This window comes from Triplophysa dalaica, chromosome 24 (assembly GCF_015846415.1).
Source record: "Triplophysa dalaica isolate WHDGS20190420 chromosome 24, ASM1584641v1, whole genome shotgun sequence".
NCBI classification, from domain to species: domain Eukaryota; kingdom Metazoa; phylum Chordata; class Actinopteri; order Cypriniformes; family Nemacheilidae; genus Triplophysa; species Triplophysa dalaica.
Genome location: NC_079565.1, coordinates 3,539,904 through 3,652,912, shown reverse-complemented (window position 1 = coordinate 3,652,912; position 113,009 = coordinate 3,539,904). Strand labels below are relative to the sequence as shown.

Here is a 113,009-nt window from a genome sequence, read left to right as displayed (position 1 = left end):
AAAAGAGGACTTTGGTCCACTGTGTTTTCTGAAGTCCACAGTCAACGCAGCCCTCTACCAGGACATTTTTGAGCACTTCATCCTTCCTTCTGCTGACAAACTTTATGGATATGCCGATTTCATTTTCCAGGAGCACTTGGCACCTGCCCACAGTGCCAAAGGTCATGAAAGCTGGTTCAATGACCATGGTGGTACTGTGCTTGGTTGGCCAGCAAACCTACCTGACCTGAACCCCAAAGAGAATCGATAGGGTATTGTCAAGAGGAAGATTAGAGACACTAGACCCAACAATGCAGATGACCTGAAGGTCGCTATCAAAGCAACCTGGTCTTCCATTACACCTGAGCAGTGCCACAGACTGATTGCCTCCATGCCACACAACATTGATGCAGTAATTCATGCAAAAGAGGGCCCAACCAAGTATTGAGTGCATAGAAATGAACATACTTTTCAGAAGCCTGACATTTCGTTTTAAAATATCCTTTTTTTAATTGATCTTATGTAATATTCTAATTTTTTGAAACACAGAATATTGGGTTTTTATTATCTGTGACCCATAATCATCAAAATTTCAAGAAATAAAGGCTTAAAATATTTAACTCCGTGTGTAATGAATCTATACAATATATGGGTTTCACTTTCTGAAATGAGTGACATAAAATATTGGCCCTTTTCACGATATTCATTTTTTTAAATGTACCTGTACATTTATTTACAATATGCTTTGTATCGACCACAGTCTGTCAAACTGATTTGTTTCCTAGATTGATGGGTTGGGATTGGAAATATTACGTGAATTGTCTTCGTTACTATAAAGTAATCATGTGAATTTGTAAACAATTGTAAGGGCAGAAAGAAAGGACTATAAGGATGCTGAAGTAAACATTATTACGTTTACACACAGCATAATAGTGTAGCGCCCCTAGTGGTTGTGTTTTCACTGATGTGATGAAGTGTGAAATGATAAACAGTGGATGTTTTTTGTTGCAGGTTGATTACTTTATTGTGTTAAGCATTGAAATCAACTATTCTATATGTCATTTTATTATTTTTATAGAAGAACCAAGATTATTGAAGAGAAACATTAAAGTGATTACAATGAACTTTGCCATAAGTATAAAAGCGGGAAGATTTTTAATTCATTCACCATTATCTTTCAATCTTGCAAATATTTTTTAAATTGCAATAGTCACATTCAATCAAAGCAAGGTTAAGTAGAGGTTGAATTTAGCTGCTGTCCAGTCTTCAGTCCTGACATTTGGTCAGCTCGCATTGACAGCTGTCAATGTAGACGTAGTCATGCGTGATCTCGCTGTTATCAGAACACTTCAGCTTCACTTGTTTCGTGCTGGTTTTCAACTCCCGACAACAAGAACAGCTGTGCATCATTTTGTTTGCCTCCATTGAATACCTGTGTATGTGTACAAAAACTTATGACTTAGGAGTTAACTTATGACTGTACAGTTTATTAAAGGATGATCTGCACAAGCTCTTACATTGATAGGGTGTCACAGTGGCCACTGCAGGACGTCACTTCTATAGGATCGATGGATGTGCAGTCATTTACGTTCACATGAGTGGTATTCTTTAGGAGGTTGCAGTCGTTGTGATCACCTAAATGAACAGACACAGGCTTGTAATAGGCTCTATTGAGAAACAATACGTCAGATGCATAGACATGTTCTAATACTTAGGGCTGTTTAGCGATTAATTGCATCCAGAATATAAGTTTTGAGTTTACATGATAAATGTAATGTGTGCAATGTATGATATAGGCCTATGTAATATTTGCACTGTGCATATTTATTTTGTGTTTTTACAAACAAATACACATACAATGTATATATTTTCATAAATATATTCATATTAATATACCATTTCATAAAAAGTGATATATTTGATCCTGTGCTTTCTTGATAAATACATTTTTACTGTTTAAACTTTACTATTAGTGGCAAAAGATATCTTACAGATTTGACAACATCCATCTGCATCCAATCTCTCAGTCCCCTGTTTAAGACATCACAACCAAACACATTTTCTTAATCATCAGTCAAATTTAAGTCATACCTCATACAAAATACAGAGTAAGAATGTCATGTTACAAGCTACATATAATCTACTTACGGGCAAACAGTCATCTGAATTGAATTCAGGGCATTGTTTTGTTGTCTTTTCTATTAAAAATGACCCATCGACTACATGGCAGGTCAACGTCTCGCATGCGGATCTGTGCACTTCTCCGACCTAACAAAACAAAATTCAGGGTGGATGAAGACTAAAGAACAGAGAAGATTCTTTGGCTGAAGTAGAATGTTAAGAAATTTAAAAAAAATTGTACCTTGAGAATTTGTAAGGTGCTGTTGGATTGGTAGATGCATCCCGATGGCTTACATGTTGGGCAACACTCTCCTTCCACCCTCACCTCTTCAAAACCCTTTGGGGTGCAAAGTTGACAGCTGCATTGTCACATTGACTAAATCCATTAAAATCGGCAATATCATGATGAATGAACAGCTTTGATCGTTTCAATTTTTTACATTGGACCCTCATATTATATTAATTTTACCTTCCTCAACTATTGTTCTTCATAAAGTGAAGTAACCCGTTCGAAAGCATAAATAATCATTATTACCTGACCACAAGGTTCACACATCATTGAGAAACATTGCACAACATGTAGGTTAGTCTCTGGGTCTCTTTCCATTTCACATCTGCATTGGGTGCATGGATCTGAGGGGATTTTAACGCCAGGCTAGAGAAAAGGAGGAAAAGGGAAACGTGAACCCAGCGCTACAAAGCCTAAAGTGTTTGATTAGTTGGTTATACACATTAGGTTCTTCTGAAAGATTCTTATACTCACTTTGTACTCATTGCCATTGTACACGCAGACATCTTTGGGAACTGCTCAGAATTGATTTTTGTTAGAAATTGTGTAATTATTGAAACAATTGAGTAATTAAAGATTTGCCAATTTTAAAGTGTTGTGTAGAGCAATATATTCAGCTTTATACCAACACCGTAACATAATCCTAAACTTACCACAGGCTGGACAGCAACCCTCCCCAGATGCATTTGTTGCGAACTCGTATCCCACATCACATTTCTTGCTAAGACACAGCTCGACATTGCATTCTGATTTTAGAAAAATAAATTTCAAAGGTTTTATTGCATTTTTAGGCATTTATGTCTGTTTAATTTAAAGGTTGCACTATGTGTTATGTCAAAATGGTCATTTATATCTCGCGTATTTTTGTCTGTTTTGTCTTATTCTTTAGTTTTAAGTCAATCACATTGAAGAAAGAGGAATATTAGGAATATTAGGCATGTACTGATAACTCACCACAAGTTGGACAGCAGTTGCTCAAAGTTGTTTTGTATTCTTCACCACATGGCTCTATACTTGGACATATAACAGGCTCTTTCACAACACCAAAGCTCTCATCAGAACATTTATACGTTGTACAGCCAATGGTCCATGTATCTCCGGGCTACAGAAGGGAAAATATGTAGACAATTGTTAGGTATTGCAACGAAAGTCTGTTCAAATCCTCTTTATTTGTTTTAAAATTAGTAAAATCACTTAAGCCTATGATTTCATTCTTATTTGGAGAGAACCTTAGCGCTAAATGCCATGTAAATCATACCTGTCTAGGTAATCCATCAGGGCCAACGCAATCTGCAAATATGGGATTAAAACACATTAACAAATATATTCCATTAAAGTGCATTAATCTAACATACAAAAAAAGTCAATTAAGTAGCATTTCTTACCGCAGTTAGCTGTACATGTATCTGACATTGAACTAAATAGATAGGTGTTATCCGGGCAGAAACAGCCTTCTGTAAACCTTGTTTCATTCTTTAGACACTCTGTGTCCACAAACATTTCATTGTATCTGGTTGTAGGTAGAAAAATACAACAGAAGCACATATCAGATGTGTTAAATAAAGTGAATTTAGGAGCATTACATTTTCACAACAACACATAGAGGTCTGTTTTTTGCATGGATGCGCAGTTATTTACCTTGAACTGCAAGTTTTTTCCACTTTAGGCCCACATGCTTTGTACACTTTGTTATTGGAGCACTTGTTGTCTAAAATGAAAACCCAAAATATTTAGACTTTTAATGATCTGTAATTTGAATATGAACAATAATATGTTCAATCTATTTAACTGGCTAATTCAAGAATTCTCAAAAGTTTGGCTCAGTTTAAGTTCATTGGGTTTAATTTAAATAATTTAAATTTAATTGACTGTTTAAGTGCTTGCTTGGTTCTGTGTTCACTTCTTACCACAGAGCCCGTTGAGTTCAGTTGCGTTTCTCCAGTCGACACAGACGGATGCCTCACCACACTGCCGTGAGTAGGCCTCCAGACTGGCGCAGACTAACGATGGAGTTTTCTTGTTGCACACGTCATATTTACATGCCTCATAAAAGCTTTGATATGGAACGACTTCATGGCACTTATTGAACAAACTGAAAAGTAGCATTAAAGATTTTTGCTAAACTTTTAAACTCGAACACTTCTAAATTTGTTTATGCTTGTTTTTCAACAGTTTCTACATAGTGAAATGAATAAATCTTGGTCATTTCTTCCTTACTCGCTTTTGATGAGCTCACAGGCTTCTGCTGTACAGGTTGGTGGGGCTACAGGTGGCTTTTGTGGGGAGTTTTGACATTCTGGGGTGGCTGCCCAAAGTTGTGCCATATGCTCGCATGATTCGTCAGTTTTTCCATCAGGACGTCTGCAGTCATTTGTTTGGTCGTTGTCACAGACCCCTTAAATTACCAACAGAATTGTATTATTTGAAGCGAACAATCGTGATAGTTATATAAATTGTGACATGGCCAGCCTATGGTGTGTCAGGAAATTGAGAAGCCAAAGTAACGTAATTCCTAAATTTCGTTGTAGAAGCAAACATGAAATAAAGTACTGTAGACAGATGTAAAATAATTGCACATCTTTATCGTTTTTGCTAGGAGAGCTTTAATGTGTACTCACCACATTGTCCCTCTGTATTAGCGTTAAAGTTGGAAAATGGAAGTTTGATCTCAAAGCCATGATGATTAACTAATATCTCAGCTTTGATTTCAGGGATGGTTAAAGTCGCTGCCATGCCAGAGGAGGTGATGATGAAGGCTTCATTCATGAAGGTTGGGAGCTTCATAACATCATTGACAAAGACCTGTAAGTATTTAAATGACACTATGTTACAGTGTGCCAAAACCGACATGACATGCCGATTAGTGTTCTACGGAAGACAGTCAAACGTGTTCGGAGCAACATTTTCTGTTCCAGGTGAACTATGCCTTTCACTCACCTGAATCTGTTCGCTGTCGCTAGTCATCTTGACTTTATAGGATTTGTAATTCACCACCACATACTCAGGGCAAGCAAAATTATTTGTATTGTTACAGTAATAGTTCTTAACATGGACACTGATGTCATGTTTAGGAACGATTTCTCGGACCAATACGTAGGAACAGTTCCCTTGGAAAGTGTAATATTTTCCGTCAAAAGTTTTGTAATGAGGATCACCCCAGCCACTGCATTTACCTGTTGTTTTAGAAAACAAATTGAATATTTTTCCAAGCACAATGGTTGTTATTTGTTTGGTCAGAACCATTATCATTCATATTCAAAATAAATGAAAAAAAAACTTGTTAACTTACATGGACACTCATATTTGTAGCAGCAGTTATTGTTATAATAAACCTTCTCAGGTGTAAGTCCATTGGCACATGTAGGTATTTGGGCGTCATTTGGATCACACTGTACAAGGGTTGACGTTACATGGCCATCTATGCATGTTTTCGTGCTACATTCATCAGTCCATGATTCTCCATTCTGTTGGAAATGAATCAATTATTAAAAATATCTAAAGATCCCAAATGACATTACAACAGTTTTAAACATTTTCTTCTTTGCAATGTTTAGTATGCTATGGAAAATTGTACATAACTATAGCTATTTGTTTTTTCCAGGTTACCTTTCGATTGACATCAGTACAATCTCTGGCAACTGTAGAAAGTGGAACTGTAGTGGTTTGATGACACGGTTTCTTAGTTACTTGAGTAGTACAGCTAGAGCTGCAGTAAGCAAAGTAACACCAGTCTGCTTTGTCAGTTTGGTTGTAAATGACAGACCCTGTTAATATATGAAAGAGGCAAAAGTACTGAGTAACATTGTTAAGGTTTATAAATACTCAAAAACCAAAAGCAAGTGTAAAGGAGAAAATATTGTGAAAGGGATATTTACCTGGTGCAAACGTTTGATTTAAATATGTGCAAGAACATGTTGTAACATTCACTTGTGGTAAAGTGGCATGAGTTTCTGTTCTAATTGATTCTGTTTGCACTGTAAACTCCGTTGAAGGTTGTGTTATGGGTTGCGTTGGATGTGTACCAGTAGTTACAGCGGTCGTTGATGGTTGTGTGGTTGCTTCTGTTGAAGGCTTTTTAGTGGGTTGGGTTGGAAGTGTACCAGTAGTTTCAGTGGTTGTTGATGGTTGTGTTGTTGCTTCTGTTGAAGGCTGTGTAGTGGGTTGTGTTGGAAATGTACCAGAAGTTACAGTGGTCGTTGATGGTTGTGGTGTTGCTTCTGTTGAAGGTTGTGCAGTGGGTTGTGTTGGAGGTGTACCAGTAGTTACAGCAGTCGGTGATGGTTGTTGTGTTGCTTCTGTTGAAGCTTGTGTTGGAGTTGTACCAGTAGTTTCAGTGGTCGTTGATGGTTGTGGTGTTGCTTCTGTTGAAGGTTGTGCAGTGGGTTGTGTTGGAGGTGTACCAGTAGTTACAGCAGTCGTTGATGGTTGTTGTGTTGCTTCTGTTGAAGCTTGTGTTGGAGGTGTACCAGTAGTTTCAGTGGTCGTTGATGGTTGTGGTGTTGCTTCTGTTGAAGGTTGTGCTGTGGGTTGTGTTGGAGGTGTAGCAGTAGTTACAGCGGTCGTTGATGGTTGTGGTGTTGCTTCTGTTGAAGGTTGTGCAGTGGGTTGTGTTGGAGGTGTAGCAGTAGTTACAACGGTCGTTGAAGGTTGTGGTGTTGCTTCTGTTGAAGGTTGTGCAGTGGGTTGTGTTGGAGGTGTACCAGTAGTTTCAGTGGTCGTTGATGGTTGTGGTGTTGCTTCTATTGAAGTTTGTGCAGTTGATTGTTTTGGAGGTGTACCAGTAGTTACTGCAGTCGTTGATGGTTGTTGTGTTGCTTCTGTTGAAGCTTGTGTTGGAGGTGTACCAGTAGTTTCAGTGGTCGTTGAAGGTTGTGGTGTTGCTTCTGTTGAAGGTTGTGCAGTGGGTTGTGTTGGAGGTGTACCAGTAGTTACAGCAGTCGTTGATGGTTGTGGTGTTGCTTCTGTTGAAGGTTGTGCAGTGGGTTGTGTTGGAGGTGTAGCAGTAGTTACAGCGGTCGTTGAAGGTTGTGGTGTTGCTTCTGTTGAAGGTTGTGAAGTGGCCTGTGTTGGAGGTGTAGCAGTAGTTACAGCGGTCGTTGATGGTTGTGGTGTTGCTTCTGTTGAAGGTTGTGCAGTGGGTTGTGTTGGAGGTGTACCAGTAGTTTCAGTGGTCGTTGATGGTTGTGGTGTTGCTTCTGTTGAAGGTTGTGCAGTGGTTCGTGTTGGAGGTGTACCAGTAGTTACAGCAGTCGTTGATGGTTTTTGTGTTGCTTCTGTTGAAGCTTGTGTTTGAGTTGTACCAGTAGTTTCAGTGGTCGTTGATGGTTGTGGTGTTGCTTCTGTTGAAGGTTGTGCAGTGGGTTGTGTTGGAGGTGTACCAGTAGTTACAGCAGTCGTTGATGATTGTTGTGTTGCTTCTGTTGAAGTTTGTGAAGTGGGTTGTGTTGGAGGTGTACCAGTAGTCCCAGTGGTTGTTGATGGTTGTGGTGCTGCTTCTGTTGAAGGTTGTGCAGTGGGTTGTGTGGGAGGTGTACCAGTAGTTACAGCAGTCGTTGATGGTTGTTGTGTTGCTTCTGTTGAAGCTTGTGTTGGAGGTGTACCAGTAGTTTCAGTGGTCGTTGATGGTTGTGTTGTTGCTTCTGTTGAATGTTGTGCAGTGGGTTGTGTTGGTGGTGTACCAGTAGTTACAGCAGTCGTTGATGGTTGTTGTGTTGCTTCTGTTGAAGCTTGTGTTGGAGGTGTACCAGTAGTTTCAGTGGTCGTTGATGGTTGTGTTGTTGCTTCTGTTGAAGGTTGTGCAGTGGGTTGTGTTGGAGGTGTACCAGTAGTTACAGCAGTCGTTGATGGATGTTGTGTTGCTTCTGTTGAAGCTTGTGTTGGAGGTGTACCAGTAGTTTCAGTGGTCGTTGATGGTTGTGTTGTTGCTTCTGTTGAATGTTGTGCAGTGGGTTGTGTTGGTGGTGTACCAGTAGTTACAGCAGTCATTGATGGTTGTTGTGTTGCTTCTGTTGAAGCTTGTGTTGGAGGTGTACCAGTAGTTTCAGTGGTTGTTGATGGTTGTGTTGTTGCTTCTGTTGAAGATTGTGCAGTGGGTTGTGTTTGAGGTGTACCAGTAGTTACAGCAGTCGTTGATGGTTGTTGTGTTGCTTCTGTTGAAGCTTGTGTTTGAGTTGTACCAGTAGTTTCAGTGGTCGTTGATGGTTGTGGTGTTGCTTCTGTTGAAGGTTGTGCAGTGGGTTGTGTTGGACGCGTACCAGTAGTTACAGCAGTCGTTGATGGTTGTTGTGTTGCTTCTGTTGAAGCTTGTGTTGGAGGTGTACCAGTAGTTTCAGTGGTTGTTGATGGTTGTAGTGTTGCTTCTGTTGAAGTTTGTGCAGTGGCTTGTGTTGGAGGTGTACCAGTAGTTACAGCAGTCGTTGATGGTTGTTGTGTTGCTTCTGTTGAAGCTTGTGTTGGAGGTGTACCAGTAGTTACAGCGGTCGTTGATGGTTGTGGTGTTGCTTCTGTTGAAGGTTGTGCAGTGGTTTGTGTTGGAGGTGTACCAGTAGTTCCAGTGGTCGTTGATGGTTGTGGTGTTGCTTCTGTTGAAGGTTGTGCAGTGGGTTGTGTTGGAGGTGTAGCAGTAGTTACAGCGGTTGTTGATGGTTGTTGTGTTGCTTCTGTTGAAGCTTGTGTTTGAGTTGTACCAGTAGTTTCAGTGGTCGTTGATGGTTGTGGTGTTGCTGCTGTTGAAGATTGTGCAGTGGGTTGTGTTGGAGGTGTACCAGTAGTTACAGCAGTTGTTGATGGTTGTTGTGTTGCTTCTGTTGAAGCTTGTGTTTGAGTTGTACCAGTAGTTTCAGTGGTCGTTGATGGTTGTGGTGTTGCTTCTGTTGAAGGTTGTGCAGTGGGTTGTGTTGGAGGTGTACCAGTAGTTACAGCAGTCGTTGATGGTTGTTGTGTTGCTTCTGTTGAAGCTTGTGTTGGAGGTGTACCAGTAGTTTCAGTGGTTGTTGATGGTTGTGGTGTTGCTTCTGTTGAAGTTTGTGCAGTGGCTTGTGTTGGAGGTGTACCTGTAGTTACAGCGGTCGTTGATGGTTGTGGTGTTGCTTCTGTTGAAGGTTGTGCAGTGGGTTGAGTTGGAGGCGTACCAGTAGTCGCAGTGGTCGTTGATGGTTGTGGTGTTGCTTCTGTTGAAGGTTGTGCAGTGGGTTGTGTTCGAGGTGTAGCAGTAGTTACAGCGGATGTTGATGGTTGTTGTGTTGCTTCTGTTGAAGCTTGTGTTTGAGTTGTACCAGTAGTTTCAGTGGTCGTTGATGGTTGTGGTGTTGCTGCTGTTGAAGATTGTGCAGTGGGTTGTGTTGGAGGTGTACCAGTAGTTACAGCAGTTGTTGATGGTTGTTGTGTTGCTTCTGTTGAAGCTTGTGTTTGAGTTGTACCAGTAGTTTCAGTGGTCGTTGATGGTTGTGGTGTTGCTTCTGTTGAAGGTTGTGCAGTGGGTTGTGTTGGAGGTGTACCAGTAGTTACAGCAGTCGTTGATGGTTGTTGTGTTGCTTCTGTTGAAGCTTGTGTTGGAGGTGTACCAGTAGTTTCAGTGGTTGTTGATGGTTGTGGTGTTGCTTCTGTTGAAGTTTGTGCAGTGGCTTGTGTTGGAGGTGTACCTGTAGTTACAGCGGTCGTTGATGGTTGTGGTGTTGCTTCTGTTGAAGGTTGTGCAGTGGGTTGAGTTGGAGGCGTACCAGTAGTCGCAGTGGTCGTTGATGGTTGTGGTGTTGCTTCTGTTGAAGGTTGTGCAGTGGGTTGTGTTCGAGGTGTAGCAGTAGTTACAGCGGATGTTGATGGTTGTTGTGTTGCTTCTGTTGAAGTTTGTGAAGTGGGTTGTGTTGGAGGTGTACCAGTAGTCCCAGTGGTTGTTGATGGTTGTGGTGCTGCTTCTGTTGAAGGTTGTGCAGTGGGTTGTGTGGGAGGTGTACCAGTAGTTACAGCAGTCGTTGATGGTTGTTGTGTTGCTTCTGTTGAAGCTTGTGTTTGAGTTGTACCAGTAGTTTCAGTGGTCGTTGATGGTTGTGGTGTTGCTTCTGTTGAAGGTTGTGCAGTGGCTTGTGTTGGAGGTGTACCAGTAGTTACAGCGGTCGTTGATGGTTGTGGTGTTGCTTCTGTTGAAGGTTGTGCAGTGGGTTGAGTTGGAGGCGTACCAGTAGTCGCAGTGGTCGTCGATGGTTGTGGTGTTGCTTCTGTTGAAGGTTGTGCAGTGGGTTGTGTTCGAGGTGTAGCCGTAGTTACAGCGGATGTTGATCGTTGTTGTGTTGCTTCTGTTGAAGTTTGTGAAGTGGGTTGTGTTGGAGGTGTACCAGTAGTCCCAGTGGTTGTTGATGGTTGTGGTGCTGCTTCTGTTGAAGGTTGTGCAGTGCGTTGTTTGGGAGGTGTACCAGTAGTTACAGCAGTCGTTGATGGTTGTTGTGTTGCTTCTGTTGAAGCTTGTGTTGGAGGTGTACCAGTAGTTTCAGTGGTCGTTGATGGTTGTGTTGCTGCTTCTGTTGAATGTTGTGCAGTGGGTTGTGTTGGTGGTGTACCAGTAGTTACAGCAGTCGTTGATGGTTGTTGTGTTGCTTCTGTTGAAGCTTGTGTTTGAGTTGTACCAGTAGTTTCAGTGGTCGTTGATGGTTGTGGTGTTGCTTCTGTTGAAGGTTGTGCAGTGGGTTGTGTTGGAGGTGTACCAGTAGTTACAGCAGTCGTTGATGGTTGTTGTGTTGCTTCTGTTGAAGCTTGTGTTGGAGGTGTACCAGTAGTTTCAGTGGTTGTTGATGGTTGTGGTGTTGCTTCTGTTGAAGGTTGTGCAGTGGGTTGTGTTGGAGGTGTACCAGTAGTTACAGCAGTCGTTGATGGTTGTTGTGTTGCTTCTGTTGAAGCTTGTGTTGGAGGTGTACCAGTAGTTTCAGTGGTCGTTGATGGTTGTGTTGTTGCTTCTGTTGAAGATTGTGCAGTGGGTTGTGTTGGAGGTGTACCAGTAGTTACAGCAGTCGTTGATGGTTGTTGTGTTGCTTCTGTTGAAGCTTGTGTTTGAGTTGTACCAGTAGTTTCAGTGGTCGTTGATGGTTGTGGTGCTGCTTCTGTTGAAGGTTGTGCAGTGGGTTGTGTTGGAGGTGTACCAGTAGTTACAGCAGTCGTTGATGGTTGTTGTGTTGCTTCTGTTGAAGCTTGTGTTTGAGTTGTACCAGTAGTTTCAGTGGTCATTGATGGTTGTGGTGTTGCTTCTGTTGAAGGTTGTGCAGTGGGTTGTGTTGGAGGTGTACCAGTAGTTACAGCAGTCGTTGATGGTTGTTGTGTTGCTTCTGTTGAAGCTTGTGTTGGAGGTGTACCAGTAGTTTCAGTGGTCGTTGATGGTTGTGTTGTTGCTTCTGTTGAATGTTGTGCAGTGGGTTGTGTTGGTGGTGTACCAGTAGTTACAGCAGTCGTTGATGGTTGTTGTGTTGCTTCTGTTGAAGCTTGTGTTGGAGGTGTACCAGTAGTTTCAGTGTTTGTTGATGGTTGTGTTGTTGCTTCTGTTGAAGCTTGTGTTTGAGTTGTCCCAGTAGTTTCAGTGGTCGTTGATGGTTGTGTTGTTGCTTCTGTTGAAGGTTGTGCAGTGGGTTGTGTTGGAGGTGTACCAGTAGTTACAGCAGTCGTTGATGGTTGTTGTGTTGCTTCTGTTGAAGCTTGTGTTTGAGTTGTACCAGTAGTTTCAGTGGTCGTTGATGGTTGTGGTGTTGCTTCTGTTGAAGGTTGTGCAGTGGGTTGTGTTGGAGGTGTACCAGTAGTTACAGCAGTCGTTGATGGTTGTTGTGTTGCTTCTGTTGAAGCTTGTGTTTGAGTTTTACCAGTAGTTTCTGTGGTCGTTGATGGTTGTGGTGTTGCTTCTGTTGAAGGTTGTGACGTGGGTTGTGTTGGAGGTGTACCAGTAGTTACAGCAGTCGTTGATGGTTGTTGTGTTGCTTCTGTTGAAGCTTGTGTTGGAGGTGTACCAGTAGTTTCAGTGGTCGTTGATGGTTGTGTTGTTGCTTCTGTTGAAGGTTGTGCAGTGGGTTGTGTTGGAGGTGTACCAGTAGTTACAGCAGTCGTTGATGGCTGTTGTGTTGCTTCTGTTGAAGCTTGTGTTGGATGTGTACCAGTAGTTACAGCAGTCGTTGATGGTTGTGGTGTTGCTTTTGTTGAAGGTTGTGCAGTGGTTTGTGTTGGAGGTGTACCAGTAGTTTCAGTGGTCGTTGATGGTTGTGGTGTTGCTTCTGTTGAAGGTTGTGCAGTGGGTTGTGTTGGAGGTGTAGCAGTAGTTACAGCGGTTGTTGATGGTTGTTGTGTTGCTTCTGTTGAAGTCTGTGTTTGAGTTGTACCAGTAGTTTCAGTGGTCGTTGATGGTTGTGGTGTTGCTGCTGTTGAAAGTTGTGCCGTGGGTTGTGTTGGAGGTGTACCAGTAGTTACAGCAGTCGTTGATGGTTGTTTTGTTGCTTCTGTTGAAGCTTGTGTTTGAGTTGTACCAGTAGTTTCAGTGGTCGTTGATGGTTGTGGTGGTGCTTCTGTTGAAGGTTGTGCAGTGGGTTGTGTTGGAGGTGTACCAGTAGTTACAGCAGTCGTTGATGGTTGTTGTGTTGCTTCTGTTGAAGCTTGTGTTTGAATGGTACCAGTAGTTTCAGTGGTCGTTGATGGTTGTGTTGTTGCTTCTGTTGAAGGTTGTGCAGTGGGTTGTGTTGGAGGTGTACCAGTAGTTACAGCAGTCGTTGATGGTTGTTGTGTTGCTTCTGTTGAAGCTTGTGTTTGAGTTTTACCAGTAGTTTCTGTGGTCGTTGATGGTTGTGGTGTTGCTTCTGTTGAAGGTTGTGACGTGGGTTGTGTTGGAGGTGTACCAGTAGTTACAGCAGTCGTTGATGGTTGTTGTGTTGCTTCTGTTGAAGCTTGTGTTGGAGGTGTACCAGTAGTTTCAGTGGTCGTTGATGGTTGTGTTGTTGCTTCTGTTGAAGGTTGTGCAGTGGGTTGTGTTGGAGGTGTGCCAGTAGTTTCAGTGGTCGTTGATGGTTGTGGTGTTGCTTCTGTTGAAGGTTGTGTTTGAGTTGTACCAGTAGTTTCAGTGGTCGTTGATGGTTGTGGTGTTGCTTCTGTTGAAGGTTGTGCAGTGGGTTGTGTTGGAGGTGTACCAGTAGTTACAGCAGTCGTTGATGGTTGTTGTGTTGCTTCTGTTGAAGCTTGTGTTGGAGGTGTACCAGTAGTTTCAGTGGTCGTTGATGGTTGTTTTGTTGCTTCTGTTGAAGATTGTTCAATGGGTTGTGTTCGAGGTGTACCAGTAGTTTTAGCAGTCGTTGATGGTTGTTGTGTTGCTTCTGTTGAAGCTTGTGTTGAAGGTGTACCAGTAGTTACAGCGGTCGTTGATCGTTGTGGTGTTGCTTCTGTTGAAGGTTGTGCAGTGGGTTGTGTTGGAGGTGTACCAGTAGTTTCAGTGGTCGTTGATGGTTGTGGTGTTGCTTCTGTTGAAGGTTGTGCAGTGGGTTGTGTTCGAGGTGTAGCAGTAGTTACAGCAGTCGTTGATGGTTGTTGTGTTGCTTCTGTTGAAGCTTGTGTTGGAGGTGTACCAGTAGTTTCAGTGGTCGTTGATGGCTGTGGTGTTGCTTCTGTTGAAGGTTGTGCAGTGGGTTGTGTTCGAGGTGTAGCAGTAGTTACAGCGGTCGTTGAAGGTTGTGGTTTTGCTTCTGTTGATGGCTGTGTAGTGGGTTGTGTTGGAGGTGTACCAGTAGTTACAGCGGTCGTTGATGGTTGTGGTGTTGCTTCTGTTGAAGGTTGTGCAGTGGGTTGTGTTGGAGGTGTACCAGTAGTTTCAGTGGTCGTTGATGGTTGTGGTGTTGCTTCTGTTGAAGGTTGTGCAGTGGGTTGTGTTGGAGGTGTACCAGTAGTTACAGCAGTCGTTGATGGCTGTTGTGTTGCTTCTGTTGAAGCTTGTGTTGGAGGTGTACCAGTAGTTACAGCAGTCGTTGATGGTTGTGGTGTTGCTTTTGTTGAAGGTTGTGCAGTGGGTTGTGTTGGAGGTGTACCAGTAGTTTCAGTGGTCGTTGATGGTTGTGGTGTTGCTTCTGTTGAAGGTTGAGCAGTAGGTTGTGTTGGAGGTGTACCAGTAGTTACAGCAGTCGTTGATGGTTGTTGTGTTGCTTCTGTTGAAGGTTGTGTTGGAAGTGTACCAGTAGTTTCAGTGGTCGTTGATAGTTGTGTTCTTGCTTCTGTTGATGGCTGTGTAGTGGGTTGTGTTGGACGTGTACCAGTAGTTACAGCAGTCGTTGAAGGTTGTTGTGTTGCTTCTGTAGAAGCTTGTGTTGGAAGTGTACCAGTAGTTTCAGTTGTCGTTGATGGTTGTGGTGTTGCTTCTGTTGAAGGTTGTGCAGTGGGTTGTGTTGGAGGTGTGCCAGTAGTTTCAGTGGTCGTTGATGGTTGTGGTGTTGCTTCTGTTGAAGGTTGTGTAGTGGGTTGTGTTGGAAGTATACCAGAAGTTACAGCAGTCGTTGATGGTTGTGGTGTTGCTTCTGTTGAAGCGTGTGTTGGAAGTGTATCAATAGTTTCAGTTGTCGTTGATGGTCGTGTTTTTCCTTCTGTTGAAGGCTGTGTTGTGGGTTGTGTTGGACCAGGTGTACCAGGAGTTACAGCAGTCGTTGGTGGTTGTGTTCTTGCTTCTGTTGAAGGTTGTGTTGTTGCTTGTGTTAAGGGCATTGTAGTTTGTTGGGGTGGAGTAGTAAAAGTGAATGGTGGAGCTGTTGTGGTGCATGTTTCAATAGTTCTATTTATTGTTCCATCTTGTCCACACACAGCAATGAAACACATGCCATACCCATCTGTGGTGTGGTAAACAGTTTCTCCAATCTTGAACTCTTTTCCATCATAATCACATTTAGGAGCACACTCTGGCTCTGTAACACATTTTCTGGTTTCCTCTTTTAAAAATGGCCTCTCTGAAGGGCACTGAGGGAAACACCCTGAAAATAAAATGGGCAGAATTAGTATAGTTTGCACAGGTATTAGTAGAATCCTATAAAAAGCCCTCTTTGATTAATTCTTTCAGAAGTTTTGTACATTAACATCCTTTTAGAGATTTAAATATAATCATACCTTCAAGGAGAGGAATTTGATTGGAGCAGGTCCCCGATGGGTTTCCGCATGTTTTCATGCAGGTCGAACCACAGGTTTTATAATGCCACTCACATTCACCCTGTGGGTTGTTGTAGTACTCACAGAATAATGCTGCAAAAGCATCATTTCAGTCAGAATTTTCATTTTTATTAGTCAAAACATCACAAATGGCATATTTAGAAAAATTGTATAAATAAGGTTTAAGGATAAGCTTCTAGATAGGCACTTTGAAGGTTTAGCAACAGTATTGTGTAATTTTGTTGTTTTTCAAATATTATGCTGATTTCGTCACTACAATTATTAAAATTTCAGTGGTTTTGAAACGTTCAAGACATGGCCCTGAAACAACTTTCCTGTTAAACGAGAAGCCACAGCCCCCCGCCCCCCAGAAGAATTTTGGGACTTACGACAAATGTTTGGACTACGCCATGCGATACAAGCTCCTTTTTTTCTGCATTCAGCAGCATACGCAGTCACTGCGGTACAGAAACATTCGCAGTCCCCACCAGTGTCACACGCACAGGTGTCTCTTACACAGGCATCATAGTATGGGGCAGAATCCACCTAGAGACAAGAGACCCCAAGAACTTTATAACAGTAGACTATTGGTATTTATTACATGCATGAATCAGCAATGGCTAATGAATGTGAAGAATCCATGTAAATCGGAGAAGTTCACTTATAAAAGCTAGATGACTTTTAGTTTGCAATCTAGGCAAAGAAAAATCATATCTTTACATACATGTGAATGGCAATCGGTGAATACGTTGCTTGTAATGATGCTGCACTGTTTCATGGCCCAGGCACTCCGGTGTGGGTTTTTCTCACAAGGATTCATCAAGCTGTTCACTTCCGGGCAGCTGGACGTCACTTTCCAGCTATTTCCAAACACCACCGCATCTGTGACCTCTTCTCCATCGTGCTTCACAAAGTCGTTATTCGCGTTACCGTCAAAGTTTCCACACAGTCCACAAACCTTGCCCTGTCATAGAGATCATGGACATTTGAGTGGGTGAAGAAAGGGTTGAGGGTGGCTATGTGTAGTGTATGTAGTGGTTAGGCATACCTTTAAGTTTGGATGGAGCTGAAGCATCAGACTTGTTTTTCTGTCCCAGATTAAGTTTAAAAGCTTTCTGACCTCTACGATTATGTGTTCTCCCACAGTATGGATTTGATATTGGTAATCAGTTCCATTGCTTACGACAACTTTGACTGCATCAGCTTCGGATAAAATCACCTTGTATCTCTACAGGATTTGAATAGAAAGTTGCAGTGAGACTGCTAATTGCATTTAGTTGGATTTCTATTACATCGTATAGTTTTTAAACGGCTACGTTTTTGCTTAATCATTTGTGCTCTCCAAACAAAAGTTGTTGAACGAACTTAATTAAATTAATGAAGAAATTGAATTGCATTTCTCCAAGAAAATATAATTTGTTTGAATCAATTCATTATAATCTTATTGTATGAACTTATTTTTTTAGTAGTCTTGATTAAATTAATTTGTGTCTTAAAAATAAAATAAAATGATGTACATTTATACATTTTTAACATTAATTAGATATCATTCCATTTAACTTCAATAAGAAGGTATTGATTCAATAGAAGTCATCAGAATTGCAAATTAAGAATTGTAACCGCCCACGACCTAACCAAAGGCAACGCTTTTCTGAACAATGGTAACCATAACGCTCAAAAATATAACAAACTCTTCAAAAGCTTAAAGATAAACACAACACAACTCCTTTATGTTGTCCCAACATGAAAGGATTCGGTTATATGACGAAACATAAAAAAATCATGTTGCAACCACATTTTTAAGTAAATCGAACAAGCAGCTAAAAATGAACCACATTTATTAATATAACTGAATAGTTATTATATTGTGCACATTTTTACATACAGTTATTCTTTATTTAAGGTGACTATGAACAATGAACTAGCCTTACCCCGAAGAAAAGATTGATGGATTTGGAGCAAATAGAACTGGTGCTGCCACAGGGAATATTCTCTGTTACAAGGTGAAACCCATATGGGCTCTGTTCGTTATTGCAGTGATCCTAGGGTGTTTCAGAATGTTTCATGTCAGATGTTATAGTTACTTTCCATAAAACATATTGAAAGTTTTCCAGTTTAATGATTAAAAAGCATCATACAAAACACCATTTGTTTGTTTAACATATGCTCAGAGACAGAAATTAAAACTATGTCTTAACAATTTTAATATTTGTAAAGTCGAATTAAAGTAGGAAAAGTCCAAACTGATGTAAACGTACATGTGCTAGGATGTATTCACAGTCCCCATGGTAAGAATATCTCTTGCCGTCGAAAGTCTGGAAATGACCTTCCCCATAGATGGTGCAGGTGCCATAACATTCCTTATCCGTACAAGCCCACATCCCGCTCTTGCATGTGCTGAAAAATATAGAGATAAAAAAGTGAATCTTTAATTAAAATGTGTTTGTTCTGTCGTACTACATTGATGCAATGAACGGCTCACCAGTTGTTGCATTCATCTTGAATCTGGTCCCCAGGTGAATAAGTTAATCCATCGTGGGTACAAGTGCAATTATCTATCTCCACACAGTCACCCTTTCCATCAGCAAGAAGGTGATCTGGGCACACACAACCTGATACACACCCAGTGCTCACCTGTCACCGAAAGAAAGCCACAAGGTATATGTTTTTCCTCAGCGGCTTTCAAATAGCCTGATTCAGTAGCATCCAATACATTATGGATAATATCCATGCATCAAACAGACCAATTCATTAGTCTTTATATAACCTAAACTATCAACCCGTCCATCCACCTAATGCATCTCAACTCACACAGTTGTTTAGATCTTGACTTTGACATGTCCTTTGACACTCTGTCCCTTTCTTTCCATGTTCGCTTCCCGAGCAGTTGACGAAGACCATTGGAGCCACACATTCTAAAAACAAAACACGCATGTGTGAAGAGCCTAAAATCGTTGTACCGTACTAGTGTTTTCATTAGTTGTATTTAGTGGTCGAAGCTCACCTTTTTGACCGGAGCAGTGCAGTTTCCCATAACTGCAGAAGCTACAACATGACAAAATGGTGCATATCATTAACTTTTACATAGCGATGTTATCAAGAGCAAATGGGTCTGGTCAACAGTGCATCAGGAGTGTGAAATGTGAAATTCATACCATTTAGCACCATCTACGTAGACGGACCCTTCAGGAACAATGATCTGGCTGTCATGGAAACAAGGGCACTGCTCCCCTTGCACACAGGTGCCTGCATCATTGAGATAGGTGCCCTCAAGACAAACACAGCCATCTACAGGTGTGAATGATGCTTTGCAAGCGTAACCAATCCCGCTGAGAGAGCGACAGGTGTTGGGACAGCTGGTGATGTTGTAGGCATACTTCATGTTGTCTGAACACTTGGATTCTGTGAGCAGCAGACATTTGTGTTTATTATTGCAAAGTACTGCAAAATGATGTGAATGACACCAATAATTCAAGAACAAAACATTGTTTTGTTAATGAAATATCTCACCACAGGGATATGAATCCATCCATCCCTGGATAACGACCCCTCTGGCGGCACAGGCGTGGGCGTAGGAGGAGAGGGCGGCGCACATACACTTCCCGATATCAGCACACTTACAGGTGTCATAAACGCAGCTCTGCAGAAGATGAAGCCCAATCATGAAGGAGAGCAAATGTGTCATGTATGCATGTATGTTTAAGAAAACAAGTGTGAATCTTACTTGATAGTAAGTCACGGGACTTATTTCTGAATGACACGAGGAGAAGGTTCCATTTGGGTTTGTGAGACGGGAGCACCAGTCCTTTGCAAGTTTTTCTGATGAACAAAAAAGAATATTCCGCGAAATTTAATCACTGCTTGTCGTTTTCAATCGTCTGTATGCTCTCATGATGATTTGATGTTATAGTCCAAGTACCTCTTTCCACACTCAGACTGCAGGGGTTGTCGAACGTGTTTTCAATATCTGTGCAACTGTATGGGTTTTTTTTCCAAAAGTTGACAAAAGTTGTTGGTGTTCCCTCTGTGAGGCCTGATTGTGTTTTGAAATCATCTGATTGGATGTCATTATAGTTCCCACACAGACCTGAATGGAACGACAATAGTCATCATTAAACTATACAGATAAAATTATGTTTGTCTTTATACGTTTGTCTTTTATTGAGAGCATGAGGTCATTACTTAAATAGTTAAGAAAATATGCATTCTTAAGCACAACCGAATGACAAAACTCACCACTTAATTTGCCTTTCTCTGTAGCGCTGGCTGCAATATACAACTGCATGATTGGAGTCAGTTGGATCTCTAGGCGAAGACCCTTCGTATCAGCGATAATGTAGGAAGAGGAGGGCTTGAAGATGTCAACATTCTCTGCGATAGAAACGTTTGGATAAGAAATTAAACTTAAGAATGAAGATTCACTTCATCACGTGCATTTCAAAAACAACGTGTATTTTTTGTCTCACAATGAGGTTAGAGAATGTTCCTCATATTTGACGAACCCACCTGTGAAGATTGGAAACCCACTTGAAGCGATTCCATTTAGTGTGACTGTCCCACTGGGCGAAAATTGTATCTGTATTATAAGAAAAAAATGGTTTGACCAAAGTTGAGAAGCAGAGCTCAGAAAGATTGATCTCAAATAAAGATATTTCGACTAGATTATGTAGTATGTACAATATGCACAATATGCAGGTTCTCTTTGCATGACATTCCCTGCTCAATCTGATTTAACGTCCAGTTTACAGAGACCATATTGTACAAAATTCACTATCCCACAATGCACTTCCATGTAATTTTTGAATTTCAAATAGTAAATAATAATCTAATTTATGCTCAAATAAATATAATAAAATACAATTATAAACACTCACAGTTGTCAATCTGTTCCCCAATATGATCAGCGAAACTGAATTTAGACATGTGTCTGCTCGGGTTGGCTCACACTTTGCCAGATTTCCAATTACAGCAATATTACTATCGTTGGAGTGCTGAAAAAAAAAAGTGATTTCAGTCAGTATTTATATTAATAGTTGAGGTGCAGTTTTTGTATTGACAGTGGCACACCTTAGTAAGGATGTAGTCACAGTTGCCATTAAAGCTGAAGGTTTTTCCATCATATGTGGTGATGTGAGAGCCTCCCACAACAGAGCAGATTCCAGGACATTCTAGATCCGTACAAGTCCAGTATCCAGCAGCACAAACGCTGTCACATTACGCCAACAATGTTATCATTGTATAATCTAACATTTGACGTAGACATAAACGTGTAACTGACTTACCATGATTTACATGCATGTTCGTATGACTCTCCTGTCTGGTATAATGTGCCCTCGTGCACACATGGACAATTACTTATAAGAACACACCCTCCGTTGCCAGTGATATCTTCAACAGTGCCTGAAACAACAGAAATCTGAGTTAATTGTGAGCTAAATCTCATTGTAAAATATATTTTCATAAAGGTATCATTTAAACAGAAAACATCTTTGTTTCAAAACCAGATTCTTACCGTCCGGGCAGAAACAGCCATCTACACAGTTATCCGTACACAACAGGCTTCCATCTGGATCTGAGCAGGTGTTTTTGCATGGACCTCCACACTCCATGTATTCCATGTTCAGCGGACATTTCTTTGCTGCTCAACAAAACAGTTTGTCAGATACACTCGTCATTGCTGCTGTGAATATTCTATATAATTAAAGCAAGTAAAGTATACTGTGACAACATTTACACAATCTTCCAGAAATCACACTCACGGCAGAGTTGGTCTGTTCTCCATGTCCCCGGCTTGCCACCAGCGTGTGCGCACTGTCGTGAAATTTCTGTGAGCGTGTTGCAGACGCACTCCTGGTTGCCTTTACATTGACACAGATCGTCTGCGCAGGCTTTCTCAAACGAACTCATGTCCAGCACACGGCGACAGTCGTCGAAACCTGCACTCTGGATATACTCCTTGCAAATGTTTGCCTGATAAAAACAAAACTCTTTCAGAAGACTCTTACAAAGGTAACTCATTGATTTCCATTATTTTGTTAATGCAGAAATTTGTATGCTGTCTCACAATCTTTTCACATAGTTTCAAAAGTCTTGAGTTTTACCTGGCTGTCACACTGTTCGTTGGGCTGTAGTGTCACTTTTTCACATGATTCAGCTGATAAAGAGACCTTCCATTTGTCTGGACCTGATGTTAAATGGGCCCCATGTTAAATGTATCAGGTGTTAAAACTATTAAACATAGGTATATTAAAATTTGTTATTTTTGTCTAGCCGTTTTAGATAGATTGTAAATATTGGAATAAGGCGTAGCAACACCAGAATAACAGGTTTGTTACCCATGGGATGAATAAATAGATAAAATGTAAAAACCTGAATGCAAGTCACTTTATTAGGCCCTAAATGTAAAAAAACTAGGTGATTTACCAATGAGATCGATATCATTTCTCTTGTTCCCATTGAAGTCTCCACAGAGACCACATGTTTGGCCTCGGTACTTCTCAGCAAGTTGAATCTGGGGGAAGAAAATAAAAAATGTTATAATAAAAAAAACTATTGTTGTTATTATGAATAATTTAAGCTATTAATGATCTAAATTGGTTCTCTCTCTTCCGTATTTGATTTTAAGTCCTACTTGATGTTTAGCATATCTACTCTTTACTAAAATAAATGACCAAAACCCCTTAAAGGGACAGTTCATCCAAAACTGAAAATTCTGTCATCATTTACTCTTTTTATTTCAATTTTTTTATGGCTTTCTTTCAACCGCAGAACACAAAATAACATATTTTGAAGAACGTTGGTAGCCAAACAGCACTGGCCCCCATTCACTTCTATTGTATGGACACAAAACCAATGCAAGTGAATGGGGGCTAGTGAAGATTCTTCAAAATATCTTCTTATTTGTTCTGAAGAAGAAAGAAAGTCATACATGTTTCAAATGACAAGAGTCTTATTGAATGATGACAGAATTTGTATTTTTGGATGAAATATCACTTAAAGCTTTATGTGTTTGCATAAAACTAAAACAGTCATCATGCGTTTGTGAAGAACCTTCTGCACTTTAGTCATAGAAACGGGATAAGCCCTCTTTGTTTCCTCGCAGCGATAAACAGTTTAGACAGTTTCACAGATTTCATTTGGCGTGTTGATCACAAATATTGCTGAGATGTTCTCAAAGATTCCGTAATAATACACCGTACCACTACAGACTGGTCTGCTTCCTCCCAAAAGACAGTCACACCGTATCTGGAGATCTTGGCACTTGATAAGCTTCCCTCGATTTTAATTCCATTCTGATTGATCGGAATAGACACCCTGCAACAACAACAAAAAGTTTCTGTCAGACTTTGTGGAGAAGAATAAATTGGCACCCTTTTTTAATATAGATATTACTACGGTTATATACTGGAAATTGTAACTAATTACATTTACATTTATGCATTTGGCAGACTTGCATTGCATTATCCTATACATTTTTGTTTCCAAGTAAGTGTTAACGCCATGATCTTACCACTGAGCTACAGGAAATTGTTGTGCAATGTAACAAATATTTAGAAATACTATTGATAAAAAACTGTTGTTTTAATTATTTTAATGTACATTTTTAACTAAACATCCTATACATATTTTTTTTTGTTGATCTTGGTTCTGACTTAAATTTATACATTTTCCAAATGTTTTTATCCTAAGCTATTAACCTTGCATTGAATACCTTGGGAATCAAACCCATTATCTTTGTGTTGTTGGCTTTATTTAATTGACCAAAAAATAATCCCATTATTTTAACATTTGCAAATAATAAAAAAACATTCTTAATCATTTCAACAGCTTTATTGCTTGATAATAGATTTTTTTATTGCTTAATAATAGAAAAACTCACTCTTGGTCGTCCATGAAAATGTTGCCATCCCTGAGTTTGATGACTATTCCCTCCAGCTGTATTGTGATTAAGTTGAATGCGACGGAGCCATTCACAATCTTTCTTTGCATTTGGATGTTAAAATCGGAAATAGCGGTGTCGCACATTACGGCCAGAACGTAGTTACACGTGTCAGCCGTTTGAAAGAAATGACCATCAAATGTCTTGAAGTGGAAATTTCCCCATGTGCTACAGATGGTGGATTGATGACCAAAATCTGGTTCAGCTGAATCAAGAGAATTTATTAATATGTGATTGTTTGCAAAATTACACTATTAAGTCTAAAAAGATTTTAAATACCTAATGTTGTTGTCAATAGATTTGGTGTGGTGGGGAGCGCTAAAAGCAGAAGAAAAATGTATACAGGTACGTAAAACTCAACATATTGATTTTGACTGATATAAAAAGTTCACGTCTATTTATTTGTACATGTCTTGCTTTCTGATTTAATTTAGACAAACACTGGGATAAATATATAATGACCTTTAACATCTTATTTAACTCTATTTTCTATATTCTCTTCTATATGCACAGACTTTGGAGTATACCAGATTAACATTAAACAGCAAGTTTCACATGTTAACAAAGTTTATGTGACAAATAAAATCTTGAATCTAACGCTTGAAATACACTGAAATATTTAGGATTTTAAAAACAAATTAAGACCGATCTAAAACTAATCTAGAGCTTTTTACATTACAAATCAACATGATTGGTTTGTAATACTCAACACACTATGAATCAATTACCTGTTGTTGACCATAAACTGTATGTTGACTCGGTCGAGTCCGCAACATCAAGGGAAAATTCTTTAAACAGAAAGATAGACAGAAATATAAAGTGAAATATCGTTTTTTTTTTGTCTAAACCAGTGATGTGTATTTTGTTTTAGTTTGCTAACCTGCTTGTGTTGACCGGAGCCCCGTCAGTAGTATAACCCATCTGAGCATCCTCATGTGGGACATCCTTAAGGTCCCCATAGAGAAAACGTGTCTGTTCTTCTCAAGCTAAGATGTCGTCTCCATCAATGCTCACCTATTTATAATGCCATTCAGTTTGCTTTCATTTGTGATCAAAAGGTGGGAACCCAAGCTTGAATTTCGCCTCGGGTCTTGTAGATGGTGGGAAACAAACAAATATTGAATGTTTTAGGTGGCGTTTGAGGTTAAACAGTGTATTTGAATAGTGAGTAGCATGTCCTGTCACACAACAATGATACGTTTGTCGTGCAGTGTGTTTGAATTAGACAAGGATGTGACTCTTGCACAATATAAAAGTAGTTTTTCACCATTTTTATAACAACCTCAGTCAGACTTTGCTTGTCTTTGTTTGTTTATTGCTCTAGGGGGGACGTAAAGCAAGATTTAAAATTTTTTTACACAGGTTTTCCACTTCAGTTGACAGGACTGTATGCGCTTTGTTTTTTTAGAGATGCTGTTGCGGTTGACTGTAGTGATCTCTCTACGTGAAAAAGCTTTTAAATACAGTGGCTAGCACCCTAAACATGCTTTCGATTTTTTTTTTAAACAGAATACCAAGTCAACTTTGATTGATGCTGTTTATTGGATGATACTTGTGTCAAAGTATGTAGAGATCTTTGTTAAATTCTTAGCTTGCTCATTTGTATCAATCCATACATAATCCAGCACTATACATAATAGTATGAAAGATTAATTAATTGTAAGACGTTGTATCGGCGTCACATTGTAGTTGTATATCTTTCCAGATACAACAGCAAACATGTGTAGCAAACATTTGAATGTTTGCACATCGATATTCTGTTTATTTAAAATCAGCATCCTTAAATGTGTATTTGATGAATGTCATTTTATCTAGTCTTAGTAAAGTAAATTGATACCATAATCAAATACTGTTATTTGCTTATAAAACTTTCTTTCAACAACAGCCTACGTATTTGACATGCACACCTTAATGCAATGGGTGTGGTTAAAAAAGTTGGAAACACTTCAGTATAGGGCGCAATTCTCACTATCAACTAGTTGCCTTAAAATTTTGAGTTTATTTAGCTTATTAAACTAGTTAACTAAATGTTGACTTAACTAATATTTTTAAGTTGAATAAACTCAAGAAATGTAAGGCAACCAACTCTAAGTTAAACTAATAATAAGCAAAAAAAAAATTTACACTGTGTACATAAAACGTTACAATTTATCCTATTTGAACTTGGCATTGAAATTGGTCCTGACTTGGTGTAGTCTTTGGGACACCCATCTTGGCATAGCGCATACCAGGTCAGCTATAGGAAATGTTAAAATATGATTTTTTTATATATATGGTGAACAATTTATAAAGTATATGTCCTTGATTGGTGAAATCGATTCTTTATTCACCAGTATTTTTTTACGAGTTACATGTAAAGCATGGAGAGAACAGTTTGAGTGGCAACAACATAAACAAACGTTATGTGGCCCAAACTTGACTGTTGAGTAGTTTTACTTCAATTCAATACAGTTGATATACAATAAAATATTAATATTAATTAAATATAAAATAACTTGTGATCCTATAAGCAAACAAAGACCGGAAGTTAACTTTGGACCATATGCGTGTGTTCGTAAAAACCGTCTATATTGGGACATAGTGGATTTTAATCACTTCTAAGGATGTGCTTACAGCCATTACTTTGTTTTACTGTTTGGTAGTTGTGTTTCAGCAACCCCAAATATACCATTTGTTATATACTTGTTGTAATGGGCATATGCTAATGATAAAGTCTCAACTAAATAAATCATTGGTGGGGTAATAGCAGTGACAGGAATAAAAAAAATAGTTATTGTGGAAAAGTTCAAACGTATTATATTAAAAATAAAGCTGAAAATACTGAAATGAGGGTCAATTTGACCTTTTATCATTTTTAATCATTGGAAAAATGTAAAGAAACTAGACAAATATTTTCTGTTTTATTTAAAATTTCATTATAGGTAAAGAAAACTGAATTAAAGAATCCCTCAAGAAGACTCAAGCTGTTATTGCTGCTTAATTTGGTTTATTGATTACATCATTCATTTAGGAAAACATACAGTATACCATTATATTACCATTATATATTGTAATAGTGTACAGGATAAAGCAGAAAAGGAAATGCCATTCTCAAAATACCCTTTAGCTCCCTGGAGTTTCATTGGGGAGAGGGCAGCACGATAATGTGATAAAAGCAGGATAAACAGTACAGACAGCGCAAACTTTCACCAAAGTAATTTATGTCATTTATGCTATTGATATTTTATATATTATCCGGAGGTCGTCTTGTCTTCACACTCTGTTGGTTTGCAGATGCAGCTCTCTATGTAGACGTAGTCGTGAGAGATCTCACTGTTGTCGGGACATCTAAACATCAGTTTCTTGATGCTGGTTTTCAACTCTCGGCAACAAGAACAGCTGTGCATCATTTTGTTTGCCTCCATTGAATACCTGTGCAGGTTTCAAAGAATAAACACCAGTCAGGTAATTGTAAACATATGTGATCTTTTTTAGTGGATCCTGGCATAGCAGGAATAGCCCCAATGTTTTACAATTCCCTGGTGCTACAACCTCTAACAGTTATTTCATTAAAGTTGTATAGTTTTTAAAGCCATAAGTTCTAATAAATATGTACTGTGTGCTAATAACACCAAGATGGTCTTATGAGAACTTTGTTTATCATTATACGGGTGTAAATATGTTCTTACGTTGACTGGGTGCCACAGTGGCCATCGCAAGATGTCACTTCTATAGGCTCGATGGAGATGCAGTCTTTGACATGGATGTGGGTGGTGTTCTTCACACGAACGCAGTTCTTAGGCTGACCTGAGATGTTAGAGGCATGTAAGTTCATGATTGGCTTATGATAAAATGCAATGTAATTTTCAAATGACATTTTTTTCTTATTAAAATAACTGTTTAAAGACAACAAGGTATTTCTGGCAAAGGAAACATATCTCATCTTACATGTCTTGCAACATCCCTCCGCGTCAAGCGTCTCCGTTCCCTGCAAGGATGTAAATAGAAGCGTGCTCATACATTATTCCGACATTTTTATACTCTAAGGCCAAGACATAGTGACACCAAATGCAACTACAAGAATTTTAAATGGTTTCGAATAGACTACCGCCCACTGTAAATAACATCACAGATAGTCCCACCTCATATATATACAGTACAACAGCAATGTTTTGAAAGCCCTAAAGGCTTAGAAGAAGAGCTCCAGTGTTTACACTATTTGACCTATAAATGGCTTGCTTATATAATTTTGTTTGAACATTAAATACAATTATACACTTTTCTTTTAAGAAATTTATACAAACAGGAGATGAACTGTATGTCTTGTATGTTATATTTACTCACAGGGACACATTCATCCGGATCAAAGGCAGGGCAGCTTGTTATGGTCTTCTCTATCACAAAGCTACCATTCATTTGACGGCAGGAAACGCTCTCACATTTGTCCTTGTACACGTCTCCTTCCTTAATAGTTTAAAACAGATTACATGAGGATTGAATTACATGACAGAACGTGAAGAAATATCTGAAAGTGTACCTTGAGAATTGTTCTGGTGTTGTCTGGTGCATCATAAATGCAGCCTGTTGGCTTACATATTCCACAACACTCTCCTTCCACCGTCATCTTTTCAAAGCCCTTGGAAGGCATAAGCAAGATCATAGTTTTAGAACTAATGGCATGTTTAAAGCTGTACATTTTCAAATAGACGACATGATAAAGTTTCATCCATCCATCTATGTATTTTTTTATCACAACAAACATAAATTGGAATTGTTACCTTATCGCAAGGTGAACAGGACACACTAGCACAAAGTACAGTATGTAGCTTAGTCTTTGGATCTACATCCATTTCACATGAACATTGAGTGCAAGGATCTGTGGGAATTTTGACCCCGGGCTAGAGGAAATAACAGTGAAAGTCAGTAAAATACTTGTCATTTGCTCTATTTAAATACTGGAATGGAAAAAAATCAATTTAGTTCAAAGGCCGCCTTAAATTTGTATTCATGTTGGCTTAACAAGTTGTTGTGAATTTAAAGTCCCAGTGAAATAAAAAAATACAATTCCTGTTTTTTCATGAAATATTACAGCGATTATTCAAACGCTGCAAAAATTATTATACAAACCAATTCTGTTTTACTAGGAAATGCATCTGAATATGAAGTAAAAATGATTTCTACGTATGGTTCACAGGGACTTTAAACTGGAATAAAAAATCAATTTTTCAAGTCGGTTTAAAATAATTTAACAGCATTTAATTGGACTTTTTCATGCTGTATAGGGCTTTTCCTCTTAATTTATTTACGTAAATAAATAAAATAGAGCGTGAGGTTTACTTACCTGGTACTCAGTGTTGTTGTACACACAAACATCTTTGGGCACTGAAAGACAAATAAATGGAGAATATGTGTATTAGTCCATCTAATAATAATAATAATAGTAATAATTTACATTTATTCTAATTTACCAAATTATAGTTCAACACAAAATGCTTCTTTAAAGGATTTTTAGGAGTTCAATTCCAGTTAAACTGATCATAGTACATTTGTGTCATAACTGAAAATTATTTCATGCCATCTCTTGGTGGTTGTGTTTTTGTTTTTCTTTGTTAATGGTGTTGTCCTGATGACGTGATATAAAGTTTTACTTGAACATTTTGATGGTGGTTTTAAGTGGTTGAAAAGTAACAAAACTGTTAAATCTCAGACTTACCACAGGTTGGGCAGCAGGTGTCCTCGGTTTTATTTGCTGCCAGCTCATATCCCACCTCACATTTCTTCATAAGGCACACCTCCATATCGCAAACTGTTTATTGGGAGTGGATGTCGTATTACATCCTCATGGAGTCGTAATACATTATTATTGGATATTTGTTTTCACATACAAATGTGTAGCTCAGATGGAGTTACATTAAGTGTTTATTTATTACAGTATAACATTTATTTTACTCACCGCAGGTTTGGCAGCAGTTTTTAGTAACTATTTTGTACTCATTAGCGCAGGATTCAACAGCAGGACACTCAACAGGTTTTTTCACAAGACCAAACGTCTCATTGGAGCAGGTGTATACGGTACAGTCTGAAATCCACGTAGCCCCGGGCTACGGAAAAATGAATTAATTTTGATGTGTTCTTTACATAATGATGGAAACAAAATGTTAAATTTAGAAGTTATTAAGACATACCTGTTTAGGTAATCCATCTGAGCCAATGCAGTCTATAAGGAGAGAATAAAACCCAACAAAAATATAAACAAAGGACTTCAGGGTGCACTGATCTAACAGATCAGAAGAGAAGTCAAAGTTCTTACCGCAATAAGATGTGCATTTATCTGTCGTTGAACTAACCAGATACGTGTTATCAGGACAGAAACAACCTTCCATTAATGTTGGAAGACAATCTGCATTTTGGCATGGTTGATCCAGAATTTTATTATTGTACCTAGTTGTGAGTTCAAAATGGATGGTAAGATTTTCTAAAAATTGTTATATGGTAGACATGGAGTGTTTTTGATGCACTTACCATGCACTGCAGGTTTTGTCTGTCTTAGTCCCACAAGCCTTGTATACTTTGTGACTGGGGCATTTGTAGCCTGTGGTAAAAAGCAATAACAATGAAAACATTCATGGTTCTCTATACGAAACATATACGAAATACTTTTAATTTTTGATTCATGTGCCATCTAACCACAAAGTCCTGTAAGATTAGCTGAATTTCTCCAGTCGACACAGACTGACACCTGACCACACATCTGAGCGTACGCCTCCAGACTGGAGCAGGCGATTGATTCGTTTCTCATGTGGCACACATCATATTTGCACGCTTCATAATAACTTTCATAAGGAACACTCTTATGACAGCTTTTGAATAAACTGTGAACAGAGAACAAAATAGTGATGCCTTGTTTGGCCTGCATTGATCTTAAAAGTAAAGAAAAAGCATTCAGCTTTTATAGAGGATTTTGTAACATTTTGTCCCGGATTAAGCGCTAAAACAAACTGCAACAAACATAACATTTAGAACTGTATCAAACACATTTTCTTACTCGCTTTTGATGACATCACATATTTTGCCGCAGTTGGGAGCTGGAGTTGGACCTGGTGGTGGAGGTGGTGGGGTAATGCAACCTGGTGGTACCATCCAAAGTCTTGCCATGTCTTCACATGATTTGTGAATCGTTCCATTAGGAAGTCTGCAGTCATTTGCAATATTGTTGTCACAAACGCCTAAAAGTGTCAACAAAAGGGATGTTAAATGAAATGCTGGACATGTCTGGAACATTTTCTTGCTTTTGCTGTACACCCAAACATGTCTGGGTTTATGGAGTAATGAAATATCATGGAAAGGATTAATATTTGCTTTGAATAATTGTGGCATTTTTTGTTTCTTTATGTATGCTTGTAACAACAACATTGACAGAGGCTAACTTTGCTTTCCAAACACGGTCTGTTAGTAGAATAAAAATCTGTTTATCAATTGTATCATGTATCTCTTATCTGTACTCACCACAGTGTCCCTCTGTGTTACCATGGAAGTAGGAAAATGGAAGTTTCACCTCAAAGCCTTGATGATTTACTAAAACTTGTGCTTGGATTTCAGAGATGTTCAAAACCACTGCCATGCCGGATGTGGTGATGGTGAAGGCTTCATTTATGAATGTAAGTATTTTCTTCTCATTATTAACAAAGACCTGTTGAAAAGATGTGTTTGAGAATCATGTTTCTCAACTGATGTTGCTAAAAGATTGGATATCAGTTTGAAGTAACTCTTAGACGCAAAACACCTCACAAAACACTTATAATAGTTCATTTAGCTCACTTGGTAAAGCATTGTGCTAGCAACGCAAAGGTCATGGATTTGATCCCGGCAAACACACAAACTGATAAAATACATGTATACACTGGATGTAATGTAAGTCACTTTGGATGAAAGCATCTGCAAAATGCATAATTGTAAAAGTTGAACAAAGTGTACAAAGATATTACAGACATTTGTCTTTTGAAATTTGAGTGTCTATTTTGAATTTGAGTTTTTAGGTCCTACAGCCACTTGAGACTGAATACTATATTTCTTAAAGTGTTTTTCTAATATTTTAAATGCTTAGCGTGTGAATGTTTGTGAATAATCCCTTGCAGGAGTCTTTATACATACCTGGACTTCTTTAGTGTTGCTTGTCATCTTGACTTCATAAGATTTGTAATATACTGTCACATACTCGGGGCAGGCCAGATTATTTTTTACATCACAGTAGTAGTTTTTAACGTGGACACTGATATTGTATTTTGGGATGATTTCTTTGACCAATACATAGGTACAGTTTCCTTGGAAAGCGTAGTATTTTCCATCAAAGGTTTTATAATGAGGGTCGCCCCAGCCACTGCATTTACCTGTAAAACAAAATTACAATAGATTACACAGGTTAGGAGGGGGGAATAAAGAGGATTAAGATTAATAATAGTATAATGTTGGTATGCTTAAAACTCACATGGACATTCGTATTTGGCACAGCAGCCGTTGTTATAATACACCAGCTCTGGTTTTAGTCCATTGTCACATTTTGAATGATTGGCCTGGTCACACTTTATGGGTTTTGAGATAACGTTACTATTAATGCAGATATTGTTACTACATTTTTCTGTCCAGGATTCTCCATTCTAGATAAAATAAGAGATAAACATATTTATCGCAAATTCTCATGTTAGGTGTACTACAAGCAATATAATGCAGTAATCCAGTAATTCTTTGGTAATTTAGTACTTATTGTATTGCAAAGAATGAATTTAAGATTTTATAGCCAATATATGTTCCCTTAGTTCAGGGGTGTCCAATCCTGCTTCTGAAGTGCCAATATCCTACAGATTTTCCAACTCAAACCAAACTTCATCCAGCTAATCAAGGTTTGGGGGATTTTTGTACAATTTACAAACTATAGAGTTTGACTACGTTTGGAGTTAAACTTCAGGACAGTGGTTCTCCAGGAGCGGGATTGGACCGGCTTTACTGGGGCATGCCCCGAGTTTAAATGCAATGTTAATTACTTTGGATTAAAGATTCAGCGAAACTCATGAATGTACGTGTAAAATACCTTCCGGTTGACTTTTTTACAGTCTGGTGAAGGGGGTGTGATGGGGTGTGGAGGGGTGATGTGTGGAGGGGGTGAGGATGTTTGGCATGGTTGAGTCCATTGCTGAATTTCACATGAGGAGTTGCAGTAAGTAATGAAGCACCAACCCGCTTCGTCTGTTTTATTGTAGATGATAGACTCTGTAATTAGAAACAAATATTGTACAAGATTAATTAAAGATATCAGAAAATGTTAACATCATGTCAGTGAGTGAAGTATAACTGAGTGCCAAGTTAACATGTAAACGTATACAGATTTAACATTCTGTTTCATCACAAAACATCAGTAATGACAAGGCAAACTTAAAGGCATTCTAAAGGAGTATAAAAAAGTGACTCTTACCAGCTGGGTGTGTTTCATTTGAGTACATGCAACAATGAACTTGAGGTGTTGGGGTATTTTTTATGGTCGTTGTTGACTCAGTATATACAATAAACGGGGTCGTGGGTGTCTCTGTTGTTTTGCGTGCGGTTACAGTTATTGTTGTAGCAGTGGTTGTTGTGGGGGGTGTTACAGTAGATGCTGTGATTGTGGGTGTCTCAGTTGTTGTGGGTGGAGATGTGACTATAGTAGTTGTGGTTGTAGGCATCTCTGTTGTTGTGGGTGTTGTAACAGTAGTTACAGTAATAGTTGTTGGTTTCTCTGTTGTTGTTGGTGGTGTCACAGTAGTTGCTGTGATAGTAGGCGTCTCAGTTTTTGTGGGTGGTGGTGTTACAGTAGTTGTTGTAATAGTTGGTGTCTCTGTTGTTGGTGGTGGAGTTACAGTAGTAGTTGTTGGTTTCTCTGTTGTTGTTGGTGGTGTCACAGTAGTTGCTGTGATAGTTGGGTTCTCTGGTGGTGTTACAGTAGTAGTTGTGGTTGTAGGTGTCTCTATTGTTGTGGGTGGTTGTGTTACAGTAGTGGCTGTGATAGTTGGTGTCTTTGTTGTTGTGGGTTGTGGTGTTACAGTAGTTGCTGTGATTGTTCCTGTTGTTGTGGGTGGTATTACAGTAGTAGTTGTGGTTGTAGGCGTCTCAGTTGTTGTGGGTGGTGTTACAGTAGTTGCTGTGATAGTTGGTGTCTCTGTTTTTGTTGGTGGTGGTAGTGTTGCAGTAGTAGTCGTTGGTTTCTCTGTTGTTGTTGGTGGTGTCACAGTAGTTGCTGTGATTGTCTTTGTTGTTGTGGGTGGTATTACAGTCGTTGTTGTGGTTGTTGGTGTCTCTGTTGTTGTGGGTGGTGGTGTTACAGTAGTTACAGTGATAGTTGTTTTTTCTGTTGTTGTTGGCGGTGGTGTTATAGTAGTTGTGGTAGAAGTGGTTGTTGGTGTCTCTGTTGTTGTGGGTGGTATTACAGTAGTAATTGTGGTTATAGGTGTCTCTGTTGTTGTGGGTGGTGGTGTTACAGTAGTTGCTGTGATAGTTGGTGTCTCTGTTGTTGTGGGTGGTGGTGTTACATTAGTAGTTATTGGTTTCTCTGTTGTTGTTGGTGGTGGTGTCAAGGTAGTTGCTGTGATTGTTTCTGTTGTTGTGGGTGGTATTACAGTAGTAGTTTTGGTTGTAGGCGTCTCTGTTGTTGTGGGTGGTGTTACAGTAGCTGCTGAGATAGTTGGTGTCTCTGTTTTTGTTGGTGGTGGTAGTGTTGCAGTAGTAGTCGTTGGTTTCTCTGTTGTTGTTGGTAGTGTCACAGTAGTTCCTGTGATTGTCTCTGTTGTTGTGGGTGGTATTACAGTCGTTGTTGTGGTTGTTGGTGTCTCTGTTGTTGTAGGTGGTGGTGTTACAGTAGTTACAGTGATAGTTGTTTTTTCTGTTGTTGTTGGCGGTGGTGTTATAGTAGTTGTGGTAGAAGTGGTTGTTGGTGTCTCTGTTGTTGTGGGTGGTATTACAGTAGTAATCGTGGTTATAGGTGTCTCTTTTGTTGTGGGTGTAGGCGTTTGAGTAGTTATTGTGGTTTTAGGTGTCTCAGTTGTTGTGGGTGGCATTACAGTCGTTGTTGTGGTTGTTGGTGTCTCTGTTGTTGTGGGTGGTGGTGTTACAATAGGTGTTGTGGTTGAAGGTGTCTCTGTTGTTGTGGGTGGAATTATAGTCATAGTTGTGATTGTCGGTGTCTCTGTTGTTGTGGGTGGTATTATAGTCGACATTGTGGTTGTCGGTGTCTCTTTTGTTGTGGGTGGTATTATAGTTGACATTGTGGTTGTCGGTGTCTCTGTTGTTGTGGGTGGTGGTGGTACAGTAGTAGTTGTGGTTGTAGGTGTCTCTGTTGTTGTGGGTGGTATTATAGTCGACATTGTGGTTGTCGGTGTCTCTGTTGTTGTGGGTGGTATTATAGTCGACATTGTGGTTGTCGGTGTCTCTGTTGTTGTGGGTGGTGGTGTTACAGTAGTATTTGTGGTTGAAGGTGTCTCTGTTGTTGTGGGTGGTATTATAGTCGAAGTTGTGGTTGCCGGTGTTTCTGTTGTTGTGGGTGGTATTACAGTAGAAGTTGTGGTTGTAGGTGTCTCTGTTGTTTTTGGTGGTGGTGTTACAGTAGTATTTGTGGTTGAAGGTGTCTCTGTTGTTGTGGGTGGTATTATTGTCGAAGTTGTGGTTGTCGGTGTTTCTGTTGTTGTGGGTGGTGTTACAGTAGTTGTTGTGGTTGAATGTGTCTCTGTTGTTGTGGGTGGTATTACAGTAGTAATTGTGGTTGTATGTGTCTCTGTTGTTGTGGGTGGGTGTGTTGCAGTAGTTGCTGTGATAGTTGGTGTTTCTGTTGTTGTGGGTGGTATTACAGTAGTAGTTTTGGTTGTTGGTGTCTCTGTTGTTGTTGGTGTTTGTGTTACAGTAGTTGCTGTGATAGTCGGTATTTCTGTTGTTGTGGGTGGTGGTTTTACAGTAGTTGTTGTAGGTGTTTGCGTTGATGTACTTTGGGTTGTTTTGTTTTTGCAACATTTTACACTAATTTCATAATTGTAACAAAAAGGTGGCAGAAGATCTGCGTTTTCTTCATTTGAACATGACAGTCCAAAAGATGTATTGCAGTTTACTCTTTGTCCTAAATCTGCCAAAGAGTTGTTTGGATATTCTACTGCCCTACATATAATACCTTCAGGACTCTGACAGGTAATGTTTCTTGAATTCCACAATGCACCGATGGATTCAATTTCAAAACCGCTGGTTTCTTTGCTTGGTGTGTTGCTGTCAATCCAGTCTGACCACCTACAGTAACTGGTTTCAGGTGTTGTAGTAGGTGTTACAGTTGTAGTGGTAGACATAGTTATAGGTGTCTCTGTTGTTGTGGGCGGTGATGTTATAGTAGTTGTGGTAGAAGTGGTTGTTGGTGTCTCTGTCGTTGTGGGTGGTGTTACAGTAGTAGTTGTGATTGTTGGTGTCTCTGTTGTTGATTGTGGTGATGTTACAGTTGTTGCGGTAGAAGTGGTTATAGGTGTTTCTGTTGTTGTGGATGGTATAAAAGTAGTAGTTGTGGGTATAGGTGTCTCTGTTGTTGTGGGTGGTGGTGTAACAGTAGTAATTGTGGTCGTAGGATTCTCGGTTGTTGTGAGTGGTATTACAGTAGTTGTGGTAGAAGTGGTTATAGATGTCTCTGTAGTTGTGGGTGGTATTATAGTCGTTGTTGTGGGTGGTGGTGCTACATTAGTAACTGTGGTTGAAGGTGTCTCTGTTGGTGTGGGTGATATTACAGAAGTTGTGGTTGAAGGTGTCTCTGTTGGTGTGGGTGATATTTCAGTAGTTGTGGTGGAAGGTGTCTCTGTTGGTGTGGGTGATATTTCAGTAGTTGTGGTGGAAGGTGTCTCTGTTGGTGTGGGTGATATTACAGTAGTTGTGGTTGTCGTTGTCTCTGTTGTTGTGAGTGGTGTTACAGTAGGTGTTGTAATTGAAGGTGTCTCTGTTGTTGTAGGTGGTATTATAGTAGTAGTTGTGGTTGTCTCTGTTGTTGTGGGTGGTGGTATTACAGTAGTAGTTGTGGTTGAAGGTGTCTCTGTTGGTGTGGGTGATATTGCAGAAGTTGTGGTTGAAGGTGTCTCTGTTGGTGTGGGTGATATTTCAGTAGTTGTGGTGGAAGGTGTCTCTGTTGGTGTGGGTGATATTACAGAAGTTGTGGTTGAAGGTGTCTCTGTTGGTGTGGGTGATATTTCAGTAGTTGTGGTGGAAAGTGTCTCTGTTGGTGTGGGTGATATTACAGTAGTTGTGGTTGTGGTTGTCTCTGTTGTTGTGGGTGGTGTTACAGTAGGTGTTGTATTTGAAGGTGTCTCTGTTGTTGTAGGCGGTATTATAGTAGTAGTTGTGGTTGTCTCTGTTGTTGTGGGTGGTGGTATTACAGTAGTAGTTGTGGTTGTAGGTGTCTCTCTTGTCGTTGGTGGTGGTGTTACAGTAGCTGTTGTGGTTGAAGGTGTCTCTGTTGTTGTGGGTAGTATTATAGGCGTAGTTGTGGTTGTCGGTGTCTCTGTTCTTGTGGGTGGTTGTGTTGCAGTAGTTGCTGTGATAGTTGGTGTTTCTGTTGTTGTGGGTGGTATTACAGTAGTAGTTTTGGTTGTTGGTGTCTCTGTTGTTGTTGGTGTTTGTGTTACAGTAGTTGCTGTGATAGTCGGTATTTCTGTTGTTGTGGGTGGTGGTTTTACAGTAGTTGTTGTAGGTGTTGGCGTTGATGTACTTTGGGTTGTTTTGTTTTTGCAACATTTTACACTAATTTCATAATTGTAACAAAAAGGTGGCAGAAGATCTGCGTTTTCTTCATTTGAACATGACAGTCCAAAAGATGTATTGCAGTTTACTCTTTGTCCTAAATCTGCCAAAGAGTTGTTTGGATATTCTACTGCCCTACATATAATACCTTCAGGACTCTGACAGGTAATGTTTCTTGAATTCCACAATGCACCGATGGATTCAATTTCAAAACCGTTGGTTTCTTTGCTTGGTGTGTTGCTGTCAATCCAGTCTGACCACCTACAGTAACTGGTGTCAGGTGTTGTAGTTGGTGTTACAGTTGTAGTGGTAGACATAGTTATAGGTGTCTCTGTTGTTGTGGGCGGTGGTTTTATAGTAGTTGTGGTAGAAGTGGTTGTTGGTGTCTCTGTCGTTGTGGGTGGTGTTACAGTAGTAGTTGTGATTGTTGGTGTCTCTGTTGTTGTTGGTGGTATCACAGTAGCTGCGGTAGAAGTGGTTATAGATGTTTCTGTTGTTGTGGATGGTATTACAATAGTAGTTGTGGTTGTTGGTGTCTCTGTTGTTGTGGGTGGTGATGTTACATTAGTGGTGGTTGAAGTGGTCGTAGGTGTCTCTGTTGTTGTGGTTGATGTGTTGCACCTTATTATGTCTCTGTTAATTGTTCCATTTTGTCCACACACAGCCCTTAAGCATACACTGTTTCCATCAGGAATTTTGTAAATTTCTAACCCAGGAGGATATAACGTTCCATTGTAATGACAATCATCACATGTTCGAACACACTTCTTCGTCTCCTCCCTCAAGTATGGTGTCTCTGGAGGGCACTGAGGAAAACATCCTAAGATCATAAAAGAAAGGTTTCCTTTTATTAGCTACAGACACCGTACATTGCCATTGAGCTCACACGTTGTGTAATGTGTTTTCACACTGTGTTGACCGCCTAAAACACTGAATCTTTTGCATATTTTCGTTTTTCTTACCTTCAAGGGGAGGTATTTGCTCAGCATTGCTGGAGCATTTTCCTTCTCTATTTGTGCAGGTTTTCATGCAGGTTGAGCTACAGGGTTTATATTGCCACACACATTCTCCGGGAGCGTTGTAGTAGTCACAGAATAAAGCTGCGAGAATAAACATTTCAGTCAACCCCATGACAATATTCATAGAAGATATCAAATAACTTAATCATGTCTTATCTCTCTTTTAGGGGTGTGACAATATGTGTATTCGTACTGAACCGTCACAGGCAACATTAAAAATATAGTCATCATTCCCATGCCCTACTCCCTTTCAAGGGCAGAGCACTCAGAGTTTAGACTTTGGAGTGAACAAAGCATTTGTGTATATTATGTAGACTTTTGGAATGCACTTAGCAAATGAAGCAAAGTGATTTCCTCATCATCTTCAGCTGGCCTGTTCCTGTGACAATGCAGCATTTTGTCCGTCAGCAGATGTCGCTGTTTTAATGGCATAACTTATGCATAAAACCGGTTTGCAAATAAACAATACATTTTATATTTTGTGAAGTTTTACATATATTAGTGTTTATATATTATATAGCATATTAAAAAAAAAATAATAATAATATATATATATATATATATATATATATATAAAATGTATGTTTATTTGCAAACAGTTAGGTTTTATGCTCTAGTTACAGCGACATTTGCAGACGGAAACAATGCTTTGTGATGGTTCGGTACGAATACGCGTACCGTTTCACCCCTATTCTGTATGTTATATAATTTTTTGTTTATGGTCTAAACAAGGGCCTGGACTTACGGCAAACATTTGGGCGACGCCATGCCACACAAGCCCCCCTTTCCCGGCACGCAGCAGCATAAGCTGAAACTGCGGTACAGAAACAATCACAGTCCCCTCCAGTATCACATGCACAGGTGTCCTTCACACATGCATCATAGTATGGGGCAGAGTCCACCTAGACACAATAAATACAGATATTTTCAATGGTACAGAACCATTACCGTAGTTCCCTAGGGTGAAAAACCTTAATCTTGCTAGTTCCTCGTTTAAAAAGGGTTAAATGTTGAAAACGTTACTTACTAGTGAATGGCAATCTTTGAAGTCGTTGCTTGTAATGATACTGCATTGTTTGATGGCCCAGGCACTCCGGTGTGGGTTTTTCTCACAAGGATTCATCAAGCTGTTTTCTGGGCAGTCGGACTTCAGTTTCCAGCTATTTCCAAACACCACTGCATCTGTGACCTCTTGTCCATCGTGCTTCACAAAGTCGTTATTTGCGTTACCGTCAAAGTTTCCACACAGTCCACAAACCTTGTCCTGCCATAAAGGTCATATGGACGTTTAGGTGAGTTGGTGAAGAAAGGGTTAAGGATGGATATGTGTAGTCTATGTAGTGGTTACGCATACCTTTAAGTTTGGATGCAGTTGGAGCATCAGACTTGTTTTGCCGTCCCAGATTAAGTTTAAAAGCATTCTGACCTCTATGACAGTGTATATTCCAGCAGAATAGATTTGATATCTGTATTCGGTTCCATTGCCTTCAACAACTTTGATCTCATCATCCTCAGATAAGATGACCTTGTATCTCTACAGTATAGTAAGTAGTCAGTGGAATTAGTGATTGATCACATTACTTTATTGATTGATTTTGCATGTTAAGATACTTTAACAGTGCTCTGTTAAAGCTGTGAAATAACCTTACCCCAAAAAAGAGATTGATGGATTTGGAGCAAATGGAGTTAGTGGTGCCACATGGGATGTTTTCCGTAACAAGGCGGAATGAGCTACTGCTCTGCGTATCACAGTTATCCTTTAGGCGTCAAAATGAAATGAAGCATATACATTATGCAGCTTCTCCTCTTGTTCACAATTATAAACATGATCTTGGCATCTGAACTTTACCAGGAAGAGACAAGTGACACAACTGTGTGTTGAGCAGTGTTTACATGGAGTTTACTTACAATTGTACAAACAATCTCTAAAGAATTACATATAGTTTTTGGCTATTACAGAAAACCATATTTTTTATTTATTTTGTTTGTTCGTATGTTTCCGAGCTATTTGAAACACATGCTAACTATCACTACTTGTCTTAAAATGTTTTGAACAGCTTTAATGTTGAACATTTTCATGTGTAAATATACAGTAAAAATAAAACAATACCTGGGATAAGATGTATTCACAAGCTCCGTAGAAAGAATATCTTTTGCCATCAAAAGTCCTAAAATGCCCTTCCCCATAGATGGTACAGGTGCCGTAACATTCTTTTTCTGTACACTTCCACATCCCATCTTTGCATGTGCTGAAATAAAAACATATTATCAATAAAGAACATGACATACAGCATGTGATGATACTGAGCACATGTTCTTGTTATTTTACATCTACAATTTGCCAACAATTCTGGACAAGCATTTATTGTTTGTTGTGCTATTTGAGCTTTTTTGGAATAATAGTGTCCTCAATACTATTCAGTTACACAAATCAAAAATTTGGGATCATATAGTAACCAAATGTAGTATGTCAAATTTTTTTTTTTTTCAATTGTCTAGAGCAGTGGTTCCCAAATGGGGGTACGTGTACCAGGGGTACTGCAGGGGAACGTGAGAGGAACTGAAATTTAGAAATAAATAATGAATATCAGGTACTTGGCTTTAAAAAAATCATAAAAAGGGTACTTAAGCAAAACAAGTTTTAGAACAATTGTTCTAGAGAAGTGGATATGGGTAATCAATAATAGGTTTTGGTTTACCAGTTGTTGCAGTCTTGATGAACTTGATCCCCAGGGTAGTAGTTGACTCCATTATGGGCACATGGGCAGTTTTTCTTCTCCACACAGCCACCTTTACCATCAGCCAGAAAACCATCTGGGCATATACACCCTGATACACACCCTGTGCTCACCTGTAGCCAAATCAAGCCAAAAATGTATCATTAATAAACTATCTTGCTCCCAAGAGTTGTAACATCATTTTTTAATGCACTGTCCATGTATTCCCATCCATTCATTCTCCAACTACCAACCAATTTGTCTATTCATTCACTCACTCTCCAATCCGTCCACCAAACTACCAACCTATTTGAAGCGAGGAAGGCGGGACGGGAGCCGTGGGGCGGGGCCGGTGGCGTGAGTGGAAATCAGCTGTGCGCGCACCGGTCCCACATCTCCCACGGAGGAGTTCGGTAGCATAAATGGACGAATTAATAGGACTGCCGACGAGAGAGGACCGGGCCCAGACATGTTTTAGTTTGCATTTATGTTGTTGTGACCGGCAGTTGACCGTGAGGTGAATGCCGGCCTTTTACTTCCGTGTTTTAGTTTTTTTTTTTTCTATTAAAACTTTATTTGAATGTTCGCTGGTTCCCGCCTCCTTCCTTCCCAACTTTGTATTACACTATTCATCCATCCAGTTAACTATAAACTCACACATTTGTCAGGGTCTTGGTTCTGACACGTTCTCTGACACTCTGTTCCTTTTTGTCCAGGTTCATTAGAGCAGTTGAAGAAGACCATTGGAGCCTGACAATCTAACAACAGAACAGGTACACGGATGATTAGTCTAAAACACGATTTTCTATAGTTGTGTATTAGAGGAGGTGGTTGGAGCTCACCTTTGTGACTGGCGCATTGTAATTTGCCAAGAGAGCAGGTGCTGTAAAATGACAAAATAGTTAAAATCCACCATGAAAGGGTTTTTGAAAATATCGCATGCATTAACAGTATGTTGAAAATTGACTTTACCATTTGAAACCATCTCTGTTAATTGTTCCCGATGGGTCTATGACCTGGTTGTCATAGTAACAGGGGCAGTGGTCTGCATGCACGCAGAGACCTGCATCATTGAGATGGGTGCCCTCAGGACAAACACACCCTTCTACAGGTGTGAATGATGCTTTGCAGGAGTCATCCTTTCCACTGAGAGAACGACAGGTGTTGTCACATCTGGTCACGCTGTAGGAATACTTCATGTTGTTTGAACATTCAGATACTTTGTCTGTAGAGAGACAGAAAAGAACTCTTTCAGCAGAGGAATCTTGAGAAATAAGACGTTCAACCCAACATTTTAATTAAATCCGTACCACAGGGGTATGAATCCAGCCAGCCCTGGAGGATGATCCCTCTCGCGGCACAGGCGTGTGCGTAGGAAGAGAGCGCTGCACACATACACTTACTGATATCAGCACACTTACAGGTGTCATGAACACATCTCTGCAGAGAAACCAAAAGTTAAGAAGTTGAAGGTGTGCAGTTCTACAATTTGAACGTTTTTCATCTTGGGCAAAGGGACTCACTTGATAATAAGTCTCAGGACTTATTTCTGAATGACACGAGGAGACGGTTCCATTTGGGTTTGTTAGACGGGAGCACCAGTCCCTTGCAAGTTTCTCTGAAAGAAACAATTGTTTGTTACATTTGGATCAATGGGTCATTTTCTTCTAATGTCAAAAAACAAATACAACATTTGTTGTTTGTTGTTTTGTACCTGTGTCCATGCTCAGACTGCAGGGGTTGTCAAATGTGTTATCAATGTCTGGACAACTGAATGGGTTTTTCTTCCAAACGTTGACAAAAGTTGTTGGGGTTCCCTCTATGATGCCCGATTGTATTTTAAAATCATCTTTTTGGATATCGTTATAGTTCCCACACAGACCTGTAAAAAACGTATTCGGTTTAAAGTAGAGACAATTTTACAATATTCAGTAATCAACCCAAAAATATGTAATTATATAATATATAATATAAATAACCCTCAAAATTATGTCCAGTAAATTTTGTCATATCTGTATTGATTTTACAAGCATGTAATTATTCATTTAGTTATAAATGAATTAACTCACCACTTAATTTGCCTTTCTCTGTAGTGCTGGCTACAATGTACAACTGCATGATTGGAGTCAGTTGCATCTCTAGACGAAGACCCTTCATATCAGCGATAATAAAGGAAGAGGTGGGCTGGAAGATGACTACATTCTCTGAAAACGACAAAGTGAAGGTAAAGTGAAAAGGCAGGTAATGCACAACACTGCTTAAACATGCATGTTATTGCTTATCATAATTACACTGCACAGTTTGACAACCCACCTGTGAAAATTGGAAGACCATATGGAGTGTTTCCATTTAGTGTGACAGTCCCACTGGAGGAAATACTAATCTGTTAAAAAACAGCAATAAAAAGAAAAATTATGGATGGAGGATGTTGCTTTTATGTTATCAGATGTTTAAAGCTGGTGCCAGAATATGCTTTTTATTAGGAACATGTTTTGTATTTGTATTCAATATATTTAAACAAAAATGTGCAAGAGTACACAGAGTAATACATAATTCAGAGTATTACATCATAGTTTTAAATGTATTTTAGTAAAAGAAATCAGAAAGATTCAGAAAAATATTTACAGTATACCCGGAGATGACAAGGGTAACAGAATTTAGGCATGTGCCTGTTCGCATCAAATCACACGACGCCAGATTTCCGATAACTGCTATATCGCTGTCATTAGAGTGCTGAAATGAATGACAAAGGAAAATGTGTGATTTCAGTCAGTATTTATATTAATAGTTGAGGTGCATTTTTTGTATTGACAGTGGCACACCTTAGTAAGGATGTAGTCACAGTTGCCATTAAAGCTGAAGGTTTTTCCATCATATGTGGTGATGTGAGAGCCTCCCACAACAGAGCAGATTCCAGGACATTCTAGATCCGTACAAGTCCAGTATCCAGCAGCACACACGCTGTCACATTACGCCAACAATGTTATCATTGTGTAATCTAGCATTTGACGTAGACATAAACGTGTAACTGACTTACCATGATTTACATGCATGTTCGTATGACTCTCCTGTCTGGTATAATGTGCCCTCGTGCACACATGGACAATCGCTAATATGAACGCAACCACTATTGCCAATGTTGTCTTCCACCATGCCTGTCAAAAGAGAAAGCTTTTTTTAACAACAAGTTTTACTATGTTTTGGGAAGAAAATAAAGTGTAAAGGTTAAAGTGCATAGTTAAATATGCCTAGTTGGGCAATGTAACTTATTGTAAATGTCTATGAAAACATCTTTTGGTAGATTTCCAAAACCAGATTCTTACCGTCAGGGCAGAAACAGCCATCTACACAGTGATCTGTACACAACCGGCTTCCATCTGGATCTGAGCAGGTGTTTTTGCACGGACCTCCACACTCCATGTAGACCATGTTCAGTTGACATTTCTTTGCTGCTCATCACACATAAATATAAACTATGTTAACACTATTTGACGACTCACTGAAACTGTTTTAACTTGTAATCTACTACTTGTATAGACTTTATTTTTAATAATATAAACGAATGTTGTCAAAAACAACTTTTCAGTTGAGATAGTTTAGTTAGCATATTGAACCTGAAAATGTTTCTTAGTATTTTATAACAGTCGTCCAGAAATAATACTCACGGCAGAGTTGGTCTGTTCTCCATGTCCCCGGCTTGCCACCAGCGTGTGCGCACTGTCGTGATATTTCTGTGAGCGTGTTGCAGAAGCACTCCTGGTTGCCGTGACATTGACATAGATCGTCTGCGCAGGCTTTTTCAAATGACATCATATCCAACAAATGGCGGCAGTCGTCGAACGCTGAACCACTGAGATACTGCTGACAGATGTGTCCCTAGAGTATGAAATAAGTTGTTTAACTGACTCAACCAAGGGTTCCAGCGTGCATTGAACATATTTACTGAAAATTGTTTTTGAGAAACATGCAGCCTTGAAATTTGTGTTACTATTAACACTATTAATTTGGTCTGGTTATACCTGGTTTTCACACTCATTTATATGGGGAAGTGTGATGTCATGACAGGATTCAGTAGACACCTTCCATCTGGCCAGATCTGAGAAGAATTAAGAAATGTAATATCTAGACTGATATTTTAGATACTTATTGAGATCGCTTTTGAAATGTATCCTTACTCTGAATTGGAAAGCGAGGTGAATATATCAGAAAGTAGATTTACCGTTACTAATGTCATCAGCCGGGTTGCCATTAAAGTTTCCACAAAGTCCGCAGGTCTGACCTCTGTATTTCTCTTGAAGTTCAATCTGGAGAACATCATAATATCAGCGATGTCATTGCTTTTTATGATAAATTCATTAACTGACAACCTGTCATTAAAGTAAATCCATCACAGTACGTAAAAAGGGAGACAGTAAAAAAACACAGTCATACCAGTAGAGACTGCTCTTCTTCCCAAAAGACAGTGACATGTTTGTAAGAGATCTTGACACTTGATGAGCTTCCCTCAAATTTGATTCCGCTCTTGGAGGTTGGAATAGATAACCTGAAATTTTCATGAAAAACTATAAGCCATTACAAAAAAACACACTGATTGACTATTAATCTCTGTACAGATATTCATATGAGCGTATACGATGGGCTCCAAAAGTTTGAGAGTGTGAAAAAAAATTGCATTAATTCTTTCAAATTATATTATCAGTTTACAAGATGAGTGAAATATGTACATGCATTTCAAAATTTTCCATTTCCCTTCAATGCCAACATTCACTTCTCGGTGATGTAAATGAGATAAAGAAGTTTACTTGGTCATTATACAAAATTGGCCTCATAAAGGAACTTTAAACAGTCCAGGTCCTTTCATGTGTTTTTTGGACCCCATTATACAGAATTGTTAAACTGTTGTGATCAAATGTATAAACTCACACTTTGTTGTCCATGGTAATGTTTCCATCACTTAGTTTGATGACTCCCCCCTCCATCTCTATTGTGACTGATTGAAAAGTGACTGAGCCATTGACGATCTTCCTTTGCATCTGGATGTTAAAATCACTAGCAGCGGTGTCGCACATCAAAGCCAGAACATAGTTACACGTGTCAGCCATTTGAAAGAAATGACCGTCAAATGTCTTGAAGTGGAAATTTCCCCATGTGCTGCAGATGGTGGATGGATGACCATGATTCGGATTTGCTGAATCAATAGAGAGGTTTTTATATTTAACTTTTGAACAAAATGCACAATAAAGCTTGGTGAAGCGTATAATTTATCTCCACTATTAGCATCAAAGTATTGCAAACATCAATGTTTTTAGCACGATGGAGCTTATCTAGTTGAGATTGGGAGAATTTATTTAAACAGAAGAAGTTGTGCACTTCACCTTTCAGATTTCTGTATAAGTAAATAAAACGTTTGTAAGTTTGGTAAAATTGTTATTAAACAGACCATTTTAAAAGATATTCAGTTACGTAAAGGACAATACCTTTGGTTACCATCACAGTCGGTGTAGGAAACACTGAAAAATAAAAGACCAAGACGTTGTAGGTGTTTGTTTTATTTTTGTTGCACATACACAAGTAGAAAGGTATGCACCCCATTTATCTTTTGCTCAAATGAAATAAACCTTGACTTGACCATGTGTAATGAACCTGATACTTTGTGGCCAATATTTTGGCATAGTCTAATCTGAGATTTATCTGCTAAACAACAAAAATCCCTCATTCATCCACCTTTTAAAATGTTTTGTTACGGTGTCCACCATTGTTTGTTTTATAATCAAAGTGTTGCCCAAAAATCGAATGTAAAATATTTATTTTAACATATATGAAGAGCTCTTTTCCAAAACGCTTTAAACGCCAAATTAAAAACAAAATGAGTTTGTCATGCCATTTTGCTGTGTACTAAACCTATTCACTGCTCCATCAATGTTTCATGCCAAATCGCTATATTTCCTTGTTTAAAATGTTCTGCAAGATGCAGTTTCCTTCCAAAACGCTAAAAGTGCCTAACCTGTTTTTAGCCTAAATGCGATATGTCCTCTCGACCATCAGAATTCGCTCGTTAGTGGTATTTGTATGTGTTATTTCTAAATCATTTTCGTGTATGTGGTGAAAATATTGAAACATGAACTTGAAAATATTTATTTTATTTTACTATTTAGTTTGTTACTATTTATTTTATTTGGCTGTTATTTATTTCATGCATTTGCATTTATTTGATTTATATAAATTTATAGTATTAGTCCCTGATGTCATATGTTTCATGTTCTCTTGTTTGTTTGTTTTTAAAAATAAATAAACCAACATTTTTTGGAAAAAAAAGATGGATTTGTAGCGTTTTGAAAAAAATAAAAATTGAATTTATAATCGACAATATTGTTGTTTCATTTAATAATCATTGTTTAACATGTTCAGACTGAGCCAACAGACCATTTTAACAGGTAAAAAAAAGAATTTTCATGAAAACAATTAAAATGGATTTATAGCGTTTTGGACAAGAGCTCTTCATATAGATATCTGGTGTAATAGTATAGTAACTTACATTTAAAATGTTATAATTTAATTAAAACCATGAATACCTGTTGTTTGCCACTCAACATCCATAGGATTTTGCATAGCACCAAAATCAGCCATATAGTCTATAGTCAGAGATACAGAGATATGATATCCAGTTATTTTATACATAAAATGTACTAAATAAGTAAAATCGTTTTCTTTTTAATAGCTAACCTGCATGTGTTGATTGCAGCCCTATGAATATTACAGCCCATCTCAGCATCCACATCTTGGACATTCCGGTGGTCCCCATGAGTCTCCCTGTACTGCTCAAGATGTATTGTGTTCTAATCTGGAAGTCCTTTCCTTTTTATAAAGTCTTTTAGTTTGCTGAACAAGGTGGTCTGTGATCAGAAGGTGGAACCCAGGCCTATGCATTCGTATGGTATGTTATTTTTGATCAGATAAACATTTAATGCTATGTAAACAAGGTTTATTCAAACCCCAGTGATGAAAAATGTCGTCTGTCACTTACGGCTTTGCTTTTATCACCGTTATCATCTCAAACTAAACAAGGATGTCAATCATTGCATGTGCATTCAACCATTTTAAGGAGAAATTTACTGACGCCCTCAATGTCCACTTTGCTGAAGTTAGTTGTGTTTGCATGTTCAGGTTTTATGCTTTGGCATTTAAGTTAATAATCTTCAATTTTTTATTATTATTTTTAAAGTTTTTTGTGACTGCAGAAAATGAAAAACTCATTGTACAAAAATGCTGACCATACATCAACACATATTAATATTTTATATAGGGATGCACCGATATGAAAATTTTGGCCGGTAAGGTAACCGATGATTCTTTAACATTGTAAGCCGATAACCGATATATTGGCCGATATACAGTATCTAAATAATACTATGAAATTTCCTAAATCTGCCACAAAAGGCAAAAAGTGGGCAACTGGTTTTATAGGAAAACATTCACGGCAGAAAACACGGTATAACCGTTAGTTCTCCATTTTCCCCTGAAAACCATGTACCTAGCCTACTTTACACTTGTTGATGATTCTTTAACCTTCAAACTTTTCTGGTATATTTATTTTTCATAAGCAAATTATATATGTTCTTCCAGAGCAACCCAGTAATTTATTTCTTAATAGGTCTCAAGACAGAAAGCATTCAGATGTTTTTTTCTTATAATTTACATATTCATAAATACTATATCTACATACTGTACGAACATCAACGATATTTTGCATATAAGTGAATGGTCTCGACAGAAAGACATTACTTTACAGTATTTTAACTGTGAGCAGCGTGTAGCTGAAGAACCAGGGGAAATTATTTATGATTTGTCAGCTTGAAAATATCGGCCAAAATTGTATTATCGTCTAATACCGATAACATCAAAAATTTAATTTATCATGCCTCCCTAATTTTATGACATATTCCAAGGAATGTTCAGAGTTGAATGTGTACTTGAGGCTTTGTCTCGGCATGTTTAACATGTTTGAGGACTAACTGGAAACAGATTAGGGATTGATGATCCTGCTTGATACCAAAGCAAACAGACTTACAAACATTAAACATTGTATAAGTGTCTTTTGTGGCACATCATTCACTACCATGATAAAAAAAATATTAGATTTCAGAATATCAGTTCTCGCATTCACCATTGATTACAATATTTTTTTTTCTATCATTGTATAGTCCATGGTGTCCCAGAACTCGAAATTGCTAACATTCTTCCAAATATCATTGCTGTACTTCTATTCAGTGTGGTTTCAGTCCCCCCCAAATCGTCATTTAAAAAAAAGATTGTGGTGGCACTTGAAGATATATATACTATGGGCCCTGTAATGACACCAAACACCTTTAACACATAAATGTGTTTGCTAATGTTATTTCTAATTAAATAAATTCCTTCTAAGCACTTACATTTCACATAGGAAATATGTCACTTGGTGTTCAACAGTCATATCTAAATACAAATTTGCTTTTCAATAAGACCTAGGTGGGCAATGTCTTGTGGTTGGGAATTGGGGAAAAATGTTTAAACATCCAAATTTATTACCTTCTTTGTTTAGTTTTCATCCAGAAGGTTCCTTGTTTGTAATAGGTTTCGAAGATGTCAAACCAGTTCACATGAAGCTTTGTATACGCAGTCAACTCCGCTAAAATACACATGAAGAACTTTACCTTTTTTCTTGTTATTTACAAATGTATAGTTTTCACATTAGACCTTATAGACGGTTTCAGTGGCAACAACATAAACAAACCTTATGTTGCCCAAACTTAACCTCCGATAGACCTCCGCAAAGAATCTACAGTATAATGTAATTTGTATTTAATACAATCAATATACAATAAAGGGGCAGTCGTGACCTAATGGCAAGAGGTTCAGGCATGTAACATAAGGGTTGCCAGTTTGAGCCACAGTACCAGCAGGGATTGTAGGTTGGGGTGAATAATCATCACTCTCCTCCAACTTCAATGTCACGGCTGAGGTGAGACCCTTGAGCAAGGCACCGTTCCCCCCCAACTGCTCCCAGGCGCCGCAGCAATGGCTGCTAACTGATCTGGCTGTGTGTTCACAGCGTTGTGTGTTACTCACTAATGTGTGTGTGTGCACTTGGATGGGTTAAATGCAGTGCACAAATTCAGAGTATGGATCACCGTTCTGGGCCTCACATCACATCACTTTCACTTAAAATATTAATAAATGAATATAAAATTAAATAAAATAGTTTTTTTATAACCAAACACAGATTGGAACTTCGGGCCAGGCACATTCATCTGTCGAAACCGTCTATGGCAAAGCTCAAGAACCTATTTCTTATTAAATATTGAGTTATTTCCCTTGTACAACTATGTCCGTTGCCTCCAATTCAAAGTTCTGTTCTTGAATGCAAGAAAATGTATGCGTGACACCAAAGAATAAGGAAACTAGCACTAATGCTTGTTAGTAACCAATAACTGTTTTAGATGTTTTTGTTGATATCACTGATGTCACTCCATATTCTGTCTGATGCTTAATGTTTCTTGTGTATGTGTAGTGTATAGTATAATTAACACACAATAATACAGGTTGCCTTTTAATTGCTTTTATTTTTTTTAAAGGTTTTTTTAATGATTAATTAAATAGAAATGCAGAAGTTCTAAAAATAGTTAAGAAACATTCAGAAATGCATTTTGTTTAATTTCAGATTACAGATTTCACACAGATATATTTGATAGATATTTGCCATGAAGACCTTTGAAGTCATCAGGTACTCCTATGGATGTTTTGTAGGCGCTGCTCCCTGGCTAAATCCAGTGCTGTGGCAGTCTATTTTGCTACAGGCGCACTGCTCAACATGGATGTATGAGTAGGGTATTCTGTTCCCATTTGAACAACCAAGAGACACTGTACGATTACTTGTATGGGTTGCCTGGCAACAGTTACAGGAAGACATCCCAGGTCCAGTGTACCTGTACATGAAAGATACAGTAAAGGGAAATTACTATGATGGAATATTACTTGCATCATAAAAACGCACACAAAAACGATGGAACCGTTATGCCCCTCCCCTTACAACCTGATAACTCAATCCCATCTCATATACATCTCCCGTAGCGCCACACTCCTCTATCCAGTGTACAGAAGCAGAATAACACAAATATACATCACATACGGCTCTTACAGGCTCTTCACTCTCTTTCTCTTGGTGGAAACGTTTTAAAATCAGTGTGCAAAAATGTCTTGTAACCTTTCCCCAATTAACAATTGCAAGCTTATAATAGTGATTTATTATTCAAATTCTCGGGTCGGATTTTGCAGGATGCCAGGTTAAAGAGATGGTTCGCCCAAACATGTATTTCTTTCAACATTTACCCTCTTGTCATTTCAAACCTGTATAACTTTCTTTCTACTGCACAACAAAAAAGGAGATAATTTGAAGAATGTTGGTAATTGAACAACGGCGGCACTCATTCACTTCTATTGTATGGACACAAAACCAATGCTGTTCAGTTACCAACATTCTTAAAAAAAACCTTCTTTTGTGTTTTGTTCTGCGAAAGAAAATATGCACAGGTTTGAAGTAAATGATGAAAGAATTTTATTTTTTATGTGAACTATCCATTCAATTCGTCATTTGCTTATGTCACACCCATAATAGAAAAAGAACATGAGCTTTGCTGTCAGTCTGTTGTCAAATGTGTGTTTCTTTCTGGCTCGTTCTGAATGGCCATTGGGCTGGGTTTGTTATGCAGATCTGGCAACCCTGTGTAAAGCTTTGTAACTTGTTTAGAATATAAAACTTAAGGGAACACACTTTTTAAGGGGGGTTGTCGGAGTTCCAGTGAATTCCATCGTAATTCTCATGTCATGGTTAAAAAATATAGAATATGCTGTACAACTACGGTAGAGTAGCTACCCCTGGTGAAACTCGACCATTTCTTGCACTGCCTCAAATAATTATATTGATCTGCGCAGAGGAGCCGTGCAATAACACAACCCATGTCAAGAAAGTACTGCAAGTCTTTGTACTGTATCTACGAACGTGGGTGAAAACTTACATGCTGTAACTCTCACAATCTCCGCCACAGAAGGTCAGATCCATTTTTCTCTCTGAGTGACATTGGTTGTGATTTATGTAATCATGAACTGTCTGTACTTGACAACCCTTAAACTTGTCCACACCTACAAATACAGATACACAAATCCAGACACATTAATCAGGACTTAATGTAAAAGTAACAATAGAAACTTACACATTATAAACAAACATGGCTGAAAGGTGAAAGTTTTCTTTTTAAAATACTTACAATTGAGGCAGCAGCCATCAGCCATCAGCTGGACTGTACCCTACGGAACGAATCATACACATATAATGTTGTATATATGTGATTGAACCAGCATGTTGATCACAATTTTTATTTATTTAAAAATGGGTTTGTGTGCATGCGTGTGTGTGTTTGAAGGACATACGGGCTGGCAGTTGGAGATGTTGAAGGGAGGACACTGGATCTTGTAGTTTTCGGTGATAAACTGTCCGTTCACTTTAGTGCAGGTGATTCTGTCACATTTCTGGTCTGTAGTGGGCAAAACCTCTCCTTCCTGTGAGAGAACGAAAACAAAGTACAATTCAGTTCAAAATAACAAAACATAGAATTGGTCATGGATGGTTTGATGGTATGATGTCTCGATATGGGTCTGTTTTTTCGATGAATTAGTTAATTAAAAAGATACCTATATGTTATTAGCTCAATTTATTGCAGAAAGTGAAATGGACAGTAAACTATGAATTAAATGAGCATATTCCTCATTTAAAGCTATGTGGCTATAAAACACTGGAATATGGTGCAGATATATGAATATACTGTATATATGGTGTCCCCCCCCCCCCCCCCTACTTTGACTTCATAAAAGAAGCAGCGTGAGGGTGATTAAAGGATGACATTGAACTGCTTTCTAAGAAAGGGTTTAAATCTAGTCATAGACTAAAATAAACTGAATACAGCTTGTATTGACATACAGTATCTTAAAATACAACAGTGCCTTTTGTCCCCAAATGTACACCAGAAATGTTTTTTTTAAGGCATATTTTAAAAAACTACTTAAATCTCCTAATTTAACTATAAGGCCTAGTCCTCGTTTAATGTAATCCCAGTCCGGGAAACCGCCCCTTAATACATATTTTGTTTTCAGGTGGACTGTGCCTTTAAAGGGAAGGTCTGATGGAATTTCACTTCTTTAAATTTAGTCAGCGAGTACTATTGCTATTTCAGCATAAACAACATCAGCAGTCACAACGCTCAAAGTTCACAGAAAAGGAAGATATTTTATTTAACAGAAATCACTCTGCCAAAGACTAACTCAAACCTGGTATTAAGTCAACAGCACATTATATTGTTTTGTTATGTAAATAGCGTATTAGTAGATAATGTACCTCTGGGCGGGTCCACAACACGCTTTCACTTTACTTATCACACAGACGGAAGCGCAGCAGCACACAAAAATCCTAACTATAAAAAATCAATGGATTACAATTTAGATGGTCTGTCGCGCGGTTTAACCTCATGCATGAGCAGATATGTTTCTCTCTGGAGAACCGTCTAGTCTTCCAGCATTTACATAGCAAATCCGCCATGGTGCGAATGCAACTGGCTCTTAAAGGGAATGAGGAATGACTCTCATCAGGTTACGCCCAAAAAACACCCATTACTCATTAATAGAATCGGGATAACCGTTTAGACCATGCACCTGGGCACTTAAACCGTTTTCACATTGTTAAACTAGCAAAAGTGGATTCGGACACATCCTAAGTGCACCTGCACATTGCGCTTTGGACAATGCACATAGACCATTAAAATAGGGCCCCTGTTGTTTAGCACATCAAAAAAACATAATATAGACTATAAAAATAGGACCCCTTTTAAATAATTATTTATAAATAAGTCCATAATGTATTAATGCCAACATTATTGGTCCTGGACTTACAAGAACCAATTAGGTTGGACATTGACAGACATGGAGCCTGCTTTCCATCATTGCACATGTAAGTTGTGTCCCCAATCGTGCGCTTATGCACTATTCTACTCCATTTTGATAGTACAAATAAGAGTATTCATCTATGCCTTTCCTATGCTTTTCAGGCCCCGTATCAAGGTGACTGGAGATGAAGTGACCGTTGACCTCACCGTCAATATATGTTGTGTGTCATTGACATTGATGATACAGTGAGTTTGCACACATTTCCCACAGCAGTCTTTGTTGTTTTCAGGCCCTTGATATTCATAACCCTGAAGAAAAACACCAGAGTTACACTCAACCCTGTGACAAGCCAATTAGAAACCCATCAAATGAAACTCAACAAATGACTCACAGGATCACAGTCTTTGTTGCACATCACATTTCTCGTACTGATCTTGTAAAACTGTGTATTGGGATCCACTTCCCTCGTACAATTTTGTTCCTGACAGTCAACAACAGGGATGGCACTGCCAGGCTGGAAGGGGAGAGAAATGTGTCATAATACTTTTTTGGGTCTACAAATGAAATAACATTTAAAGTGAATTATTTGAATTACTTAATAAAAAATCTCTAATTAGGTTATTAAAGCCAGATTACCTCATACTCTTTGTTGTCGAAGACACATACATTTTTGGGCACTGTGGATGCAGTAAAAATAAAAAAGAGTATGGAATGTTATTCAGAAGAATACACACCATCTGTGATGAAATACAGTTCAGTTTGCAACAATATAGGCAAGTGTTTAGGACAAAAAGTGATACCGCATTTGATTTCCTGACAGCATTTTCCCACAGGCACCTCCAGTTCTGAAGAATATCCAACACTACACTTTGTATCCAAAGGTGGGCACATAGATACATTACAACCTACGTCATGAAAGAGGAAAGATTAAACATATAAAAAAGAAAGCTGCTAATGCGAGTGCTGTTTTAAAAATGTAAATTATTTAATCTTACTGCAGATTTGTTTGGTGCAGCATGGGTCTGAGGAATTGTTGAGGTTGACCAACATGGAGCCAGGCTGTGTGCAGCTCTCAGTGACAACATCAGGACACTGTCTGCGCTTACAGGTAACAGATTTGCTGCCTATATCACAGACGCACTCCTCACAGTTGTACTGGAAAACCTCACCAAACTGACACACAAAAAAAGATTTGATCGGATGGCATTCTTGCCTGGTCATTATTCAATTATTCCTTATATGTACTATTACTGGTAATATTAGGGCTCTGTCCCAAAACTTGGGTTGTGATTTTCTCTGTTCTCACTGTGGGGTACGATTTGATGTGCAATATCAATATAATGCTAAAAAGAGTGTTGTTATGATATGCAGAACAAAAGAAGATGGAGAACTTCAATTTCCAGGTTTTGATTTGGCTGGGCAAGCATTAAGTGTATGCACTAAAACAAAATATCTGGGTCACATCATTACTGATGATATGTGTGATGATGCTGACATGTGTATAGGCAGCGTTGTATGCTATACGTTCAAGCTAATATTTTGGTAAGGAAATGTAATTGTTTATAGTGTCCGGATGAGGTAAAGATAAACTTGTTTAGAGCTTATTCCACATCCCTTTATACTGCCCCTTTGTGGGTTAAATTAAAAAAGTAAAAGGCTTTGTAAGCTGCAGCTTGCTTTTAATGACTGTTTTAGGCTTTTGGTGAAAAAGCCAAGGTGGAGTAGTGAAAGTGAGTTGTTTTGTGACGCAAGAGTGCTTTAATGAGAAATCTGATGCACAAATTTAAATGTTGGTTAGATTATTCAAAGAATGTCACGTTGATGTCAAACCGTGGGTCTGTGGTGCGATACCAGTCACCTTTGAGAAAACGCTGGTGTAATTGGCTCTTTTAAGTGTTTGTATTTGTGTGTGATGTCTTGCTAATGGACCTTGTGTCTGGAAATAAAAGTTGAATTTGTGCATGCAAAGGAATGAGCTTTTTAAGGCAACAAAAAGCTATACCTTACGGGGTGTCCCGGAAGCATCCAGGCATCCTATAGGAGAAGATGATTGAATGATTAAGGTAAGTATGTTGTGATGCAGACAAATGCTGTTTTTAAGCTGATACTGTATTTATTTCACTGGTCTCTCACCGCATTTGTCCACACAGATGTCTGATTGCTTGTTGAAGAGCTTCATGCCATCTGGGCAAAAGCAGCCTTCTGTAACCACTTTAAGACTATTCTCTTCAGGTCTGCAATTGTTTTAAAACAGCTTTTTACAAACAGTACATTCACACCAAAGTGAAGTTAACATTATAAACATCTATACACTGGGCAGCATAGCAGGCATATTAGCCTCCTGTCCATATGTACATACAGTTTGTAGTATCTGCCAAATTATCAAGCCCAGGCCTACTTATCAGTACAAGAACAACTGTGTCTTTTAAACAGTTGTCTAAACGACTTGAAAATAACATACTGGTCTTCACAGGTTGGGGGTTCAGCTAGACCACATGGCTTGTAGACTTTATCTGCTGGGCATGTAATGTCTGAGGAAGAAAAGGTAGATGCAACACTTAATTTATAGCTTATATACAGCGCTATCTGAAAGTCTGAGACCACACTGGAACCTCAAATTCACAATTTACTGTAACTCGAACCTGAAAATTAAGTTCACACTTCAGCTTAAAGTATCTGGCAAAACTGCAAAACAACCCAAACCCCCAAAAACTGAAGCAGTTAACTAGAGGAGAAATGTGCTCACAGAAGGACAGATGTACAGTCATTGTTATTACTCACTGCAGAGGCTGGTGTAGTTTCTCCAGTCTGTGCAGAAGCCGAGGAGAGAGCAAGCCCTCGCGTAGGTCTCCAGACTTGCACACACCACGACAGGGTTAGTCACATGACAGCTGTCATATTCACAGGCTGAAAAGAAGTTATCTGGAGACAAACGGGAATGGCACGTCTTGAACACCCTGAGGAACGTGAAAATGAGAACACATTATAGGAGTAAAACAGATTACTTTTAAAGCGAATAACTACAAAGGCACGTTATAAAATCTTTAAAAAGACATCAGCATACTCGCTCTTCAGGATTTTGCAGTCTTGGTTAGCTATGCACGGCTTAGGAGATGAGGTGGGGGTGGGATTTGGTGGAGGGCATATTTTGCCCGTTGCATTACTAGCTGGCCAGTAATCCGCCATTACAGCGCAGTCGCCCTCCAAGACCCCATCGGGACGCATACAGTCATCTGCTGTGTTGTTGTTACATATTCCTAAAAGAGAATTATGTGAAATAATTGAAAACAAAAATATTTTACAAAAAAAATCTATCAACATGGTTGAGATTCTCACACGTTTGTGTTATTTTAACTTTTAAGAAATTGGTTTGCTAACTCACCGCAGTGGCCTTGTGTGTTGTTTCCAAAATGCTTGAAAGGCAGGTTGATGCTGAAGCCGGTGGCCCCCATTGTTACGACGACACCCAGCTGTGGAATCTCCAGGAGCAAATCCAGTCTTGAGCTTACCACTTTCACACCATTTTGGGTAAAAGGCAGTGCAAGCTTTTCGTGGCCCTTTGAAACCTTGTAGAAAAACAAAGTCATTTTTAGCTATAAAGATATTTACAAAATCTTCATTAATTCTACACAAGACAAAGAGAACGTCTCACCTCTAGATTTGCACCACCTATTAAATTTTTATTTGTAAGTGTAATGTCTAGCCCGTTGTAAGATACAATAATTGATCTAGGACAGGAAACACGATCAATAAGGTCACAATAGACGTTATCGATGTAGATCTTTAAGTGATGCTGAGGCCGTATTTCTTCCATTAATATATAAGTGCAGTTTCCTTGATAGCTGTAGAACTTTCCATCAAATGTGATGTAGTGAGGGTCACCCCAACCTTCACAAAAGCCTGAGAAGAGTGTCATAAAAACCAAAATGAATAGAGATCAACCAGTTCCAAATATCAATGTTAGATTTTTCAGTGCTTTAATATGGTTTGAAAGTGAAAATATAAACATTCTTAGACTACAGCCATTAACTCAACCTGCTTAGAACAACATGTGATAAAAAGCCTTACACTATTGAGAGAAAAAATGCTTCTAAATTCTGTCCATGCATTTCAAATTTGAATTTGTTTCCCATGTGTCCAAGCTCTTCAAAACTTGTTTATTAGAGTACTTTTCACAAATACAGTCTGATTGAGGTGCCATTCACAAACCCCAAATGAATCATTGAGAAGAGCCAGCTCACTGTAGTGGAACTCTACCATATGTTTTCAAGGGCCAAGATGTTTTGTTCCATAAAATAATCTGTCATACTGATTTAACGCAACATGAAAAATGACAGAGATGTTTGTTTATTGTTCCTCTCAGTTCTAACATGACTGCACTGTAAAAAATAGACACTGACATAGACAAGGTTACTCACAGTCACAGACGTAATAGTCGCAGCAGGTTTTTTCATCATGTACCAGCACTGGGGTCTTTTTGTTGGCACATGTGATTTCCTGGAGAGGAGGGCATTTATTTTCTACAATCGTAATGGTGTTGTTCTTTTCACATCTTGCCATGGTGCAGTTCGCCAGGATGAACGTCTCGTTGGTCTGGTAATAATGCAGAAAAAAAATATGCGACATTAGTGATGCTTAGTGTGCAATTATTTAGTAATAAAGTAAAGTAAATAATGTTAAATGTTACATTTGTTTCCCATGCTGGGCAGTCATAGTCTGGACATGAGTTTGTTGTATTCTGAATTGCACAGATGTTAGAGCAGATCCTGGTCAGACAGATCCCTGAGCCACTGCGCAGATTACTGAATATTATATCTCCTACAAATTGAAACCAATAAAAAAAATATTAATTGTTTTTGTAGAAATGCCTCCTACCCTTGCAAACTGAAAGAGATATCAGAGCAATTTATTAAATTCACTAACCAGGGTTGTACTTCTTTCCATCAAATTTACAAAAGCAGAGTGTAGTATTAGTATTCTGTGTTGTGGATGTGTTTTTAATCATTGCCCCTGTTGGAGATGGGGAGAGTGTTGTTTTTTCAGGCCCAGTAACGGGTGTCCAAAAGGTTGAGTTGCTTATAGTTGACACTGATGGTGTAATTTCGGTTTTGGTTGTTGATTCAGTCACTGTCGCTGTTGAAGTACTTCCAAGGGATGTTCCTGTTATGGTTATTATTTTTGTTGGTGTTGGTGAAGTTGTGGTAACAGTGGGTGTTTTGGGCGTTTTTGATGATGTAGTAGATTCTTCTGTTGTTGATTCTGCAATTGTAGATGTTGTAGTACTTCCAGGTGTTGTTGTAGTGGTTGTTGTTGGTGTAGGTGAAGATGTGGAAACAGTATGTGTTTTGGGCGTTTGTGATGATGTAGTAGATTTTTCTGTTGTTGATTCTGTAATTGTAGTTGTTGTAGTACTTCCAGGTGTTGTTGTAGTGGTTGTTGTTGGTGTAGGTGAAGATGTGGAAACAGTCAGTGTTTTGGGCGTTTGTGATGATGTAGTAGATTCTTCTGTTGTTGATTCTGTAATTGTAGTTGTTGTAGTACTTCCAGGTGTTGTTCCAGTTGTTGTTGTAGTGGTTGTTGTTGATGTAGGTGAAGATGTGGAAACAGTAAGTGTTTTGGGCGTTTGTGATGATGTAGAAGATTCTTCAGTTGTTGATTCTGTAATTGTAGTTGTTGTAGTACTTCCAGGTGTTGATCCAGTCGTTGTTGTAGTGGTTGTTGTTGGTGTAGGTGAAGATGTGGAAACAATATGTGTTTTGGGCGTTTGTGAGGATGTAGAAGATTCTTCAGTTGTTGATTCTGTAATTGTAGTTGTTGTAGTACTTCCAGGTGTTGATCCAGTTGTTGTTGTAGTGGTTGTTGTTGGTGTAGGTGAAGATGTGGAAACAGTATGTGTTTTGGGCGTTTGTGATGATGTAGTAGATTCTTCTGTTGTTGATTCTGTAATTGTAGTTGTTGTAGTACTTCCAGGTGTTGATCCAGTTGTTGTTGTAGTGGTTGTTGTTGGTGTAGGTGAAGATGTGGAAACAGTATGTGTTTTGGGCGTTTGTGATGATGTAGTAGATTCTTCTGTTGTTGATTCTGTAATTGTAGTTGTTGTAGTACTTCCAGGTGTTGATCCAGTTGTTGTTGTAGTGGTTGTTGTAGGTGAAGATGTGGAAACAGTATGTGTTTTGGGCGTTTGCGATGATGTAGTAGATTCTTCTGTTGTTGATTCTGTAATTGTAGTTGTTATAGTACTTCCAGGTGTTGATCCAGTTGTTGTTGTAGTGGTTGTTGTTGGTGTAGGTGAAGATGTGGAAACAGTATTTGTTTTGGGCGTTTGTGATGATGTAGTAGATTCTTCTGTTGTTGATTCTGTAATTGTAGTTGTTGTAGTACTTCCAGGTGTTGATCCAGTCGTTGTTGTAGTGGTTGTTGTTGGTGTAGGTGAAGATGTGGAAACAGTATGTGTTTTGGGCGTTTGTGATGATGTAGTAGATTCTTCTGTTGTTGATTCTGTAATTGTAGTTATTGTAGTACTTCCAGGTGTTGATCCAGTTGTTGTTGTAGTGGTTGTTGTAGGTGAAGATGTGGAAACAGTATGTGTTTTGGGCGTTTGTGATGATGTAGTAGATTCTTCTGTTGTTGATTCTGTAATTGTAGTTGTTGTAGTACGTCCAGGTGTTGATCCAGTTGTTGTTGTAGTGGTTGTTGTTGGTGTAGGTGAAGATGTGGAAACAGTCAGTGTTTTGGGCGTTTGTGATGATGAAGTAGATGCTTCTATTGTTGATTCTGTAATTTTAGTTGTTGTAGTACTTCCAGGTGTTGATCCAGTCGTTGTTGTAGTGGTTGTTGGTGGTGTAGGTGAAGATGTGGAAACAATATGTGTTTTGGGCGTTTGTGATGATGTAGTAGATTCTTCTGTTGTTGATTCTGTAAGTGTTGTAGTACTTTCAGGTGTTGTTCCAGTTGTTGTTGTAGTGGTTGTTGGTGGTGTAGGTGAAGATGTGGAAACAATATGTGTTTTGGGCGTTTGTGATGATGTAGTAGATTCTTCTGTTGTTGATTCTGTAATTGTAGTTGTTGTAGTACTTCCAGGTGTTGATCCAGTTGTTGTTGTAGTGGTTGTTGTTGGTGTAGGTGAAGATATGGAAACAGTCAGTGTTTTGGGCGTTTGTGATGATGAAGTAGATGCTTCTATTGTTGATTCTGTAATTGTAGTTGTTGTAGTACTTTCAGGTGTTGATCCAGTCGTTGTTGTAGTGGTTGTTGTTGGTGTAGGTGAAGATGTGGAAACAGACAGTGTTTTGGGCGTTTGTGATGATGAAGTAGATTCTTCTGTTGTTGATTCTGTAATTGTTGTAGTACTTCCAGGTGTTGATCCAGTTGTTGTTGTAGTGGTTGTTGTTGGTGTAGGTGAAGATGTGGAAACAGTATGTGTTTTGGGCGTTTGTGATGATGTAGTAGATTCTTCTGTGGTTGATTCTGTAATTGTAGTTGTTGTAGTACTTCCAGGTGTTGATCCAGTTGTTGTGGTTGTTGTTGGTGTAGGTGAAGATGTGGGAACAGTATGTGTTTTGAACGTTTGTGATGATGTAGTAGATTCTTCTGTTGTTGATTCTGTAATTGTAGTTGTTATAGTACTTCCAGGTGTTGTTCCAGTTGTTGTTGTTGTTGTTGGTGAAGGTGTAGAACAGGGAACACAACAATGAACCCGTATTTCATAGTTTGAACATTTGTAGGGACGATCCTTTTGTTTTATTTTCTCACATTTTAGTCCATATGAAACATTGCACTGGGCAACTTGCTTTGTATCACTTATATATTCTTCAAAGCTCATGTCAGGTTTCTCCACAGCCCTACATTCAATATCCACTGGCTGTTCACAGATCAGTTGTTTGTTTTTATTAATATTTTCATATGTCTCAAAGTCATTCCCATCTGGTCCAGGATTATATACATCAAACCAGTCAGACCACTTACAGGCCACGATACATGGTGTTGCTGATGAGGTGCTTGTTGATAAATAAGGAGTTGTTGATTCAGAAATTGTTGTAGTACGTCCAGGTGTTGTTCCAGTTGTTGTTGTAGTGGTTGTTGGTGGTGTAGGTGAAGATGTGGAAACAATATGTGTTTTGGGCGTTTGTGATGATGTAGAAGATTCTTCAGTTGTTGATTCTGTAATTGTAGTTGTTGTAGTACTTCCAGGTGTTGTTCCAGTTGTTGTTGTTGTAGTGGTTGTTGTTGATGTAGGTGACGATGTGGAAACAGTCAGTGTTTTAGGCGTTTGTGATGATGTAGTAGATTCTTCTGTTGTTGATTCTGTAATTGTAGTTGTTGTAGTACTTTCAGGTGTTGTTCCAGTTGTTGTTGTAGTGGTTGTTGGTGGTGTAGGTGAAGATGTGGAAACAATATGTGTTTTAGGCGTTTGTGATGATGTAGTAGATTCTTCTGTTGTTGATTCTGTAATTGTAGTTGTTGTAGTACTTCCAGGTGTTGATCCAGTCATTGTTGTAGTGGTTGTTGGTGGTGTAGGTGAAGATGTGGAAACAATATGTGTTTTGGGCGTTTGTGATGATGTAGTAGATTCTTCTGTTGTTGATTCTGTAATTGTAGTTGTTGTAGTACTTCCAGGTGTTGTTCCAGTTGTTGTTGTTGTTGTTGGTGAAGGTGTAGAACAGGGAACACAACAATGAACCCGTATTTCATAGTTTGAACATTTGTAGGGACGATCCTTTTGTTTTATTTTCTCACATTTTAGTCCATATGAAACATTGCACTGGGCAACTTGCTTTGTATCACTTATATATTCTTCAAAGCTCATGTCAGGTTTCTCCACAGCCCTACATTCAATATCCACTGGCTGTTCACAGATCAGTTGTTTGTTTTTATTAATATTTTCATATGTCTCAAAGTCATTCCCATCTGGTCCAGGATTATATACATCAAACCAGTCAGACCACTTACAGGCCACGATACATGGTGTTGCTGATGAGGTGCTTGTTGATAAATAAGGAGTTGTTGATTCAGAAATTGTTGTAGTACGTCCAGGTGTTGTTCCAGTTGTTGTTGTAGTGGTTGTTGGTGGTGTAGGTGAAGATGTGGAAACAATATGTGTTTTGGGCGTTTGTGATGATGTAGAAGATTCTTCAGTTGTTGATTCTGTAATTGTAGTTGTTGTAGTACTTCCAGGTGTTGTTCCAGTTGTTGTTGTTGTAGTGGTTGTTGTTGATGTAGGTGACGATGTGGAAACAGTCAGTGTTTTAGGCGTTTGTGATGATGTAGTAGATTCTTCTGTTGTTGATTCTGTAATTGTAGTTGTTGTAGTACTTTCAGGTGTTGTTCCAGTTGTTGTTGTAGTGGTTGTTGGTGGTGTAGGTGAAGATGTGGAAACAATATGTGTTTTAGGCGTTTGTGATGATGTAGTAGATTCTTCTGTTGTTGATTCTGTAATTGTAGTTGTTGTAGTACTTCCAGGTGTTGATCCAGTCATTGTTGTAGTGGTTGTTGGTGGTGTAGGTGAAGATGTGGAAACAATATGTGTTTTGGGCGTTTGTGAGGATGTAGAAGATTCTTCAGTTGTTGATTCTGTAATTGTTGTAGTACTTTCAGGTGTTGTTCCAGTTGTTGTTGTAGTGGTTGTTGGTGGTGTAGGTGAAGATGTGGGAACAATATGTGTTTTGGGCGTTTGTGATGATGTAGTAGATTCTTCTGTTGTTGATTCTGTAATTGTAATTGTTGTAGTACTTCCGGATGTTGATCCAGTTGTTGTTGTAGTGGTTGTTGTTGGTGTAGGTGAAGATATGGAAACAGTCAGTGTTTTGGGCGTTTGTGATGATGAAGTAGATGCTTCTATTGTTGATTCTGTAATTGTAGTTGTTGTAGTACTTCCAGGTGTTGATCCAGTCGTTGTAGTGGTTGTTGTTGGTGTAGGTGAAGATGTGGAAACAATATGTGTTTTGGGCGTTTGTGATGATGTAGTAGATTCTTCTGTTGTTGATTCTGTAATTGTAGTTGTTGTAGTACTTTCAGGTGTTGATCCAGTCGTTGTTGTAGTGGTTGTTGTTGGTGTAGGTGAAGATGTGGAAACAGACAGTGTTTTGGGCGTTTGTGATGATGTAGTAGATTCTTCTGTTGTTGATTCTGTAATTGTTGTAGTACTTCCAGGTGTTGATCCAGTTGTTGTTGTAGTGGTTGTTGTTGGTGTAGGTGAAGATGTGGAAACAGTATGTGTTTTGGGCGTTTGTGATGATGTAGTAGATTCTTCTGTTGTTGATTCTGTAATTGTAGTTGTTGTAGTACTTCCAGGTGTTGATCCAGTTGTTGTGGTTGTTGTTGGTGTAGGTGAAGATGTGGGAACAGTATGTGTTTTGAACGTTTGTGATGATGTAGTAGATTCTTCTGTTGTTGATTCTGTAATTGTAGTTGTTATAGTACTTCCAGGTGTTGTTCCAGTTGTTGTTGTTGTTGTTGGTGAAGGTGTAGAACAGGGAACACAACAATGAACCCGTATTTCATAGTTTGAACATTTGTAGGGACGATCCTTTTGTTTTATTTTCTCACATTTTAGTCCATATGAAACATTGCACTGGGCAACTTGCTTTGTATCACTTATATATTCTTCAAAGCTCATGTCAGGTTTCTCCACAGCCCTACATTCAATATCCACTGGCTGTTCACAGATCAGTTGTTTGTTTTTATTAATATTTTCATATGTCTCAAAGTCATTCCCATCTGGTCCAGGATTATATACATCAAACCAGTCAGACCACTTACAGGCCACGATACATGGTGTTGCTGATGAGGTGCTTGTTGATAAATAAGGAGTTGTTGATTCAGAAATTGTTGTAGTACGTCCAGGTGTTGTTCCAGTTGTTGTTGTAGTGGTTGTTGGTGGTGTAGGTGAAGATGTGGAAACAATATGTGTTTTGGGCGTTTGTAATGATGTAGAAGATTCTTCAGTTGTTGATTCTGTAATTGTAGTTGTTGTAGTACTTCCAGGTGTTGTTCCAGTTGTTGTTGTTGTAGTGGTTGTTGTTGATGTAGGTGACGATGTGGAAACAGTCAGTGTTTTGGGCGTTTGTGATGATGTAGTAGATTCTTCTGTTGTTGATTCTGTAATTGTAGTTGTTGTAGTACTTTCAGGTGTTGATCCAGTCGTTGTTGTAGTGGTTGTTGTTGGTGTAGGTGAAGATGTGGAAACAGACAGTGTTTTGGGCGTTTGTGATGATGTAGTAGATTCTTCTGTTGTTGATTCTGTAATTGTTGTAGTACTTCCAGGTGTTGATCCAGTTGTTGTTGTAGTGGTTGTTGTTGGTGTAGGTGAAGATGTGGAAACAGTATGTGTTTTGGGCGTTTGTGATGATGTAGTAGATTCTTCTGTTGTTGATTCTGTAATTGTAGTTGTTGTAGTACTTCCAGGTGTTGATCCAGTTGTAGTGGTTGTTGTTGGTGTAGGTGAAGATGTGGGAACAGTATGTGTTTTGAACGTTTGTGATGATGTAGTAGATTCTTCTGTTGTTGATTCTGTAATTGTAGTTGTTGTAGTACTTCCAGGTGTTGTTCCAGTTGTTGTTGTTGTTGTTGGTGAAGGTGTAGAACAGGGAACACAACAATGAACCCGTATTTCATAGTTTGAACATTTGTAGGGACGATCCTTTTGTTTTATTTTCTCACATTTTAGTCCATATGAAACATCGCACTGGGCAACTTGCTGTGTTTCACTTGTATATTCTTCAAAGCTCATGTCAGGTTCTGCCACAGCCCTACATTCAATATCCACTGGCTGTTCACAGATCAGTTGTTTGTTTTTATTAATATTTTCATATGTCTCAAAGTCATTCCCATCTGGTCCAGGATTATATACATCAAACCAGTCAGACCACTTACAGGCCACGATACATGGTGTTGCTGATGAGGTGCTTGTTGATAAATAAGGAGTTGTTGATTCAGAAATTGTTGTAGTACGTCCAGGTGTTGTTCCAGTTGTTGTTGTAGTGGTTGTTGGTGGTGTAGGTGAAGATGTGGAAACAATATGTGTTTTGGGCGTTTGTGATGATGTAGAAGATTCTTCAGTTGTTGATTCTGTAATTGTAGTTGTTGTAGTACTTTCAGGTGTTGATCCAGTCGTTGTTGTAGTGGTTGTTGTTGGTGTAGGTGAAGATGTGGAAACAGACAGTGTTTTGGGCGTTTGTGATGATGTAGTAGATTCTTCTGTTGTTGATTCTGTAATTGTTGTAGTACTTCCAGGTGTTGATCCAGTTGTTGTTGTAGTGGTTGTTGTTGGTGTAGGTGAAGATGTGGAAACAGACAGTGTTTTGGGCGTTTGTGATGATGTAGTAGATTCTTCTGTTGTTGATTCTGTAATTGTAGTTGTTGTAGTACTTCCAGGTGTTGATCCAGTTGTTGTGGTTGTTGTTGGTGTAGGTGAAGATGTGGGAACAGTATGTGTTTTGAACGTTTGTGATGATGTAGTAGATTCTTCTGTTGTTGATTCTGTAATTGTAGTTGTTATAGTACTTCCAGGTGTTGTTCCAGTTGTTGTTGTTGTTGTTGTTGTTGGTGAAGGTGTAGAACAGGGAACACAACAATGAACCCGTATTTCATAGTTTGAACATTTGTAGGGACGATCCTTTTGTTTTATTTTCTCACATTTTAGTCCATATGAAACATTGCACTGGGCAACTTGCTTTGTATCACTTATATATTCTTCAAAGCTCATGTCAGGTTTCTCCACAGCCCTACATTCAATATCCACTGGCTGTTCACAGATCAGTTGTTTGTTTTTATTAATATTTTCATATGTCTCAAAGTCATTCCCATCTGGTCCAGGATTATATACATCAAACCAGTCAGACCACTTACAGGCCACGATACATGGTGTTGCTGATGAGGTGCTTGTTGATAAATAAGGAGTTGTTGATTCAGAAATTGTTGTAGTACGTCCAGGTGTTGTTCCAGTTGTTGTTGTAGTGGTTGTTGGTGGTGTAGGTGAAGATGTGGAAACAATATGTGTTTTGGGCGTTTGTGATGATGTAGAAGATTCTTCAGTTGTTGATTCTGTAATTGTAGTTGTTGTAGTACTTCCAGGTGTTGTTCCAGTTGTTGTTGTTGTAGTGGTTGTTGTTGATGTAGGTGACGATGTGGAAACAGTCAGTGTTTTGGGCGTTTGTGATGATGTAGTAGATTCTTCTGTTGTTGATTCTGTAATTGTAGTTGTTGTAGTACTTTCAGGTGTTGTTCCAGTTGTTGTTGTTGTAGTGGTTGTTGTTGGTGTCGGTGAAGATGTGGAAACGGTCAGTGTTTTGGGCGTTTGTGATGATGAAGTAGATTTTTCCGTTGATGATTCTGTAATCGTAGTCATTGTAGTAGTTGTTGCAGTTGTTGTAGTTGTTGTTGAAATAAGACAATCCTTCACACACATCCGACTTTCTTCATCAAAAATAGGCTTGTCCTCTGGACATTTTGGATAACACCCTGCACAATATATACGTTATCTCAAAATGTTGTACTTTTGTCAGATATTTGTAGCTTCATGAACATTTGTAAGTTTTACATCGTAAACTTAAGATTTGTGAGAGAATTATTATAAGATGCAGGCTTTATCTTCATGTACACTTTAAACTTCAAAAAGTCAACTAGTCTTATCTTGGAGATAACTTACCTTCCAGGTTGGGTAAAGTGTTATTGCAGATACCCTCAGGATTAAGACAGGTTTTGTAGCAGGGTTTATGGCAGGGACTGTAATGCCATATACAGTCATCTGGACGCTTGTTGTAGTATTCACAGTACACAGCTGACAGTGAAAATGTTACAACATCTGATCACTACAAGTATATTAAATGCATAAACATGTTTTTGTTCCTTAACTGTCTGGTTTAATATGAGTTGTGTGCTAGACAGATGCTTACGGCAGATCTCAGGTGTTCTCCAGTCCACACAAACACGTGCTTCATTGCAGGCTTGAGCATAAGCCGCCACAGCTGTGCAAAAGCACTCACAGTCTCCACCTGTGTCGCACGCACAGGTGTCCTTCACACAATTATCATAATATGGAGTTGGATCCACCTGTGTGAACAGATGTTTTCATTATTTAAGGAATCTTTTGGGGGATTTTTGTATGTTACATTTTTTCGAGGAATCGGTTTCAGCGATAGTCATTATTTACTCATCCAAACCAATGAAAAACAAAATGAAACATTATTCTGGGTAAATAATCCCTCCAGACATGGGGCTGAAATGCTTTGTAGAGATATACCTTACGATGACAGTCCGTGAAATTATCTTTCATTATGATGATACATTCTCGTTCGGCCCAGTTGCGTCGGTGTGGGGTCAACTGGCACGGGTCAAAGTCTTGTTTTGAATCTGGGCATTTGCTTGATGCTTTCCAGCTGTCCACAAATTCTATTATATTGGTAGTTGCCAATTTGCCTTGAGTGGTGAAGTCATCTTTGCCATTTTCATTAAAATTTCCACAAAGGCCACAAAGATTTCCCTGTGAAAACACATTAACTCAAAATACTTAATCATTCAGAATCCCCAGCATGTCTTCTCTATATTTCTTTGCAAAGTTTTTAACCTCAAATATACATTGAAACTAGGGTGACCAAAATGCCCTACAGAAGAAATAACACAACAGCACATGCCATACAATAATAAAAAACATAAAAGCATACCATACACAAAAAGCAACTGGATTAATAGTCAAAAGCATTAGAAAACTAAAACATTTTTCAAACTGATTTAAAAACAGACAGAGAAGCGGCCAATCTGATCACTAGAGGCAGGGCGTTCCAAAGTCTAGGTCATACACTTCTAAGGTGGGGGACTGCCAACAAAGCCCGTTCAAAAGAATGAAGGCTTTTAAGGCTTTTAAAAGGAGCTTAATTGTAAAGATTTGTAAAATAAAAAGGAGAATTTTGAATCTATTCTCTGCTGAATTGGCAATCAATGAAGGCAACAATAAACATGTTAATTGTTTATATTCTGCTTTAATTTAACTCACCATATGCCGGGGTTGCAGAATGATGTGGATGGTGGTTATGCGGTCCCACAAAACGGTCAGTCCATTTTCAGCATCAATAACAATGTACATACCAAACTTTCTTTCTTTGTACTCGATCAGTGGACCAGTTCCAGTATCAGTGGCTTTTACTTTGCCATCAGAAAGATCCAGTCTAGTCCTCTGTGTATGTAATTTTGTATACAATTATTTTCATGTCTCCAGACATTACTTTGTGATGACAGTCACACAATCAGTGAAATAAAAAGTTTTCTAGAAATATCAAAACAATATTCATGTGCATTGGTAAATTTTACCCACTGGTGGTTTTCGGTATACAGCGAACTCTCGCAGTTAGTGTAAAAACTGTTGTAATATTAGTAGTGAATTGCATTTCACGTTCTGCAGAATCTAAAACCATATTGCATATACATTTTGAGACCTACCCCCAAAATGACATCAACAGCTTTTGAACATGTGGTGCCTGTTGTCCCACAAGGAATATTCTCAGTCACAATGCTAAAATGACCGGTGTTATTGCCACACTTGTCCTTTAGAACATAAAAAATACAGATTAAACAAACATGCAATATGTCATCCACTGTCTGCTGAATCAAGTGGTTTATTTATGATTTTATTCATACGGTATTGTGTCTTGCTAAGTACATACCTGTACAGCTATATAACTGCAGTCTCCCATAAAGCCGAATCGTTGTTGATCAAAAGTTTGATAATGTCCGCTTCCATATATACTGCAGACACCTGGACATTTATGTTGTGTACATATCCATGTTCCCCCTTGACAAGTGCTGTAAATAGATTATAGTGTTTATAGTTATGTATCATATAGAAGGTAATTACTGGAAGCTGTTGTTTTCTCACCAGTTGTTGCAATACCGGGATATTTCATCTCCTGATTCGGAAAATGTTTCATCGTGTAGACACGGGCAGTCATGAGGCTTAACACAGTTTCCTCTTCCATCTTCCAGGAGACCTGTAGGACACTGGCACCCAGATTCACACTCCAGCGAGAACTGGCCAGAGGGAGAGAAAGAACATTGACAATACATTCAAGCAAAATGCTGTTACACACGTGTGACCCCAAGGTTTGGAGAGAAGAAAAAAGAGGCATATGGACTCACGCAATCAACTCCCTGTTGCGAACAAGTCTGCGCACACTCCAGTCCATGTTCATTTTGGCCTGCTGTACTGCAGTTGAAGAAAACTTTTGGAAGAACGCAATCTGAAAAAACATCACATACTTATGCTAATATTGAAATATGTGATTTATCAGTTTTGCATCTGTTGTTGATAACTGTTATGGAGCATTGCAAGCCATTTCATTTCAATGTGTACACACTAAATATTGGTAATGGTTTGTGAAATCTTCGTTATAGATGTCAGCATTGGTCATGTTCACCAATGGCAGTAGCCAAAACGTATATATTTATATTATATTCATGGATTTGGCAGACACTTTTATCCAAAATTATTTAGATTACATACACAAAATTGTTTCTGAGTATGTTCAATCCCTGGCATTGAACCAATGACCTTGCTATTGCTAACACCATACTCTAACCACTGAGCTAAAGGAAAACAACAGAAAAACAAAAGTAATTTTTCTTACCCACAACAACAGGTTTCTGGGACCAACAATGAAACGTTCCAGTAATGCAAACACTACACAGAAAATCGAGGTCAGATAATTTTATACAGTTGCAGTGTAGATAACAAGTAGATAAATACCAATATAATTTTCCACGTACCAGTGTTCATTCTTAATGCTGATAGACTTGCCAGGTTGGATGTATACTCCATTATAATAACAAGAACATTTTTCCATAGGAACACAAAGTCCCGTCTCATCCTGGTAGTGTCCATCTGGACAGGCACATCCGTCTACGGGCACAAAGTCAACGCTGCATCCCTGACGCTCTGAGCTGAGAGACAGACAGGTGTGCTGACAGCTTTGTATGTGGTAGGAGTAGTTTTGCGAGGCTGGACAATTCTCTGTGTATTTATCTGTGGGATTAGATTGAAAAGGATGTGTTGGTATAGCACACTCAGTAGGACATGTTTTGAGACTGAGAACGTGCTTAACAGCTTCAGTCAATATTCTCTTTTATTGTTTAGAAAGTACGTGCAGTGAAAGCGTATAGTCACTGAGGCTGTAAGATGATATGAATTCATTTGTCTTCTGAAACAACTGGTTGCAACAGTCTTACCGCACACTATTTGTCTCCAGCCTTGGAGAATTATTCCTTTAGCCGCGCAGGCCCGGGCGTACGATGAGAACACCGCACACAGACAGTCTTCACTCTTCTCACAAGAACAACTGGAGTATTTGCATCTCTAAAAGTACAAACATATATAGGTGCACTGCTTACTGTGGGATTTGGAGAACATTACATTAAGGGGGGGTGCCACAGTGATTTATGCATTCTCAATTCTTAACAATGTTTAATGTGCTGGCTTCTCATGCTTGACATGGTCAACTTGTCAAAAAACGAGTTAGACGTGTGACGTCTCGTTCGCGAACTACACATCATTAACTTCAACTGTCTGAGAAGTCTCGAAACTCCACCTCTTCTTCACTCCGCAGCAGCCTCTCGGCATTACTCCTGATTGAAAGTCGGATAACTCTCTCTGTTTTTTAGACAATAACGAGTGATAATAGTTAGTGATAGGCCTGTTTTGTTAAAAATCGATAGCTGTAATGCTTCCGTGCAGAAGGAAGCCCGTGAGCCACGAATGTAAATTTGCGAGCAGATTAGGCTAATTTCCCCCTATATTAGACAGCCTATTTATTTTGATATTGCATCACTCATAGCTCTAACATTTAAAATAGAGTTTAGGAAGATGTATGTTACCACGATCATTAGCTTTCATTAGCTCTTAAAGCCTCGTCGTCTCTTGTCAAAAGGCTCAACGCGACCGCATACTTTGATGAACACTTCTGGCAGCAGCGACGTTTGTGTCCGTAACATATTTGTTATTGACAGCGTAAACTCTTATCTCCCTGCTCCAAAGTCATAAACCTTGTATCTCCGATTAAATATGGTTTTGGGGAAATGTTTTGTTAATGGTGCTACACAACAGTATATGATACCAATATGAGGTATATTACCAACTTTAACGATACAATGTTTAATATTTATGTTTAATACTTAATTTTTTTCCTGAAAAATAATGATTTTGAAGATGCGATGATTCTGCCCGACAGCGACCATATGAGATTTTCTCAGAAACTGTGTGTTACATCCAGTTAATGTATAAAAACTGAAGGTTTTATTTAAGTTTTTGAAATCAAGCATGGCCAAGCTTTTTTGCTCAGCTGTCAAAAGCTAAAAGTGCTGTTTATATGTCATTTTGTTTCAGATCATACTTTGTAGTAGCTGTCTGGATTGACAGAGGCATGACAACTGGCAAACAGGCTCTCTTTGTCCTTCATCATTGAACACCAGTGCTCAGCAAAATGTTCTAAAAACATGGTAAAAGAAAAACAAAAGCCTATTTTAGAAACTAAAGTCTGAAAACTGAACTTAGACCACAAAGACTTCAAGAGTTCTCACCGCTGTCAGTGCTGTAGGAACAGGGGTCGTCCATTCTCTTGGTACGGTCGGGACAGTTGGACTGGGCCGTCCAGGCATTTGCAAATGAAGTAGCTGTACCCTCAACCATACCCTGAGGGGTCTTCAGGTCATCAGACAGCACTTTGTTAAAATTTCCACACAGGCCTTCACAAACACAGAAATGGTGGATGTTAAGGAGGAATAAACCTCGAAAATTTTACTCGTTTTTTTAAGAGCAGAGTTCTCACCACAAGTCTTCCCCTGAAAGCGTTGGTCCACAGTGATGTACACCTGCATGAGAGGAACCAGCTGAACCTGCACCTGCAGACCGACCGTGCTCTGAATTATGATGTGAAATGACGACGGCCTGAAGACGGTGAAGTCGACTGTGAAAAAAGAGTCACAAGACTTTATCAAAAAATCTATTGCAAAGCCTTCACTGACGAGTCAAAACACAAAGACTTCAGTGCGTTTCTGAGGGAAAACTGCGATTTATGACTATAATAAGCCTCATTTAAACAGAAATGTAGGTTTTTCATGTAGGTTTTTTACTCACCTGTGTTGTATGGAAGAGATACTTCAGCATTGTGTACTACCACGCCGTCAGCTTTAATAATCAGTAGCTGAGAATGAAAGTTTTCCATGAATTTTTAATACATATCTAAAAACGTCCTGTTTGCTACTAAAGCTATTTAGAAAATATTTGCTGATTATCATTGTTATGTTTGTATAGCTGTACACACATTTTTCGTGTCGTTGTTAAGCTGCACCACTATAGATTTCAAGCAGGTGTCGGTTTCACGACACGGAACAATCTGCCCCCATATGATGAACTTTGACCCCTCACAGTCCTAAATAAAAACAGATTACATTCATTAATCATTTCTTTCAAATTTAAAAAATATGTTAGTAGATTCAACAATGCATTAATGATTAATTGATGTTACTTTAGAAAGCACGTAGTTGCAGTCTCCGTGGAAAGTGAATTCTGTCCCGTCGTAGGTCATGAAGTGAGATCCTTCCTCTACTGCGCACAGACCAGAGCTCGGCAGACTCTTACAAATCCAGTTTCCACCCAAACACTCACTGATTCACGCAATTTAATTACAAAAAGACACAGCAAACAACCAGCTGTATTACAAACGCATCATAAAATGAGTGTGGTGTTCAGTGTTTGTGGATGGCATGGTTTATTTTAGTCCTTGTGAAAACATTTTATGAAGTCTCACTTGAAGGCAGATATTGACAAATCTATGTACAGTTTGAGACACCCCTTTTAAAAACTTAGGGATCAACTCAAATTTGGCCTGTAGTTTGAGACTCCTGCTCGAGAGTTTCTGGTGTTTTTTGCTTAGTATATGAATATTCATAAATATTATGGCATATTTTTGACAAAATATTTTTTTCCACAAAATTTGTTGTATTACCATTCTTCCCCATCTTCACGAAGGATCTCATTTACATTGTAGATGCGGTCATGTTTACACTGGCATTGTTCCACTGGGATACAGCCCGTGTACGAGATATCATCAAACACAGTTCCTATAATAGATAATAATCATTGGTCATCATGACTTCTTGGTTGTTTATTCAAAAATCAATCACATGAATTAAAAGCTACTGCACATCTTTCAATTTTAACAGATTTATGATTTGATACTGACCCGGAGGGCAGAAGCATCCGTCGATCTTGTGTTCCACACACAGTGTGTTTGTGTCTTTGTGTGCGCATGTGTCCATACAGGGAGAGCCACTTTCAGAATGAACCATATTGTACGGACATTTCACAGCTACAGAGAAATACAATTCACCTCTTAAAAAACTGACTATAATAATATATGCTGACTAGGTAAAACAAAATGTTTTTGATTCTTATGGGAAGAGCCCACATATGATTTGAACCACGGCTGTGGATGTGATGTCTTACGGCAGAAGTTGTCTGTTCTCCAGGTGGGCGGAGTTCCCCCGGCGTGCGAGCACTGACGTGAGTATTCAGATAGAGTCGAGCAGAGAGATGTAGTGTCTGTTTCTCCAGGCTGACGCTGACATATGTCACTCACGCAGGCCCTGATATATGGCTCAGGGCTCAGAACCCAACTACAAGAAGACCAGTCTCCATCTTCAAAAATGTCGGCACAAATTGCCCGCTGTAAAGAAACAGACACCACAACCTTTAGCCTTTTAAGGTCCAAATGAACAACAATATTGGAACTTTGTGATATTACTCTAGAACTGAAGCTGTAACAACTTGCATGTTTCCATGTGTGTTGTTGTGACCTACATGTTTTTCACATGAGTCCACCACATTTTGCTGTATATCCGTTTCATCATCTTCAAAAGGGTCTTCGCAGCGATGGTTCGGGTTGGGAACTCTGTGCAGATTCCCAAACTCGGCGTAGCCGACCCTTCGCCCTGTATTCAATAAGACAAGACACAGATGAGTACTCTGATCAAATATTTGATATTTTAGAAAATCCATTCTCAAAAAAGGAAAAATACATTGTGATGGGAAAAATGAAAGTAGCAGATAGACTCGCCTGATTGGATGAATTCATTATAGATTGGAATGCCATTAAAGTCACCACATAGTCCACAACTGCGTTTGGAAAATTTTGAGTCCAGCTCCACCTAAAACAACATCACGCATTAAAGAAACTGCAATTTTAGGTAATAATAGATGTAGATCTTGGTTAGCAAAAGAGACATTACATTTGGTTTGAAATAGCTTTTGGAAACAGGTCATACCATACTACAGTGATGGTAATTCTTAAGTACAATGACATCATATCAAGAACTATGGTATTAACATGATACTCCAGAGTACATCAAAGAATACATGGAATTATTTTAGGAGATCATCAAACGTGCAAAATACAACCATAGATTTTTGGGTTCCATTTTGTTTTTTCTTATTGAAGCAAGATTAGTTTTTCGAGGTCAAGTTTCTTGCACAATATGCTAAATCATTGTCAATTCATTCATGCTCATGCAGTGACACGTTGACATTGAATGAAAACAACTTTGAAAGGTTTGCCACCAGTTTCCTCTGGCTCAAGCTACAGTGATACAGCACATTGATAAGAAAACCATGTCAGAATTTTTTGGGTGAACTGTCCCTTTAAAGTTTAGTTATTATCATATGAGGCACAGATAAGCTGCATTTTAACGTTACCATGACAGCATCCTCTCTGTTCCACATGACACTGATGCCCAGTTTGGAATAGAGTTTGGTGTAAATCGAATTCTCTTCGACAAGGATTCCTGCGATGTGGATGGGTAGTGTGACACTGAATGAGAGAAAAAAATTATGAGACAATTTGACTTTTTCTTTTGACACGTATAAACAAGCCACACTTCAAGTAACCACTCTCTTACTTTTCTTCATTGACCGTCACCAGGTCCTCAGTCATCACAACAGCAATGTCATTGATGGTAACCGACACTCTGCTGATCTTTGACTCATCGGGGTCTTGTGTTCTCTTCACGTGAACTGAGAACTGATGAACGAGGCTCTGACAGTCAGACACCAGGTTATATTCACACGTGCCTTTAAACTGGTAAGTGTCTCCATCAAATGTCTTGAAGTGGAAGTTACCCCACATGCTACAGATTGTGCCCACATGGTTATCATCATAGACTGGAGAAAAAAAAAAATGTTACTATTTTTTATATAAAATTATTTTTGTTTTAAATTTAAAATATAAATTTCACAGTATATCTACGCACAACATAGATGGTGAATTGGTGAACATTTGTTGCAAACAGCAATAATTTTTTATACCACAATATCGTATTTAGTTACATTTAGTTAAATACATTTTTGTAGATTGGGTAAAACTGACATATAAAAGGCAATTTTAATGATGTATAAAATGGGTTTAATACTTGAGGTTGAAGTCACAGTTGTGAAGGGAAAATCTGAAAAATAGAATACCAGAAAAAGTGTCAGAAAAACAAAAAACAAAAATAATTATCCTGATTAACATGCTATTTGAGGTTTACTGGGGACTACAAAAATCTCTCAAACACCAATCTTCTCAATCTTTGTCACTGTACACATCATTATTTGAACATGTTGCCCATAAATTAAATGCTAAATTTTCATTCAACAATGTATCTGTGGTAATAGTAAATAGTTTACTATTAATTTGTTTTTGTAAAATACATAAACCATGAAATAAATACCTGTTGCTTGGAACCCAACATCGATAGGATCTCCCGAATTTCCATACTGAGCCATATAGTCTATATCCAGAACAGAAAGGGAGAGATACAGATATATATTTGAATAAAATACTGTTTTTTACAAAGTTGAACAGTGAAATAAATGAACATTTATTGAAATGGAAAAATGCTTTGCTTACCTGCTTGCGTTGACTGTAGCCCGATTAATAATACAGCCCATCTCAGCATCCACACCTGGGACATCCTGGCAGTCCACATGATGACAAAGTCTCCGTGTTCTGCTCAAGATAAATTGTGTCCTAATCTGTAAATTCTTGCCTTTTTATAAAGTCTTTTTGTTTGCTTCTGTTATCTGTGATTGGAAGGTGGAACTAAGCCAAATGCCTTAAGGTTCTTTCAGATAGTTGTAAACAACACTGTTTGTGTTTTACCTTTATCTTTGCTATTATCTAAAACTGATCAAGGATCTGGATGCTTATGGAAACTGTAATTTCTGGAGAAGTTGCACCGACGCCCTCAATGTCCACTTTTTTTATTCTATTCGTGCAATGTTTATTAGAGATAATGGGATACTCCTTCCAAGCAAATAATGTATGTAAATAAATCTTGTAGGATCTAAGCTTAACATGTAAGACTGCATAAACCACGCGCACACCTGTGTTCCAAACCCTCAAGGCTGGTGTTCCAAATCCTTATGCCTGAACTGAAAGCAAAAGGCGATTTTATTTCCTTAATATTTTGCCAGTTTATCTCTAAATTATGAATAGGTACTTGGGGCTGGTATTATGTAATATTTCAACAAAAAATATGAAAATGTCCAAATGGCTTCCACAATCTGGTTGCAGTGGTTAACAGAAGGGGAAGATCACATTTCAGTCTGTTCCTACTGAAAGATGTAGCATCCGTGCTACAGTCATAATTATGACATGCAATTATGACATGAAATTATGACTTTCTTGATACTTCCCCCCCCCCCAAAAAACAGCAATGACAATGTTTTTGATATCTTACTATAATTTATTTTGATAATGCATTTATTCCATTACAAAAAAAAACAATATTCTAATCGACTTGTTGTGCAGCAGAGCTTCGGGGAACTCTAGTTTGAGGCTCGAATTCTCACCCCCTATTTTTTCATTATTAGAATTTTGTGATCTAGAGAATATGATTTTGCTGATTAAAGATTATACTGTCTAGATGGATCCTGGAAGGAAAAGGTTTGGGATCTCCTGCTATACACAACACCACAAACATATAAACGTTTTATTGTCACATCGTGACAATATTCTCGGGATTTACGTTTATAGGCTATATTCAGACTCACTATACAGGATATAAACTATGTTCTATATAATGTATAGTCTTTAACACTATATCTTAAGTTAAATCTAATCTTTTATTGTATAGTGCTGTTTTAATAAAAGATAATTTTCTACTTTGACATAAAAACATATTTTGTGTGCTTGTGTATGCGTGTGTTTAGACACTTTCAGATAGTTTTATGGTTGACTGAAACTAAATAGATTAGAGCATCCTAATGCCATTTTCAGACTTGACTTCTTTATTGAAGCAGCTAGCTTCTGTTTAACATTATAATCCTATGGAATTGACCGTGTTTTCAAAAAACATCCTGTACGCTTTTTAAACGCCATCGGCGGCGTCTTCTTCTGCAGTTCAGAGCGTCTTTTGAAATTGAAAAAGGTTAATTGTTTCTGCAAAAAACGCTCCATGTTCACAGCTAACCATTGACAGAGACCTGTCGTTTAGATGACAACATCCAAGGAACATTATTGGTCGAGAAAGTTCAAGCTCGAAAAAATCAAATGGCAGCCGAAACGCCCATTGGAGAATAGTTTTGTAGGAAAAGTAAGTTCAAATTTCCCTTTCAACAACTTCAAGCAAAAAAGTGTACATTATATAATTGTACATTACAGTTTTTAAATATGTGATATGTTATTGCAAGATGCTCTCTGTTCATAATTCAAATAGACTTCCTTCACACGGCCGTTCTGTTTCTTGTGGCTGCCTTCGTGCACAGCTGCTGCCTCCGAAGTCATGGTCGTTCGGCTGCTATTTGTCACCAAATGCTGACATTGTTGTGTCTTACTTAAAAGCAACTTTGGCCATGAACACACTTGACGTCTTGTTGGACAAGAAAAAGTTAACACTGCTCGCTTGTCATTGGATAGCTGTGAAAAGCTTGACGTAGTGAATTAATTTCAGAAAAGTTTATAACTTTTTTCAACTAAAAAACGTTTTTGGAAACAAAGTTTACTTCATAGGATAATAATGTAAAGCAGACGCTAGCAGATTTGTAAAAGAAGTCAAGTCTGAAGACGGCCTTGGGTGTTTGTTTGTGTGTGTTGACACTTAAATGATTTCAGGTAACTTCAGTGGTCTACCTTAACATAGAAAAGGAAATCTCCCAAGCAGTAATGAGTAAACAGTGGCTTTAAAGGATAATTTTTTACTGTCATTTACAATAGGTTCTGCATTTGGGGTTTAAATAAGAGACAATAAAAGACTTACTATAAACTTTCCAATATTAGAACCAAAACCATCAACATGACAAGCATGGTTATTGTGAATTTTTATTTTTATGCTTTTTGCAAAACAGGTGTTAGATTGTTAGCGCCTAGCACAGATAGAACAGCAATCAAATGTTTTCAAAGATATTGGTCTCATCTCTCAGAAAAGTTTCCATAACATCATTAACCACAGTGAATCCTTTTTGGCTAAGAATGAAATTATTATTCTATAAAATTAATGATTTGTAAATCCACGTAATTTAAATTTCATGACATCGATGTCTGTCAAAAAAATAGCAAAATAATTTTAGCAGAGGCACAGGGAGTTCACACGTTTTCTTGATCACTATCTTCTTTTTGTCGTTCAAAAGATTAACACAGTTATCAAGTTTGGTGAAACATTGTTTGATTTTCCTAGTAAATTCTTCATCACCCGTTAGAAAACATTGACTTTTTTTATTCCTTTCTGTTTACATTTTTGATAAAAATCTATCAACTCTCTTTACCTTTAAGGTAAGGTCTATAAAGATTGGGAGTGACTACTTTGGTAGTCAATGGTGTATTGTGGTAGTCTGTTGTGTTGTTTGAATATCATAACACGATAATTCTGGTTCCCTTTTTTATTGCTTTTTATTTCATCCACAAGCAAAAGTGTATGAAATGATAAATTCAGAGAGCTTAAGGAGGGTTAAACACGCAGCAATGCTGTCAAAATTCAGTTCCATGGCTGTCCACCATTATGTCACCTGGCAGTTGGAGATGTTAAAAGGAGGACACTGGATTCTGTAGTTATCAGAGATTAACTGTCCAATCACTTAAGTTCAGGTGATTCTGTCACATCTCTGGTCTGTTGTGGGCAAACCATCTCCCTCCCATAAGCAGAATGACCTACTGTGTATTTTGGCAAAAAGTGCAGTTCGGATAAACGCCTATTGCCGATATTGTTTGAAATAAATAATTATCATTATAATTATTATATATAATTTTGTTTTAGGTAACATGTGCCTTTGGTTTGCATTCAGCCCAGATATTCATCTACACCTTCTTTACTTCATGGTCAAGGTGACCAGAGATGAAGTGACTTTTGAACTTTAGTAAATGTTCGGTGCCGTTGACATTGACTATACAGTGAGTTTGTACACATTTCCCACAGCAGTCTTTGTAGATTTTAGGCTCTTTATCGGTAACCCTAAATGATATGAATGAAGAAAAACATCTCTGTGATGAGCCAATCAGAAAGCTGAATGAGAACAGCCAATAAGAAGCTTCGACTCACAAGAGCACAGTCTTCATTGCACATCTCCGTTCTGCATCTGATCCGGTGCTAGTTTTTTTTAGGATCCATCTCTCACTAACAAGTGCATCCCTAACAGTCAACAACATGAATGGTGCTACCAGTCTGGGAGAGATATGTATAATATGAATCTTTCAATTTATAAAAGTGAATTATTTTTAATGCTTTAATGAGGAATTGTTTATATAATAAAATTAGAGCCATTTCACCTCAAACTCTTTGTGGTTGAAGACGCATACTTTTTTAGGAACCGCGATTGAACCATTAAAACACAAGTATGGCGTAATATTTAATATGGAACAAAGTTCCTTCTCCAATGGTGCTTAACTGTCTTTTCAAATCTACTTTTATACTTTAGTGATACCATTAATGTGTGAGTTTGTGTGGGTGCAAGAAATGTGGTCTCTCTAAACAATGGTTGGAAACAGAAACAACATTCATTTACATTCAATATATTAAAGCTGCATTGATGGCAGGGTGTCGATCATTTTCAAGTATTGTGTATTTGTGTATTAGGAGGGTAAGCTATTATTACATTTTAAAATGGCAAACGAAATATATGTGATTAATGAAATTTTAGTATACTGGGTTCATATTAAAAGATTTTTTAGGTTTGATGTGGTCATTAATATTCCTAGTTACCTTTATTTGTATTTGATAACTGTTAAAATCCCACGTGTGATTAGGATCATTGATGCTATGCAGATACACAGGTGTGTATCACAGGTTGGCACTTTTAGGCACAATTTCACTTTTATTTGAAATTGTTTGAAAGAAATGGACGTGTTTGTTTTATTAGTGCTAATTTCATAACATTTTTCATAACTTATTTGAATTTCACACTTTTTACCTGTAGGGCTAAGTTTGTCTGTTTAGCGCTACTGTTGCAACAACATTCATGAATAATTAAATTTTAGGGGCACCCGCAGTATATGTAGATAGAACTAGCTCATTCTAGGGTAATAAAAGCATAATGCTTCATTGTGTAAGGTCTTTATACACCTCTGAAGCTATTTGTTCTGTATTGCCCTTCTGTCATTTAAGCCTCCACAATTTAACACATTGCACATTTAAATAATGTTTGTTTATAGTTCGGTGTACTTTGTTTTAACATTTGTGTAGGCTTAAACAGAAAGTGCTTCTGGACTCTGTTATTTAAAATGAGCTTTTAAAAGATGCTCGTCCTTTGTCTTCCAGCAAATATAAAGTGATATAGTGGGACAAACCAGGCATGGGGCTTTTGTTTGGTAAAAATATTCCTGAATAGCCTTTACTGAATAAACTATATTCTAATCACACATTGAAAAAAAAAAAATTCCAAGTTGCCTTTTCATTGCTTTGAATTTCACAGATAAGCAGAAAAGTACATATTTCTCAAAAGATAAATTAAGCAAGTATTAAAAAAATGTCAAAACATTACAAAAAACAAATACACCACAAACTGTGTACACAAGCGCGCGTGTGTAAACTCACTTGCTGTAACTCTCACAATCTCCGCCACAGAAGGTCAAGTCCATTATTCTCTCGGATTGACAGTTGTTGTGATTTATGTGATATTGAACAGCCTGTACATGACTTTTTGTTTTATCCACAGTGGAACTTACAATGTGAAACTCTATAAGACAAAAAATACAATTTGGGCACATTTGCATTTTTTATTAGAATTAATTATCTTTTATTTATTTTTCATGCACATTGATTAAATGAATATAATATTTACTACGAGAGTATATTAAGGACAATATTAATATCAAGTAAATTGCTGACATATTTATTTTAGGCACTGACGCACCTCACACGGTGTTCCAGAAGCATCATATAGGAGAATGAAAAAGTATGTTGACATGATGCTGACAGATAGAGGTTTTCATCTCTGACTCTCTCTCTCTCTCTCTCTCTCTCTCTCTCTCACACACAGTCACACACACTTGCTTCATTGGCTTCTCACTGCATTTATCAAAAACATCTTTAAGGTGTGTGTACGAGGACGGTAAATGTATAATCCAGCAGTGCCCACAATTTAATTTGACCATAATTTAATAAGATAATGAAACATATTTAAATATGCTTTTTATGGTAAGGTTTAGGGCTTGGATAAGGGTCACATCCAAGCTAACTTTTATTAACATTATATTCAACTCACAATGACTTCATACACAGAGCTGCGTTGCAACTCGAAATCTGTGACCTTCCAAAAATGTGGACTTCGAAGTACAGAACTGTCAGAACTGTGAGACAAAAAGTCGCAGTTACCTAAAAATTAGTCTAACAAGAAGCTCACAAACAACTATCACACTTATTCACACTTATTCTATGAACCCAGATCGCTCTAAATTTGTTAATGTTCTTCAAATTTTGCATATTCGCCAAGTGTTATGAAACTTGTGAGGATAGCTGCTTTTTATAATGCTTTTGTAGATTGTCACAGTTAGAGAATCACCAATTACTGTTTACATGAATTCCCTTTTATAGTTTATATTAATGTTTTAATAAAATAAATAACATATCACCAAACATAAGACTTCCTTATATATCTTTGTACACCTCTGAAGCTATGGTTATGTATATTGTATTGCATTTCTGTCAATAAAGCTTCTCAATCAAACAAATTGCACCTTTAAATAATATTTGTTTAAAGTTCAGTGTATTTCCTCGTAACATTGGTGGCTTAAACAGAAAGCACTTATGGACTTGGTTATTTAAAATGAGCTTTTAAAAGATGCTCATGCTTTGTCTACCAGCAAACATAAAGTGATGTAGTGGGACAAACCAGGCATAGGGCTTTTGTTTGGTAAAAATCTTACTGAATAGCTTATACTGAATGAATATTTTTTTTAAACACACATTGAAAAAAACTAATTCAAATTCCAAGTTGCCTTTTCATTGCTTTTAATTTTCACACATACGCAGAAGAGTACAGATTTCTCAAATGATCAATTTAGCAAGTATTAAAAGCTCTTGAAATTAAAAAATAATGAACATACAGCAATGCAATTTAAATTAATTTTAGATTACGAGTTACACACAGATTTTTAGAGACATTGGCTTGGTGACGTCTGGAGTCATCAGGTACTCAAGGAAGTTTGATGCTTCGTTTCTGGATGCCTTCAAGGGTTTGCGGACTGAGTCCAATGCCATGACAGTTCGTTTTCCTACAGCTGCACTGCTCGACGTGAACATACGTGTAGGTTATTTTGTCTCCATTCAAACAAGTAAGAGGCTCTGTACGATTACTTGTGCGGGTTGCCTGGCAACAGTTACAGTCGGACAACCCGGGCTCACTGTACCTGTGTATGTGAGAGAGAAAGAGATGAATATCATACATTGCATCATGGCTTTTGTATTGATTTATGAGGACGCCGGTAATAATAATGACATTATGATGTAAATATAGTTTTTGAGAAAATACCAAATGCCCTATTATTTGTCCAGTTTAAACAAAGTTTAATTAAAAATGTAAAAATAAAATTTTATGAGGCATTGGTTTATATAATGAAATGTCATAACATTATCAAAAACAAATACGCCACAAACTGTGTACACAAGCAACTCACTTGCTGTAACTGGCACATTCTCCGCCACAGAAGGTCAGGTCCATTATTCTCTCGGACTGACAGTTGTTGTGATTTATGTGATCTTGAACAGTCTGTACATGACAGCCCTTAATCTTGTCCACACCTACAAACACAGACACAAGAATCCAGACTCATCAATCAGGACTTAAGGTCAAATCAACAGAAAGGACATCATAAACACACAAAGCCAAAGGTGAAAGTTCATCTGTGCAAGTGTGTTTAAATTCAAGTTATTAAACGTGTTCTGAATTAGCGTTTTGTTCTTAAAATACTCACAAACGTTGCAGCAGCCATCAGCCATAACCTGCACTGTACCCTGCAGACCAAATCATACAAACAGAATGTTGTACGTATGTGATCGAATCATATGATCATATTTAACGTTTGACTTCATTTAAATGAGCATGTGTGTGTTTGAAGGACATACGGGCTGGCAGTTGGAGATGTTGAAGGGAGGACACTGGATCTTGTTGTTTTCGGTGATAAACTGTCCATTCACTTTAGTGCAGGTGATTCTGTCACATTTCTGGTCTGTAGTGGGCAAAACCTCTCCTTCCTGTGAGCAGAAGGAGCAGTGTTTCAATTGGGCTAAATGTAAAGGGTATTGAAGATTTTGTGCCCCTCATCTTGATATGGGTGGGTTTGAAATAAATGTTTATCATTATAATATCATGATATATATTATACACTGTCTTGTTTTCAGGTAAACCGGGCCTTAGGGTTGCATTCAGCCCAGATATTCACTTGCCAGCCGTCAAGGTGACCAGAAATGAAGTGACCTTTACCTCACCTTTAGTATATGTAGGGTGCCGTTGACATTGACGATGCAGTGAGTTTGTACACATTTCCCACAACAGTCTTTGGAACTTTCGGACTCTTGATATTTGTAACCCTGAATGATATGCATAAAGAAAAACACCAGATTTACACTCAGCCCTATGATGAGCCAATCGGAAACTCAGCTGAATGAGAACAGCCAATAAGAAGCTGCAACTCGACTCACAGGAGCGCAGTCTTCTTTGCACACCACGAAATTGCAGCTGATCTTGTACAATTCTGATTTAGGATCCACCTCCCACGTACAAGTGCATTCCTGACAGTCAGTAACAGGGATGCTGCTACCAGGCTGGGAGGGGAGAGATATGTATTATGTTCATCTTTAACAAACATTATTAGATTGAAAGTCAATTATTTGTAATGCTTCTGATTCAAACATCTTTAACATAATATAATATATATGTAATATAAGAGTCATTTTACCTCATACTCTTTGTTGTCGTGGACGCATACTTTTTTGGCCACTGTAGATGCAACAAACACATTACCGAAACATGTAAAACTATGTTCATCATCTGTGACCAATTAAATTATACTAAGAACACAAGTGGGTAGGACAAACAGCGGTACCGCATTTGATTTCCGGACAGCATTTTCCCTCAGGCACCTCCAGCTCTGGAGAATATCCAACGCTACACTTTTTATCCAAAGACGGGCAGACGGATACATCACAATCTACATCACGAAACAGGGCGGGATCAGACATGAGAAGGAGGCTGCAATACTAATGTGAATTACATTTTAAAAAGAAATGTATCTTACAGCAAACTTGTTTGGTACAGCATGGGTCTGAGGGATTGGTGACATTGACCAACACATAGCCGGGCTGTGTGCATTTCTCAGGGATCAAATCAGGACACAGTCTGGGCTTACAGATGACCGATTTGCTGGATTTATCACAGACGCACTCCTCACAGTTGTACTTGAAAACCTCACCAAACTGACACAAAAAAACAATAGTCGGTTGAAAGTCTTGTCTGGTAAACGAATTGTTCTTTAAATGTACAATTGTATTAGCAGCAGTGATACTAAAGCTCTGTCCTTGAACCTAGTGAGTCGCCTTTCTTTAAAGGCAACACCCTTGTTTATATAAGTAAATTCATTGATGATGCATTGTAATGTTAGTTTAGCAGTGTTTGTATTACCCAGGGTGGAACTTACATTGTGAAAATAAAATTTGTGTAAATATGCATTATTAATATTTCAGTTATATTTCATGCACATTGAATAAATAAACACAAAATTGACGAGGACAGTATGGTAAGTACAATCTTAATATCAAGTGAATTGCTGAAATATTTATTTTAAGCACTGACGCACCTCACGCGGTGTTCCAGAAGCATCCAGGCATCCTACAGGGAATGAAAAAGTATGTTGACATGATGCTGACAGATTTTCATCTCTCTCTATCTCTCTCTCTCACATGCACACACACACAAACACTTGATTCCTTGGCTTCTCACCGCATTTGTCCACACAGACTTCAGACTCTTTGTTAAAGAGCATCATGCCATCTGGGCAAAAGCAGCCCTCGGTGGGTATTGGAAGACTCCTCTGTTCAGGTCTGAAATTGTAACAGTTTTTACAAACAGACCATCCACACCAAAGTGATGATATTATAATAAAAAGTTACGTAAAAGGCTTTGAGCACACTGTTCAGAAATGCTGCCCCCTATCTGCATGTACAGATTGTGTCTCTGGCATATTATCTTTTACATAGTTGTCCAAATGACTTGAAAATAACTTTGCTGATAAAAAGACATACTGATCTTCACAGGTTTGGGGTTCAGCTGGACCACACGGCTTGAAGATTTTATCTGCTGGACATTCAATGTCTGAGGAAGAGAAGGAAAATGCAACACTTTATTTATAGCTTACATTGCTGTCTGACAGTTCGAGACCATGAAGAATGAGGTTGAAAGAAATATCACGACGTGAAACAAATAACTACACAAAATAAACATATTTGAAGAGATTTGTGATAATGAAGCTGAACGCAAACTTCTAAGAAACTATCAAAAATAAAAATTCAAAAACTTTATCATAGTTTTCAAATACATCACTTTATTTTTTAATAGTTTTATACCCTTTAAATCGCCTCAGAAAGAAGCAGGTTTTTTAAGCGGGGGCAAATGATCTAATTCATTAGGAAATACAAGGTTTGTATCATTACTTAATCTTTATCCATTACTGTACATTTGAAAATGTAAAAGTATTCAAAGTTGGACATTTACATGACATTACCCTGTTAGCAAAATTCATCAGCTTTTGATTTGCTGGTCTGTAATGCCAACGTTTGTTAGAGTTCATTATACTCTTTTAATTATTTCTGCTCCAAACATCCCCTGTTTAAAAATCAACATTTAAGACCAATTTGATGTTAATTCAAATAGTATTTAAACCAAATTTTACATTTTTTCTGTCTTAACACAGGAGGAGGAATGTGCTCACAGAAGATGAGTCAAATTGAAGTAAAGATGGTCATTACTCACTGCAGTGGTCAGTGTGGTTTCTCCAGTTTATGCAGATGCCAAGCAGAGAGCAAGACCTTGCATAGGACTGCAGACTCGTACACACCACGGCCGGGTTACTCGTGTGACAGCTGTCATATTCACAGCCTAAAAAGAAGTTATCTGGAGACAAATGGGGGTGGCAGTCTTCGAACAACCTGAGGAAAATGAAGAACGGACAACAGCATAAATTACTTTTGAAACATGTCACACAAAGTATGCCGAGTTTACTGTAAAAAACCATCAGCTCACTCGCTCTTCAGGAGGTAACAGTCTGGGATAGCCTGGCATGGCTTAGGAGTGGAGGTGGGGCTGGTTCCAACTGTAGGCAACAAATTTGGTGGAGGGCATATTTCGCCATTTATACCATTAGCCGGCCAGTAATCTGCCATGACTGCACAGTCGTCCACCAAGATTCCTCCAGGTATCATACAGTCATCAGCCACATTGTTGTTGCATGTTCCTAAGAGAGTTATGTGGAATAATTTAGTTGATTAAACCTAATAAAAATAAGTCAGCACTATTTGCACTAAGTGAAAATAGCGACAGATGCTTCAAGATCAGCAGATTCTGTAGCCATTTAAGAATCAGATGAAAATACATCTCTTCCGTTAGCTCCTGACCGATGAGTTCTGACTTCTGTCTCTATGAAAAACAAACTTAGCTCTGTGTACTGTGGAAGGCTAAATGAGACCAGTTTTATTGCACTTATTCTTTTTGTTGTCCTTATGATGTTTCAATTGCTACCATTGTTTACCTCAAATAGCTGGATTTTCTTTGGATGAAGTGGAAATAGTAGTTAGATGGTATTTACTTACAAATAGTGGCAGATAAATTGACTATTTGCACCTCTGTAATGTTGTGCATTAAACATTATGCAATAATAACAATGTAAATCATTATATTTATACAAATTATTAAAATTATGGCAACGTATTGAGATATTAAAGCCCTACACCTACCCCAAACCTTAGCCTTATTGTAAACAGAACCTACTACTATTTAAACTTAGTTTATTTATTATCTGTCGCTTTTTTCATTTAGTTTTTATTACAGAATCTATTGCTATTTTCACTTAGTGTATATAACATCTATTGCTATTTACGCTTAGTGCAAATGGCAGCTGCCTAAAACTAAACCCTTTAGCATATGTGTGGAAGAGTTGAAACATAAAAGTGTTAAACATTTCTATAAGAATTTTCTAAAATAGGCAATTCTGCTTACAAATAGCACACAACAGGATGTAGATCATTACGAAGTCATTTAAAAATAGCCCATTATGTTCACAGCAAGCCGTTTTTCAATTCCTGTCAAATGGCTACACCTCTTGAATTTAACGCAGTCGGGAAAATGTTGATTTAGTGATGCTGAAATATGAATCTTAGTGAACTAACTCTTGTCTTTTATATTCATTTAAGCTTCCTTGTCTTAGCCAATATAATGACAAAGCAAAAATAAGTGATTGTATTTAATTGAGAAGAGTTTACAGTGGTTGGAACAACAGGTTGCATTTCCAACACAATTTAGGCATGTCAAGCAATTTACTTAAACTTACATATTTTTACATAAATCTTTTTTTGCTATCTTACCACAGTGGCCTTGTGTGTTGTTTCCAAAATGCTGGAATGGCAGGTTGATGCTGAAGCCAGTGGCGCCAAATGTTACGATGACGCCCAGCTGTGGAATCTCCAGGAACAAATCCAGTTTTGAGCTTACCACTCTCACTCCATTTCGGGTATATGGCAGTGCAAGCTTTTCATGGCCCTTTGAAACCTTGTAGTGAAACCAAGTCATTTTTAGCTTTAAAGATATTTACAAAATCTACATTAATTCTACACAAAACAATATAGAAAGTCTTACCTCTAGATCTGCACCTCCTATTAAATTGTGATTTGTAAGTGTAATGTCTAGCCCGTTGTAAGATACAATAATTGATCTGGGACAGGAAACACGCTCAATAGGGTCACAATAGACGTTATCGATGTAGATCTTTAGGTGAAAATGAGGCCGTATTTCCTCCATTAATATATAAGTGCAGTTTCCTTGATAGCTGTAGAACTTTCCATCAAATGTGATGTAGTGAGGATCACCCCAACCTTCACAAAAGCCTAAGATGAGAAGGGATATAAAAAATAAGAGATTTGAATTGGGCATGTTATATTACTAGAAATCAGCAGATGCTAAAGGCCAAGTTTATTTCCTTTAGTAAATGTTATCAAACAGGCTTATGCGGGACTAAAAGAGTTGCTTACAGTCACAGGCGTATTGCTGGCAGCAGAAGTGTTCATCATATACCAGGACTGGTTCCTTTCTGTTAGCACATGTTATGTTTTGGAGTGGAGGACATTCAAATGGGATAATCTCAATGATGTTGTCCTCGATGCACCTCGCCATGGTGCAGTTACACAGGATGAAAGTCTCGTTGGTCTGGTAATAAAGAAGATTCTAGAATTAGTAAAACGAATTGATTGCATTCTGTTCAATGTTTTTACTTTAAAATGGCATGAATGACATCTAGAGTTGTCACATGCTTAAATGATTTAGTCATGAAGAATGTTAAATGGTACATTTTTGTCCCATTCTGGACAGTCATAGCATGAGTCTGTTGTATTCTGAATTTCACAGATGTCAGAGCAGTTCATGTTTAGACAGATCCCCGAGCCAATATCCAAATCTATCGAATATTACTTCTCCTACAAAAAATACAAGTATTAAACCAAAAACACAATAGCTATGAATTTTTTTAAAAAAACATTTAACTTTCCTATAGCAAACTGACAGGAATTCAGATTTTTTAATGTACTAACCAGGCTCATACTGCTTTCCATTAACTACACAAAAACAGGGAGTAGTGTTAGGACTGGTGGCTGTGTATGAAGTGGTCAAATCTGTTGTTTTTGGTGTAGCTGAAGTATTCATTATTTGTCCTGTTGCAGGTGGAGAGAGTGTTGGCCCGGTAGCGGGTGTCCAAAAGGTTGAGCTGCTCATAGTTGACGCTGATGGTGTAATTTCTGTTTTGGTTGTTGATTCAGTAACTGTCGCTGTTGAAGAACTTCCAAGGGATGTTCCTGTTGTGGTCGTTATTTTTGTTGGTGTTGGTGAAGATGTGCTAACAGTGGGTGTTTTGGGTGTTTGTGAGGATGTTGAAAATTCTGTTGTGGTTGATTCTGTACTTGTTGTTGTAGTACTTTCAAGTGTTGTTCCTGTTGTTGTACTTGTTCTTGTTGGTGTTGGTGAAGATGTGCTAACAGTGGGTGTTTTGGGTGTTTGTGAGGATGTTGAAAATTCTGTTGTGGTTGATTTTGTACTTGTTGTTGTAGTACTTTCAAGTGTTGTTCCTGTTGTTGTAGTTGTTGTTGTTGGTGTAGGTGAAGATGTGGAAACAGTGGGTGTTTTGGGCGTTTGTGAGGATGTTGAAAATTTTGTTGTGGTTGATTCTGTACTTGTTGTTGTAGTACTTTCAGGTGTTGTTCCTGTTGTTGTTGTAGTTGCTGTTGTTGGTGTAGGTGAAGATGTGGAAACAGTGGGTGTTTTGGGTGTTTGTGAGGATGTGGAAAATTCTGTTGTGGTTGATTTTATACTTGTTGTTGTAGTACTTTCAGGTGTTGTTCCTGTTGTTGTAGTTGTTGTTGTTGGTGGTGGTGGTGTAGGTGAAGATGTGGAAACAGTGGGTGTTTTGGGCGTTTGTGAGGATGTAGTATATTCTACTGGTGTTGTTCCTGTGGTTGTTGTTGTAGTTGTTGTTGTTGGTGTAGGTGAAGATGTGGAAACATTGGGTGTTTTGGGTGTTTGTGAGGATGTTGAAAATTCTGTTGTGGTTGATTCTGTACTTGTTGTTGTAGTACTTTCAAGTGTTGTTCCTGTTGTTGTACTTGTTCTTGTTGGTGTTGGTGAAGATGTGCTAACAGTGGGTGTTTTGGGTGTTTGTGAGGATGTTGAAAATTCTGTTGTGGTTGATTTTGTACTTGTTGTTGTAGTACTTTCAAGTGTTGTTCCTGTTGTTGTAGTTGTTGTTGTTGGTGTAGGTGAAGAGGTGGAAACAGTGGGTGTTTTGGGCGTTTGTGAGGATGTTGAAAATTCTGTTGTGGTTGATTCTGTGCTTGTTGTTGTAGTACTTTCAGGTGTTGTTCCTGTTGTTGTTGTAGTTGCTGTTGTTGGTGTAGGTGAAGATGTGGAAACAGTGGGTGTTTTGGGCGTTTGTGAGGATGTTGAAAATTCTGTTGTGGTTGATTCTGTACTTGTTGTTGTAGTACTTTCAGGTGTTGTTCCTGTTGTTGTAGTTGTTGTTGTTGGTGTAGGTGAAGATGTGGAAACAGTGGGTGTTTTGGGTGTTTGTGAGGATGTTGAAAATTCTGTTGTGGTTGATTTTATACTTGTTGTTGTAGTACTTTCAGGTGTTGTTCCTGTTGTTGTAGTTGTTGTTGTTGGTGTTGGTGAAGATGTGCTAACAGTGGGTGTTTTGGGCGTTTGTGAGGATGTTGTAAATTCTGTTGTGGTTGATTCTGTACTTGTTGTTGTAGTACTTTCAGGTGTTGTTCCTGTTGTTGTTGTTGTAGTTGCTGTTGTTGGTGTAGGTGAAGATGTGGAAACAGTGGGTGTTTTGGGCGTTTGTGAGGATGTTGAAAATTCTGTTGTGGTTGATTCTGTACTTGTTGTTGTAGTACTTTCAGGTGTTGTTCCTTTTGTTGTTGTAGTTGCTGTTGTTGGTGTAGGTGAAGATGTGGAAACAGTGGGTGTTTTGGGCGTTTGTGAGGATGTTGAAAATTCTGTTGTGGTTGATTCTGTACTTGTTGTTGTAGTACTTTCAGGTGTTGTTCCTGTTGTTGTTGTAGTTGCTGTTGTTGGTGTAGGTGAAGATGTGGAAACAGTGGGTGTTTTGGGCGTTTGTGAGGATGTAGTATATTCTACTGGTGTTGTTCCTGTGGTTGTTGTTGTTGTTGTTGTTGTTGGTGGTGGTGGTGTAGGTGAAGATGTGGAAACAGTGGGTGTTTTGGGTGTTTGTGAGGATGTTGAAAATTCTGTTGTGGTTGATTTTGTACTTGTTGTTGTAGTACTTTCAAGTGTTGTTCCTGTTGTTGTAGTTGTTGTTGTTGGTGTAGGTGAAGATGTGGAAACAGTGGGTGTTTTGGGCGTTTGTGAGGATGTTGTAAATTCTGTTGTGGTTGATTCTGTACTTGTTGTTGTAGTACTTTCAGGTGTTGTTCCTGTTGTTGTTGTTGTAGTTGCTGTTGTTGGTGTAGGTGAAGATGTGGAAACAGTGGGTGTTTTGGGCGTTTGTGAGGATGTTGAAAATTCTGTTGTGGTTGATTCTGTACTTGTTGTTGTAGTACTTTCAGGTGTTGTTCCTGTTGTTGTTGTAGTTGCTGTTGTTGGTGTAGGTGAAGATGTGGAAACAGTGGGTGTTTTGGATGTTTGTGAGGATGTTGAAAATTCTGTTGTGGTTGATTTTATACTTGTTGTTGTAGTACTTTCAGGTGTTGTTCCTGTTGTTGTAGTTGGTGGTGGTGGTGGTGTAGGTGAAGATGTGGAAACAGTGGGTGTTTTGGGTGTTTGTGAGGATGTTGAAAATTCTGTTGTGGTTGATTTTGTACTTGTTGTTGTAGTACTTTCAAGTGTTGTTCCTGTTGTTGTAGTTGTTGTTGTTGGTGTAGGTGAAGATGTGGAAACAGTGGGTGTTTTGGGCGTTTGTGAGGATGTTGAAAATTCTGTTGTTGTTGATTCTGTACTTGTAGTTGTAGTACTTTCAGGTGTTGTTCCTGTTGTTGTTGTTGTTGTTGTTGTTGGTGTAGGTGAAGATGTGGAAACAGTGGGTGTTTTGGGTGTTTGTGAGGATGTTGAAAATTCAGTTGTGGTTGATTCTGTACTTGTTGTTGTAGTACTTTCAAGTGTTGTTCCTGTTGTTGTAGTTGTTGTTGTTGGTGTAGGTGAAGATGTGGAAACAGTGGGTGTTTTGGGTGTTTGTGAGGATGTTGAAAATTCAGTTGTGGTTGATTCTGTACTTGTTGTTGTAGTACTTTCAGGTGTTGTTCCTGTTGTTCCTGTTGTTGTTGTTGTTGTTGTTGTTGTTGTTGTTGGTGTAGGTGAAGATGTGGAAACAGTGGGTGTTTTGGGTGTTTGTGAGGATGTTGAAAATTTTGTTGTGGTTGATTCTGTACTTGTTGTTGTAGTACTTTCAGGTGTTGTTCCTTTTGTTGTAGTTGTAGAAGTTGGTGTATGCGACGGTGTTGTCGCTGTGCTAAATGTAGAAGTTTGTGTTGTTGTGGGTGACGGTGTAGAACAGGGAAAACAACAAAGAACCCGTATTTCATAGTTAAAACATTTGTAGGGACGATCCTTTTGTTTTATTTTCTCACATTTTAGTCCATATGAAACATCGCACTGGGCAACTTGCTTTGTATCACTTATATATTCTTCAAAGCTCATGTCAGGTTTCTCCACAGCCCTACATTCAATATCCACTGGCTGTTCACAGATCAGTTGTTGGTTTTTATTTATATTTTCATATGTCTCAAAGTCATTCCCATCTGGTACAGGATTATCTACATCAAACCAGTCAGACCACTCACAGGCATCGATACATGGTGTTGCTGATGAGGTGCTTGTTGATAAATAAGGTGTTGTTGATGTAATTGTTGTAGTACTTCCAGGTGTTGTTCCTGTTGTTGTAGTTGTTGTTGTTGGTGGTGTAGGTGAAGATGTGGAAACAGTGGGTGTTTTGGGCGTTTGTGAGGATGTAGTATATTCTACTGGTGTTGTTCCTGTGGTTGTTGTTGTTGTTGTTGGTGGTGGTGTTGGTGTAGGTGAAGATGTGGAAACAGTGGGTGTTTTGGGTGTTTGTGAGGATGTTGAAAATTCTGTTGTGGTCGATTTTGTACTTGTTGTTGTAGTACTTTCAGGTGTTGTTCCTGTTGTTGTAGTTGTTGTTGTTGGTGTAGGTGAAGATGTGGAAACAGTGGGTGTTTTGGGTGTTTGTGAGGATGTTGAAAATTCTGTTGTGGTTGATGCGGTACTTGTTGTTGTAGTACTTTCAGGTGTTGTTCCTGTTGTTGTAGTTGTTGTTGTTGGTGTAGGTGAAGATGTGGAAACCGTCGACGTTTGTGAGGATGTTGAAGATTCTTCTGTTGTTGATTCTGTAATTGTTGTCATTTTAGTACTTCCAGGTGTTGTTCCTGTTGTTGTGGTAGTTGTTGTTGGTGGTGTAGGTGAAGATGTGGAAACAGTGGGTGTTTTGGGCGTTTGTGAGGATGTTGAAGATTCTTCTGTTGTTGATTCTGTAATTGTTGTCATTTTAGTACTTCCAGGTGTTGTTCCTGTTGTTGTGGTAGTTGTTGTTGGTGGTGTAGGTGAAGATGTGGAAACAGTGGGTGTTTTGGGCGTTTGTGAGGATGTTGTAGGTTCTACTGTTGTTGATTCTGATAATTTAGTTGTTGTAGTACTTCCAATTGGTGTTCCTGTTGTTGTTGTTGTAGAAGTTGGTGTATGCGACAGTGTTGTCGCTGTGCTTAATGTAGAAGTTTGTGTTGTTGTGGGTGACGGTGTAGAACAGGGAAAACAACAAAGAACCCGTATTTCATAGTTAAAACATTTGTAGGGACGATCCTTTTGTTTTATTTTCTCACATTTTAGTCCATATGAAACATCGCACTGGGCAACTTGCTTTGTATCACTTATATATTCTTCAAAGCTCATGTCAGGTTTCTCCACAGCCCTACATTCAATATCCACTGGCTGTTCACAGATCAGTTGTTGGTTTTTATTTATATTTTCATATGTCTCAAAGTCATTCCCATCTGGTACAGGATTATCTACATCAAACCAGTCAGACCACTCACAGGCATCGATACATGGTGTTGCTGATGAGGTGCTTGTTGATAAATAAGGTGTTGTTGATGTAATTGTTGTAGTACTTCCAGGTGTTGTTCCTGTTGTTGTAGTTGTTGTTGTTGGTGGTGTAGGTGAAGATGTGGAAACAGTGGGTGTTTTGGGCGTTTGTGAGGATGTAGTATATTCTACTGGTGTTGTTCCTGTGGTTGTTGTTGTTGATGTTGGTGGTGGTGTTGGTGTAGGTGAAGATGTGGAAACAGTGGGTGTTTCGGGTGTTTGTGAGGATGTTGGAAATTCTGTTGTGGTTGATTCTGTCCTTGTTGTTGCAGTACTTTCAGGTGTTGTTCCTGTTGTTGTAGTTGTTGTTGTTGGTGTAGGTGAAGATGTGGAAACAGTGGGTGTTTTGGGCGTTTGTGAGGATGTAGTATATTCTACTGGTGTTGTTCCTGTTGTTGTTGTTGTTGGTGGTGTTGTTGTTGTTGAAATAGGACAAAACTCCACACACATCTGACTTTCTTCATCAAAAATAGGCTTGTCCTCTGGACATTCTGGATAACACCCTGCACAATATATATGGTATCTTAAAATGTTGTACTTTTGTCAGATATTTGTAGCGTCATGAACATTTGTAAGTTTTACATCGTAAACTTAAGATTTGTGAGATAATTATTTTAAGATGCAGGCTATATCTTCTTGTACACTTAAAACTTCAAGAAGTCAACTGGTCTTTACTTGGAGATAACTTACCTTCCAGGTTGGGTAAAGTGTTATTGCAGATACCCTCAGGATTAAGACAGGTTTTGTAGCAGGGCGTATGGCAGGGACTGTAATGCCATGTGCAGTTATCGTGATCATTGTAGTAATCACAGTAAACAGCTGACAAAGAAAAATGTTACAACATATGATCACTACAAGTAAATTAAATGCATAAACATGTTTTTCTTGCTTAACTGTCTGGCTTAATATGAGTAGTGTGCTAGACAGATGCTTACGGCAGATCTCAGGTGTTCTCCAGTCCACACAAACACGTGCTTCATTGCAGGCTTGAGCATAAGCCGCCACAGCTGTGCATAAGCACTCACAGTCTCCACCTGTGTCGCACGCACAGGTGTCCTTCACACAATTATCATAATATGGGGTTGGATCCACCTGTGAGAACAAATGTTTTCATTCATTAAGGAATCTTTTGGGGGATTTTTGTATGTTACATTTTTCGAGGAATAGGTTTCGGCTATTGTAATTATTTAATCATCCAAACCAATGAAACACAAAATGAAACATTATTCTGGGTAAATAATCCCTCCAGATCTGGGATTTAAATGCTTTGTAGAGACGTACCTGACTATGGCAGTCTTTAAAAGTATCTTCCTTTATGATGCTACATTGTATTTTGGCCCAGGTGTGTCGGTTGGGGGTGAACTGGCATGGGTCAAAGTCTGCTTCTGAATCTGGGCAGTTGCTTGATGCTTTCCAAGTGTCCACAAACTCTATTATACTGGTAGTTGGCAAATTGCCTTGAGTGGTGAAGTCATCTTGGCCATTTCCATTAAAGTTTCCACAAAGGCCACAAACATTCCCCTGTGAAAACACATTAACTCAAGTTTTTAGTTATATTTTATATTTAAGTTGTTTTCCAACCGCAAGCTAAGATTAATTGATTAATTAATTATATTTTGGTTTAATTTAACTCACCATATGCCGGGGTTGTAGAATGATGCGGATGGTGGTTATGCGGTCCCACAAAACTGTCAGTCCATTTTCAGCATCAATAACAAGGTACATACCAACCTTTCTCTTTTTGTATTTGATCAGTGGACCAGTTCCAGTGTCAGTGGCTTTTACTTTGCCATCAGAAAGATCAAGTCTAGTCCTCTGTGTATGTAAACATATTTGTTAGTTTGAGATGCTTAACAAAAAACTTACTTTACACTAATGTTACAAGATTGCCTAATGACCCTTTGAAAACTTTAAAGATTAGTAGTAAGAATGGTATTGTATTGCATTTCAAATTCTTCCAAATGTAAAACCAAATTGCATATATATATTTCCAGTCTTACCCCCAAAATGACATCAACAGCTTTTGAACATGTGGTTCCTGTCGTACCACAAGGAATATTCTCAGTCACAATGCTAAAATGTCCGGTCTTATTGCCACACTTGTCCTTTAAAGAATAAAAGTGTAACTTAATACATATCAACAAGCATGCATTGTCACTTACTGTCTGCTGTGGTTTATTTAAACATTGTTGTGTCATCCCAGAGTATCTACCTGCAAAGCTATATAACTGCAGTCTCCCCTAAAGCCGAATCTTTGTTGATCAAAAGTTTGATAATGTCCGCTTCCATATATACTGCAGACACCTGGACATTTATGTTGTGTACATGTCCATGTTCCCCCTTGACAATTGCTGTAAATAGATGACAGTGGTCATACAGTATAATGTATAAGAGATCATTGGTCATGAATAAGGCCGTTGTTTACTCACCATTTATTGCAGTCCCTCCATATCTCAGCTCCTGCTGCGTAAGAATGTCCATTGTGTGGACACGGGCAGTCATGAGGCTTAACACAGTTTCCTCTGCCATCATCCAGGAGACCTGTAGGACACTGGCACCCAGATTTACACTCCAGCGAGAACTGGGCAGAGGGAGAGAAAGAACATTGACAATACATTCAAGCAAAATCTGTGGAAAGAAGAAGAAAGATATGGACTCACACAATCGACTTCCTGTTGCGAACAAGTCTGCGAACACTCCAGTCCATGTTCATTTTGGCCTGCTGTACTGCAGTTGAAGAAAACCTTTGTAGGTGGGCAACCTGCAAGATAAATCAAAAACTATCAGTTAAGCTTCTGTGGTTGATTATTGTTGGTGAGATCATCAAAACTTTAGTTAGCCAATTGTTAGTAATTGTGTCCAACTCAAATTTGCTTATTATTTGTTGGTAACACATATTCAGCCCATTTAGCCTTTGCAGCTGCCAAAAAGGATTTCTTCATACCCAAAACACGAGCTTTCCAGGACCGACATTGAAACTTTCCATTCATGCAAACACTGAACAGAAAAACAACGACAGATTGGTTTAGATCTCCATTGCTTTGTGTATAAAGTAGAAAATCTTAGTATAATTTACCACATACCAGTGTTCATCCTGAATGCTGATAGACCTGCCAGGTTTAACTTTCAATCCATTGTGGTAGCATGGACATTTTTCCATAGAAACACAGTGTCCCATCTCATCCTGGTAGAGTCCATCTGGACAGGCACATCCGTCTACGGGCACAAAGTCAACGCTGCATCCCTGACGCTCTGAGCTGAGAGACAGACAGGTGTGCTGACAGCTCTGCACCTGATAGGAGTAGTTTTGCGAGACGGGACAATTCTCTGTGTATTTATCTGTGGGATCAGATTGAAAGAGATGTGTTAGCACATAAATATATATCGTAAACCTCACCACAATAACCATATGGACCAAATCACATACTATCAATAATATAATGTGAATCATATAAACGGCACACAAATATTCCAGACCAACAGTCTTACCGCACACTATTTGTCTCCAGCCTTGGAAAAATATTCCCTTAGCCGCACAGGCCCGGGCGTACGAGGAGAACACCGCACAAAGACAGTCTTCACTCTTCTCACAAGTACAACTGGAGTATTTGCATCTCTAAAAGTTTGGGATTAGAAGATTTTTTGTTGGAACCAAGCTGAACCTACATTTTGCATAAACAAATGTCAAAGGTTGAGATAAAGGTGCATGTCATTTTGTTTCAGATCATACTTTGTAGTAGCTGTCTGGATTGACAGAGGCGTGACATTTCGCAAACAGGCTCTCTTTGTCCCTCATCTTTGAACACCAGTGCTCAGCAAAGTGTTCTATCATGGTGTTAGAAATAAAGCATTAGATGACAAATGAATGAATACAGAGATAAAATACTATCACATAGACCGAGTTTAAATATTCTAAACATTTGGATCAGGTGTATTCAAACTTCTCGCTGGTCGATATTGTAATAATGCAAAGACATTCTCACCGCTGTCAGTGCTGTAGGAACAGGGGTCGTCCATTCTCTTGGTACGGTCGGGACAGTTGGACTGGGCCTTCCAGGTGTTCGCGAAAGAAATGGCTGTTCCCTCCACCATACCCTGAGGAGTCTTCAGGTCATCAGACAGCACTTTGTTAAAATTTCCACAGAGGCCTTCACAAACACAGAAATGGTGGATGTTAAAGAGGAATAAATATTCTATCACTGAAAAGTATTACTTGTTTTTTTAAGAGCAGAGTTCTCACCACAAGTCTTCCCCTGAAAGCGTTGGTCCACAGTGATGTACACCTGCATGAGAGGAACCAGCTGAACCTGCACCTGCAGACCGACCGTGCTCTGAATTATGATGTGAAATGACGACGGCCTGAAGACGGTGAAGTCGACTGTGAAAAAAGAGTCACAGGAAAAGTCTGCTTTCGGTAGGTGATGCCAGTTTAACAGAATTCTGGGTAGTTAGCGAACCAGGTTTTTGCGTTATTTTATTTTTTCAATATTGTTTGGAAATGTATACAGTTGTTTAGTGAATTCATAGCTAAGATTTTCTAACTCACCGGTCTGGTATGGAAGGGAAACTTCAGCATTGTGTTGTACCTTGCCGTCAGCTTTAATAATCAGAGGCTGAGAAGAAAACATCAAGTGTTAATGTAAGTTTCTATTTATGTAGATCGAACTACTGTACTGTTTTAATTAAATAAGATTTGCTGATCGTTGTTGTGGTGTACACACATTTCTCTTGTCGTTGTTAAGCATCACCACTATCGATTTCAAGCAGGTGTCGGTTTCATGATTATAACAAGGAACGATCTGCCCCAAAATGATGAACTTTGACCCCTCACAGTCCTACAGAAACAGAGATGGAGTTGGTGTTGCTTATTAATAAGAACATAACATATTGGCATAAACTTAGATGAGTGAAATTCATTAATGATTTAATGATGTTACTTTAGAAAGCACGTAGTTGCAGTCTCCGTGGAAAGTGAATTCTTTCCCGTCGTAGGTCATGAAGTGAGATCCTTCCTCTACTGCGCACAGACCAGGGCTCGGCACACTCTTACAAATCCAGTTTCCACCCCAACACTCACTGATTCACGCAATGTAATTACAAACAGATACAGCAAACAACCAGCTTTAACATAGATAATAAAACATAAACAGAGTTTTGGAATGCAGATGGTCTAGCTAGAGTGCCAGTGGTCTTTTTAGTTACATTTTTATAATGAATAAATATAATCGGTCATGACTGAATGGTGTTGAATTGACATAAACAGATATTTGACGTAGTAAAATAGCAAAATCTGTCGTATTACCATTCTTCCCCAACTTCACGAAGGATCTCTCCTGCATTGTAGATGCGGTCATGTTTGCACTGGCATTGTTCCAGTGGGATACAGCCCGTGTACGAGATATCATCAAACACAGTTCCTATAATAGATAATATTCATTGGACATCATGACTTCTTGGTTGTTTATTCAAAAATCAATCACATGAATTAAAAGCTACTCCACATCTTTCAATTTTAACAGATTAATGATTTGATACTGACCCGGAGGGCAGAAGCATCCGTCGATCTTGTGTTCCACACACAGTGTGTTTGTGTCTTTGTGTGCGCATGTGTCCATACAGGGCGAGCCACTTTCAGAATGAACCATATTGTACGGACATTTCACAGCTACAGAGAAATACAATTCACCTCTTAAAAAACTGACTATAATAATATATGCTGACTAGGTAAAACAAAATGTTTTTGATTCTTATGGGAAGAGCCCACATATGATTTGAACCACGGCTGTGGATGTGATATCTTACGGCAGAAGTTGTCTGTTCTCCAGGTGGGCGGAGTTCCCCCGGCGTGCGAGCACTGACGTGAGTATTCAGATAGAGTCGAGCAGAGAGATGCAGTGTCTGTTTTTCCAGGCTGAGGCTGACATGTGTCACTCACGCAGGCCCTGATATATGGCTCAGGGCTCAGAACCCAACTACAAGAAGACCAGTCTCCATCTTCAAAAATGTCGGCACAAATTGCCCGCTGTAAAGACACAGACACTACAACCTTTAGCCTTTTGAAGTGCAAATGAGTAACAATATTAGAACTTTGTGATATTACTCTGGAACAGGAGCAGTAATAACTTGCATGTTTCCATGCGTGTTGTTGTGACCTACATGTTTTTCACATGAGTCCACCACATTTTGCTGTATATCCGTTTCATCATCTTCAAAAGGGTCTTCGCAACGATGGTTCGGGTTGGGAACTCTGTGCAGATTCCCAAACTCGGCGTAGCCGACTCTTCGCCCTGTATTAAATAAGACAAGACACAGATGAGTACTCTGATCAAAATGTTTGATATTTTAGAAAATCCATTCTTAAATAATAAGGAATGATACTTTGTGATGGAAAAAATGAAAGTAGCAGATAGACTCGCCTGATTGGATGAATTCATTATAGACTGGAATGCCATTAAAATCACCACATAGTCCACAACTGCGATTGAAATATTTCGAGTCCAGCTCCACCTAAAACAACATCACGCATTAAAGAAACTACAGTTTTAGGTCATAATAGATGTAGATCTTGGTTAGCGAAAGAGATGTTACATTTGGTTTGAAATAGCCCAAACAAGCTTTTGGGAACAGGTCATACCATGGTACAGTGATGGTAATTCTTGAGTACTATGACATTATCATACCAAGTACTATGGTATTTACATGATACTCCAGAGCACATCAAATAATACACAGAATTATTTTATCATCAAACGGGTGCAAAAAAAAACCAGCGCTCTTTTGGGTTACGTTTGTTTTGTTTTTCTTATGAAGCAAGATTTGTTTTTCGAGGTCAAGTGTATTGCACAATATGCTAAATCATTGTCAATTCATCCACGCCCTTGCAGTGACACATTGACATTAGGTGAAAAAGGTTTGCCACCAGTTTCCTCTGGCGCAAGCTACAGTGATACAGCAACATTGATCAGAAAATCATGTCAGAAGTTTCATTTTCAGGAGAAATGTCCCTTTAAAGTTTTGCAATTATCATATTAGCCAAAGATAAGATGGATTATAACGTTACCATGACAGCATCCTCTCTGTTCCACATGACACTGATGCCCAGTTTGGAATAGAGTTTGGTGTAAATCGAATTCTCTTCGACAAGGATTCCTGCGATGTGGATGGGTAGTGTGACACTGAATGATAGAAAAAATAATTATGAGACATTTGCTTTTGACACGTATAAACAAGCCACACTTCAAGTGACCACTCTCTTACTTTTCTTCATTGACCGTCACCAGGTCCTCAGTCATCACAACAGCAATGTCATTGATGGTAACCGACACTCTGCTGATCTTTGACTTATCGGGGTCTTGTGTTCTCTTCACGTGAACTGAGAACTGATGAACGAGGCTCTGACAGTCAGACACCAGGTTATATTCACACGTGCCTTTAAACTGGTAAGTGTCTCCATCAAATGTCTTGAAGTGGAAGTTACCCCACATGCTACAGATGTTGTTTACATGGTTACTAGTATAGACTGGTGAAAAACAACAAGTAGAATAAGTATTAATTCTTTAATATAACTTAATTCTATTATTTTTAATACATACACATATATAATTTATACTATACAGATTTGTTTTTCCATTTGTTAAAGTCAAATTCATAATTCATTTTGAAATTCATAAATTGGAATTTTAGATGAATTGGCCACTCCACGCTGAGACAGGATTTGAGGTTTTAATTGAAATATTATTGAATATAAATTGCTCTCCACTGTAATGGAAACACATTAATACAACATAAATCGCATAGACACTATAAAGACCTTCTTCAGTTCAAGATATTTGGGAATATGTGCTTCTTCAAAATCGTGTTTTAAATCAAATAAAGTAAAAAAAAAGGTTTAGGGGCATCATTACACCTGATGTCACATTTCAAAGCCATGATAAAGGGAAGTACATTAACATGTTTCCAATATTTGGTAACATTTAAAGCAAGTCATCAATGGAGCTGATATTATCAGATTCAGTTTTTATCTGTGTCGTAACTGCAACCATTACAACCGTCATTTACTGTAAGCTACTTCCAATTTCTTCTGTAAGCCAATGCTTAAAGGGATTATGGCACTTGACACGGTAACATTTTATTTGTAGTTTCTGCTACTGATGCTAAAGCTTATAAAAAATATTAAAAATGATAAAAATTCTGTCATTATTGACTTGCCCTCTTGTCATTTCAAACCTGAATATGTTGTTTCTTCCACAGAACACAAAAGAAGATATTTGGAAGAATGTTGTTAACTGGCCCCCATACACTTGCAATGGTTTTGTGTCCAAGTGAATGGGGGCCAGTGCTGTTCGGTGACCAATTTTCTTCAGAATATCTTGTTTTGTGAAATGACAGGTGAGTAAATGTGAGTAAGCGGTGAGAGAATTTTCATGAAGTGAACTATCACTTCAACCGGTAAATTTTATTATTAATAGAAATTTCCATCTTAAATGCATGTTAGTCATTTGGGTTAAAAGTGTCTGTGCTACGCATAATGTTTGTTTTCATATTCTCATTTTATTTTTACATTACCCTCTTGAGCATGAAACTTTGAAATGGTTCGTTTTTTCTGAATGTGAGTATAATGAAGAAAGTTAAACAAACAAGCTTAAAAAACGACTTTCCCTTTGATTGGAATCATCTCATTTAATTCTTAACACGTGCAATTTATAGCATTATAATACTTTTAAGATGTTTGCATCCCTTGACCATTTCAAGATAAACAATACTTGCACAGATTTAATCAAACACTAATTATAATAATAAAAACATTTTAAAGAAATCATTTCAAACAGGAGGTTATTGACTCTTACCCCTCTTTGCATTAACCTGGATGCTACAGGTGAGCACCAGCAGCAGTGCGCAGACTGCAGATGTTCTCCACTCCATGGTTGGATGTAAGAGAGGTCTGCTGGAGCACAAGTGGTGCTTGATTTTCTGTTCGGACCTCCTTTTATACTATTTCTCAGATATGTCTTTTGCCTCCCACCCTGCAGGGAGGGTCTGATAGCCCTCTGTACCACATATGACGAAAATGAAAGTCCAGCGTGTGTGTTTGTCTGGGGCGGTGATTATGGGACCTCTTTAAACAAAGAGACAGATGAGATGCTGTACATTCTTTAACATTCATAGCATTAAAACTGAATTAATGGGAGGATGCAAATAATTCATTGACTTCTTGTGTAATTGTAGTATTGATAATAAAATATATTTTAATGCTGAAATCTGCTAAATAAACACGGGTAATGAAATGTTTACCAGCGTATTGGAGGAAACTGTTGGTCTTTACGGTGCTTAAACGTCAAAATGCAATCTTAAGGAAGGATGTGATTAAAATGTTTTGTTGATAAAAAGTGATGAAACATATATTTACAGAATCACATTTATCAGGACTCTTATTTTCAATGTGATTTCCTTTTCACCTTTAAATTTCAGGACAATGTCATTTAGGGCTGTAATGACGTTTGTGTGCATTTGATTGCGTGTTAAGTTTAAACGTCCTTCCTATGATTGAGGTAATCTGACATTAAGCATCATCACAGGTACACAGGTGTGTCTTCAAGTTCTGAATGCCACCTGTTTCAAGAATGAGGACAAACTGATCATTAACCATCTGCCAGCACTCATATCCTGAAGAAAAATGTTTATGGGTGTTTCTTTAGCTAGATACTTTTGTCTAGCTGAAATGAGACTTTTCAAATTCTTTAATTTTTTCTTTCTTATTTTGTTCCACTAAACCTGAGTGTAAAAATGTTAGGTTCTGGAAATGCACGTGATGTAATAATTGTCACGCTTTTCACTAATAATCTGATAAAAATTTAATATTAAAAGATACCTGATGTAAGTTATGTGATAAAGTAACCTAAGACACACACTTGTCTTCTAACAGTCATTTTATGAATCAAGAGTTCCAGTATGGTCAATTTGTTTTCCTAAACATCATGTCTTTTAAATAGAAATTTCATAACAGGCATACTTTATTTAACACAACTTACTATATACAGTTCCAGCTGCAGGGGCTAAAAATACTGGAGTATTAGTTTGCTTCTTTGTTGCTTCTGCATTTTTTAATAGTAAATGTTTAGTGTAAATGACTGTATAAGGCATTTAATATCTTATATCCTTTCCCCCTACAGTACTAACAGTATAAACTGTAATGTGGTGCTACCATTGCTCTTTATAGACTGTTTCACACTGTATTTGATATATATTAATAGTCATTTATATGAATATGTTATTGTATGTGTAACGGACGTTACATATGTATTAAATCACATTAAAACTACTCAACTCTTTGCGAATGTCTACTGGAAGTTAAGTTTTGGAAATGTTTATGTTGTTGCCGCTGAAACCATCTATACCATACAAAGGTAGCCTATTATAACACATATGGATCTCTTATGGATATCACATTGTTTTTGTGCTATTTCTCTTTCTCTGTACCGTGTGCTTAGTAACGCTGTAGGTTTATGTGCCGTTTCCTTCAGAAAGTTCAGTAAAGAATCATCTTCCTGTTTTCTGTATGTGTTTTCTGACATTGCACCCTAAATGTTGTCCTTTACATTACACAGCAGTATGCTGAATTTATTGATTTATTACCCGTCAGAATGAAAGACAAGCATAAGGGTGACATGCCATCAGACATTAAATCAATTCAGGAGCTCCATTGTAAACTCTTCCTCTAGCAACAGCAAATATCATTATATGGTGATATAAAGTGAGCTGCCCAAGACATCAAACAATCTCCAAGCCATCCAGTTGTTCAGGAGCCCATCCAAAGGCAAACATCAGAGACGTGCATGACGGGTAACACAATTTCTGCACGATTATAGTGGCACTGCTGACTCAAATGTTGTTGACAGTCTTGAAGAAACAGCTGTTGTTCAGAAAATGCCTGGCGCATCCTTATGAAACAGGGCACACTGTTGGCAAAGGGAGGGAAGAGAACAGAGATGAGATACCTGAACTGTGTTAGTGCGTCAAGTTTCTGTTGACATTGCTTCAATGCTTCCTATCAGCAAAGCTGTGTACACAGATTAGACATTTTGAATTGGACGTATTTATATAGTATAACATTTTAACAGTTATTAATTAATATTTCTATTGTATTTTAGATGTGAAATCTTTACATTTAGAAATATATCATCTATTCAAGTGAAGAGTTTTCTGAAAGAAATTTCAGTTATCACAAACGCTTGCCTGTGATTGGTCCATTTTGACTGTTGGTGAGAAACGTAACAACGACCACGCGGCGTATATTTCGACATAACTGTTATTTTAACAATAATCTGGAAAATAAATCGCGACTGAGAAGTGAAATTTATCAAAGAATTCAAATAAGTAGCCAAAAAACTATTATTAGAGTATTATTTTCCCGAACCCTGACAGCACCGCTCGATTGCGCCCATTGGTCTGGAGTGATGCTCGTCATTCCTTCCCATCATCCTTTGCACGCAGAGGCGGAAGTTTTGCACTTTTTGTGCGCTTAACTAACCATGGAACTGCAAATGCGTGTTTCTCGTGTTTGATATTACGAAGCGATCAAGTGTTGTTTAAGGTGTCAATGATAATGGGTAAGTCACGGAATGTACGTTGTAAATCCACTTGTCTGATTCAGTGGATGTTTGCTTTCATGTTAAATCAATATTTGCCAAGTTGTATAACCAGCCTAATTGTGTAACGTTGAAAATATAAAGTGGAAAAAACTTGTCGAACTTTAAACCAGGTGAGATGCTATTGGATCGAATGCATGGTGTATACTTCGTGCACTCATGCGTATGACGCGTGCTCGTGTCCTGCTGCAAAACATTGCATTCGTTATTTACAGTAATGCATGTTTCAGGTCTACAAGGTATTAAAGAAATTTGAGCTGGTAAATAATGCGACAGGAAATAAAGCTGAAACTTAATAAAATAAATTTGAATACCTGTATAAATAGCCCTACAATATATCAATAATCGAATGTATAAAGTGCATTTTATAATATATACCCAAAGCAATCATTTCACCTATATAATAATCATAATCTCCTTTATTAGAGCGGAATGAATGCTCCACCGAGGATGTGGATGGAGAGAGGAGCGGATCATCCTCCTCAGGTTCTCCGGAGATGGACCGCAACCCTTCACCTCCTCCAGAGGATGATGAACCCAAGGCCAGTGAGGAGGCAGATGCTATTGGGGAGACAGTGTACAGCAAACACTGGATCTTCAGCACCCTGACCCGCCTTATTCAGGTATAAACAGAACAGATTCAACTTTGAGAACTTTTGGCCATATTTAGGCTATATCAGATTATAAAGATGATTTATTTATAATTTCGTTTTTAGAAAAGCTTAAGATCAGTTTAATAATATTATTAGGTTGGGATTTTAGTTATCAACTGTTTCAGAAGCCCAATCCTGCCACTATTAAAAATAAATGCGCACATTAAGCCATGAATAAATGTAAAAAAGAACTTAATTAATGAAGAAATGAATTCATGTAAAAATAAATAAAAATTGGTATTTTTACTTTTATTTTTTTATTTATTGTTAAATGTCTGTTTGTGTATATATGGAGGGGGCGTGTCTTGCTTCAGACATACCAGTGGAGAAAAGAGTGCTGTTGTTGACAACTCTAAGGCCACAGTAATGACTTGTCCTTTGACAAAATGAAATGCAAGAAATGAGTGTGACTACATGAAGCAATAATAGGGCTGTCACGATTATGATATTTGGTCGACGATTAATTGTCTATTAAACAATTGCGGTTATGGCGGTTAATTGTCTGTTTAAAGTCTTTGACAATTATGAGGATTAATTAAAATTCAATAAATAATGAAATGTAAAAATGATGTTAATAAGTAGTAAAATTCCCTATAGCATGGCCTTTGCAGAAAAGACACATCTACACTGTGTAGATGTAGCAAATCTGGAATCACTTTAATAAAATTCATAAACACAAATCTAATACAACTCAAATGATGAAGAAATCTAACAGTGAGTGCAGATCAAGGAAAGTGGATGTAAAATGCTGCAGATCACCCTTGTTTTCTAAGGATTTACATAGTTGTTACATAATTATTTAATAATTGTGACAGCCCTAAGCAATAATATAGTATATTACAATATTTACTATAGTAAACTCCAGTATACTATTTATTATAGTAATGCATACTTAAACTCTCTACATATAAGTATACTACAGTATTTACTTAAGTTTATCAATTAAGTATAATTAATTAGTGTAACCTACAGCATACTGTTATAAAATAAGTTTAGTAAGTGTAGTAACTAGTTAATACTAAAGTATACTACAGTGTTTTTTCATATGGGTGTGTTTGAAACCTTTTAGCTGTTATTTATAATGTATCAAAAACGCACATCATTATCAGAGATGCATCACAGTGCAAATTCTTGTGGCCCTGCTTTTAAATCGTGTGTTTTGTCATTGCTTTAGATGGTGTCAGATGAAGAAGGTGAGCAGGGTGATGCTTCAGTGGTGTTGACAGAAGAGCTGGAAGAAGACTTGTGTAAAGTGTGGGACATGGCAATGGATGTGGTATGTTAAAACCATCAATGAATGGGCAAGAATATTTAAGGATGTTTGTTTTAACATTATGAAATGATATTTGCCGTTTCCTTACCTTCTTCTTTCCAGGATGTGTCTGTTTTTCTACAAGAGTACAAGGCTCCAGATATTTTATTGGGTGTGATCGCAAAATCGCGTAATCCACGTCTTACTGTAAGTCATTTTACCACCGGAACTGTATTACCTGCTTCTAGTGGTCTGAAATGTATATCACATTACTATTTGCTTAACCAATGGTGTCATTTGATTACTCAAATTTTCTGTTACAGGAAATATGTGTTGGAATTCTGGGTAATATGGCTTGTTTCCATGAAACATGTATATCTCTCAGCCAGAACTCTGACCTTGGGTATGAAACACTCAAACACAACTCTTTCTGTCCGTCAGCGTATTTCAAGCAGTGTCATTCAATGCCACATCCTGTAGTTCCTCTTAAAGTGTTTTATTTAGAAATACGCTCTTAAAGGCAGTTCACCAAGAATAATGTCTTTTGTGTATGTTCTCTGTATGTTTTAGTGCTGTATTACTGCTGCTGCTCGGTGACAATGATCCTCCGACCATATTAGAAACCTGCAGGTCAGACAAAAATTCAATGCACATTTTACTTTCTCTGAAAGCCAAAGAGTGTAGAATACCAAGAGGTGGAACTCTGCTTTTTGTTTGGAAATCAGCCACTCAGTTTCACTTCGGTAGCGAGGCCGTCATTTTGGGGTGAAAATGCCAGCTGGACAATAGCACAGACATACAGAATAGCGCAATAGAAATTATTCTCGAATTAAGTCATCAGTAAATTGTATGACACCTTCAGTAAATATTGAATTGTCTCATATATGTTTTATATTATCCATTCTGGAATCCAATCATTTAGCCTACTTTATTGAGCTATCTTTTTATCCAACTTTACACATGTACTATTATTATTGTTAGTTTATATTACTCCACTAGGTCTGAAATTAATATTGTACATTTTATTTCCTTGGAACACACTACAAACATGATCTTTTAGAACCATGCTTAAAAATAATAATTTAATGGATTTAATGGTATTTATGTTAAATCCAATAACACGCCTACATAAAGGAATTTTATAATGGTTTCAATGGAAAGGGCTAATCGTTCATAATGGTAGCTTGTTTTTTTAGCAAGGATGCATTGCTGAAAAAACAATAGAAACACAATTCTAATGGTTTTGCAATATAATTATGAAGCATTGTCTTTTTTCCAATGAAATTTTGGAATTTGACTGATTAAAATGCAAATTTGTCCTATGGTGTGACAGCAAAAATCTAGGAAAAAAACATAAATATTAATAATATATAATATAATATTAATATAAAGTTTGTTTACTAAATTTTAATGTGTCACCGCAGGACACGATTTATTCATCAACAACCCATTTATTGTTCAACAATGCCGATTTTTCAGAAGCATGTCCTTCATTTGATGGTAAAAAAAAGCGTTTAAAACGCTAATACTTGATAACTTGCATGGTTTCTAGAGGGTCAAGGTTTTGTCATCTTGTATTTTCATCATTCAGGTTGGAGAACAGCTTTGTTTTATTTATCTTTAAACAAGTCAGCTGATATTGCCATCAGGGCAGCATAAAGCTATTGGACTGCGAGTCTGACCAATAGCTGCTACTGGGCTATTGAGTTTCGCCTCTTGGTATTCTGTACTCTTTGGCCATAGTGTGACATCCAGCCGTTGTTTCCTCAGGCTGCTGCTAACCTGTGTCTCTCAGCCCGCTGTTGCCCCTCTGTGGCTAAACCGGATACAGCAGCAACCAGCAGTGTGTAGCAGTTTCTGTTTCATAATGAGCAGTTCAACGAACGGTCAGTGGTGTTCATGACCCTATGCTGCAATTTGAAAGTCATGTGACTTCTTTGTCATGGTCCGCTACCCTCTTGGTGCCAATGTTTCTCTGCGTCTAGTGGATTTACTGGTTAAGATCGGGGAGCTGGTGGATAAGCTCTTTGATGAGGATGAGGAGCTGATGAAGAGTTGGGTGTCTTTGCCAAGCGAGAATGACCCGAATGAGGACGTACAGCAGGACATCGCCTCTTCTCTGCTTGAGGCGGCAACCCAGCTTAGGTCAGTTATTAAATCATGTGACCGTCTGTCTGTCACCCATACCTCTGTCTGCAGGTAGATTAAAAGACAAGCATTCCTATTGGATCTGTGTGTGTGTGTGTTAGGTCAGAGAGTCCAGAGGGACTTGAAGTATATCTCCATTCACTCCAGCTTCTTACAACGGTAGAAGAGGGCATGCAGGCCCTGGGTGAGAAATTAATCCTCATTCAGACTATTTCTGTAATCCCATAAATGTATCTTTTTTTTATTATCAATAAACGCATTAATAATTACATACTTTTCTTCTCAGTTGTAAATATACAGCACATTTGTGACCCTGGACAACAAAACCAGTCTTATGGGTAAATTTTTCGAAATCGGAAAGCTGAATAAATAAGTTTAATATTGATGTATGAGTTGTTAGAATAGGACAATATCTGGCTGAGATACAACCCTTTAAAACTCAAGAATCTGAGTACAAAAAAATCTAAATGTTGATAAAATTGCCTTTGAAGTTGTTTATCAGCGGCACTGTGGCAGGCCATCCACTCACAAAAATAAAGTCTTTATGTATTTAAGGTTGGAAATGTACAAAATATCTTCATGGAACACGATCTTTAATAAATAAGTAATTTTGCCCCATACAATGTATTTTTGTCTTTTCCTAAAAATGTTCCCGTGCTACTTAAGACTGGTTTTGTGATCCAGGTTCACATTTATACTTCTTATGGACACTTTTATTGTGTAATCCTAGAAGGAGGCATGACCTGTAGCAACAGGTGTCTTTCTTAATCTTTGTTTCTATGTAATGTTTGTTTTTGCAGTTGGAGGGTGTGGTCACGCCGTCTGGGGGTTTTTGTGCAAGGTCGTGTGTGAGGACTTGTGTCAACCGGACGACCCTCCGCTCATTCTACAGGAGCAGAAACCTCTCCTGGTCCCAGCCCTCGCAGTGCTGTCTGCTTTACACTCCAGCCTGCGTTCAGATATCAGTACGTAACACAAACTTAACGCATTTTGCTTGAGTCTGTACATTTGACTGCATATGGTTTGTCTGCTCTAACAGGTCCAGAATTAATAGGAAGTGTTCTTCGTGTTTTGCACTTCTATGCCGAGTACCGTCAAAGTCGGACGGGTGGAAATTCAGAATCGGAAGAAAAGGATGCACAGCTCAAGGTTTTAGTTGAAACCACAGCCGAGTTCCTCTCTATGGTGCTTATGGAAATACCCGAGGTATTTGCATTTCGGATGTTTCAAAAATGTTAATTAACAAATGTGATAAACGAGATAGTGCTTGTATAATCTATTTGTATAGAGATCACAAAAGATGTAAATGACCAATCAGAATCAGTTTTGCCTTTTTACAAGTGAAAACATTAACAATCCTTTTTTCCTCAGGATCTATTATCTTCTTTTGTCAAGGAAGGACATCTGACAGAGAAGAACTGTGTTTCTGCTGTCAGCGCTCTTTTACCTCAGCACAGTTCAGTGGTATGTTCTACTCTCTCTCTTTTCTTTCTGACTGTGTCCTCGTGAGTGATCTCAGACAGTTCTTTGTCTTTCGACTCTACAGGTGCAGCACCTGGTCACTCTGTTGTCAGAGGTGGAACCTAAACTGGCAGATATGATTAAGAAGGACTTTTTGGTTTCATCCAATGCGTCAAGTTGAAATGGCCCAGAACCACTTTTTACAAAAATGTAACATTGTATTTATGGTAAAACCTGTACCTTACAGGAATGTCCTTATTGTACTGTTTTTATCTCTGTGTTTGTGACCTCGTTTTTTAGTAAACTCTAATTTTTTTAGTAAACCTATTTTGCATTTTGGTTGTATTTCCAAAAATTCGTTTTCTTTTGATTTTATTATTCTGCATTATTTTCTTCCACTATGCTCCACACAAAGTATTATTACAAAAATGAGCTTTTCTTTAAAAATTAACTTTGCACCAGTGTTGGGTAAGTTACTCTGAAAAAGTAATTAATTACTAGTTACTAATTACATATGCAATAGTGCAATTGGATTTCTGTACAAATTACTCTCT

At 38.2% G+C, this 113,009-nt stretch overlaps 5 protein-coding genes across 5 annotated transcripts; 1 reads left to right on the top strand and 4 right to left on the bottom strand.

Annotated features, from left to right (window-relative positions):
• Nucleotides 1-1,004: 1,004 nt before the first annotated feature.
• LOC130414660 (mucin-2-like) lies at nucleotides 1,005-24,447 on the bottom strand. Its single transcript, XM_056740675.1, has 54 exons — nucleotides 24,343-24,447; nucleotides 24,191-24,250; nucleotides 23,742-23,780; nucleotides 23,403-23,667; nucleotides 22,723-22,837; nucleotides 21,947-22,034; nucleotides 21,625-21,707; nucleotides 21,283-21,493; nucleotides 21,036-21,161; nucleotides 20,806-20,923; nucleotides 20,591-20,729; nucleotides 20,398-20,514; nucleotides 20,030-20,099; nucleotides 19,760-19,894; nucleotides 19,443-19,610; nucleotides 19,248-19,342; nucleotides 19,034-19,163; nucleotides 18,679-18,925; nucleotides 18,528-18,568; nucleotides 18,335-18,438; nucleotides 18,006-18,157; nucleotides 17,782-17,920; nucleotides 17,455-17,565; nucleotides 16,572-16,751; nucleotides 16,248-16,487; nucleotides 15,913-16,069; nucleotides 15,485-15,616; nucleotides 14,500-15,351; nucleotides 12,448-12,472; nucleotides 12,226-12,351; nucleotides 10,564-10,845; nucleotides 10,030-10,389; nucleotides 9,442-9,636; nucleotides 7,727-7,971; nucleotides 7,400-7,506; nucleotides 6,265-6,793; nucleotides 5,996-6,153; nucleotides 5,679-5,853; nucleotides 5,327-5,562; nucleotides 5,008-5,191; nucleotides 4,607-4,784; nucleotides 4,297-4,481; nucleotides 4,028-4,097; nucleotides 3,775-3,899; nucleotides 3,648-3,679; nucleotides 3,344-3,491; nucleotides 3,043-3,135; nucleotides 2,864-2,904; nucleotides 2,636-2,755; nucleotides 2,342-2,437; nucleotides 2,128-2,247; nucleotides 1,971-2,010; nucleotides 1,497-1,614; nucleotides 1,005-1,411 (listed from the first exon to the last, which is right to left on the bottom strand). Exons 1-54 carry the CDS (start codon nucleotides 24,419-24,421, stop codon nucleotides 1,246-1,248), a joined length of 8,547 nt encoding a protein of 2,848 aa, XP_056596653.1. The 5' UTR covers nucleotides 24,422-24,447; the 3' UTR covers nucleotides 1,005-1,245.
• A 1,987-nt stretch (nucleotides 24,448-26,434) lies between these two features.
• LOC130414659 (mucin-2-like) lies at nucleotides 26,435-46,463 on the bottom strand. Its single transcript, XM_056740674.1, has 46 exons — nucleotides 46,434-46,463; nucleotides 45,880-46,144; nucleotides 45,388-45,499; nucleotides 45,176-45,260; nucleotides 44,976-45,052; nucleotides 44,622-44,832; nucleotides 44,280-44,405; nucleotides 43,994-44,111; nucleotides 43,779-43,917; nucleotides 43,582-43,689; nucleotides 43,270-43,339; nucleotides 43,026-43,160; nucleotides 42,671-42,838; nucleotides 42,480-42,574; nucleotides 42,267-42,396; nucleotides 41,929-42,175; nucleotides 41,799-41,839; nucleotides 41,614-41,714; nucleotides 40,939-41,090; nucleotides 40,350-40,488; nucleotides 39,889-39,996; nucleotides 39,594-39,773; nucleotides 39,267-39,503; nucleotides 38,985-39,141; nucleotides 38,183-38,320; nucleotides 37,972-38,026; nucleotides 37,520-37,683; nucleotides 32,908-37,323; nucleotides 32,527-32,705; nucleotides 31,927-32,095; nucleotides 31,593-31,828; nucleotides 30,948-31,131; nucleotides 30,487-30,667; nucleotides 30,129-30,313; nucleotides 29,964-30,033; nucleotides 29,752-29,882; nucleotides 29,627-29,658; nucleotides 29,395-29,542; nucleotides 29,155-29,247; nucleotides 28,783-28,823; nucleotides 28,220-28,339; nucleotides 27,979-28,077; nucleotides 27,786-27,905; nucleotides 27,390-27,429; nucleotides 27,131-27,248; nucleotides 26,435-26,873 (listed from the first exon to the last, which is right to left on the bottom strand). Exons 1-46 carry the CDS (start codon nucleotides 46,444-46,446, stop codon nucleotides 26,693-26,695), a joined length of 10,314 nt encoding a protein of 3,437 aa, XP_056596652.1. The 5' UTR covers nucleotides 46,447-46,463; the 3' UTR covers nucleotides 26,435-26,692.
• Nucleotides 46,464-50,685: 4,222 nt separating this feature from the next.
• On the bottom strand, nucleotides 50,686-76,929 carry LOC130414658 (mucin-2-like). The gene is made up of 53 exons (XM_056740673.1): nucleotides 76,851-76,929; nucleotides 76,672-76,731; nucleotides 76,372-76,404; nucleotides 75,862-76,123; nucleotides 75,659-75,773; nucleotides 75,024-75,114; nucleotides 74,768-74,898; nucleotides 74,414-74,633; nucleotides 74,151-74,276; nucleotides 73,914-74,028; nucleotides 73,434-73,572; nucleotides 73,230-73,337; nucleotides 73,043-73,109; nucleotides 72,735-72,872; nucleotides 72,490-72,651; nucleotides 72,300-72,394; nucleotides 71,140-71,266; nucleotides 70,681-70,936; nucleotides 70,542-70,594; nucleotides 70,054-70,154; nucleotides 69,794-69,945; nucleotides 69,582-69,720; nucleotides 69,358-69,462; nucleotides 68,915-69,094; nucleotides 68,165-68,404; nucleotides 67,818-67,974; nucleotides 67,571-67,702; nucleotides 67,047-67,383; nucleotides 66,151-66,402; nucleotides 65,182-65,433; nucleotides 64,069-64,320; nucleotides 63,655-63,909; nucleotides 61,276-61,527; nucleotides 59,890-60,699; nucleotides 58,849-59,747; nucleotides 58,613-58,743; nucleotides 58,344-58,518; nucleotides 57,557-57,825; nucleotides 57,308-57,470; nucleotides 56,990-57,182; nucleotides 56,707-56,882; nucleotides 56,387-56,456; nucleotides 56,059-56,159; nucleotides 55,928-55,959; nucleotides 54,921-55,098; nucleotides 54,726-54,830; nucleotides 54,562-54,602; nucleotides 54,317-54,439; nucleotides 54,132-54,233; nucleotides 52,420-52,548; nucleotides 52,257-52,296; nucleotides 52,008-52,131; nucleotides 50,686-50,918 (listed from the first exon to the last, which is right to left on the bottom strand). The coding sequence occupies exons 1-53, from the start codon at nucleotides 76,927-76,929 to the stop codon at nucleotides 50,723-50,725; spliced, it is 9,240 nt and encodes a 3,079-aa protein (XP_056596651.1). The 3' UTR covers nucleotides 50,686-50,722.
• A 6,540-nt stretch (nucleotides 76,930-83,469) lies between these two features.
• LOC130414656 (mucin-2-like) lies at nucleotides 83,470-104,218 on the bottom strand. Its single transcript, XM_056740672.1, has 44 exons — nucleotides 104,143-104,218; nucleotides 102,554-102,815; nucleotides 102,357-102,471; nucleotides 101,713-101,803; nucleotides 101,453-101,583; nucleotides 101,099-101,318; nucleotides 100,836-100,961; nucleotides 100,599-100,713; nucleotides 100,234-100,372; nucleotides 100,018-100,131; nucleotides 99,843-99,909; nucleotides 99,537-99,674; nucleotides 99,280-99,444; nucleotides 99,027-99,121; nucleotides 98,786-98,912; nucleotides 98,380-98,635; nucleotides 98,241-98,293; nucleotides 97,957-98,057; nucleotides 97,726-97,877; nucleotides 97,509-97,647; nucleotides 97,297-97,401; nucleotides 96,932-97,111; nucleotides 96,578-96,817; nucleotides 96,232-96,388; nucleotides 95,987-96,115; nucleotides 95,323-95,799; nucleotides 89,983-90,089; nucleotides 89,668-89,842; nucleotides 89,276-89,523; nucleotides 89,005-89,188; nucleotides 87,668-87,878; nucleotides 87,398-87,573; nucleotides 86,671-86,740; nucleotides 86,369-86,469; nucleotides 86,226-86,257; nucleotides 85,668-85,845; nucleotides 85,476-85,580; nucleotides 85,329-85,369; nucleotides 85,072-85,194; nucleotides 84,859-84,960; nucleotides 84,496-84,624; nucleotides 84,345-84,384; nucleotides 84,048-84,171; nucleotides 83,470-83,780 (listed from the first exon to the last, which is right to left on the bottom strand). Exons 1-44 carry the CDS (start codon nucleotides 104,216-104,218, stop codon nucleotides 83,567-83,569), a joined length of 6,330 nt encoding a protein of 2,109 aa, XP_056596650.1. The 3' UTR covers nucleotides 83,470-83,566.
• A 2,316-nt stretch (nucleotides 104,219-106,534) lies between these two features.
• On the top strand, nucleotides 106,535-112,778 carry saal1 (serum amyloid A-like 1). The gene is made up of 13 exons (XM_056740086.1): nucleotides 106,535-106,902; nucleotides 107,368-107,564; nucleotides 108,769-108,870; nucleotides 108,970-109,053; nucleotides 109,170-109,249; nucleotides 109,417-109,476; nucleotides 110,617-110,732; nucleotides 110,832-110,991; nucleotides 111,096-111,178; nucleotides 111,795-111,959; nucleotides 112,034-112,200; nucleotides 112,366-112,458; nucleotides 112,541-112,778. The coding sequence occupies exons 1-13, from the start codon at nucleotides 106,893-106,895 to the stop codon at nucleotides 112,634-112,636; spliced, it is 1,413 nt and encodes a 470-aa protein (XP_056596064.1). The 5' UTR covers nucleotides 106,535-106,892; the 3' UTR covers nucleotides 112,637-112,778.
• The last annotated feature ends 231 nt before the right edge of the window (nucleotides 112,779-113,009 follow it).

Bases quoted from the DNA above. Each gene is read 5' to 3' on its own strand.
- LOC130414660 (XM_056740675.1), bottom strand. From the start codon at position 24,421: ATGGGGACCTTAAGGATGTCCCACATGAGGATGCTCAGATGGGTTATA. The intron at 24,251-24,342 runs GTTAGCAAACTA...TTCTGTTTAAAG, and splicing joins GCTCCGGTCAACACAAGCAG to AATTTTCCCTTGATGTTGCG. The intron at 12,352-12,447 runs GTACACCTCCAA...CTCCAACACAAG, and splicing joins AACGACTGCTGTAACTACTG to CTTCAACAGAAGCAACACAA.
- LOC130414659 (XM_056740674.1), bottom strand. The intron at 42,575-42,670 runs GTACAAAACAAC...TGTTTCTTTCAG, and splicing joins CAGTCTGAGCATGGACACAG to AGAAACTTGCAAGGGACTGG. The intron at 37,324-37,519 runs GTAACACCAACT...ACTCTTTGGCAG, and splicing joins CTATGTCTACCACTACAACT to ATTTAGGACAAAGAGTAAAC.
- LOC130414658 (XM_056740673.1), bottom strand. From the start codon at position 76,929: ATGTGGACTGCCAGGATGTCCCAGGTGTGGATGCTGAGATGGGCTGTA. The intron at 74,634-74,767 runs GTAGGTCACAAC...GTTTCTTTACAG, and splicing joins TGGACTCATGTGAAAAACAT to CGGGCAATTTGTGCCGACAT. The intron at 54,440-54,561 runs GTAATCTGGCTT...CTCCCCTTCCAG, and splicing joins TCGACAACAAAGAGTATGAG to CCTGGCAGTGCCATCCCTGT.
- LOC130414656 (XM_056740672.1), bottom strand. From the start codon at position 104,218: ATGGAGTGGAGAACATCTGCAGTCTGCGCACTGCTGCTGGTGCTCACC. The intron at 102,816-104,142 runs GTAAGAGTCAAT...GTTTTTCACCAG, and splicing joins CCAGGTTAATGCAAAGAGGG to TCTATACTAGTAACCATGTA. The intron at 84,385-84,495 runs GTATGTCCTTCA...TTTGGTCTGCAG, and splicing joins ACATCTCCAACTGCCAGCCC to GGTACAGTGCAGGTTATGGC.
- saal1 (XM_056740086.1), top strand. The intron at 110,733-110,831 runs GTCAGTGGTGTT...CTCTGCGTCTAG, and splicing joins AATGAGCAGTTCAACGAACG to TGGATTTACTGGTTAAGATC. The intron at 112,201-112,365 runs GTATTTGCATTT...TTTTTTCCTCAG, and splicing joins TGCTTATGGAAATACCCGAG to GATCTATTATCTTCTTTTGT.